This window comes from Oreochromis niloticus, linkage group LG23, assembly GCF_001858045.2.
Source record: "Oreochromis niloticus isolate F11D_XX linkage group LG23, O_niloticus_UMD_NMBU, whole genome shotgun sequence".
NCBI lineage: Eukaryota > Metazoa > Chordata > Actinopteri > Cichliformes > Cichlidae > Oreochromis > Oreochromis niloticus.
This window is the reverse complement of record NC_031986.2, coordinates 20,183,996-20,328,174: the sequence shown is the minus strand read 5'-3', so window position 1 is coordinate 20,328,174 and position 144,179 is coordinate 20,183,996. Positions and strand designations below refer to the sequence as shown.

Genomic DNA, 144,179 nt, shown 5'->3' with positions numbered 1-144,179 from the left:
TCCAGCAGTATCTCTGAAAACATTCAGTGTCTTTGCTATTTTATTTCTGCTCTTGTTTGTGCAATTGCACAGTTTTCTTCTAACTCTTTGAACCTCTTGTCTGTCAAATGCATATAGAATTACATTTAATACCAATTTGAGATCTTTCCATCCATCCATCCATCCATCCATCCATCCATCCATCCATCCATCCTCTGCTGCTTATTCAGATCTGGATCATGTGGCTAACTGTGTAAACAGAGATGCCACTCCCAAGCTACCTCCTACAGCTGTTCTGGGGGGACACTGAAGCTTTATAATTAGGTGTAAATAATTAAAACCTTTACCACATGTGACTCTGCAGGAGTATATTTATGATTATCTGTTACGTTTTCATTACAAGAATACCCTTTTTTGTTACAGTTATGAAGCTATGCAGCTAAAATAACTGCCATTGTTTACTTTTTTAAATTACTAACAAAATGGAAGTAGAGTGAAAAATCCATCATCATGTTTATTTTCATACAGAGTACCTTTGTAATAATGTTGAGGTCCGGGCTCTGGGGAGGCCAATCCATGACTGATAGTGCTCCACTGTGTGTTTTTCTATCCAGGGATGATTTTACTGCATTGGCAGTGTGTTTGGGATCAGTGTCAGGGTGAAAGTTGAAGCTGTTGACCATCAGATGCTTTCCATACCTGAGCCTTTTCTTCCTGTTTCCCTTCCATAAGAAAGCTTCCTGACAGTCGCCCTTCCACCGAGACCCTTTCTGATGATGCTTCAGTGAACAGTTAGGTTTTCTAAGGACACATTGCTCACCATGCTGATATATGCCAGATTTTCAGCTAATAGCTCTTTGGGAATCACATTGTTTGTGCAAAAATACTATCTTACGTCAAACTGGGAAATGGGAACAAATTATTTTTTTGTTACAGGCTGCTAGTAACAAAGAGTCTAAAGATACAATTTAAATGGTCTGTTATGTGTAGATACAACATTGGTTCATCCCTTGAGTTAAGAAGGTGCCAGTTAATACACGTATGCTACAACATACATATTACGTTTTCTTTTCTAAGTGAAGAAAGAGTCACTAACAACGATATTAAAATTTACATTTAAATCATAGCTCATTGCCTCCACGCACAGCACCACTCATCGTTGTCTACAAACTTTTAAAAAAAATCTATAAAACCACAACATAAATCCATCAACTCAACAGATCCCTTCAGGAACATCACACAGCATTTAAGATCTCTGCAGGGGTATGTGTCATGAGTCAAACTGCATGACGTCCTTTTCCTGGATTATAAGAAGATAAATAAGCCTGCGGACGGTGAGATGAGAAAGGTTTAACATTCTGCGCTGCTCTCTGCCCGCGGTGCTCAAACACCGCGTCGTGTTTAGTGCATCAAAGAGACGGTGAGCTGTTGTAATTACAGCAAGCAGACGGAGCTGACGGAGGGGTTGGTTATGAGTCATAACTGTCAGAACGAGCTGCTTTTAAAGCTGCTTTTATGTACAGATTTTATTTACGGTTCAGCGTCTACATGACCCAAATACTCCAGCACTAGTTTTGAAAATGTTTGAATGAAGCTTTCGGTAGTTATTCGTTTGTGATCAGACACAAAGAGGCCTGAGCTCAGGAACCCCAAAATGCTCCTACAAGAGCACATTTCAAGGACTTGTTTTTGTTTGGAGCCAATTTATGGACATCTGTCTGTCTTTTAGGGGTGTCCATCATTTCTCTGGTCCTAATGAGTTTCCCAGTTGTTGACATCAGTGACGACAGATATGACAATGATTAAGTCAGAAACAACATGAAAAGCAGGTACTGGAGTGGAGGCGGGTTGCAAGGCGATTTGCAGTGACTGCACACAGGGTAAAGCAGCTTGATTGGCAGGTTTTTGAGCGGTTCTCAAATGAGAAGCACAGAAAGCAAGATTGGAACTTTGCATCATCCATCCATCCATCCCCACCTATTCAAAGTTGGATCCTGGTGGCAGCAGGCTAAGCAGCTATTCCAGGCATCTTTTTTTTCAGCAACACCTTCCACTTCCTCCTAAGGGGTCTTGGGGTATTCCCAGACTAGGCGAGATATATAATCTCCTCATCGAGGTCTGAGCTGTGCCTGGAAAACCTCCAAAAGGAGGCCCTCAAGAGGCATTATAATTAAATCCCAGAACCACCTACACTGACTGATTCTGACACAAGTAGCAGCCTGAGCTCCTCACCCTGCCTCTAAAGGGAAAACCTGGTGAGCCTATGGAGGGAGCTCATTTGAGCCACAATCATTTGTATCCATAGTCACCACTCAGAGCTCGTGACCACTGGTTATGGTAGGAGCGTAGATTGACCAGTAAATCTAAAAACAACACCCACGCCTGCATTACCACAGATGAAGCCCTAATCTACCTGTCAACCTCCACTCGTCCATCACTAATGAAAATGGCACATACCATTAGCAGCAGATAATGGGTGCTGTCTCACACTCACAAATATAAAATATTACCACGCAAACTACAATAAATAAACACTCGGTCGATGTTACCCTCCCGTAACTGATAGACGACGCTCGTGTCCAAACACGCCGACATACCAATGCTATTTCACTGTTTTTCACCACATTAGCACCACGCCAGCTAACATTACGTTTTTTGCTAATTCCCACATAGACACTGCTGTGTCATGCCTGTGAACATGTTACTCAACCAAACAGTCAATAAACACGTTTTTTTTTTTCATTTATTTCACCCGTGCTGTGAGAATGTGATAAATAAATGCCAAAATACATTTTAGTTAGTTGAACGTTTTTTCAGAGGTCAAGTTTTTATTTTCACTTCTGTCAGCCAAAATGGTTTTCACCTCTAGTTTTACTTACCTATACTAACCCTGGTATCCACGACACACTTCATCAGTAGCAATATTTAATTTAATATTTATTTAATTTAATTTATGAGGTTAAGTTATTTTATACTTTTACTGAAACTTTCCAGGAAAAATGCTACCTGGGCTACTTTTGCACTTATATTTAATTAGGCTGTGCCTGTGGGTATAATGCTGCTGGCACCTTGTTTCATTAGATTTATACTTCAAATTAGGAAGCGTGTCATCTATTTATTTATTTATTCCTGCCTTGTCCCCTTTGCTGCTTTAACAATGTGAATTTCTGAATTCTGGGACTAATAAAGGTTATCTTATCTTATCTTATCTTATCTGCGTCAGTAGCTCATTGGAAAAGAAGGATGGAAAACATGTAATTATCACACATTATCTTGAAATGTTGTCATATAATTTTGAGGCCACTAGCTCCTACTAGCAATGACTACTTACTCGTGATGTCCACACAGGTTTGTTTCTATGTCCACAAACTGAATATAATCCCTGCCTTAAGCTCAGTCAGTAAAACTCTGGCTAAACAGAAAGCAGTAAAGAAAAATAGGATCTGCAGGCTCACTTTGATGGTTTCCTGTACGTTTATGCACATTACTGACTTCATAATGTCTGATCTTAAGTCCTTAAATGCTTTTAAAGACATCATTTTCTTCATGAAGCGCAGCTTTATAGACCACAGTGCAAACAGCCCGAGCACCTGCAGGTGCTGCAGTCTGGATATGAATGTTTCTAACTGCTGCTTTATTAGATTCATGCTCAGCTTAATAAAACAGGCAGCAAACGTCTTGTCCATTTGGCTCTTTTTAAGCTGCTCTGTTAGCAGACTGTGTGAACTCCTGCTGTTGCTATTTTTCACACTGTGGCAGTGACTCTACTTTGCATTTACAAGTCAGATGTTCTGCATGGCCAAAACAAATTTCCACATAAAGACAATGAAGGGTGTTTTGATCCGGCTTTTAGCTCCTCTGGATTCTCATGGATCTTGTTGTGACCTCAGATGGCCCCTGCATGAAAATAACTCCCTGTCAGTTTCTACATCATCATGTTGGCTCCTTGTGAAGGCAAATTAACTCTGATACAAAACAAACCGACCCAGCCCTCTCTATCCGCCCCCCCTCTCTCTGCCTCTCCTGCTGCTGCGGCTGTTTTGGCTGTGTTTGTTTGTGATCAACAAAATGATTCATCTGAGCGCTCAGACACATCCGAGCCGACCCCTGGTCACAGCTTTTGCGTCACTCACGCAATTTAGCACCGAGGTAAACACCTCAGAGGCGGACAAACGGAAATGCAAGAACAGGCACTTCATGTGTTATTTCTATTCAGTTTCTGCACTTTTTTATGCAGGAGTGTCAAAGCCGAGCAAAACTCACTGAATCCGGATTATGTTCAGCCGTATTTGAAAAACATCCAGGAAATCAAGAGACAACGAGCAACTTTCACAAACCCCGCTGTGAATTTGAGTAAACGCCGATGAAAATATGTTTTACACTTTCTTTGCAAAAATTTTGCAAAGAAAGTGAAACGTGAGCACAAAGTGCAGCGAGGCGGCTCAGAGCTGCGGTCACTAACAGCGGGGAGCTCCTCTTCGAGGAAGTCGTGATTTACGCACCGCGCGTCGCAGGGTGGACAGATCCACTTTATTAAGAGGGAAGTGCATCTGTATCCATCACATCGCATCAGATCCACGTCCACTCTCTTACCGTGTCGGGCGGCCGAGCACAGCCGGCAGGAGGCGGTGAGGAGGAGGAGGCACAGAGCTGCCCAGAGCCGCGGAGACCGCATGGTACATCCAACATCCACCGGAGCGAGGAGGGGAGAGCCGCCGCTGCTGCTGCGCTTCTACCAGCTCTCCATGTCTGAGGAGAAGCTGCTGCTGGAGGAGGGATGGAGAGGAAGTGTGAGGCTGAGAGACAGAGACGCAGAGAGAAAGAGAGAGAGAGAGCGAGGAGGGATGGGTGGATAATCCGAGCCACAGGAGGCGCTAAACTGCAAAAACTAAAGGAAACATCATTAAAAGCGTCATTAAATCCAGAGTTTAAGTAGAAACAGCAGACGTAAAACTGCAAGAGGTGTCCGTAAATTTAGAAAATGTGCAAATTAGCTGCATAATAAAAAAAATACAGGACGACTTAGTGGGGCTAACGTCATCATCTCTGACACTCTCTTTCAAACACACACGGGTGTTTGCCATAGCCTGTATATAAAAGATGGACGTGGCCACCGTGACATCAAACGGTGGCTGTTTTGAACTCAATTTTTAATTTTTAATTATTTTTTTAAGCCGTGTTTTTTCGTTGTCTTTTTTAATGTCACCATATTTGGACAAGCAGGTGTAGTGCTACGTTATTAGCTAATGCTTGAAAGCTTGGTTAGCAAGGTGCCCACTCCACATCACATCTTCGATTTCCACGATCCTGCCTGACCTCCACAGCACTATTCACACACTCGTCCTTCAGGGTTACCCCTACTTCTTTTTTCTTTGTACTATCAATCACATCACAACTGATTGTTTTAAAATCGATTAATCAAGGGCTAAAGTTTCTATTCAGAGCTTTTAAGGCTCATTTGCAAAAATATTTTATCGGTTTTAAAGTTGTCTGAGCCACTTGAGATGCTTAAGAGTTAGAAAAATACATAAATGCATAAACACTGAAAATATTCCCCTCTGTGTACCATGCATGTATTCGTTTGATCAAACTTGTTAAAATTATAAGTTTAAAAGCTTTGAAAATTGTAATATTCAACAAAATGACAATAAAAACAACAAACTTACTCAATATGTTTTAACCAGCAGCCACAATTCTTTCTAATTTTACTTATTTCAGCGCTCATTTCTTGCTTGTTTTTCACCTAATTTTTGTAATTTCAGGTGATTTATTTCGTTGAATTCCCCAACAGGATTGTAATCGACTTTCTAACAGAGCCCGTGAGACTAAAAGCAGGATTAAGGAGTGCCTTCTTCTTCTTGCTGCATCTCGATATGGCTCATAAGTCCTCTTCATCCTGCCAAGAAACTGTCCGGCACTTGGCAGAGCGGCACATCCAGCTCCTCGCTGCATTTTATTAAAACAGAGGAGGTGAAATTAAATTACTGCAGCCTCTCCTGCAGCATGATACGTTCACATTTACCTCCACTCCGTGTTTACTGACTCCACCAACAAGAAAATAATAAAAACAGGGCGAGACAGAAGGGATTTTAAACATTTTTTTTTAACTTTCTTCTACACAATTTCATTTCATAAGAAAGACATGAGGTCTTGAAGTAGTGCAGCTTTTTCGTCCGACATAATCGAACACAGTAATTACAGCAAGATCAGATTTAAAACCTAGAATCATCCATACACAAATGACATTTTTATAAAAGGATTCAACCCACTCTCACTCCCACTCGATCGCCGCAGAATCAGCTCATTTTATATAAAGTACAGTAACTTCAGTATATTTAATGTTACAGGCCCCTCGAAGTGCATCATCTGCATTATTTTTCCAGCATTCCTCCTCAGAGTGTTAAAAGTTATTTCAACTGCAGCAGGAATCACGACTAGAAGATAAGCCTGGTATCCAAATGTAAGGAAAAAGGAGACTTTTCATATCCTAGAACTTCTTTTTAACAGGCCACCTGTCACGCATGGTGATAATGTCCCTTGAAAGTTTACCCAAAGCGCACATTTGAAAGTTTTCTCCAGCAAATCATCAGAAAACAGATCAATAGAAACAAGATTTACTCTTCAGATTTACACCCACTCAAAGTGCCACAAACTGACTTGGCTGCAGTTTTTAAAAAACAATTTAAATGTGCTTTTCAGTCCTGATAACATCATGTGTACTTGAAGCCATGAAGGATCCAAAACACTAAAATACTGGTTGAATATTGCCTGGTTTCATTAAATATACTAAAGTTACTATACTTTAAAAATGTGTTGATTCTGAGGGGGTCAGGTGATTTTAAAAGGTATGGTTTTTTTGCCATTTAAATCACAAACAAAGCACTGCAAGTGTGAAGACTTTAAAACAATGCAGTGGTTCTCTGAGAATGTCTGTATAATCCTTTATCCCCGATCAGCTGTGGCTGTCCCAGCTCTAGTCAACGACCAGCGTGCTCCTCACGGTGGGAAACAACTCGAAGAAACCCTGAAGAAGCGAGAAGAAGCAGAAAACAGGAAGTGACAGCAAAGTTTAATATCACTAAGATTTTTTAAAGTAGATGAAAAAGCACAATAATAGGTAAAAATATAAGCTAAAAAAACAAAAAAACAAGCAGAACCATCCAGAGCTCACAGACCCAAGAAGTCAGTAAAAAAAAAGAAAAAGAAAAAAATTTCAGTCTGTGATGTGTTAACGCCAGCAACGAGATCATTTAATTTGACTCTTATGCCACAGCTGGACGGTTCAAACCTGACATATTCTGACTGGAACTGTGACAAACAGATATTTGCGTTGTCAGCTCAGGCGCTCATGACTATTTTCCCTTAATAATTTAGGAGTTGACAGATAGACATACATTAGTAAAGCACCATGGAGGTTATCAAAATATTAACGATGTAAAGAGGAATGTAAGTTTATAAAATGTTCAATAATTGGCTTATAGGGTTTAAAAATGACTGAACAGCCCCCAGATTGAGAGCCTTGGTTTGAACAGACAGAAAGATAAAACATGAGCATAAAGCGCTTTTCCAAACTCAAATAAACAACAGCAATTAAAACATATATGTGTGTGTGTGTATGTGTGTATATATATATATATACACACACACACACACATACATACACATATACACACAATTATATATACACACACATATATACATATATATATATAGAGAGAGAGAGAGAGAGAGAGAGAGAGAGAGGGAGAGAACATAAAACAGGACCAAGGACTAAGTCTTGGGGAATTCCACATGAGAGGTGGCTGAGGATGAGGAAAATTCTGTCTTTACAAGATAAAGGGATCTGTTTGATAAGCAGGAGCAAGGCAAGAGACGTCTCCATTAAACAAAAAACAAAAAGCCAGAAGATGTAAGACAAAGTTAAAGTGTTACATCTGAGAGGTTGAGGCCAGGGTCTGCGTTATACATTTTATTTAAGCGACTTTAAAAAGTAGCTGCAGACTTTAAACAAAGTACTTAAACAATGATAAGAACAATTAAAGTCAGTTGTGTTTTACCATGTAACCATCACTTTTGGTATTTATACTTAATTAATCACACAATTTATAGAAAACAGAAATTTACAAGGACATGAATTAGGGGAGACACACAAATCTTATTTTTATAAGCGACAGAGAATGTTTGGATCAAGCTGCTGATGAAGCTGTCAGCTCTTGCAGGAATTCCAAACTTTATGAAGCTATTACGTGTGTGAATTCAAAAGTAAAACCAGCTGGTCTATTAATTAGCTCTACATAATTCAAACCTAATTTGATCTGTTACCTTGAAAAGGGTGGTGCTCTGTAAGACACTGGATGTACAACACATCTCCCTGATGGAGTGCATGGAGAGCTGCGGGGAGCCGATGTCCACCACGGGGATGCCGAGACGGGCCGCCAGGATGGGACCGATGGTGGTTCCACAGGGGCTGTCGTTACGGACCATCACGTCCTACAAGAAGACCAGCAGGAACTCTCAGACTATTAAGTTAGAGTAAAAATAAAAACTGCCTCTAGTAGGTATTAAGAGGCACTACAGGTCTATGAGCAGGGAGAGGTGAAACGAGTAGATATAACAGCAAAGTGCAGTAATAACGCTCATTAATTGAAATGAGAATAGTGTAAATAAATTTGTTGTGACCACCTTTATTCTTCAGCACAGTCTGAACTCTCTTAGTCAAGATTTCTTGTCATTTCTTTAAGTAGTCGATAGTTTTATATTCCTGCCAAATCTTCTTTTGTCCTCCACTTCTGCAGTTTCCTCAGATTTTTTTAAAATGCCAAGTTTTCAGCTAATAGCTCTTTGGGAATCATCTTGTTGGTACAAAAATATTATTTTATGTCTGTTAAACTGTGTTAACTTTGGTACTTCATAGATTCAAATAAAGAAAGGAGAACAAATGATGTGCTTTTGTGACAGGCTGCTAGTAACAGATTGCCTAAAGACACAATTTAAACACAATTTAAACTTGGTCCTTTACCCAGTGGTCCTTTTTTACATATACATTCCACTTCAATTAAATGACATTCTTGGGTCTATCCATTTGTCACATTTTATTTTATTGTTTAAATCGAACCTGATGCTGCCACACAGTCTCTTCCTTACAGTGAGGAATATAGCTTATTAACGTAACACTAGTATCCAGTGGTATCAGTACTGGAACTGGAGAAGCTGGATCTTTGCAACTAATTCCAGGACATAACATGTAAACATCTGGAAAAATCTGGAAATGTGCTTTCACACAAATACTGATATCACAGAAAACAAGCTGAGTTCTTCATGAAATACAGTGACATAAATGCCGCCGTTTTAATTCCCAATTCTTAACTATACTGCAAACGGTCTTCTACAATCACACAAACGCCATCACTCAGTTCTCAATTTACCTGCAGCGGCACGTTGACCTGGCTGGCGACCTCTCTGATAACGGAGGCGGTGACAGCCGTAGTTGCGTAACGCTGGTTGCTGTTGAACTTGATTACCGGGCCCTGAAACAAAAGAAAAAATAAAAATTCACACAGGAAATCGACCACCTGAGGAGTCTCCTAAACTTTAAATAGCAATTAAATTGACTCACCTTGTGAAAAGCCGGCCGGTGGTTCTCCTCATGTTTCTCCCTGAGAGGAAACAAAATTAAAAACAGATCAAACTGGAATACAAATGAAGACCGGCGATTACAGGTTTCATCTGATCTTAATGATCTAAAACTCCTTCTCTTTCTCGAATGACCGTTTAGTGCAAATGTCTGAGAGCAAGTGATCTCATGCTGATACTGACTGGTAGTTGGGGTGCACGGCGTGCGCCATGTCAGCGCTGATCATGAAGGAGAGCGGCGCCGCCTGCTGGAAGGCGGTGAGGTTGGATGGGGAGGAGGCAAGGCGGCTGAGAATGAGCTCTGTCAGGTTGGACTGAGCGCCCTGAGCGCTCTCTGATCCCACCTACAGGAAACAGGCCACACTGTAAAAAATACACCCAGGTAGTTTCACCTGCAGGCGATGATGTCATTCTTCATCGCTCTGCTGGTTGTTTTCATGTTTTTTTCACGTGAGATATCCAGAGCAAACAGCAGCTTCGCATCATCTCAGAATCACCTGCAGAGGAGCTTTTAATTATTATTATTATTACTATTTAATTATGAGACACTAAAGCTGCTGTTTGCCTGCTTCTCTGGTATCCTGGCTGCCCCAGACTGGCCCATTCTCCTCTCTAAAAGCTTGGTGGACTCACCTCCTCGTTGTCGTACAGAGTGATCATACGGACGTTGGGATCTTTAGCCAGAGAGTCTGCTGTGCAGGACTCCATCAGCCCCTGAGCAAGAAAGAGGAAGCGAGGACTGAGAAACGTGGCTTGGTGTGATTAAAAACCTCTGTCTGCTTTGTGAGATATGTGAAAAACATTTGGGAGAGTCTTTGTGAGGAAGAAATTAGTGCGAGTTCATTTAACTGAATCCCAGCTTAATGCCAGTTATTTACATTTTCATGCAGAGGATTCAAATGTTAAAGCTTTTAAAGTAAATCTTTCCATTATTTTTAAACTAAACAACAGAACAAAACACGTTTGCTGCATTTAACGGTGAAGAACTATAAATAAACTGAAAATATACATATAAATGTTTTTTTCAAGCTCAGGGGAGGCAGTGGGAACAAAATGAAAGACACAAGAAGAAAAAGAGAAATAAATCCTTTTCTGGCCTGGTAGTAAAAGTGAAATTGTGCTTGCAGCAGGTGGAAAAGCGACTGACCCGCAGGGCGCAGTAGCAGCTGTGCAGGTTGTCCAAACGAGGAGAGTATATGAACTCCTCGTACACGCCTCCTAAAGCCTGCAGAGACAAGAGAGGAAGGCACCGACTCACTTTTTGTTACTAGCCTTACAGAACATAAACGATCAGATTTAAATACAACTTTAAACTCAGTTCAATCTCATATACATAACTCACACTGGTGTGGCATTTTTATTTTCTTTATGTGGATACACTTCATTTAGAGCTGTGTACACAGTCATCAGTGCTTAAACAGCTTTTTTTAATGATTAAAGAGCACAAGAACAGAAGGTGACCTGTTATTGAGAGAAAAATAAACTGGGGCCAATATAATAGGAGAGAAATAAATAAATAAATATCACTAATAATCAAATAAAACAAGGATGTTTCCGGGACATTAGATTTCCTCTAATTTATCCTCCTGGAGCATTTTCTTTCCATTACAAAGACTCTGTAAGTACTATCATAACTCTCCACTGTTCAAATATAGTCATCAATGCTGTACAAATTTTACTCCAGGAAGTAGTTCCTATCAAACATGCCTGGAATAAGTGAGCTGAATGAGAGTCTGCCCTTTCGACCCTCTTTCATAAAACTGTTGAGGAATTTCATTTAAACCGAGGCAGGAAGTCTCACAGAGTCCTCGAGGTGAAAAACAGAGTGTGAGGAGAAGCTCCTGTATGCCTTACAGTGTGTTTGAATCTGGAAGACTGCTTTCTCTCATCTGATCAATATCACTAAAATTAGAAATCCTGTCTCAGAGTGAAGCTGAAAAAAATAACTGGAACATTTATTACTTCATTGTAACATCTTATTATTATAAAGCTGTTCTAAAAGCTCTCTGAAAAGCTTCCGGTTGATCCCAAACACATCAAAGAACTGAATTTAAAATCCTTCTCCTCACACACACTACTCTGAAAAAGCCTCGAGTCCCCATCATTTCTTTACATTTTGCTTCCAGACTTTGCTGTAATTTTGAAAGTGTTCGTAAGCGACAATTCTCCCAACTTCCTGAAGGTCTTTCAAAGTGTTTCTTTGGACAGTGGCTGCTTTTTCAGTCCAGTTGTTGTACCAAACCATTTTTAGTTAATCCTTAACGCTGACCTATGAATCATTCAAGCATGAAAAAGGCTCCTTACTGATCAACTTAGCAAAGAACCAATTTTGAATTGTATCTTCATGCAGAAAAACACAATTTGTTCCCATTTCTTTAGTTGAATCTATGAAAAATACCAAACACAACACAGTTTGACAGACATAAAATAGTATTTTTGCAGAGGTGATTCCCAAAGAGCGGTTAGCTGAAAGCTTGGTGTCTCTCAGCATGGTGTGCAGTGTGTCCTTAAACAAAATTGAGGGACCCGGACAAGTGGAGGACGAAAAAAAAAAAAAAGAAGTGGCATATTTCTGCATGCTTCAATAAACTGCTGCACGCATTTCATACGTTCTTAGCAAAAATATAAAGATATGAGGGGTGACTCAAGACATTTGCACAGTACTGTACTAATCCCTGAATAATCAGAGCCCATCATTTCTTGTCTAAACTGTATCACATCAACAGAGCACTTCGCTCTCAGACTGCAGGCTTACATGTAGTTCCTGGATATTTAAAAGTAGAATGGGAGGCAGAGGCTTCAGCTTTTAGGCCCCTCTTCTCTGGAATAAGCTCCCAGTTTGGACTCAGGAGACAGACACCATCTTAACTTTTAAGATTAGGCTTACGCTTAAAAAGTTCTCTCTCTCTATTGGTAGGTCTTTACAGTATGAAGCACACTGCTGAGAACCGGTGCTCTAAAAACTATACTCAAATTAATCTAACTTACTGGAATAAAATCAGGGCCATAGAAGCTCCATCTCAACTTGCTTTATTCACACATCTGAAATGAAACCTGACATAAGATGTTTTAGAGTTTTAGTCGGTTTAAGTTTCTCTGAAATGCCTGCAGAGTTAATCTGAGCTAACTGTGCAGACATCGCTCTCCTTCCTTTGTTGTGACAGACACTTAAGCCTACTAAATAATGCAATTGATGGCATTTTCAAGCTAAATCTTGAGTGTGCCCAAGCCTCAGTCTGCCTTCATTTATCAGTTCGTCCACATTTCCCTTCATGCTGGTTGTTCTTGGCAGCCAAACACATGATCATTTTGGATCTACTGACCTGATTCAAACAAATTCTGCATGTGTTTGTCTTGGATTCTGTGTCAGCTGTCATAAAACTGATTAAACTAAAGACATCAGCCGACCTCCTGGGATCATCACTGCACTGAAAGTGACAGGAAGTCAATGGTTTACTCGCAGACTCACCGCAGGCTGCGTGTCAGCCAGACACAGCTCAAAGTCCAGCAGAGCTTCTGGCTCGACTCCCAGCTCCGAGCACAGCACCTTCACCAGCGCTGGGTGGTGTTTCTCCGCCTGAGGGGACACAAAGCACAACGCAGCATCTTTAAGACTCATGTTTGTGGTGTCAGCTGAAAGGACCCGGTTTATCTTTAGCTTTTAGACACCAAATCTGATAGATTATCTTTTCTTATTCAGGCCTCAAAATGATCTAAATATTCTGCATTTCCCAGCTTCTATAGGCCAAGGTATCTCAGCATTTTAAGGTATCTTTAATACCAATTTTTTACCCAAATTTTAGATAAATGAATGTAATCCCATTCAGGACTTTTTACAGATCTGTAGGTTGGGGTTACCGTGCTGGCAGCAGAGGAGGCATCTCCAGAGGACGCTGAGCCTGTCTCCAGTTCCTCCTGGACGGCAGTGGCGATGATGGGCACACTGAGACAGATGAAACATATCGACTATAAACCAAAGCTCATCTCAAAGTCACATCAATGATGAACTAAAAATACTCTGACAACAAGAAAAGGCAATGACACACAGGCTTCCCTGCCTATCTATGACATCACGCAGATCCAAGGGTAGAACAGAAGCCCACAATAAAGTGCTCACAGGGATTAGGTTTTATTATTTGTGTCTGTGTCCATGTTTAATATGAGCTTCCACTGTAACAAATTCAATAAAAGTGGTGCATTTGATAGAAGTGATGCGTTTAGTTACTGACAGGTGGTTCTCCTTGTTGGGCCCGAAGGAATCGTTGATGTCCCGCTGCAGGTGGATGGCCAGGTGAGGGATCCTGAGCAGAGGCCTGGAGACGTGAACGAGTCGATTCACCAGCTTCCCGCCACTCTGAAGTTAAAAAATATGGAGTTTCCATCACATCAAAAGGACATTACATAAACTAACTGTGGGCCACATTTAGCTCGGAAAACAGGATTCCAAGTTTACGGATCTACATTGGCCAGAAAATAATTAACAAATCAAAGTTGAACAGGGATTCCTGCATGCACACATTAAGAGGAAATCAACAGTATGGATCATGTAATCAGAAACAGTTGTGAATATGTCACTGTTGTCAAAGCGCCTACTGATTGTTATATTGTTTTTTTCCTCAACAGATTAAACAGAAGATGATCCCACGATGCTTCAATAATGTTAAGGTCCAGGCTCTGGAGGCCGATCCATGACTGATAGTGTTCTTTTTCTAAGGTCTTTGAAAAAGCTATTGCCCAAGTGCACTTTAAAAAATCCTTCACACTAACTGTAATCGCTGCAGTGTGAATTATCTGAATCATGCAGCTGTGTTTTTGTGATGTTTTGCTGTAAAAAGCGATTCAACTACTCAGTTATTTAAACGGGTTTACTGTTGTGTCACAGTCTGGCTCGAGCTGACAGCTGTAGGCGAGACATTTAGCCTCTCGTTGTCAGTGGTGCGCTCGATAAATGTCATCAAAAAAGCAGCACCGAAGTTTGACATTTTATAGAGGAATGGGTCAAAGCTGATGGTCAGGCTCCGCATAGAAAGCAAACCAGTTTCCTGATTAGAAAGAAAATGGATTCATGTTTTTGGTCATAAATTTACATACATTTTATTTTACAGAAAAATAGCTACATATTTATATCAAATTTAAGATCAAAACCTCACAATTGAGCCTTACAATGAATTTTACATTTCTGTATGTTATATTCTGTACAGCTTAAAAAAAAACAACCCAAAAAACCCAAAACAAACAAAACCAGACAGTACAGATTTAATAGTAAGCCGCAGAAGTAAAAAAATAAAAACAATCACGCTACCTTGACCATTACGCGGCCTGCAATGGTGAGATCGCGGTCGAACCAAGTGTTCCAGATTCCGCCGCCGTAGCACTCCACGCCAACCTGCAGGCAGCCCTGCTTGGTCCTCTTAGACCTCGGCTTCACCTGTAAGCACAAACACAATCAATAATCTCATAATCAATAAATAAACATCCAATTCATGATTTTTCTTCCCTTCTTTTGGCACAAAGAATTTGGATGAGGTTATCTCAGTTTTCAGATTATTCTAAGACCTTAAAATGACTAAAACTAAACCATGTTTGTTTTCCAGACAGACGCAGCGTTTCCTTTGGCGTCCAAACTCCTAAACATCAGAGGAAGAAGCTGATAATAAAATAAAAACCATTCCTCATGACTCTCAGCATCGGCTCAGCTTCACTCTCCTCATGTTTCAGCTCCCCCCCGCTGTGGTTTGGCTTCCCATCCAGGGTGGAAGCAAAGAGCTGACAACAGGTGAATGAGTGGGCGGAGTCTCACCCTGAGGCAGGGGCTGTCCGTGTGGGCGCCAATCATCGAGAAGCCGTTTCCCGGCAGGTAGCGTCCACCCACCGCAAAGGCAATGAGGCTGGAGAAGTTCCTGGTCACAAAGTACTACAGAGAGAAGCAAATTTAGCACCATTATGGTCTCCTTTGAAGCAAGACTGCTAAACACAGCCAAGTCCACCAATCAGAAACAACCTGCTTGTGATTGGTAGATACAGATGGAGAGTTTTCATGCCTGTTCCTAAATTTTGGATCACATCTCAACTGACAGCCAATGGAAAACTATTTAAACACCAGTTAACCTAACACACATGTCTTTGCACTATAGGAGGAAACATACATATGCACATTTTTCAAAATAAAAGCTTCTGTCAGGAAGCTATTATGATAGGAAGGCATCATGCCCCCACTTTGAGATTTCTGTTAAGTTATAATAAACACATTTTCAAAATAATGTGTTCTTATTCTTTTCCAAAATAAAAAATTTCGTTACTTACAGTAACTTGTCAGGACGTGAAATGAATGTCAGATATTCGAAGCAAAAGACCCTCAGCTGTTATAGAGATTCACCAGAATATCTTAAAGGGTCATTTTTTCCAAAATAAAAGGTCCCCAGTTACTTTTGGGAAATTATAAGGACATTCAGACATATGCAAAACTTTGAAAATTAAACCCCTCAATTGTTGCAGAAAATGAATAAAATTATAGAAATAAGATAATTTTCCTGCGTATTAAAAGTCTACCTGACATACACACAACACAGACAAGGTAAAGGACTTCAGAAATTATAGAAATTTACCAGGATACTTTAAAGGGTCTCTTTTTCTCAAAACAAAATCTAATGTCAGAATTTCAAAACAAAAGCCCTAGACTTTTACAGACATTTATCATTATACTTCCAAAATAAACGCCCTTGGTTAGTTAGTGAACATTGTCAGATTTTCCAAATAAAAATTCAGAAATTTCAGCATATACAGTTGAGAGTGCAATCTTGTGCAAACCATTTAGATTTCCGTTCTACTACTTTTTACCCCACCTTGCTGGCTGGCTTGATGTCCCACTGCTCCGTCTCCTTGAGCTCGATGAACCCAGCCTCCAGCAGATGCCGGCGACATTCTTCAACCACTGCAGGGCGAGAAAGCGGAGGAGACATGAAGTTTATTTGTTTCTGTTAAAGTCAAACTGATCTTTGCAGTGTGACTACATGCCTTACTGTCAGTGCTGGGCGTTGTTTGTCATAGTTACTTTTCAACGCTGACAATAGTACTGAGACAACAGAGTCTGAGTTTTAGAGACCTCACTGTCACATTTAATTACTCCTTAGTAAATCAATGGGAGCCATTTTTCAGCTGTTTTTCAAACTAGTGAAAACTCAGATTTTGTTAAGCCTAAAATGAGGTAGAGATGAGTTTCAGAGCAAAGACATGACTTTTAAGTGTCTATCTCTTCTCAACCAAGTGTATGAAACCTAATTAGAAGATGCTAACAATTCAATAATTAAATTACCGAAATAAACAAAAAACAAAAAAAAGTGCAAAACTTTATTACCTTTTGCACTTTATTCCTGTTATGGGACTGAAAACTTATTTTAATTCTTTGGTTCTTTATTTGTTGTTGGGGACAGAGTTCAGAGTTCAGAGGGCAAAGGTTGTAGACATGATGAAATATCTGTTCCATCTCAATCTTATCTCTCTGGCTCAAAGGCGATCTGAACTGCATCTCAGCTGGTTAATGCTGACACATGAGAGCCCGTTTATGCTCTGATTACAGCAGAGAGACACTCGTTGTCTTTCCTATCAAACTCAACCTGCTGCCTTCTCCTCACTGATTCTCACTGGTTTTAAAGCACAAAAGCAACAAACTGTCAGCATAAAACACTCGGTCGGAGGAAAAACAGGTGTCAAATTTAAAATTACACCACAAAGAAAAGAGTGGCACACTTTGGACTCCTATAATGCATGTGTCATACACAACATACTGAACTGGTTGGTATGTGGCTGGACCTGCTTTACTGCAGTTGTTTTACTTACTTTGCTTGTTAAATGAACTTTATTAAATGAGAAAACTTTCTCTTTAGAGTCAGAAAATAAACCTCAGATTCCAGCTGTGCATTTATTATAAAAGCAATGGTAAATTCAAATAAATGCTTAATTTTTCAATAATTTCAATATAAATAATTTTCAATAATAATTTCAGTAGATTTCTGTTAATTTAATGGTGTTTTTTCTTTTTTTTTACCTGTTTAAGTATTTCCCATGTATTTGTTTCAGTTTTTTCTTTTGTAAATTTACCAGTTCTTTCTCAGAAATTTCCCCTTTTTTAATTTTTAATTTTGCCAATATTCTTGAAAATTGCCTTTTTTTCCTCATGAATTTGTAGGAGGATTTTTTTTCTAAAGCATTTTTTATTTTTTTGTCTACCTTGCTAGAATTTTATTTATATCTTTTTCTTATGAATTACAAGTTTTTCCTTGTAAATTTGGTAGTTCTTTCCCTCATAAATGGGTGGCAATGTTTACCACATGCACATTTTTTGTGTAAATTTGCAATATTAATCTTGAAATTTCCAAATTTCTTTTCCTCAAATCTTTAGCCACCTCATCCAGCTCCTTTCCCCCCCCCATTTATTCATTTACCTTCTGGGGCCCTAATGTACTGCCAATGTAAATATGCGAGTAAGACTCAATAAGCGAGCTACAACAGCCATGCACCAGCAACATTTTTAAAAAGTTGGACTTTTTCTTATTATGCTTACTATGAACTAAACATGGTCGCCGAATTAAAAGCCTGCTTCTGGCAACACAGAGAAGGTTTACAATAATACTTTACCTCATATATACGGGTGCTGACCTTAAACAGGACTTTAAATTCAAAGATTTATGAACGGAGTTTGGTTCGGTACAGTTTGGAACTTGAAAAAAAAACCCATTAAACGCTGCCACGTACGTGAGTTCCATATGATACAGATTTTATTACATTTGAAGGGATAAATCCAGAGTTTTGCAGACTTTACCGTGATATGGAGACACTCCTCTGTTGACAAACTGCAGAAACTCTTTGGCTGCTGACTGCACGGCCTCTTTGGAGCTCTTCATGATCAGCGACTAAAGGGGAAAAAGTATAAAAAGTGTGAAAAATGTGCGCAATAAAGAACAACTTGATCATAGTAAACGAGACAGCAAAGCTAGCAAGATCTTAGTAATCATGACAAACAACTAGCAATAGCCAGATACCGGCCTCTAGTTTCAACTTCGGACTGTAAGTTGAGTTTTTATGCAGGATCTGTTTTTGTCCGATAATGGAACTAACTGTATTTTGCTAGCTAACCTAACCAGGACAGCCCGAGCTTTCAGCGTCTGTGTCAACTGTGTCGACTAAAGTCAACACAGTTGTAGGTGAGGAAGCACCGCCTCCACGTGACGCATCCACAGTAATCATTGTTATGGCACTTACCTGCATTAACCGGACTTTGATATTATGAAGAGGTACAAAGAAGACGAGCAGCGACAGATTAGCTGACAGCGGCGGAGAAAGGGAGAAAGGTGCAGAGTCACAAACAGCGCAGCAGCGACATCCAGCGGCCAGGAGGCGCAATGGAACAGTCACTCTCACAGGACTCTGCTTTCAGACTAATTCCTTCATTTAATTATTAATATCAGTCATTACACTTTATACTGGGTCACTTTTATGAGATATTTTACTTTATCATATACTGAATGGACATTTTTTAGGTAGACTTTGCTAGTACCAAATTGGAGCCACTTTTTGCCTTTGGAGCTGCTTCAATGCTTCACAGCATAGATTCAACAAGGTGCTAGAAACATGACAGCATCACAGAGATGCTGCAGATTTGTCAGCTGCACATCCATGATGACAATCTTTTGTTCCACCACATACCACAGGTGCTCTATTGTTGACTGTGGAGGTTATTTTAGTACAGTTAGCTCATGTTCAAGAAACTAGTTTGACATGATTTAAGCTTTGTGACATTTTCTCCCTCATAAATGCAGCTCACTGGATATTTTCTCTTTTTCTGACCATTGCCTGTATACTCTAGAGATGGTTGTGTGGGAAAATCCCAGCAGATCAGCAGTTTGTGAAATACTCAAACCAAGAACCATGCATCCCCATCCAAACTTAAATCATCTTTCTTCCTCATTCTGATGCTCAGTTTGAACCTCAGCAGGTCATCCTGACCATGTTTAGATACATTTGGGAATTGCTTTAATATTATTGGCTGATCAGATATTTGTGTTAACACCCACACAGCTACAGAGAAAATCAGCACAGCAATCAGCTGTTTTAAAATAATACCAAAAGCAACAGCATCCAGAGGCTTCAGATACTGACAAGAGCTTAAACTAAATTCCTAAAATCCATCATTTTCTGTCTTTTTGCAGTGCCAATAATAGATTTAAAATTGCAATGCATTGTTGAGACTTCTGTGTTTCATTAGGCAGACTAAGAGAGCCAAATCGCCCTCTTTTTTGTTCTCATTTGGTTTTATTTTCTATCTGGAGACCTCTGTGTTTATGCTCCATCCCCCCACCATGCTGCCATTCATCACTGTATCACCAGGGGAACCATCCTTATATAGTCCTGAACACTGAGGGAGGAGGAGGAGGAGGAGGAGGAAGAGGAGGAAAGGCGGAAAATGCTGTAGAGAGGTTTACTTCAGCTGTCAGCTCTTGAGGAAGCCCAGAGGGATGAAAATACATAGACTCACACATTCGCATTCAGACTTTATTAATAGATGTGAGATCAACAAGCTGCAATGGAAGTGCTGAACGCATTCAGATCGTATGGGATTTAGAATAGTCTTCACACAGAAAATCACAGGATAGATCAATTAGGGAAAGCTTACAGTTATGTTTTAAAGTTAGGCGACCTCTAGTGGCCAGAGTGACAGAGTGGTTGTGAAATATATGTAGAGTAGTTACCTTCAGACTGGACTGGATAAGTGGTAGAAAATAGAATAACTACTGGTTCTTAGATAGTTAGATAGTTGATTCTTAGACAGATTCTTCTTTTGCCAAAGTTCCTCCAAGGTTTGATCAAGTCATTTTTTGTGCAATCCTGCTGACAGACAATAAACAAATCAAACAAACATGCAACAAAAAACAAAGTTAAAAGAAAACTTAGAAAACCCCAAACAGCAGTAACGTCACTGAAGTCTTTCCACCGCTTAAGTGCCTGAATGGTTGGATGGATGAAAAGATGCACTTGAAACTGTCATGAAACGGCTGTGGCAGGCAGGAGGAAGGACCCAAATGCAGAACTCAAAACACAGGGATGAACTGAATGAGGCTGCTTTATTGCAGTGGAACAACTTACACTTACAACACCAAACCAAAACCTAGAAACTAATAACAAAAAACGGGGAAACCAGGGCCGGCGAGTTCAGGGAGCACAACAGGAGAAACCCACACAGCATGAGGGGACAATACAACACTGACAGAGAGAAACACAGGGCTAAAATACACTGAGGGATGAGAAGGGAATGGGACACAGGAGGAGAGCACAGCTGGGACTGATCACACTTGACGAGACTAAAGGGCGTCAAGGCTAGAGACACAGACATGAGACAAGGGACCGTCAAAGTAAAATGACACGAACACAAGGGGAGCACAGAGAATACCTAAACACTGGAAGAAAAATAACAAAAAAAACAGAAAACTCTAAAAAATTAATAAACACAAAACATAAACATGGAGTCACCAGACTTCGGACCATGACAGAAACACAGAAAACTGAGTTGTTTAACATAGTAAAAACGAGTTTGTTCCAGTTCAAACCATGACATTTTCTAATCCTATCAACATACAACATGAGCACTTAACTCCAGTTCCCTACTAGAAATGCACTGCTCTCATCAATCAGGAATGCCTGCATGGAGAATCAAAAACTGCTGTGACTTTTCATTTGGAGGATTTGTTGTTAGAATAATTTCTTGGTATGAGCATCAGGCCATAATTGCAATCACTTAATAACAATAATGATAATAACTAGACGTGCTAATGGACCTGAATAAATTAAAGGCCTCATTGCCTTTAGTTTCCAGTTTTGCTCTTGGAGAGGACACTAATGACCTACCAGAGGGATACATTTCTAGGTGCAGGTCAAGGTGCAGTATATTAAAATAAATACTCCAAAGGTGAGCAATGCCATGAACTATATAAACAAGATGTAGCACATCCAGGTGGTGTTGTGTGGTTTGATAACCACAGGTAGGAAAGATTTGCTGTAGTGCATCATGGTGTAAAGACTTTTTCTAAACTGTCCAGCGCCTCATTGAGACAGTTTGAAGGCTTATCAGTGTTTCTTACACCTTCATTAAGGAGTCAAGCTCCATTTCCACAACCTTACTGACCTTGTAGATAGGTTTGTTAGGTCTGTTAGCATCTGCACCGTCCACACCAGAGCATGGAGGGTGGTGTTGGCCATAACAGACCCAACATTCAGCTACACGAGCTCAACAGTCAGGTGGAAGGATGAGGATTAAGTCTATTTTCATGGCAATTCAGTGGACTGACTAATCTAAATTGATTTATTTACAGACTTGAAAGAAAACTTAAAAATATAAATGTAAAAAAATCTGTTTTTTTCCAAAAGCTGGTGGTAACTTGTGCTAGCTGAGTCTACAAAAGACTATGAATTTGATTCATTTCATACAGCCACAATAGACGTAATAATAGAAGTCTACAAGAATAATCATTAAAATGATTAATAAAAACAAATCTGAGAAATGTGTTTCTTCCTGTTAACCTGGTCAGAAATGAATGTGTTAACTGTTTCTACATTCACGTCTGATTAGCTTAATTATCTGACAAAAACATGATGGGATGACAGAACTTTTCCTAATCAAAGTTCATATGGTTATTAGACTTCTGCATAAATGTTTGGTGACAGGGGAGGAAATGACATTCCTGAAAAAACTACTAAACTAAACAGTAAAATACAAAAAGAACAACAAACCAAAACTATAACCAGGATCGAAGGAAAAGCAAAACATGACGCAACAAACAGAAAGAATAACCAGAAAATATCTAAAACAAGAACACCCAGAGTGCGCACCTCCACCTGAAGGGCAAGGGTTATACTAAAACTGATGTTTTATGATGTTCTTATTATAACATGCTGACGTTAGCCTGTTACAGTGTCATTGTCATGTTGTAGAGCGTCGGATTGAAAATATAAAACATGTATTGAACAGCTCTCTTCATGCCCTTTCATATCATATTTTCCTTGATATGGTTTACTTTGACCTTGGGCGCTAGCAATGAAGGTCAAGATCAAACGCTTAGCCAACCTCGGCATTCGTGTCCCCCAAGGAATAGTGTATTGGTGTGAAGTTTGAAGATGACCTCGAGCTGATTATCCCCAAAATGAAATCAGCTCGAGCTGATACCTTAAAAACTGTGGACACTTGACTGCTAACAAACAGACAGACAAACAGACAAATGGAACTGAAACTAGAAAAGTCCATAAGCTCAAGACATTGGGTCGATGACCAAGGACCAGATGTGATAATCTTGATTTTATTTTGCACCTGCCGACATGAATTTGACATTTTGAGACTAAATTATACAAAGACACACCAGGGAACACAGGGAAATCCTACAATGACACAGAAAACAGACAGGTATCAATAAATAAGATTTCTGTTAAAAAGAAAAAGAATCCTTTGTCAGATAACCCAAATACTCATGTTAAACTCTCTTCTTACGAAGACAGCAAAAGAAGCTTGAGTGGATTAAACCAGCATCACATTTCACACTTGTAATGTCTGCTTTGCAACTACATCTAAAAACTATTTTTAAAAATGTCAGCATTTCATCACCACAAAGCTAAATATTCTAACTTTTTGTTTAGGCTTTAGATTTAGTGTTATCCAGCTTAGGATCAGTCCACAGAAACCTTTTTAAACATTGATGAGGTGTGAGTTTTCACTGAGAGATTAGTGCAGTTGTACATAATCCCATTAATGAGGTGTCACAGTAAGCCCTGCAGGGCCCTTCAGCAGAAACACCTGAATGAACTGCTGCCTTTTTAATCTCATTATTAAAACCTGTCTGAGTCAAAGTGTCTGTGAGAGACTCGTCTGTGTGGCCTTTATTACCGCGGGATTTAAGAAAGTCATGACTGATTAATGTTGAAGAAACCTTTTAGTTTCTTGAAAAAAAGCTCCTGGAACCCAAAGCTTAAAGTACTTAGGGTGGAAATGCAGACTTATTTCCATTGTTTTGCTTACTGTTCACACCTTCTACCATTGTCATAAAGAGGGAGACAACCAGTCAGAGTTCACTATAAATACAACTGAATATATCACATAAAAACAAAAGCCAGACATATAAAACAGCAATTTATAAACTCTTATCTAAAGTAGATGAAATTAAATTGTTGGACAGATCAAAGGTTCATACTACAGTAGCACTGTTGTATGAATGTCTGGCTCCGTATGTTTTTGTGTTAGTAATTCCTTTAAAGTCTGACACGGCTCCAGGTCTGCCAGTTTAAATGCTGGCAGAGGGAAACCTCCCTTTAAATCCCCTTCACACTCACATGTAATGTTATCAGCATTAATGGCACATATTGTTTGTGAATGTAGTATTTCTTTGCTCTGGTATGTACTGCTGCACTCTGTGTCTCAGGCTCTCGGGATGGGATAGTTTTCCTTTTTAAGGCAGGTTAGTGAGAGCTCTTCCCCCTCGGATGCTGTCATTAACAACCTGGGCCACCTCACCATGTGAGGACGAGGCTAAGTCTTGAAAATGGCCTTGCATCCTCGCATTGTTATGACATGAGATCACAGCGGCAGGGAAAGACGATGTTCTCATGAACCTCGGCAGGTCTTCCTTGGAAGTTTATCCTTTTTGTAAAGGATCAGTTCTAGTTTTCATGGATCTGCAAGGATTGGTGTAGGCACAAACTGTAGGTATAGCCTACATTGTTGTCCATATTGAAAATAAAACATTGCTGGGCAAATGTAGGAAATAAATACCCCAAAATATCATCCTAAATCCTCACGAAAAGATTAAAAATAACCTCAAAAGCATGCAGAACTACTACAAAAAGACTCAAACAACCATAAAAAGAGTCATGGGGAACAAGATACGGAGAGCCTGAAAATTATTTTACCCCACGTTCTGCATGCAAAAAGTTTTGAGGTTTGCCTTCTCTAATTTGGCAGGTGTGACCTAATCAGTGTACCCCACCATATTAAGAAGGAAGTGCAGACTGCGTGTGGTGGATGAATCGTCTCGGATTTTCTCTTGACTGAAGTTAGGACTGTTTTCAAAGTCTCATTCAGCAATATTGTGATAGTGTTTGTCTCTGCCCATCAAGAACTGTCAACATGAACTTTTATTAAGAATAGCTCAACCCTCATCTTCCATCTTCCTTGAGCTAATGTGTTTACATTAGCGTAACCATAGCTCTTTGGCTAGCACACCATTATATGTTAGTCCAAATTCACTACCCACCAAATATTACTTCTATTTAGTTTTCTGTCTTTACTTACACCAAAGTTATAGCACTGCTGTATTTCTTTTTTCAGAACATGTTTTATCATCTATGGATGGAAATCAGCTAGCTACCTAGCTTCCAGCTAAGTTCTAACTAAGCTAAACCTTATAAATCCTCTTTTTAATGATGCTTGGTGAATAAACTTTATTGTAACACCTGGGAGAACAGCCACATTGATCATTCAACGGGAATCAAGGCAATCTGGACAATTTTGCTCTTGATTGTGCCTCTATTTTGTTTGGAAATGACTTATAAATGTCAGATGCAACACATGTATTGGGAAAATATAAACATTACTGCCCCCACTCAGCAGCAGGTCCCGATATGGAAGCTGGCTCCAAAGTAAAACTAATTAACTTTAAAAACTTGAAGTTTTAAATTTTGGGTCAATTTCAAACTATTTCTCACAATTTTGAGTTAGTAAGTCTCAGACTAACACAAACCCTACATGTAGTGACCTGTATGTTAGCTGTCTCGGGGTCTCCTAGCCACTCCGTCCTCGCCAGACTGCTGTTACAACTGCACCTGCAGGATCTGGCAACAAGGGAATATGGACACGTAACCCAGTAATCTTACCTAAACCTAACCAAGAGCTACGTCAGCCTAGTTTAACTTAAAAAGTGCCTTTCTCTCAGTTGAGTGACAAATAATTGGGAAGTCTAAAAGTTACATCCACCAGCCACTACAAACTAATATCTATTGATCAAGTGTACCCAGGAGGGTCATTGAATTAATCCTGATTTTACCCTAAACTTAACTAAGAATTTTGCAACCCGAATTTTTGACTTTCAAATGGCAAAAAGCTTTTTTTCAGTGGGAGAAACAAGCTGCCATAGCCTGCTGCATGACTTCTTCTTCTTGTTTTAACTATTACAGATGTGCCAAACACATGGATGTCTGTACTGATTGCAGACCCTTTTCTTACACTTAGATATGGAAATACTACACATTGTTGGTAGACTGGTTTAAAAAAATGAAACAGGTCTATTTTGTTTATGTCCAGTATTTTGTTGACCTATCCACCCACCCCAACCTCACACTACGCTGAATTTGTCGCTTTAAAATTCATATGTTTTAAGGCCACTGTAGGGCTTCCGCTCGTTAAACATGTTGTTTTGTAATCATTTGCTTTAAATACTGATGAATACTCACATGACCACTCAAAGCCAATATAAAATATGAATATGTTATAAACAAATTGGAAAAAGATGACAGCCTTAAGTCAGCAACTCAAGTAACAGCTTGGTTGTTTTTAATTCAGTTTAATTTAATTTTACTTAATTTACATAGTGCCAAATCACAACCACAGTTGCCTCAAAGCACTTAGTGACAACAAATGGAGTGTGTTAAGCATCTCTGTTCCTTCCTTTGATCATAATTATAGTTGTTTTGCCTTTTTCATTCCACATTTTGCCTAATTTTCTTCTGTTATCCTGTCTTAAGGCAAAAAATTGGTGGTGAATAGAATATGAACGCTTGCAAAAGAAGAAGAAAGTGAAGAGAAAGGGCTGAGGGAGAAAGGAGAGAAGGCAAGGGGAAAAGGTTAGCTGGAGAAGATATTAAGGCAGGAAAGGAGAGAAGAAAGAAAAGGAATGTAACGAGAAGGGCTAAAGGAGAAAGACAGAGACAGAGGGAGAGGGAGAGGGAAGGCAGTTCCCAGGAAGGAGGGGGTAAAAATGGAGGGAGGAGGTAACTACAAATAGATGAGGGCTGCAGGTTCTTCTTCAGTGATCCTCTCTGCTGCAGCTCTCGCCAGCCTCTCTGTGTCCTCCAACATGGCCTCCTACAGCTCCTCCGGTCAGACCGCCTCATCGTACCGCCGCACCTTCGGTCATGGCACCTACGCCTCACCGTCACTCAACCGATCCCTGCTGGGCCACAGCGGCAGTGGCGGGGGTCATGTCTCCTCCAGGGTCTATGAGGTGACCCGTACCAGTGCCACACCAGCTTACCGGGTCTCCTCAAGCTACTATGGCAGGCCGGCGACGACCTCCCGGGCATCCGTTGGGCGCTCTTATGCCGGCATGGGTGAGACGCTGGACTTTAGCCTGGCGGATGCCCTCAACCAGGAGTTTCTCACCACACGGACCAATGAGAAGGCCGAGCTGCAGCACCTGAACGATCGTTTTGCCAGCTACATCGAGAAGGTCCGCTTCTTGGAGCAGCAGAACCAGGCGCTGGTGGTGGAGGTGGAGCGCCTGCGAGGCCGTGAGCCCACGCGCATTGCCGACCTGTACGAGGAGGAGATGAGCGAGCTTAGGAGGCAGGTGGAGATCCTGACCAATCAGAGGTCACGCATAGAGGTGGAGCGGGACAACCTGCTCGATGACCTGGATAAACTCAAAATCAGGTGGGAGGAGCAAGAAGTGTCATGCGTTTTACTAGCTTGTTTATTCTTGTTTATTCTGACATGAACTTAATATAGTATGACAAAAAAAGAGCTTTACTTAATTTTAAAGTAAAAACCTTTATAGATCTTATAGTGACTCTTAGAACAAATAAACAATTTAAAAAATAATTTTAAAATAAGTAAGCTGAAAATATTTCTTAAAAAGTTCAAAGTACACAATGTTACTTGTCCCATACACTGAACAGTTACAGAAATATTGATTTTACCATAATTTAAGCAACAACCTGGAGCATTTACCAACTGTTGTGTATCTGGAACTAAAATGTGACAAAAACTCTGCAGGTTTTTGCATTTTATTGCACTTTTCTGTGAATGTTTGCCAACCGCTCAACAAGCAGTAGTGAAAAAGTGTGACGCAAAATAAAAAGAAGTGTGTGGAGTGGAATAATGAACGGAGGAATGAGGTGATACAGAGGCTTGTGTGTGCTAGATTTAACCAGCCGTGTGGGAGATGATCTGCTGTTCGTTGTAGTTACAGGAAGTATTTTTAAACCCTGGTTCCTCTGTGCATCTTATTGGTTTCACAGATTGTGCTCTTTACAACAGATTACTTGATTATACGTTTGCTATTTTCAAGATATTTCCTTAATGCTTTAAATATATTTTAAATATATTTTGTATAAATGCAAAGCTGTTTAAATCAAAATATACCAGGATCATTTATACATCATCACAGGAAGAAGATTACAGGTGAGTCATGAGGATGAATGTCTTACAGGGGGTATTTAGAATGTAGAGGGGCGTATAAACAGATAAATCAAAGTAAAACAGATATTTGACTGAAGCTTAACAATAATAATGATGCTAAAAATATTACAATCAGCAAAAACAAACCAAAGTATTCTATTAGGTCATCTAAAAAGTATAAATAATCTATGTAATCCTGCTAACAACATGTTTATGCTGTAGTAAAAAAGGGTTATACAAAACATAGGAATATCAGTGAAATTTTATTTTTACTAACCTTGACACAAGAACTAAAGAGCTATCTGACTATAACAATGGACTCTCAAATGGTGTAGGGTGCAAGTTACCTAGAAACAAGCTGCCAAATGAGTTTTTCCCTCATTTGAACTAATGAGCAAGATTAGTGACCACATAATTAATCAATCTTTATCTAATTAAATGCATAGCTTAATAACATTAAGTCATGTGATTTTCATAAGCAAGTTATTTGGTAGTTACTGCTACTTTACTTGGCTAGGCTAACTAGGCTAAACAGCAATAATTACTATGTATATAAATATTATGTAGATAGTAATTCTCTCTTATGATTAGATTCAATATTTTGTGTAATATAACTAATTTTTTTAAACTAATATAGAAATAATGACCTAGGTTAATAAATTAGTATTCACTTAAAGAAATTTAATGTTGAGCTTAACTGCTAGTGATAATAATAAAAATGTATACTTTATTGATCCCTGTGGGGAAATTACTCTCTCTGCATTTGACCCATTCACTCAGTGAAGCAGTGGGCAGCCACTAAGCAGGCGCACCGGGGAGCAGTGTGTAGGGCGGTACCTTGCTCAGGGGTATCTCAGGGTAGCTGTTCAGTGGATTCTAAACCCCTGACCTTCCGATCATGGGGCCAACACTTTACCTACTGAGCTACCCCTGCCCCCTCGACTAGTCTAATAGGTTTAAGCAGCGCTCATTAACAACCAGCTAAACTTCTTGTTACTTTTTTGGGGGGGGGGGTTTATTTAATATAATAGATTAACTTCCTAAAATATTAAAAAATATTAAACTGATGAGCTAGGTTGATTAATGTGTCTGATTGAATACCATTGAACTCGTAGGCTAAGCTAAGTAGTTTACAGTAGTTTTTAATAATTTCCAAATTAAGCATCCTTTATTACTTTCTTCTTTATTATGATTAGATTTATCTGGAATATTTTTGGAATATAAAAAACATTTTCTAATATATCAACAAATATTGAACTTATGAGCAGGATTAATTACTGTGTGTTTAATAAGATAAGTTTAAATATGTACCTTAATTTCTGTATTAGGACAGTTACCTTATAGTGGCAACAACTAACCATTGTCTGGTGTTAAATTAGATACAACTGTATTATTTGAATAAAAAAGCTGTGTTATTAATAACTGGAAAAGAAAATTTAATTTATTAATTTAATGAAAGATAAAGTAGCTCTTTAATAGTATTATTTATTAATATTATTACTGCATTGTTATTTACAGCATGAAAAATCTTGCTATTCATTTTACACCTGCACACATCAAAGCAGATATTCAGATCTTGTAGTCGTGATATGAGAAATGAGAGAAGTGTGGTCCCCTGAAAACTCCAAAGCAAATATGATGATTATAGAGGCTTTTTGCAAAGCTCAAAACAGTCTGCATCGATAAATATACGTGTGTGCCATGATTTAACTTTAGGCCTGACATAATGATGAAGTGCTCCCGAGCATAAAATTCTTCAATCAGTCCATTCTGAAATGTGACATAAACTGCTGATAATCTCAGAGCTGAGCATCATTTTTCTCTGACTCCAAAAAGCATTGGTGACTGACTTGATGTGATTAATAGTCATGTGTGTGTCAGTGTGTGTGTTACTACTTGAGCCTGACCAAAGTTAGTGCTAATCACGCACTGTGTTTACATGGCTCTCTTCTATAAAAGGAGAGGAACAAGCTCACACATATCTGAAGGATCTGTCCTTTCTCTGTCTGCGGTTTACGTTTTTAACAAGCAAAAGTTCATTTCTTTCCTTGAGGTTGAGACTTAAAGGTGCTTTTCTGACACCTTAAATAATTAAATGTGGTAGGCAGTGCGTGTTTTGACTTTACTGGACAAAAAAAGTTGCCATGATAACCTTTAAGCATTTTGTATTTTTAAGAGTCAAAGATCAAACAAGCCTCCTAACCTCCTCAGGCTTTAGAAAATCTATTCCACAAGGTCTTTAACCGATCAGTGACCTTTACAGGGTATAAAAAGTGAATGAGTTCAAGTTAAAGAACGCACTTTCATCACTAACTAATGGGTGAGAGCACGCTCGCAACATCCATCTTTTATAGACAGGCTATGAAATTATGCATCTTTGAACTTATTAGCCTAATTCAGCTTTAACGTCTTTCTGCAAAACTCCCTGCTGTGTGGACAGCAGCTTCTACAGTGTGTTCAAACCAATCATTAATCCAGCTGCTCATTAATGGCTCTCTGTCTGAAACCATGCTTTGTGTCTCACTGTCCTGCAGACTCCAGGAAGAGATTCTTCAAAAAGAAGAAGCAGAAAACAACCTGGCTGCTTTCAGAGCGGTATGTCCCACTCTCATTTCCTGTACTTTCCCCAATAAATACAGTGTTAGAGGGGTAAGGCTGAGATGGTTCAGACATGGAGAAGAGGGATAGTGGATATTTGTTATTGGACAAAGGATGCTGAAGACAGAGCTGCCAGGCAGGAGGAAAAGACAAGTCCACAGTGAAGAGTCATGGATGTAGTGCAGGAGGACACGCAGGGGGAGGAGGATACTAGAAGAGAGAAGAAGAATGCAGAAGATGATAGAAGAAGAAGAAAAGAATGAAAACAAACATACAAAAATAACTATAAACAACAAAATGTGTGATAAATGAAATATATCTTCTGTTTTTTTCTCTTACTTTTTGCTGTACTATGGCAGACTATGGATGATGTTTACATCAGTAAGAAGGCTATAAATCTGGGTTAGAACATTTTAAAAGGGAAAATACAATGAAAAGTTAAAAAAATTATACCCTCTTTCTTTGTATTTCTAACATTTTTAAAGCCATCAAGTGGACTGGATTAGTTGGTCTGCATTTTGGCCCATGGGCCATATGTTTGCCACCCATTTTTCACAATAATTAGCCTGCGGGTGTGGCAAACTTAATGGGAGATTGTAATATGTGTATTTTTTTATCATTATATGATAAAAAAATATGGAAAATATGTCGATAATTATTCCATGATTATCTCATTTTTACATAAAATGAACATTTTTAATGTTGCAGGATGTGGACGCTGCCACTCTGGCCCGTCTGGACCTGGAGAGACGCATCGAGACACTGCAGGAGGAAATCGCTTTCTTGAAGAAGATCCATGAAGAGGTTTGTTCTTCGCCCTCTTCCATCTTTACCAGTCGCTGATTCCAGCTCCGTCATCAGGATTTAAAACGCATTCATAAATGTTTTATTACACTGCTGCCATCATCAAAGGTTCTTCATTTAGTAATAAGTAGATTATAGAGGACTTTAGGGAGGAAAGGTGTCACAAATTGTTGCTTTAAAATAAATCTGTCAGTGAGGCACAAACAAGCTTCACAGGATTAAGATTGTGTGTTGAGCTATGTGACGATGCTCTCGGTCTGTCTTAACATCTGTTAGAACATCTGTCTGTGTGTGTGCGAGATGACAAACGAGGGGGTTTGGGGAGTTTTCACTTTCAAACACACACAGAATTTGCATTGTTGGCAGCAGGCCCGGGCAGTGTGGCAGCAGAGCTCTGAAATCTCTCACAGCAGATGTAAGGCTAAAATTACTCTGTGTACCAACCAGTGGACAAATCGTCATCTCTGATCAGCATGTGCTTCGCTCTGTCTCCAGCCTGGAGCGATTACTACATGATGCCAAAAACTAGCGTGTTTGAGATGGCCTAGGGTTACTCAGAGTGGATTAAAGTGTTATAAACAGTTTGGACTAAAATTAAGTCACTTTTTAGATAAAGGGAGGAATAAAGCCTCAGAAGATCTGATGACGCTGAATCTTTTTTTTACTTAGTTGCAACACTGCATAAAGAAAGAGGAAGAAAATTGTAATAACTTCTTGAAGCGTCTTTAACTTGGATTCTTTAATTTCATACTCTTATTGTCTCCTTGTACCACTTGTTTTTATTACTGTTCTTTTCCTTGTTCTTCCTGGTTTTCTTGTGGTAATTATTTTTCTTCCTCTCATTCTTGTTCTAGTTATTATTGTTGTTCTTTTATTCTTTTTATCCTCGTTATTATTAGTCTTGTTTCTGTTGTTTTTCTCCTTCATGTTGTAATACTTAGTAGGTTTGAAGCTCTGTGCTCACTTACTCAGACGTTTGTTCCTTGTGTTTTGTTTTATATTGGTAATTTATTTTATAGCATTGCTAATAGTTCACCATCTGCACATTCTATAGCTTCATTTATCATTTTGGCATCTGGGAGATGCCGACTTTTCTGGTCGTTCACTGCCAATGCTTACTGTGACGCATCAGGTCCTCATTAATCATATTTATGAACTGCAGGAGGAAGTTGGGGTGGATGGTGGGTGTATAAAGTTCTGGCCTTCCAGACCAGAGACTGAAGTTCATGTCCAGACACCAAAAGCTCTTTTGCTAATGTTTGGTAAAGTTGGTGATTTTAGTTGAATGTAATTTAATCGTGGTTACTACAGTTAGACTTCAATGGATGTTTTCTGTATTAAGCCAGACTGGGTTTGTGTCCTAAACAACAAGGAGAGATAGTGATGTTTAAAACTACGTAAAGTTTGTTATGCTCTATAACTGGATAGCCATCCATTCATTTTCCTCAATTTAACTGGTGATGTTTAAGGCCTATCCCAGCTGTCATACGGCCAGGGCACTGGTACACCTAGCACAGATGACTAATTTGTCATAGAGCTAACACAGAGAGACAACCATTTACACTCACATCTAGAACCCACACAGACACAGGGAGAACAAACAAACTCCATGCACAAAGACCCCAGACTGGAAACCAGGCATCATTTCTAACTACTGCACCAACAAAATGTATTTATTGTTGCAGTTCAGTTCACTTAGTAGAACGAAGAGTTGCCTCAGATCATAATTACAGTTTATTTTTAGGATGTTAGAAGGTCATTACTAGGACTTTCATGTTACACAACCAGTGGTTTCATGGTTGTGATGGTAGCAACTAGTTGGTCCCCGTGTGACGTGCTCACAGAGCGAATCCAGTCTGCATAGACAAATCTCAGTTCTATAACGGGCCAGTCAACCTTACATTTCTGCTCCTCCCACAGGAGATCCGTGAGCTGCAGGCCCAGATGCAGGAGACTCAAGTCCAGATCCAGATGGACATGTCCAAGCCGGACCTGACAGCAGCACTACGAGACATCAGGGCTCAGTATGAGGGCATCGCCGCCAAGAACATCGCAGAGGCTGAGGAGTGGTACAAGTCCAAGGTCAGAGGGGTGTTGTCTGTATTAACGACACTTAGAGATCAATTCTGACATTCAAGAGTTGGGGATTTAAAATAAATTGTGAAATCTATTTAACCTTTGACCCTGCAGGTGTCAGATCTGAACCAGGCGGTGAGTAAGAACAACGAGGCTCTGAAGCAGGCCCGTCAGGAGACCATGGAGTTCAGACACCAGATCCAGGCCTACACCTGTGAGATTGACTCCCTCAAAGGCACCGTAGGTCTCATAAACCTTCTTCGGTTTTTATTTAAACGTAATCTTCTCTGAGCTCGGTTTGATTTCAGACTCCTCTCTGATTAATCCAGAATGAGTCCCTGATGAGGCAGATGCGGGACATGGAGGACCGTCATGGACGAGAGGCCGGCACCTACCAGGACAACATTGCCCGGCTGGAGGCGGAGATCGCCAACATGAAGGACGAGATGGCACGCCACCTCCGTGAGTACCAGGATCTACTCAATGTCAAGATGGCGCTGGACGTGGAGATCGCCACCTACAGGAAGCTGCTGGAAGGAGAGGAGAGCAGGTAATTTTATCCAACCAGGCCAAAATTGTTTTGTTTTAATGTGCTGCCTTTACAATAAAGCTTCGGAAAAGAAAAACTGCCACAGAATGTCAATATTTTATCCAGATAAACATAAAATAATATTTTAAATGAAATTTTCTACACTTTCCCTTCTCCCGTTGCAGGATTGCCTTGCCTGTGCAAACCTACTCCACGCTGAGTTTCCGAGGTGCACACACAGCTGCAGTTACCTGAACATACCACCAGGGGGCAGGCTTCCTTTAACCAGGACACAGGCCTTACTCTGTTTGAATCCAGTCTGTTCAGATGGAGCCTGATTTACTGTTTTTGTTATACATTTCAATAATATTTTACTTTTTTACCACATTAAAACTGTGTAAGATTAAAATTTTACTTAATTAAGAAATTTTTTTTTAGCCTTCCTAACTTCATAGGTCCAAGAGGCATCAACATAAAGTTTTCAGTGATTTTTCAAAATAACATAACAGATTTTACATATTAAATAAAAATTAAATGTATTCTGACCTTTGTTAATCAGAGACCAGCCCTGAGCAGCAGCGCTCCTCTGAGATGCATTCAAAGAAAACTGTCCTCATCAAGACCATCGAGACCCGCGATGGAGAGGTAAAACTGCTAAGATATAAAACTGCATTCATTAGCCTTGTAAGTTTTTAAGTTCCCTTCGTAAGGATTTTTTTCTTTTGTTTGTTTGCTTTTCTTTTGATGTGATCCACCCCAGCACCTCATTCAAGAAATTCATGAAAAAATGTATTTAAGTTCTATAAATCACATTTTATCTTATCAAGACCGGTAGAGCTTTATTCAACTGCACAAATGCTGCCTGGCACTGCTCTGTCCACTGGACCAGATCTGGGGCACCCTTTTGAGTGAGATTAGTTAAATGGCTGGTCAGTTCCACAAAGCTGGTCACGAACCGGCGGTCAGTATCTCTTTCGGGATGCCGACTCGGGAGATGATCTGAAACAGGGCCTGGAGGTGCCAGTGTTATGACTCGCTCTATAAAGCCTATCTTTAATCAATGGCCTCCTCCTCCCTAGAGTCAGAGTTGAATAAACTAAAGGTCTCCGCTAAGCACAGCACAAACATCCCCCTTGCTAAAGGTCATGATTGCATCCCCACACATTGCCCCAACAGGTTATTGAACACCAGCAAATCTGTACCCAGAATTAAGGGATGCCTCAGGTGCAAGCTAACTGTAGCCTTTACACCATGTGTTTTGCCCTTGTATTTAATTTGGAGCAGCACTATGGGATATTTGTGTATGTCCTCATGCACACATCTAACTTCCACCCACTCTGCCTCCAACAATGCCCCATGCCGTACCAGGGTTTGTAGGACCAGGGTCTGCGTGCAGCCCAGACTCACCCTATAGCCTGAGTCCACCAGAGCCTGGTGTATATCCACTGGCACCTTGACACTGCATGTCCCTCTCGGACCTGGGGAAGGTGTTGGAGGGCCAGCAACACGGAACAGCTACCCCACCTCCGTCAGTGGGCACTCCTAATGTCAGTGTCCTGGCCACCCACACCTCCAACATACCTGCCTCAGCGTTTGCACGGCTCCCTGTGAGTTGGGGGCAGCTTAGTTGCTGGAACCTCTCCCACAGCAGAGGGAGTGTTAGAGACCGGCTGTTGTGGTGGCTACTCCATAACCAGCAAAGGTATAGCGGAGCTGAGGAGCCTCCTCCTTGGGGCTGGGACCGGCCAATTTCCCACAACTGGCTGTTTGCTGGCTGCACTGCCAGGTGGTTTTTGGCCAGTCATACAGCCATGTCGAGGTTTGCTTGACATGACTGTGTGGCCAGGCTGTAGCTCTCAGCTGCATGGCATATGCAAAGGGTCGATTCTCTGGCCCCATTTTGCTCTCCTGGAAAAGATGACAGTACTCCTCGGGTACAAGAGCCAGGCAGTCCATAATCACCTGGTGGATGTCCTTGAAACAGACCTTTGCAACCGCAGGCAGGCTGAGTGGCACTGCCTTGGTTTCCCCTGATAGCAGACACAGTAGCCGCAGCACCCATTTCTCTACGGGCCACCTCTGCAGTGGTCCTGGAACTCCTGAGGGTTATCTCCCTCCCCCATCTGGTGGAGTGTCACCACCGGGGGGAACAACAGAGATGCCAGGGGGACGCCAGACTGAGACTAGGTGCTCCAACAGTCTCATCTGGCGCTCGGCCTGATTTCGTAGCCACTGGAGCTGATCTTGATGCATAGTCGCCTGTTCTTGGTGCATGATGGCCATCTCTGCCAGCATTGCTGTCAGCACTTCCACTGGCTGTACTGGTTGCACATCTGTCCTACCGCATCTGGGTTTTGAAACCACTGTGACACGACGGACCAACACAAACACACTGTTAAAGAGCTGGGTAAGTATTAGTTGCAACTTTTCCAAATTGCTCTGTGCAGCTTTTCAGCCGACTTGTTTCTAGCACAGCCTTCCCCTCTCCGTTATCAGTTGGCAACTGAAATAGCAGGACTGATCATACCAATCAGTCCCAGCTACTCTGCCAGCCTTTTGGCACTGCCCACTGCCACACCACTCCTCTGAAGCAGAGCTGCAGAAAACACTCTTGCCACACCAGCAAATGCAAATGCAATTGTCCCATATTTAGACAGAAAACAGTCCATTACCTTATTTACACCTAATATTTTAGAAACTTTACATACAAATAAAGATTGCTTTAATGTAAGTAATTAACTGTTGAAGTGACTGCTGGTGTTTCTTAATCTGTTCTGTGTTCACCTGGACTCTCTGACTGTAATCTTTCTGTCTCTACTGTTGTAGTTTGTATGGATTTGGGACAGTGTTCACTCATTTGCAGATATCTCACATTCATCCAGACAGAGAAGTCATCTGATAAGGCTTTTATGTTTCTGTCTCATGTTTTTCTCCTTCAGGTCGTCAGCGAGTCCACGCAGCACCAGCAAGACATCATGTAACAACCTGCAGGACATGAGAAGAGAAGAAGAAACAAAAAGCACTCATGTGTCCCTGCCTGAGACGGACACATGAAAACAATAAAGAAACAAGCAAAAGAAATAAAACTAAGAAATAAGACTTTACACACTCGTCTTTACGGCCTACCCTGTGTTTGTTTGCAAGTTACTGAGATATGTGTATTTAAAGCAGAAATTCATCAGGGTTTATTTATCTTTGGTTAAATGTAGATTAACATGCAAAAACTGAAAAAAGGAAAAATCTCAATTTAATCAGGAAATTTCTGTGTTTCCTGACCGTTTAAGACTTTATAATCTCTAATAAATGAGCAAAAAGAATATTAAGTAGAATATTAAGTAGTCGTCTATCAGTTGTGGTCTGCAGCAAACTGAGTTGGTCAGATGGAGAATTTTGCAACACATTCAGCTCTGAAGGGTAAAATCACTTCAGATGCCCAATAAATAACAGATTCTGACCCATGGAGCCAAATCAGAGCTGAAACTGAAAAACAAAAAGTAGAAAGTGAATGTTGAACTCCCTCCTCATGAGTATAGTTTTGATTACATTTTTAAGGAAACTATTTTTTTTCACTGATACTCATATTTTATCTTTTTTTCAGTTTCAGATTATATGATTGCAAATTTAGTTTTCTCAAGAAAACTGTCACATTGAATTATTTTAAGCTTTCTGCTCTTTGAGTTTCTGACCTTGATCTGGTGTTTACTGAAAGGTGGAAATGGAGGAAATAAGAACTGAACTTTACTGTATGTGTAGGATTACAAAGCAGTCTGTGAATGTGCTTAATAGACAATGGTTATTGGATGTGTGTAGCCCTGGTGATGCTTAATAGGCTGAAAGCAAGTAAAGAATAAACAGTGGAGCACAATTCTCCCCAAAGGGCAAGGGCTATACTACCCATTTGATGATTTATGATGTTTTTATAACAACGTGAGGATGTCAGCCTGCTTTCATAACAACACGCTGATGTATGACCTTTGACCTATGACCTTGAAGCATAAAATGGTGTACTTTATTATCTTTAGTCATCTGAGTGGAGCTGAATTGGCTGAAATCTTTGGCTTCTATAAGCTGCACACCATGCTGAAATATGGCAAGTTTTCACAAGTCCTGCAACTTCAAAAGCATCCAACAATGAATATGTATGGACTGTGTAGGCCAGTAAAAATGCCAATAGTTAACAGACTTATTAATATTACTTTTTCATTACATCATTATAATTGAGTATCCCATTAAATGGATGTTCAAATTTGCATCAGACAGTTGGAGTTTTTGTCATTTCAGCCGTAGCCCTGATGGTGTTTAATGGTCTGAGAGAAAGTAAAGAATAAATACAAAAACAGAATTCAAATATAGGCTTAATCTACTTTATAGTCCAGAATGAGTCCCTGATGAGGCAGATGCGGGACATGGAAGTCCCGCATCTGCCTCTAGTTTAAAGTCCACAAGTACAACTAGGAGTCCTGATTTATATATGAATGCTTATAAAACAACAGAATGTTTGTAAAACTAAAAAAAAAAATCAACAAACAAAAAAAGAAAAATCAAGGAATAAAATTGCCTATAAGAATCTATATTTATTACTGTTGCTGATTTGAAACATGGGAATCTGGGAAACATGGAATGTAGGGTGGATGTGCATAGATGGGGGCAATTTGAGTTTAACAGCTGAATGCTTATGACAGACTCACTTAGACTCTGTCTCAGTACCTGGTACTGGCCCACCGAGCTCCGGATCGTCTCGAAGGGCTTGGTGGCTGGTTTATTCTAGGTCCCAGTTCAAGGAGCCCCTTTTGCATTAGGGTGGTAAGATGTTTCCTGGTTCCCATTGTTCAGCATTGGTGGAGAACTGGCGGGGACTGGCAACATTTTATGTTTCTGGAAACTGGGAGATATAGAAAAGCTGAAACAACCAAAAAACAAAGACCATTGAGCATGCTGAACATTGAGTCTTTTAACGATTCTTAAGTACGTCAGATTATAATGATCTGTCGAGATTATAAATGGGTGTCTGGCTGCCAGTCCTCCAAGGCTAGCTTTACTGCCAGTAATTTGTGGTCTTGCACATCATAATTGTGTTCAAAATGAGTTAAGCAGTGGAAAAAAGCCACAAGGCTGCAGCTTACCATGTAGGCCAGAACACTGGATGAGAACTGCCCCCATCCCAGAATCAGATGTGTCTACCTAGACAGTAAACTATTTCTTTGTGTCAGGATGAACCAAAATGGGTGCAACGGTGAATAGTTGTTTCAGCTGCTTCAACGTGGCCTTGGCTTCTGTGGACCAGATAAAAGGAACTTTTGTGTAGGTAAGGCGAGTAAAGTGGTGCTGCTCCTAACTGTGGTTGAGAATGAAGTGTTGGTAGAAGTTGGTTTAACCAAGGACATTCACATTTTTCGGCTTTAACGTACAGTCGGGTCTCCAGAAGCCACTGTAGCACGCTGCGGACAGTGATCTTCTGCTCGTTCTAGGACTTCTAAGATCAATATGTCATCCGGATACACAAAAACGAAAAGGTTCAAACAGTGTTTTAAAATGTTATTGATGAGGGCTTGGAAAACTGTGGGAGCATTAAGACCCTTTTCTATTAGTATCTACTCAGTAGGCTCACCACGGCTCGCCACACTTTCAGTTTCCATCAGGTCATAGTACCTGGTACCAGGTACTTTTTTAGTACCTACTCTGCCCGGGTTCCAACTGATCCACGGCAATCCAAGAACGTGACGTCAACAGACTGTATGCAACCGATCAACGGCATCATGCAATCAATCATGACAGTGTCTCATGAGTTCATGAAAATCAAAACCGCCATTTCTGAAACCTGGCAATGAGGGCAATGAGTACAAAAAATAACCCTGTTTTCCATGAGTCTGACAAAAACCCACAGACTAGCAGGTATATCGTCGCCTTGATGTTCACCTTTGTTGTAGCGTTAGTGTCACATGCTAATTACATCACAGGACACTCAGCCCCATTGCTATAATGACGGCCACACAAGTACATTAGGTGTAAAAGAAAACTAGTTGAAGTGAGTCGTACCAACAGGTTAGAAACTGAAAGATTCAGACTGTGGTGGTGAGTTTAAGTACCAGGTGAAGAGATGGGCTGTGCTGTCAACTGGTCACCACCTGGTAGCGATTTTGTTCAGAATGTGTGGAAGGATGCTGGACAGTCACAACAGGCCCAACAATGAAAGGGAGGCTGCCTATTTACAGGTTGATCTACATTCTAACCTACAGCACTGTATTTGTCCTTTTCATGATTTTTTTCTTACATATTTGTCACACTTACATGTTTCAGATCATAACAAACAAAAACTACAAAATAGACAAAAATACTGACATAAATACAAAATGCAGTTTTTAAATGATGATTTCATTTATTAATGAGAAAAAGTTATCCAAACGTGGATCTATTCCTCCACATTAAAAGGATCCAATTGAGGGGGTTTGGAAATGTCAAATTGGCAGACCAGGGGCACGCTGAAAAGATTATATTCCTCCCCTGACTTGGGAAAGCCTCATTACCCCCAAGAAGGTGGATTATAGCCAGAAGAGATGGATATCGCACATAGTGAAGTTTGAACATTCTCATCATCGTTGCGTGGGTTCTTTCTGGCTATTCCAGCTTCCTCTCACAGTCCAAAGACTGTGACAGACTGATGACCTGTCCAGGGTGTACCTATTGCCTCGTTGAGCCGACTTAAATAGGTGCCAAAAGGAGTTTTAAATGCAGGCTTGCACTCATTCCCTTTCCTAAACAGACCAAATGGTAGGCGTTACGAATATCAAGCTTAGTGAAAACGGTGGCTGTTGTAAAGGCTCACCTTTCAGCACACTCACTTCACCAGATGCACCTTGTTTCTTTTCCTCACCTTTGATTGGGTGTGGTGCTTACCCTTAATTGCACTCACCTGTCACCCGTTATATAAGGACTGCACTCACCTACAGCTCACTCTTTCTTTACTCCCACATGGGGCGGCAGCGGAACATTAGCAGTCCATTTGTGTCTTTCCTTATTGATTCTGAGAATAAAAGGAGAACCCTGTGAATGATTGATCACTGCTTATTCTCATTCTAATCGGATGAGCCCATGATGATGATGACTTAAACTCTGAGCCTTCTGTCCTTCATAACATGGTCCTTCGAGCCGGAGCAGTGTTAGCATCATGGATTCACAGCAGCCATTAACTGAAGGTTTGAGACGTTCCAGTCATGATAGTCGACCTCCTGCCCACCTGCAGCAGTATGACGTCCAGTACCCTGGAAGTAGAAGTGTTAGATGTGATACAGAGAGTCAAACCGAATGCCAGCACATTGACACAGACATACATGGGCTGCAGGATCCTGACCAAGGAGGAGAAAGCAATTCACAGACATGTCCTGTGCCTTTACCCACTAACCAAGATGAGGTCATGAGGGAACTCCTGACAATGATGAGGGAGATTAGGCAATTTATGATTCATTCATCTCCTTCCGATTCTCGCAGCTCCTCCAGATCTTCAATTCGCACTGTCTCATCTGATGGGATCAAATCCTCTGTATGCAGTTTACGAGCCAGTCCTCAAACACATCAGCAACATGAGCAGTTCTCAGTGATTGATACAGCAACCTGTCAATCACCCTTTCAGCCCCCACAGATTAGCAGTCAGTCTGGTATAGTTCCGGCTGCCAGCCCTCCTTTACCTAATTCAACAATATTAGATGCTGCAGTCCCTTCAAGTGGTTTGCCTAGACCAGTCCTCGCTACACAAGATGAGACTCCTTTTGATTTCCTGGCCTTATCACTGCAGGATCCCCACCAGATCTCATGTGTTCAACCTGCTGTTCCTCTAGCTGAAGACCCCGTTCAACCTCTCATTTGCATATCTGACCACAAGCATCGCCCTTCTCTAGAGCAGCAACCAGCTACATCCAATGGCTTACATGAACAGAAACCTTTGGTACCTGTTACTGCTAGCTCGGGTCACTCCTGTAGCACTAGAACACATGTATATAAGCTTGAAGGTCCTTCATTTCCAGACCTTAGTAGAGAAGGTCTTGATAACTTCGCTCTTCGTGTACAAGCTCTAGTTGGTTTGCTTAGCACCATGGGTGATCAAGGACGGACAGAACTACATTGTGGCTCCCGTGTTGATCGCCTACTTGAAAAGTTGCCTGCAGAGCATTCTAGTCGCTTCAAATGGCACATTTACAGGGAACAAAAAGAAATGACCTATAACTTACCTTTGTTCTCATCCTGGTTGAAAAATGGATTGCAAGTGTCAACCAAGAAAGGACAGTCCTGTTTCATCCTTCAATCAGCCACGGCCTGCCTGTAAGTACATATCTCCTCTCACAACAATATTACATGGTGCAAATACATCTGATGATCCTGTACAGGCAGCACAACCCATCATAACAACTAAGGCAACATGTGCATATTGCTGCTCACCTGAACACCACATAAGTAAGTGTCCTGAGTTTATTCAGAAGACAAAGGATGAGAAAATAAACTGGATTAAAGGAAACAAACGGTGTTGGCGTTGTGCTAGGACTAATCAGGCTGCAAAGTGTGATCTGAGAAAAGACTGTGCTACCTGCATGGGACGACATCTATAGATCCTGTGTGAGGGAATCAGAGACCTAGAACTGAAGTTAATCCTGTAGTGAGGACATTGTACTTTGATAGACCAAGTGACTGTCCTACTGTACTATTAAAAGTTGTGAAAGTGCTCCTGCGTAATGGCAAAAGAACCCTTGAAACATATGCAATACTTGACGATGGCTCCCAACGTACCATCCTTCTGACATCAGCAGCTCAGCATCTCCACCTAACTGGGAAAACTGAGAACTTATCATTCAGAACTGTGCATCAAGAAGTTGAAGCCATTCAAGGTTCTTCTGCAAGTTTCAAGATCTCTCCCACCGCACATCCAGAGAAAACTTACACTATTAATAATGCCTTCGCTACAAGTCACTTAGCACTTTCAGAACACACCTACCCCATATTCTCTCTCCAAAGGAAATACAAACATCTTCAAGGTATCCCATTACCAGCTGTTAACAGAGCAGCTCCACTACTGCTCATAGGCTCTGATCATACCCACCTCATCACACCTACTGCACCAGTTAGACATGGACCATCTGGATCTCCTGCAGCAGTCAAAACCCACTTAGGATGGACACTCCAAGGTCCGATCACAGACTTCCAACCCCAGAGCAGTTTCCCGCATGCCCAGTGTTTGTTCACCTCTTCCAGTTCAGGTTCAGGAGATCCGCTCCAGCACATCCTCGTGTCCGCTGATGGCTCTGAATACGTTCAGCTACCTTCTACTCTACCATCAGCAATTTCTACGTTGTCGCCTGCAGTGGCCCCAACACCAGTTCCACCGCCTGTGACTGCCATTCCGCCAGAGGTCAGGGCACCGCCTGGTCCTGCCTCACCTGGTCCTGTCTCACCTGGTCCTGTCTCTGCCAAGCCCAGTACATTGTGCCCACTGCCTGCAAAACTGCCCAACGGTCTGCAGTCATGTGCCTGTGGCTGCATCCCATGTGGTCGGCCTCCGGACCTGCTTCGCCGCCATTGCTGGCTACATGGTCGGCCCCCTGAACTGTTTGGCCTGCGTTGTCGACCTTCGGGTGGACCCCCTGAACTGTTTTGCCTGTAGGAAAAGTGACACACCTACTAAAGAGCCCAGATGACCACATCAGAACTGTAGAAATCCTATTGCAGAATAGAACCTATATCACACCTGTAGCATGTCTGATTCCTCTGCCCCCACTTCCTGAAAAAGAACGACTCTAATCCATCCATCCATCCATCCATCCATCCATCCATCCATCCATCCATCCATCCATCTTCATCCGCTTTATCCGAGGCCAGGTCGCGGGGGCAGCAGCCTAAGCAGAGAAGCCCAGACCTCCCTCTCCCCAGCCACCTCCTCCAGCTTATCCGGGGAACACCAAGGCGCTCCCAGGCCAGCCGAGAGATGTAATCTCTCCAGCGTGTCCTGGGTCTGCCCCGGGGCCTCCTCCCGGTGGGACATGCCCGGAACACCTCACCCAGGAGGCGCCCAGGAGGCATCCTTGTCAGATGCCCGAACCACCTCAACTGGCTCCTTTCGATGTGGAGGAGCAGCGGCTCTACTCTGAGCCCCTCCCGGATGGCTGAACTTCTCACCCCATCTCTAAGGGAGAGGCCAGCCACCCTTCGGAGGAAGCTCATTTCTGCCGCTTGTATCCGCGATCTCGTTCTTTCGGTCACTACCCACAGCTCGTGGCCATAGGTGAGGGTAGGGACGTAGATCGACCGGTAAATTGAGAGCTTCGCTTTTACACTTAGCTCCCTCTTCACCACGACGGACCGGTGCAGCGTCCGCATCACTGCAGCCGCAGCACCAATCCGTCTGTCGATCTCCGGCTCCCTTCTCCCATCACTCGCGAACAAGACCCCGAGATACTTGAACTCCTCCACTTGGGGCAGGAACTCATCCCCGACCCGGAGTGGGCACTCCACCCTTTTCCGGCTGAGAACCATGGCCTCAGATTTGGAGGTGCTGATCTTCATTCCCGCTGCTTCACACTCGGCTGCGAACCGTTCCAGTGCGAGCTGGAGGCCTTCACCCGATGAAGCCAACAGAACCACATCATCCGCAAAAAGCAGAGATGAGATTCTGAGGCCACCGAAGTGAAAGCCCTCCGCCACTTGGCTGCGCCTAGAAATCCCATCCATAAAAATTATGAACAGGACCGGTGACAAAGGGCAGCCCTGGCGGAGCCCATCACCCACCGGAAACAAGTCCGACTTATTGCTGGCAATGCGAACCAAGCTCTTGCAACGGTTGTATAGGGATCGAATGGCCCGTAGCAATGGGCCAGACACCCCATACTTCCGCAACACCTCCCACAGGACACCCCGAGGGACACGGTCGAATGCCTTCTCCAAGTCCACAAAACACATGTAGACTGGTTGGGCAAACTCCCATGCACCCTCAAGTATCCTTGAGAGGCTAAAGAGCTGGTCCAGTGTTCCGCGACCAGGACGAAAACCGCATTGTTCCTCCTGTATCCGAGGTTCGACTAGCGGACAAACTCTCCTTTCCAGCACATATTTGAACATATTTCTCACTAGAAATATGGGGGCGGCTGTTGTAAAGGCTCACCTTTCAGCACACTCACTTCACCAGATGCACCTTGTTTCTTTTCCTCACCTTTGATTGGGTGTGGTGCTTGCCCTTAATTGCACTCACCTGTCACCCATTATATAAGGACTGCACTCACCTACAGCTCACTCTTTCTTCACTCCCACATGGGGCGGCAGCTGAGGTGAGTTTCTGTTTTATTCTCCTGAGTTCATGTATTATTTTGAGTTTCTGAGTTACTTAAATCACACTTTATTTCCTTTCAGAGATAGCAGTCCATGTGTGTCTTGCCTTTGTTCATTATTCAATAAAATGCAAAACCTGCAAGTGATTACTGACTGTTCATTCTCATCCTGACCAGATGAACCCATGATGGTAACAATCTCCAACCTCCTCTGAACCTTCCTCCAAAACAGTGGCCCCTTGAAGTGATTCAAGGCAGAAGAGATATAAGGCATATATCTCTTTTAATGTGATTTAAATTAAGCCCTTGTAACCTATACAGGGACACAGGGACACAGTGTCACAGTATCATGATGGCGGTGCGCACAGACGCAGCGGCTCACTGCTCCTCACGTTCGGTGTTTTGTTTTTTACTTTTTCTACGTGTATCTGTGTGGATGTGTGTGTTTTTTATTATTATACAACGAGTAGAGTCCACTTACAGTCGTCAGGACCTTCTGAGTTTGGGATTACGCTGTGCAAGGAGCATTACATCGGACTACCACCATTTTCACGGCATTCCGGAGGACATAATAAGAGCTCCAGGGTCTCCGTGGTTGGTTCTTCCCAGCGGCAAGACAAAGAGGAAACGTAAACAAAGGAGGCAAAAGCGTGGCTGCAGGGCGGGCCCACTAGCACGGCTAAAGAAACAGCCATTTAAGCCACCGCTTCCGAGTATTTTCCTCTCTAACGTCAGGTCCATAACCAACAAAATCGATGAACTGAGATTACAGATTGCAGTCAACAAGTGTGTACGGGACAGTAGCATAATATTACTCACAGAGACTTGGCTGCAGCCATCAATTCCGGACTCGGCTATTGAGCTAGCAGGCTGCACGGTCCACCGTCACGACAGGAACGGCCACTCCGGTAAGATCAAAGGAGGGGGTTTATGCATCTACACCAATGACAGCTGGTGCAAAAACACAAAGATTGTAGACAGCCATTGTTCCCCGGATTTGGAATATTTGACTGTGAAGTGCAGACCCGTCTACATACCTCGCGACTTTACTGTTGTCATGGTAACGGCCGTGTATGTACCACCCGATGCTAATGCTAACTCGGCCATGGAGGAGCTGCACAAGACAATAAGCAACCAGCAGAACTCCCATCCAAACGCAGTGCACATTATAGTTGGGGACTTCAACCATGCTGATTTAAGGTCAGTATTCCCCAGATTTGAACAGCATATTAAATGTGCAACCAGGGGGAAAAACACATTGGATAAAGCCTACAGCAACATCCAAAAAGGCTACAGAGCAACCCCTCTACCACATCTAGGTTTGTCAGACCACATGTCCGTGCTGCTGATCCCTGCATACACTCCCATTAGGAGAAGAGCCCCCCCAGTCACAAAAACTGTGAAAACCTGGCCAGAAGGTGCATCACATCAGCTGCAGGACTGTTTTGAAAACACGGACTGGAGCGTGTTTGAACATCAGGACCTCGAAGAGCACACAACATCAGTGCTCTCATATATTAACTTCTGTGTCAACAGTGTCACTGTGGACAAACGTCTCCGGGTGTATTCCAACCAGAAACCCTGGATGACTAAAGAGGTCCAGGTCCTGCTGAAGCAACGTGACGCCGCTTTTAGATCCGGTGATGGTGTGCAGTACAGTGCAGCCAGATCTGAGTTGAAAAGAGGCATCAGAGAAGCCAAGGCAGCGTACAAGAGAAGGATCGAAGACCACTTCAGCACCAACAACTCACGACAGGTATGGCAAGGAGTTCAGCACTTAACCAACTACAAACCTTGCAATACCACGTTGACTGAGGGCAATGCGGAGCTTGCGGAGGAGCTGAACCACTTCTTCGCACGCTTTGAGGTGAAGGGACCAGAGGCAGCAGCAGCAAAAACATCGGACAGCAGCAGCAGCCCAAGCCTCATAGTGCAGGAATATGAGGTGAGGCGCACACTGAGGGCAGTGAACCCCAGGAAGGCCGCCGGACCAGATGGGGTAACCGCAAAGGTCCTAAAAGAGTGTGCAGACCAGCTGGCTGGGGTCTTCACTAAGATCTTCAACACTTCACTGTCCCAGTCCTGCATCCCGCCGTGCCTAAAGTCAGCCACAATTGTCCCACTGCCAAAGCGTACTAACATTAGCAGCCTCAACGACTACCGACCAGTTGCTCTAACACCTGTTATAATGAAGTGCTTTGAGAAACTGGTCCGACGTCACATCATGTCCTGCCTGCCACCCACACTCGACCCACTCCAGTTCGCATACAGAGCTAACAGATCAACTGAAGATGCCATTGCTACAACGCTCCACACCACCATATCTCACCTGGAAGTGCAGGGCCGTTACGCCAGGCTGCTCTTTGTTGACTTTAGCTCTGCTTTCAATACGATACTCCCGGACAGACTAATAGTTAAACTGCTGGAAATCGGACTTCCTTCTACCACCTGCCGCTGGATCAGAGACTTCCTGTCAGACCGTGTACAGAGAGTTAGAGTGGGGCCTCATCTTTCCTCAGCCCTCAGCCTCAACACCGGCTCTCCACAAGGCTGTGTACTGAGTCCCCTACTGTACACTCTGTACACACATGACTGTGTTAGTACCCACCCAGACAACGCAGTCATCAAGTTTGCAGATGATACCACCGTGGTGGGGCTCATCTCAGGGGGAGATGAGACGGCGTACAGAGCTGAAGTTCAGAGGCTGTCAGATTGGTGTGTAGATAACAACCTGGACCTCAATACCACCAAGACAAAAGAACTGGTAGTTGACTTCAGAAGGAGGAAGTCCGAGCTGCAGCCTGTCAGCATCAACGGGGAGTGCGTGGAAAGGGTCTCCAGTTTCAAGTTTCTGGGTGTGCACATAGACACAGACCTCCAATGGAGCTCTAACACCTCTGCGGTCTTAAAGAAGGCCCAACAGCGTCTCCACTTTCTGAGAATCCTCAGAAAAATGGACCTGAAGAAGGAGCTGCTGACCGTCTTCTACCGCTGCTCCATTGAAAGTGTGCTGACATATTGCATCGGTGTATGGTTCTCCAGCTGCACCACAGCACACAGAAAGGCACTCCAGAGGGTCATCAATATGGCCCAAAAAATCATTGGACATCCTCTTCCCTCCCTGAAGGACCTGTACAGCACTCGCTGTCTCAAGAGGGCACGCAGCATCCTACGAGACTGTACACACCCAGGACACCGGGTGTTTAAGCTGCTGCCGTCTGGCAGGAGGTTCAGGCTGCTGAGGTCCCGAACAAACAGACTCAAGGACAGCTTTTACAACAGGGCAATAGCCCTAATCAATGCAAATAGCTGACCTGATTGGCTACCTGCCTGGACTTTTTTTAGGGGGAGGTAACAATGTTTAAAACAATAACAATAATAATATTTATATTTATAACAAGGTGCAATAATAATTAATGTGCAATAATAACAGTGTGCAATACACATAACACTTATTCTTCTTTTTTATTTCTAAGTTAATATACTGTGTTGTGTTGTTTGTGTTGCGTTGTGATGTGTCATATCGTGTCGTGTTGTGTTATATGTAGTACCGACGTAGGACAGTTTTTCCAATTTCATTGTACTACTGTACTATGTATGACTGTGCAATGACAATAAAGAATTATCTTATCTTATCTTATCTTATCTTATCTTTTTTGGCCACAAAAAAGAAACCTGCACCTAGAGGAGGGACAGATAATGCGCGCTGCCAATGATCCACAAATATGTTTTTCCACAGCCCCCTTCTCGGGCCACGACAGGTTGTAAAGATGGCATGAAGGTAGCGGAGCTCTGGAAAGGAGGTCTATGGCACAGTCATAGGTTCTGTGCTGGGGAAGTGACATATCCTTAGTGAAAACTTCCTGAAAATCATGATATTCCTCTGGGACAGAAGAAAGATGCCTGGGTTGTGCGAGTGGAGGAGGTGGACTTTGTGAACCTGTAGTTCATGCAGATTGCAGGCATTTAGCGAGACGGAACAGGCTCCAAATCCTGATTTTGTTACCAGCCCAGTTGATATGCAGATTGTGTTTCTCCAACCAGGGATAGTTGAGAATTAAAGGAGTGTCCAGGGAGGGGAAAAATAAAGAAGGAAATGGTATCTCAGTGATTTTCGGAAGAGATTAAACTGACAGGTTTGGCTTGGTGAATAATATGGACAAAAACTAGACTGTTTAATGTGGTAGCTGGCATGGGAGGACCTAGAAGAATTAGCAGGAGAGTTAATTGCTTGGCTAAATCAATGTTGAAGAGATGTTCTTCAGCTCCCAAATCCATAAGCGCATAGAGCAAACTTGATTGAAGTGTGACTAACAATAATAAACAGGGCTTGGACAAGGTTGAGGAGTTGCCCATATCCAAAAATTACTGGCAGGCAGAGTCTTTTGGCTGACTCAGACATGCTGCTAGGAAGTGGCACGAGGGTCCGCAATAAAAACACTTACAAGCACAGAAACTTCTCTCACTCACTTAAGTGAGTCGAAACTCATCATACCAGCAGGAGTCAATAAAACCAAAAGTGAAATAAGCTTCAACCGATGCCAATGCTTTTCTTCTCAGCAAATTCACTGGGTAAGAGAGCTTACGTAGTCTGCTACAACCACGGGGTAGCAGATGATCTGGCAGAGAGTGGAAGTTAGCGTTGGTCTTAAATACCGGTCATCTGATGATTTTGTTAAAATGAAGTTTCTGAAGTGCCTTAACGCTGTGCTTTATATTTACCAAACTGTCATATAGTATTGAGTGGACGCGGCCCTGATAATAAAGGCATTAGACTACGTGTCCTTTAGTAGTAGAATGATGGAAACCTTCACCCACGCTTGTCTGTACAAGTAGACAACAGGGAACCATCTTTTAGGGGAAATTTACTGAAATGCTATTGTTTAGACTAGAATGGGACAGCTGGTAATAAAACTGTTAGGGGCACATCGCCATTTCAAGACCCGTGGCTGCGTGTCATGCAGGACGCATCTCCCTTCTAGAAGTGTTTTGTGAGAGAATAAAAGTGTTAAATGATCTACTGAGCGGTGTGTTGTCTACCATCAGATGCCTATGAGGAATCAAAAGAACTTGGTGAAGTGTTGATATTTAACACTTTCAAGGAAGTAAACATGATATTTTTGACTTGAAATCTGTGTTCCTCAAAGTGTTACAGAAGAAAAAAGTAATACAATCCAGAGTAAGCATCTGGTTAGATACTATGTTTCTAAGATTTTCAAGGCCGAGTAAAAAAACCAAAGCGAATTAGAGGCCATAAAGGTATTGATATCTTCAAGACATTCCTGCAGATTAACTGATTGGTGTGTGTTTTTTGGTTTTGCTGATAGATAAAGTTTGTGTTATCTGCATAGCAGTAAAAACCCATAAAGTACTCACAAAGTTACAATATGAAAACAAAGTGGAAGTAAATGTGATATCTTGTACTTTAATTCAGTGAAAGTCACTTTAGTTTGAAATTAGAAGGCACCCCTCCTCATTTTCTTTTTCCAGCCTTGTAAAAGAACTTGTGGTTTATCATTTACCAAGATAAGGAGTGTTGCCAACAGAAACTCTGCTACGTGCAGTTACTAGTTTTTCTAGGTTTGCGCTCATAAATTCCTCAAGTCTGTCTTGCCTTGTCTGTATGTTTGGGTTTTTCCTCGAAGGATGAGGTAATTACTTCCCCATATCTTTGAGATGGACAACAGGTCCTGACTGTCACTGGGTGTGATGCAGAGTCATCCATGTTAGGAACTCAAAAACTCAGGCTGTGGGCATAACTATCAGGTGAAGAGATGAGTCGTGCTGTCAGCTGGTCATCACCTGGTAGTGATTTTGTTCAGAATGTGTTGTAGGATGCTGGACAGTCATAACCCAAAAGTGAAAGCCAGGCTGCCTATTTACGAGTTGATCTACATTCTAACCCACATGTACAGCATTGTGAAAAAGTATTTGTTCTTTGCCTTATTCATTTTTCTTTTATCAAATCATAAAAAACAAAATGAAAAAATAGACAAAAATACCAGGGTAAATAAAAAATATAGTTTTTTGATGATGATTTAATTCACTGATAAGAAAAAGTTATCCAAAATTGGATCATTTGCTCCACATTAAAAGGACTCAATTGAGGGTGTTTGGACATGTCAGATTGGCAGACCAGCGGCACGCTGAAAAGATCATATTCCTCCCCTGATTTGGGAAAGCCTCATTACCCCCAAGAAGGTGGATTATAACCAGGAGAGATGGATATCGCACATAATGGAGTTCGGATATTCTCATCATCTTTGCGTGGGTTCTTTCTGGCTACTCCAGCTTTCTCTAACAGTCCAAAGACTGTGTGAGTGTGTATTGTTGTCTGTCACTCTGTGTTAGCCCTGTGACAGACTGATGACCTGTCTAGAATGTACCTTGCCTCTTGCCCTATGATAGCTGAATGAAGGCAGAAGGACTGTGGGAGACCACGGGTTTGACTGTCCATAAAGAATATTTTAAAGAACGTCTTCTGTCTTACAATAAGGCAGTGAAAAAGGCACAATCATTTTATTTTAAGTCTCATAAACCACAATAAAAAAAATCCAGTGTGTCAGCATAGCATGTTAGCATAGCATTGTTTCTCGTCCACCTATGCATGCATTGATAACCTTTGATGATGACTGGAATGTATTTCTGAATCATTTTATAAATGAGGTAATGAAGATTGAAATTCTCTTTAGGTTCCTTCCCTTGTGAAGATAGCCCTCAGAGTCATTTGCCTCGTTCTCTCCAATTACACTAAATTACTTAGTATAATGCTTAAGATAGGGTGACCATATTTTGATATCCAAAAAAAGAGGACACTTGGCTCAGTGATGAAGAACTTGTTTAAAGAAACATAAAATCGGCCCCGGCATTTTGACTGGAGACCGGCCCACCAGGTATCATAGGAAAAACCATAAAGCCTTTGAATGAAAACAAACGCTGTTGTGACAGTGATGTATACTGTTTTGTTGGTATATGTATGATTTCTATAGATTTTACATCAGATGAAAACTTTGGTTGTAAGATTCAGATAATTATTTATTAAAAGCTAGATATTTTAAATGAGAATAAGAAAGAAAAGTATTTCTTTGTGCCCCCTTTCCCTGCTAATGCCCTACCTGCCCCCCTGGCAAAGCTTTGCTAGATCCGCCCCTGCACAGTTACCAGCTTTCAGCTACATAGAAAAAGATCCTGGTGTTATTTGTCTCTCAGAAACAGCTCATAACTTCCCTTCAACTCATTCATGTCACCAAAAAGGAAAACCTGTTTCTCCATCACCTGTTCAGCTCTGATGATTGAGTCAGGACATCTCCTGGTTTCATCTTCATGTTTCCCTCTCACCACATATCCAACCGATATCATGACCAGCAGCTTTACAGCTGTGGCTCCAGCAAACATCAACTGATACTAGAAATTAATATTAAATAAATTCTAATAACAGCTGATCAAGCTTAAACGTGCTGCTGTTGTTTAGCGCGACCTCCGCTGGTTTCCTCTTTCTGGCACAAAGTGGGAGATAAACAAACAAGAGAGAAAAGCCGATCAGCTGATCATTGATCAGTTTCATGATTGAAGGAGCAACAGGAGAGGGATTGGGAGAGAATGAGAGAAGAGTCAGCTGCTCAACGTAAAGATGCAGAATAACTCCAGCCTTGTGTCTTTTTCCATTCTAGCTGAAGTCCGGGACAAACTGCGGTCCTTTTCGGCTCAATACGAAACGCGTAATATTTTCTCTGAATAGGGGACAATTCCGTTGTTTACGGGACGGTTGGCAACTCTAATAACTAACCTTATCAACAAAGTTCACTATCAGTAACATCATAGCACCCACTGAGCTGTATAGAAACTCCGTCATGCTAGATAGTACGCAGTACGAGTTATTGTAACTGACTATAAAAAGTCAGCACAACGAAAATAAACTACATCTAAAGATGAAACCTTCATCACCCTCGTTAGAGATCTTACCTAAGTAATTCCATTACTTAAAAAAACTCATCTTGATGCCAGTTCTCCCAGCAATTATCGGCTTATTTCAAAATGACAATTTTTAGCAACTTCTTAGAAAAAGTTGTTGAAAATCAACAGCTTTACTATGCACACTACAGATTTCTGATCCTTTTCAGTTTAATTTTCAGAAGCAGAACTCTACTAAAACTGCTCTTTTAAACATCTATAATGATCTTTTAATGGCATGTGATGCAAGAAAATGGCTCTGTACTCATGTTGCTCGACCTCAGTGCTGTCTTTGATGCTGTTAACCATAATATTTTACTTAATAGGCTGAAGGTTTTGGCTGGTGTTTCTGGCTCAGCACTTGTAGGGGTTTTCTCGTATTTTTCTGGAAGGGCATTCTCTGTTAGGGCGAGCAGGTTCTGCTCTTATACTACTTATTTGACCTGTGGGGTCCCACAGGGTTCCATCCTGGGTCCATTGTTATTCTCCTTTTACATCCTTACTAGTTTGTTTTAACAATTTTTATGCAGATGACATTCAACTGTACATGTCTTTTAAGCCTCACCAGCTGGATAGGCTGCCCACCCTAGTTGACTGTTTATCCCTGATTAGTGACTGGCTTACCAATAATTCCACTCAAAGTCAGACAAGACAGAAGCTATGATTATAGCTCCTCCTGATATACACTCAAGTATCAGTCAAAGTATTGCAAGGTATCGGCAAAGACCAGTGTTCGCAATCGTGGTGTAGTATTTGATTCCTCTTTGATCTTGGACTTACGTTTAAAATCTATCTTATGTTCCTGTTTCTTTCATATAAAAAATAGAAAAAGTTGTTGAAAATCAATTTAGATCATTACTTATTATTTTAATGCCCTCTTTATGGGGCAAGACATGTGACACATGTCACACCTTCAAGCAATACAAAATGCAACAGCCAGACTCCTGACCCACTTTGGGAAGTGAGCTCACATCACCCCTATTATATTTTCTCTACATTTGCTCCAAGGAAAGTAGATAGTCTTTGGGCCAAGACACTCATTTTAGGATTTCTTTTGAAATCCACATACTTACATTTATAGCACTAAATGGACAAGCTCCAGACTATTTATCCAAACCTCTTGTCAAACACACTGCTGCTCTCAGTCTTCACTCATAGGCTCATAATGTATTAACTTTCTCTGGTACAAAACTGAACTCTAGGGCAGACAGAGTTTTTCAGTCTGTGGCACCAAGACTCGGGAACAGTTTACGACACCAGCACTGTGTAGCTGACTTTCTGGAGTCTTTAAAAAAAAAGAGTTAAAAACTTTTCTGTTTAATCAGGACCTCATGCTGATATTTTTGGGTTATTTGTGTGTGTCTGTGTATATGTGTTTTTAATTCTGTTTTTTAACATGGTTCTTTGTTGATATTGTGTCGTAATTGTTGTACAGCGCTTTGTGACTGTTATGCCTGTGAAAAGCACTATATAAATACATTTTATTTACTGGTTAAGACCTGGGAGGATCCGTCATCTCATTGGGAACCTGACCCAGCGTTATCAGGCATGCGTACAAGCATACAAACTACTAAGAATCATTTTTTCACCATGATCCAGTATGATTTTTTTCCCATTAAAATCTGATGCTATCTTTTAATTTTTTGAGCAGCGTACTAAACACCTACTGAATACTTTTTTCTTTATCTTTTTTAGTTTGCATAGACCTCTTAACTTTAAAATACATGCAACTAGTTGGAAAAAAATAGTAAAATAGTTGAGGGTATCTCTAGTAATTTAAAGCTCACTTACCATCCTGCTAACCAGTTAAACTAATTTTTTCTTGTTTGAGGGTTGACCAGTCATTACACTAATTAGTCAGATAAATGAACCAATGTTGTTTTCATTTGTTATCATAGTAAGAATAAGAACTGTTTACAGAAACTATGCTATGTGCACTTACTAGTTTTTCCAGTTGTCGGAAATCCCTGAACTGAGTGGCTGTTCAACTAAAAAAAAAAAAGCAAAAAGGCAACACTCTTCATTTTCTTTTTCCAGCCTTGTAAAAGAACTTATGGTTTATCTTTTAGCAAGATAAGGAGTGTTGCCAACAGAAACTCTGCTACGTGCAGTTACTAGTTTTTCTAGGTTTGTGATCCTAAATTACTCAACTACTGTTGCCTTGTCAGTATGTTTGGGTTTTTCCTCGAAGGATGAGTTAATTACTTCCCCATGTCTTTGGGATTGACAACAGGTCCTGACTGTCACTGGGTGTGATGCAGACTCATCCATGTTAGGAACTCAAACAAGCACGTGCAGGGGTGGGGTGGGGGGGCTTTGAGCACATGCCCCTTTCCTGATGGGTGCCCCTAGTGCCCTTTTCATGAGGCAATTTTTTAAAAAATGTGTGTGCATGTGGAGTCCTGCCTGTGCAACAATCCAAGGAGCTTGGAAAAAAAAGCGTCTGGACTTCTTTAGGTTTCTTGAAGACGTTTCACATGTTATCCAAGAAGATTCTTCAGTTCTAAGAGCAACTGGTGCAGAGTCCCAGATTTTAAGCCCTATGGGAGTGCCCCCAAGAGCAACTGGTGCAGAGTCCCAGATTTTAAGGCCTATGGGAGTGTCCCCAAGAGGGTCATGTGAAGATCGGTGACACCACTTGGAACCGCAAGGTTCCAAGTGGTGTCACCGATCTTCGCATTTTATTATTATCTCATAACACATGTTTAATCAGATACCATCTGTCCTGTTGATGTGATAGTATGATATAATTCCATATTAGATTCTTGATGAATGTGGGGAGTTGTTATTCTGCCTGGTTCTGTGTGCCCCTTTTTAACTTTGAGCACCCGCCTCTTCAAACATCTCTGCATGGCCCTGAACTCAAATAAATCAGACCGTGGACAAGACTATCAGGTAAAGAGAGAAGCTGAGCTGTCAGCTGGTCACCAACTGGAAGTGATTTGGTTCAGGATATGTGGGAGGATGCTGTACAGGCACAACAGGCCTAAAAGTCAGGCTGCCTATTTATTGGTTGATCTACATTCTAACCCACATTTGTTTTTTACATATTTGTCACATGTACATGTTTCAGATCATTAAAAAATAGACAAAGATAACTCAAGTAAATACAAAATGCAGTTTTTTCTCAATGATGATTTCATCAAGAGAAAAAGTTATATTCATAGTCTATTCCTCCACATTGCAAGGATCCAATTGAGGTGGTTTGAGCAAGTCAAACTGCCAGACCAGTGGCACACTTGACAGATTACATTCCTGCCCTGACTTGGGAAAGCATCATTATCCCTGAGGAGGTGGATTATAGCCAGAAAAGATAGATATTGCACACAGTGGAGTTTGGATATTTTCATCATCTCCTTTGTGGGTCCAAACTTTGGGTGGTATGTGTGATTGTGAATTGTTGTCTGTCACTCTGTGGTAGCCCTGTGACAAACTGATGACCTGTCCAGGGTTTATCTCACCTCTTGAACCTATGGTAGCTGAGATAGGCCCAAGGTGTGGGAGGAGTTCAGTGAGGCCATGGAACTGTTGTTAACCTGGAAGCGTGGGGATGACTTCAACTGAGGATACAGCTATAAGGAATATTTCAAAGAGCTCGTCAATCCCTCTGGTATGGCTCCTGTAGAGGAAGCAGAATGTGGAAACGAGAGGGCAAGTCATCCATCACTGGTAGTGAGGTAGTGAAACCTCAGTGGGAAGGTCTACTCTAAGCTATTGTTCAGCTTTGCTTCCAGATCCTTAACTCCTAGGTGATTTGCCAACTTGGTCCCACTCCCAAGTCACTGCTTACTGACTCTTGCATACCCTTCCTACCCTCCCTTTAGCATAAATTTTATACATGCAGTTCACTTTTATTTTATTTTCAATGTGGAACCAACTACCCAAAGTCACCAAGAATATCATTTTTGTGTTTTTATCAACTGACAATAAATGTTTGCATTGATGGACTTATATTTTGAGGCATAAACCACGAGAGGCTAACAATGCTTGTTGTTAGTTACAACTAATGGTGTACCTGTGTGATTAGTGATCTCTGCACTTTTTGTGAACACGCTTATGGTTGTTTTGCCTTATTTGGTCCACAATTTGTCTTGTTTTCCTCCAGTATCCAACTATAATCCAAAAAAATAGTAGTTGCAAGAAAATGAATGCTCTTAGGTAGTTAAAAAAAAGAGCACAATAACTGTAGAATGAGAGAGTGTAACAGAGGGAGAAAAAGGAAGGGGTAGAAATAGGGTGAAAAGGGAAGTTGAAGAAAATACCAGAAGAGGAAGAGAGAATCAAAAGGTGATGTAAGAAGATGACACAAAGAAAAAATGTTAAAGAATTTAAAATGATAAGCTAAAGGAGGAAGACACAGAGAGAAAGTGGGAGGATCAGGAAGGGCCTTTCTCAGGGAGGACGGAGTAAAAAGCGAAGGCGGAGGTATCTACAAATAGATGGACAAGCAGGTTTGCTTCAGTTGCAGCTCTCGCCAGGCTTTCTGTGAGCTCCAGCATTTCCACCTAGAGTTTTCAGCACAAACTGCTTCCTCTTACTGCCCAGGCTTTGCTTCTCACTCACTAAGTGCTCTTCTGCAAACATGGCGACGGAGAAGAAAGGGCTGCAGTTATTGAATAGCCTCTTTGCCACCTACATCGAGAAGGTCAATAATCAGGTGAATTATCAGAAGCACAATGAGTCCATCCATGACATAGTTGAGAAGAAGATGAAGGAGCTGTTGGGCATGGCATGTGAAGAAGACAAGGAGGACATAATCAGCGAGCAGGAAACCTTAAAATTGAGGTGGGAAGGGGCAAAAAGACGCTTAGTGTGTTTGTTTTTTTTAAAAATATGTGCCGGTTTCATCAATCTCCCTCCAGTAGAATGTTAAAACATTACATGTGTGAGTCTTTATATTGATAATGTGATTATTATTACTTATATTGAGGTAATTATTGTTATTCTTTCACTGATAAATTCAAAAACTGTTTTGGTTCCTTTGACAGTCAACATCTTGCTGGAGATTGATTAGTACAGGCCTATTCTTACTTAAACACTCCCATGTAAAATAGTAAACGTAGAACTGTTTTTGACTTAAATAACTAAAACCGCAAATTATTTCCTGAGTTCTGCCTCGTGATATGTCTCGCTCTCCTAACATGCCTTCCACCTCTCCTCTTCTTTTGTCTTTGGCCAAGAGCAGAATAGTTTCCACTGACACTCTGTACGCACACTGGAGGTGTTTGTTGTCAACTCGAGGCCAGATCAGCAATTCAATACAAAAATCACATTCTTGCTGTTTGATTTCACAAATATTTTATGCCAGTGCCCTTTCTTATGCAACCCTTCCCATTTATCCAGAACCAGCACCAAGAGTACACTGGCTTGAATGAAACCAGTTGCTCAGCAAAGGTTTTCTGTCTAAAAACCCATCTGTGTATCTTACTGGCATCCAGGTTGGAAGCTGAGAAAAAAAGAAGAAAAATTGCAGAAGAACAGTTAGATAAGATTATAAAGCTAATTTGTAATCTCCAATAATTTTATCTTTTTATTGTTATTAGCAGGGATGGACCGACAGCAAACATTTTTTTAAATATTAATTGGTTCATCTATAGTTAAAAAAATTGAACTTTTCTGTTGTTTGATGGAATACTAAAACTGAAAAAGAAAATAATTGATAAATAATATAAAGCTGATCTTTTGTTCTGTTTAATCCTTTAATTACCTTGGTGTTGTATGGCAAACTATGGGTGATGTCTTTGTCAGTAAAAAGGCTGTAAACAGCCAAAAAACAGGGCAAAGCTCAAAATTCATACCCTCTTTGTTTGTAATTTAATGTCACATTTTTCAAAGCCATCCTATGGACTGCATTTGTTTGGCCTGTAATTTGGTCCCTGGGTCATATTCTTGACACCCATGTTTTACAGGAATTGGAGTAGCAAAATGGAGAGTTGTTTAAAATATGTATGCTTTTTAAAAATATTATAAGGTTAGACTGCATGATGCAATGATATTTCAATAAAATAAATGCTTTTAATTTTGCAGGAAAAGGTTAAGGCTGAGCTGGACTGTGAGTTTCAGAAGAAACGCACTGGACTGCTGGAGCAGGAGATTCAGTTCCTGAAGGAGATCTATGAAGAGGTTCACTCCTCCTTTTCTTCTTATTTTTTATGCTATATTCAGGATGATGTATGTTTTTATACAATCTCTTCACAGATGAAAGACTGAAGTTCTCAGTTACAGCACTGTGCTGGTTCACTCCCATGGCTTACTAGGACAGATTGGGGACATTAGCTATTATTAAGTGTATTAAATCCATCACATCTATGAATTGTAGGTATATTTGTTCTTGCCTTCATCAAGAGCTGACAATGCTTAAAGAAAACCATGAAACGGTTTATTCTACTCTAAAGCTGGATATTAAGATTGCAAATTAATGTATTTTTGTAGTTTAGCACACTTAGAAGTATCATTTTAAAGAGCCTGACAGAGTAATTAAGATTTTTTCTAAGTATGGTTTCAATAATGGTTCTGATGTATTTAGTTGTTACCAGCTGTTAACAATGTTAACAGAGGTTATTCAATTAATGTGATATGTACAGACAAAAGCTCATATAGATCAATCCTAACTCTAAGCCTCTGTTTATCTTCACCTGCCTCCTCTTCTTCTGTAGAAGATCAATCAGCTGCAGAGTCAGAACCAGACTGAGACCGACAATAACAATTCAGACCTGATGGAAGCACTGGAAAAGATCAGGGAGCGTGTTAAGAGGATCAGTCTTGAAAAACACCAGTCAAAGGTCGGAGATATGTTATCATTATTAACTGCTGTGGTAAAGATAAATTCTGCTACCCAAGAGCCTGAATTGAACTGATTTTTATACAAATAAAAACATTAACCTTTGAACCTGGCATGATAAAACAGATGCAGAATATAGAGTCAGAGTTCGGGAGAATGAAAGAGAATATGACGAAACTGATGAACAACCTAAAAGGATATGAGGAAAGACTCAACAACAGCACGGACCTGGAGGCTGATATTGAACACTATGCAAAGCTGCTGGAAAAAATGAAAGAAAGGTGATGTTTTCAACTTCTAAGTTGACAGATTTTAATTTATGCTACGTGGTTTCATCTTATAATTGTTGTTCAATTCAAGTGTGCTAGTCATAGCTGGAGTACCTACCATTAAAGTTGGTGCTGTTAATCATTTACCTGGATGAAATCCAATAATTCTGGTTAATGATTTTATATCGATCAATAGATTGATAGATAGTGTTTGGAAAATTGTCAGCTGAAGCTGGTGATGCCTTGTTAGCAAGGTATGTGAATGTAACGGTGAAATTTATTGAAATGTACATTTTGCCAAAATAAAACAAAAAACACAGAAAACAGAAAGTTTGGGGAAAAGCAGAGTTAACTGAAACTGAAGAAGTCTCTTGGACAAGTTTCTCTCACAGAAAACATTATATCCAGATAAACAAAATCACCTTTCTGGAATACTGAACTTAAAATAAAGTAGATACAGAAACTCAACCTATGGTGTTTAAATCCATAACAAAGGCCCTTAAGTCCATCCTGGCCCTGGACACGCTTCCTATTGTGACAAAAATCTTTTAGAACGAAGTAAAGGCTTCTTAAGTAAAAGTTTGATTTCAGCCACCCATAAAGTCTGAGGTACATAGCCTTTTAATAGACATAGTTTGTTCATATGAACCATTAATTAATGGTCAGACTTTTAAAAAAAATTATTAATATATTTATTTGCTGCACTGAAGACAATGAAAGAAAGAATAAGTATAATCATGTGATCATATTATTATGTTTATTAAATTATTTTTCAACATTTTTCTTTTTGTCTTCGCAGGATTAATACAGGGAAAAACGTGGATTCAGATGAAGGTAAGAACAACAACAACAACAACAACAAACTTTGTTTATATAGCACAATTAAAAACCAGTGGTGTACCAAAGTGCTTAACATGCAAGAGGGTAAGATGAAGTAACAGGGAAGGATGAGGGCTATGGCAAGGTACCAAAACGTGCTAGCAGGTTGAATGGCATTAAAACACACGAAGGCAAAAGAATTGCATATAAAAGCATAAAAGAAAGCTAAGTGTAGAGGATAAAACAATCCAAAAAAAAAATTAAAAATGAATTAAAAGTAATTAAGAATAAGCCGAAGATAAGAATAAGCGTTAAGCTAACTATCAAGCAAGCGTTAACTGGTAGAAAAGGCGAGGCTAAATAAGTGGGTTTTTAACCGCTATTTGGAGGAATGGATGGAATCAGACTGGCGTATAGCGATGGGGAGGTTATTCCATAAATCGGGTGCAGCCAAGGCAAATGCGCGGTCACCTCTAGTCTTCAGCCGAGATCTCGGCAGTACCAAGAGTGACTGGGAAGATGATCTTAATGCTCTAGTAGGGGTGTATGATCTAAGTAGCTCAATGAGGTAGCTTGGCGCTATATTGTTAATAATTCGGAAGGTAAGCAGCAGGATTTTGAATTGAATGCGGTACTTAACGGGAAGCCAGTGCAGATCAGCAAGGACAGGGGTAATAGAGACATGCCGCCCACTACCAGTAAGGAGACGAGCAGCTGCATTCTGAACAATTTGGAGTCTATGGAGGAGAGGAGAGTTAAGACCGAAGTAAAGTGAGTTGCAATAATCCAACCTAGATGTCACAAAGGCGTGGATAAGCTTTCCAAGGTCCATATGTGGAACATAATGTCTGGCCTTGCTAATAAGACGCAGTTGATGGAAACAAGATTTAACAACAGAAGACACTTGTTTACCGAACTTAAAAGAGCTATCCAAAAATACACCCAGGTCACTAACAGTGTCGGTGAGGAAGCTGTTAAAAGAACCGAGGGCGTCACGGAGTTGGCCACGGGGGACTCTACTGTCAAACACAATAATTTCCGTTTTCCTGTCGTTTAGAATAAGAGAGTTACCTGCGAGCCAATTTTTGACCTCACACATGCACTCACGAAAGCCGTACAAAGACATAGAGCGATCATCAGTTAGCTCGAAATACATCTGTATTGAACAAAGGTGTGAAGACTCTTCAACCAGCATACAAACCTCAATTTGTGTGAAATCACACTGCATTCAGATGGAGTCAAATACACATAACTTACTGTTTAAACATAGATTTTCGTAATAATCAAGTCCATCTGGAGATGTGCATAAACATACTAAAATAAAACATTTAGAAGGGCTGACTGACCACACGATCAGATAATTGTGAAACTCTCAAACTCTCAGGCCATGCCCCTCAACAAACTAAACAACCATAAGTGGTATAAAGTGGTAATCACACATTTTAGTTCCTAATAAAAATGGTGTCATTACCTTAGGTGGTTAAACTTAAGTAAACATAACTCAAATGTAGGGATGGGCACCGGTATCCGGTGCCATTGTGGCATAAACGGTAGTAACCAGACCGAAAAGCAGCGTACATTTCGGTGCTTATTTTTCCTGAGATGTCATACACTTTGGATTCTAGCCAATCATTTTACCTTTGCAAGGATAGTAGGCGGGCCCAGGTACGTACGTTCTTTTAGAGCAGAGCTACAGATTAAAAATGCCCAAGGCGAAGCGGTCAAAAGTCTGGCTGTACTTCACAGCACAAGATGCAAACTCAGCAGCCTGCAACAAGTGCTTTAAGGTGATACTGTGCAAAGGAGGTAACACCTCGAATCTGACGACGAACCTGCTGACGCATAGCATTTTTTTAAAAGCCGAGAAATGCACCAATTTAGCAACATCCCCCAAGAACCCAAAGAGTAGAGTCCTGGCCCCTAGCCCTGCCAGTGTAGCAGAAATGATGACGGATGATGATGGCAGCAGCTGCTGTTCTTCTGTGGGCGAGTAGCTTAATGTTGTTTAACTATTTAACTATTCAATTCAATTTAATTTTATTTATATAGCTCCAAATCACAACAACAGTCGCCTCAAGACACTTTATATTGTAAGGTAGACCCTACAATAATACATACAGAGAAAAACCCAACAATCATATGACCCCTGTGAGCAAGCGACAGTAGGAAGGAAAAACTCCCTTTTAACAGGAAGAAACCTCCGGCAGAACCAGGCTCAGGGAGGGGCGGGGCCATCTGCTGTGACCGGTTGGGGTGAGAGAAGGAAGACAGGATAGAAGACATGCTGTGGAAGAGAGACAGAGATTAATAACAAGTATGATTCAGTGCAGAGAGGTCTATTAACACATAGTGAGTGAGAAAGGTGACTGAAGAAGAAATAGTCAATACATCATGGGAATGCCCCAATCATTTACATACATATCTAATTAGCATCACATGGAAGCAACATTGTGCATTTACATCGTGCATGTTTCTCTCTTATATTTTTCTCCTAGAGAATAATGGGCAGTTAATAATAATAATACATTTTATTTGAGGGTGCCTTTCAAAAAGCCAAGGTCACCTTACAGAAGAACAAAATTAATAAAAGGAGCAATAGTCATAAAATACATAAAATAAGTTAAAATTGCAAAACAGAATTTGACAACAGATAAAATCAGCACTAAAGCGAATAAGCCAGTTTGAACAGATGTGTTTTGAGCTGTGACTTAAATACGGGAAGAGAGTTTATATTTCTTATGGCTGGAGGAAGAGAGTTCCAGAGTCGAGAAGCAGAGCGACTGAAGGCTCTGTTCCCCATAGTGATAAGAAATGCGAGCAGAACAGTAAGATGAATAGCAGATGACGATCGGAGAGTGCGGGAAACAGTGGTGATATGAAGCAGGTCACACAAATAGGAAGGAGCAGATTTAGGGATACACTTGTACGTGAGAAGTAAGATTTTAAAGTTTATCCTGGCTGATATGGGAAACCAGTGAAGCTGCTGAAGACATGGGGTAATATGAGCTCTTGACAGAGTATGAGTTATGACCCGAGCTGCAGAGTTTTGAAGAATTTGGAGTTTATGAAGGGACCTTTTAGGGAGACCAAATAAGAGGGAATTGCAGTAATCAATACGGGACGTAATAAGACTATGGACAAGGATGACAGCAGCATGGGGAGTAAGGAAGGGACGGAGTCGGTTAATATTATGTAAGTGGAAGTATGCAGACCGGGTTATGTAATTAATGCGAGACTGGAATGAGAGAGTATTATCAAGTATGACACACAAAGTCTTAACCTGAGGGGAGGGAAGGGTAGGAGAATTTTCAATGTTAATGGAAAAACTGTGAGATTTGGTTAAGGTAGAGGCTGTACCAATGAGTAAAACTTCTGTTTTATTACTGTTAAGTTTAAGAAAATTGGAGGAGAACCAGGATCTAATCTTGATAAGACAGTTTGAGAGGGAGGGAGGTGGGAGGGATGAATTGGGTTTAGAAGAAATGTAGAGCTGAGTGTCATCGGCATAACAGTAAAAATTTATATTATATTTTCAGAATATATGACCAAGAGGGAGCATGTAAATAATGAATAAAAGAGGCCCTAATACTGAACCCTGGGGCACACCAGCAGAAACAGGATGGAGACTTGAAGAGTGTGATTTAAGTTGGATAAACTGAGTGCGGTCTGAGAGATACGAGGTGAACCAGGCAAGGGGGGTGTGACTAATGCCAATGGATAGTAACCAGTTCAGGAGGATATTGTGAGAAATGGTATCAAACGCCGCACTACGATCAAGAAGGATGAGAATGGATAGAAGACCAGAATCTGCTGCCATCAGAAGGTCATTGGTAATCCTTAACAAAGCAGTTTCTGTGCTATGATTGGGGTGGAAACCAGATTGAAATTGTTCATAGAGATTATGGTTATTGAGGTGTAAGTGAAGCTGGGAGGCAACAACTTTTTCAAGAATTTTTTAAATAAAGGGGAGATTTGATATAGGGCGAAGATTATCAAAGTTATTGGGGTCTGCACCAGGCTTTTTGAGAGTTTGAATAACAGAAGCCTTTTTCAGAGATGAAGGAACAATTCCAGTGTTAAGGGAGGAATGGATAATACTGGTTATGAAAGGAGCTAACGAAGGAAGACAGGCTTTAACTAACAAAGTAGGAAGAGGCAGGGGAGGATCTAGAAGGGTGGCATGGGGTGGCAAGTGCCACCCTAAAATGATCCCTTGCCACCCCAAGTGCCACCCCAGTTTTGCATATGACAGTGTTGTTTATTAAAATAAGATAGCATTAACAGTTTGAGCGTAGTTACAGTCAACAGTGAATATAAATGCTAAAACTGAATATATTGCATAGTGTTCCCCCCCTCCACCATTAACAAATGGTTCAGCCCATAGCGCTGACTGGCTTTTTTCTTGTTTTCAGTAGCAAGTGATGCTCATGATTGTGCCATAGCACATTTTGAACAACACCATGGGAATTTCGGATTTTACACAGGTGGGTGGATGTTACACTCTGGAAATGGAAGGAAGGTGAGTGTTATTAACCCTCTGTGGTCCACGGACACGCTGCACCTCCAAATCACATGACTGATTTAAGCTGATGCAGCAACAAGCTGCAGCCACGCAGTCTCTATTTCAGCCATTATTGAAAGTTCGGACTTCAAAGTTTTTAAATTTTAATTACAGGCCAGTAAATCCAGAGTTATGATAATATATATAAGACATGCTTTTTTCTAAATACTGTCGTCACGTTTTTGTTTTTTGTTTTTTTGTGTGTGTGTGTGTTTTCTTTTTAAGCGTTTTCTAAGGACAGCGTGAAAACAGTAAAGAAAGAAAAAGCCACCTCTTTCCTATTGGTGGAAAAATGTAGCATGTCGACCAATTTAAAAAAAAAAGTTGACACGTGGGATTTGGTTGTTTAGGAAAAGTTTTGGGAGTGATGGCAGCGAGACAGAGCGAGTGAGAGAGAGAGAGAGAGAGAGAGAGAGCGCGAGTTTTTAGATGTGGGAGATTTGTGACGTTTAGTGTGGAGTGTATAGTTAGTGTGTTGTGTTGTCTCGTGTAGTTGTTCTGTTGTGTAGTCGTTGTTTTGTTTTGTGTGTCAGTGAGGGCACTAATGAATGTCACAAAGGCACATTTGCAATATAAACACTGTCACGAAGTAGATAACCAGCGGAGTGATACACCTCCTGTTGTCAGGCCTGCAGGTTTATTATGGTGTTCTCCTCTGTATTTTGGTTGACCAACAATGTTTTTACTGGCACACCTAATTTGTGGGGCATCTTATGGCAACACCTGATTGTTCTCTCATTTTAGTTTTTTTTTTTTTTAGCGTTTTTTTTACAGTAAAAAAAACCTACTAGGATTTTAAGTTCTTTGTGTGATTTCAGATCAGTAATACTAATGCAGTTTGTCAGTGAAAAAAAAACAAAAAACTAAATTCAGTTGAGCTGAAAAGAATGATACCAAACAAGGCAAGGGGAAAAAATAAAATGAAACAATTTGAGGGTGAAATACAAACGTAAACTCAAAAGGAGTCAAAAATGGCCGGTTGTATTTCAGACCTCAGTGGGTTAATCCAACAAATCATAAAGAATTAGGTTTAAATTTTTGTTCATGACAGTGCAGGTTTCTGACGTTTTCTGTAATTTAAGCTGTAACAATGTGATTGTTTTCTAAGAAAAAACAGTGTGAAACTTAAGTTAGACTTGTGTTTATAAATGAACTGCTCCATGTTGTGTAGCTTTCTGGATTTTATACTTATTGGGCTACATATTTATTTATTATACAGGCTATACAGTACATAAGATCAAAACTCACATGTTTTATGTAACTAAAGTGTGTAATTATGTGGGCTACAGACAATAATTAAGTTATAGACTATTTATAAGAAAAACGTGTATACTTACTGCATTTGAATCATTTTAACCATATGTAACCACCTGCATATGTGTTTGAAAAAAAAAAGGCTTTGATTTTGCCACCCTATTTGATTTCTTTGCCACCCTCATGCCACCCTAAGAAAATTTCTCTAGATCCGCCCCTGGGAAGAGGGTCAAGTTGACAGGTGGATGGTTTAGATTTTTTAATAAGATTAGATACATCAGTTATGGAGGGAAGAGTAAAGCTTGAAAATAACTGACAGGAAGACGGGGGGGAAACAGGAAGTCTACTTCAGAGTCAGAAGCTCCTACAGAGTTAAGTTGACTGTGGATATCTGAGATTTTACGAGTGAAAGAAGAGATAACAGAATTACAAAAGTCAGCAGAGTACATGTGGGAAGGGAATATGTCTGGAGGTTTTGTAATTTTACTGAACAATGAGAAGAGAGACCTGGAGTTACCTTCATTAGAACTGATTAAACCAGAGTAGTATTCACATTTGGCTGAAACAATGCAGTCATAGAACAAAACATGATGATTATACATTTCTTTATATATAGTAAGTCCGGTTTTTTTGAATAGACGTTTGAGTTATTTATGTGACCAATAAAACACCAGAAAATGTAACAACCGAGCAGGACATAAAAAGAGAAGAACAAAGAAGAACATCTGTCTCTGACTGAAACAGACATGATGAAAATGAGGAAACAACATATTTTTAAATAAAAATAAGAAATAAGAGTTTACACACTTCCTAACAACCTTAACAAAAGAGATCCAACCCAGTACTAGCAAGGTGTACCTACTGACGTGGTCAGTGAGTGTATATTACAACATGAAACATTACCACAGTGTCACAGTGGTAAAAGTGGAGGGGGAACTCGCTAGCTACTGCATTCCAGAAACACTGTCCAAAGTGTAGCAGAGCTGACTGGAGACCAAAACAGCCAATCAGAATTTTTGCATCCAAGTCTGTGATTGGTTGCTTTATGGCACATTTATAATGGTGTTATAATGGGGAGCAAGAGCAAATGCCAACAACTGAGCGAGAGGGCTGTTATTGTGTGTGTATATGGATAATAGCAAATGCTGAAATAAATTTCTTGCACGCAGCAATGAGTTTTGTTCGCTCAAGTTAAATTTTGTTCGCTCAAAATAATTTTCTCCACAAAATGCAACATTTGCACTTGTAATTTTTTTTTTTTTAAACGTGCGCTCAGAATAGAGGCACAAAAATAACGCCGTAGCTTCTCCACTAAATCCAACAGAATTCCGCTTGCGGTGCTAACACATGTTTCAGCCGTGTATTCCAGCCCTAACCTTAACCGTATGAAATGTTTTCCAGAGCGTTTCACAATCAGAACGTAAAACACATTTACATGTATAGATTAATTCCAAACATCTCTCATGCCTCCAAACACGTTCTCATCCCAACTCGTAACATACCAACGCTATGTGACAAATTGTCGGTATGTTACGAGTTGGGATGAGAATGTGTTGATCTTGCCTTTGGCTTCACCTGCACGGTGGTTCCAACGTAGCTATCCCCAGCCAACTTTCCCCTGTGTCGGGAGCACGCACTGGGCTCTCCAAATCATGGACAAAGCGTATCCCACATTCTTGATTTTTAGTTCACACACACACGTCTTACAATGACTAACTACTCTTGAAATTTTGGAGATGTTAGCTCTTAATACAGTAAAGTTACAATGGGACACAAATAATATCAGGCTGATCCTGCCACAATTTGTTCCACAAATAGTATCCAGCAGTTGTTTATGTTTTTAAACCCATTTTGCACCGAGAAGCATTTTTCTGAAAAATGTTTTGATAGCAATGTTGAATATTGTTACACAGGGGGAAAAACAACTACACGTAAAATAAATACACCATGAAGATGGTTTGTTTTTTACGGAGCCCCGCAAGGGACATGGGAGGAAAAAAAATGAAGATGAACTTTTGCGAATTCTCGCAAAAGTAGCTCGGGAACTCGCAAAATAGGCCGCATCCTTCGGAGTCTGCCAGCTCGAAGCTGACAAGCCATTAGTTTTAATATTACTTTTCTTGGTCACAAAATAAACTTTTAAGATATTTTCAGGCGAGAATGTAGCTGTATAAACTTCAAGTATCTGCTTGATTTATCAAGACATCACATATTTGCAAAAGTGCTCCTCTGTGAAGAGGTAGTAGTTTATTTTATTGCCACCTGTAATACAAAAGGTTTGAAGTGTGAAATAAACTGCAATGGAGTTTGAAAACAAAATATACGTGTGTGTGTGGTTGGACGATGTGTTTGTGCTGGTGGTGGTTGGGGGGATTCTTGTAAAACAAAGGGGGGTTCTAGCTTTTTAACTCCAGCCGATAAGACCATTTCCCACACCCATAAACATAAACTACTCTACACTCTTTTTATGCTGCCAACACTTTACTCACTTTTACTCACTTACAGTTATTTACTCACCTTTCAGTGACTTTAATTTTAAAACTGTTTAATTTTAAAACTGTGTATATACTGTATATTCCGTGTATTTATTATCTCACTCTTACTGCCTGCTTATACCCTGTCCTTATCTCCAGCGTCATGGTGCTCTGTTGTATGTTAATTGCCCCTTGGGGATAAATAAAGTCTTTCTGATTCTGAAAAAAAAGTTTGGGAACTACGGATGTAACTGAAAATAACAAGAACATGAAGGAAGCTGTGGTGTTTATAGCAGTGATTGAAAGGACTGTTGCACTGTTGAGCAGAAATGAAGTTCCATCTTGTATTCACCCTGCTTACAACTGGCTCACTTCCTCTCAAGTACTGTTTGCATCTACCACTAGATGGTGCTAGGGAGCATGCAAAGTTAAACACTCCGATTCTATTGCAGACTCAAAACCGGACAGTGGTTCCAGTGACAATGAGGTAAAATACTATCAAATTTTATCTATTCATGTTTTTATTTCTTTGTGAAGTTTCGTGTGTGTGTTGTTTATTTTTTGAAATTTTCTTTCTTAAGAGTCCTGACAGGTTGTTTTGTTTTAGAAAATTGAGGAAAAGAAATTCATTCGCATCAAACAAATGTTCCAGTTCTTGGGTCTTTGTTTCAAACTTTTAATTCAAGTAATGTGCTGAATTAAAAGAAGAGGAAGAATTAAAGCAGCTTTTTTTCATGGCTCAGTAACACCAGACTATAAAAAATAAGTAGTTGTCTGGTGATTATGTTGAAAAGTGCTTTTTGCATTCAGCTACTGATTGCAAGTAGTTACAGCAACCAACTGGTTTAGCTCACAGGGTGACTGCATAGGTCACCTGGGAGGCAACCTGTCTCCAAAAACCTGCAGCCAGCCTCTGACTGCACTCTCAGACAAATACAGCCAGACTGCAACATGCTGATATCAGTCTGAATCAGTCCGCACTGATGAACACAAAAGAGGACTCAACTCAACTGGTTGTATACGGGTTATATTCCTACATAAAAGCAAGGTTGCAGAGCGAGCGCCTTTGTCATTTTGCAGTTGAATCACTGTCCAACAGCGACTACTAACATTATTTTCTGTGTTTCTGTTTGAAATCTGAGATTGTGAATGGACTCTGAATCTAAATTGTTAATGTGAACTTCTGTGTTTGCAGACAAAAACAGATTGTAGGTAATTATCACCTTGACCTGGTCAAAATTTTGCTCTATAGCCACTGTTTTTATTATATTTAATTGTGACTATAGTATCAAACAGAGTATGAACTGATGGGCAGCAAAAGTTCCCAAACAAGATAAAAAAGGATTATTTTGATCCGTGAATTAGGTAAAGCTAGTCTGTGGAGCTGGATTTGAAATTAAAAATTAGGAGCAAATGGCAAAAATTGTGTATGCATGACCAGATACAGGTGATCGATCCTCCCACCCCATTGGCCCTTACTTATCATCTGTCTGACGATTTTCAAGATTATCTCAGCCTGTTCTAAATATTTTTATATTAATGATGATTCAGTTTTAGTCACTTCAGTGTTTCTCACAATTCACTCATTTATTTAAAGGCTCAGAAATTGAAGTCTTTAAGTTTAAGCTTGGACCACTTTTTTAGTGATTTTTGATGGCACCCAGTGGCAAAATGAAACAAGCAAATTTCTCTCAGAAGCAGCACTTTTTTCTTATTTTTGAAAAGTTTGCCAAAAAATAAGTGGCAAAATGACCCCAGCCCTTTACCTGATTTCAGTCACCTTTTCTAAAGAGAGGTAGATGGTAGTTTGACCTCTGACCTCAGTTGTCAGCCTGTAAAATTTCTTCACTTGCCTCTGTGATGCCTCGTGATCCACACGTAGCGACCAGTGGGAACACACTACACCAGCAGCTTTAAAGTTTTGTTACAAGATAAAATTTCTATGTTTCCGTATAAATAGAAAAACTACTTTAATCTTTCTGTCAGTGCTGTTGTAGTTTCTATGGGTTTAGGGCAGAGCCTTTGCTCGCTTTCAGATAGCTAACATGCATTCAGACATAGAAGCCATCTGATAAAAATCTGATAAAGTCTCTTTTAGCTTTCTCCTACAGGATGACGAAGAGTAAATCCAGTCATCAATACAACGGCAGAAAATATGACAACTGGCAGGAGAGAAGAAGAATAAAAAAATTAAAAAAAACACTATCTGTCCTACTTTTCTTGGGGGTATAATGTTTCTAAACTTATTTGATCATTGAGTGGTGAGATTTTTTCTGTATGCCAACCATGCACTAACATGAACTTGTGTTAACTTTTAGGAAATTGGTAGAACAACATTTTATGGGTTTGGACAGTTTGGGTCACTCTGTCAGTGAAGAAGTCGATGAGAGTGACAGTGAGGACCCCAAAATCTGATCTGAGCAGCAGTTAGGGGGTCAGGGGTCAGTTAAGGGTCAGACATATGTGCTGTGTGTGGAAAAGCAATAGTTGTTTGTTAATGTGAATGATGGCGTATATGTGCGTTTGTGTGTGTGTGTGTTCCTGTCTAGCTATCTTTGTGAGGACCGAAATCTGCATTCTACTATACTTGTGAGAACCAACAGTCACTTGTGAGGACACACTCACCGGTCCTCACAAGTTTGAAGGCCTTTTTGAGGCTCAAAATGTGGTTTTAGTGTCAGGGTTACAATTAGGCTATGGCTAGGTTAAGGGTTCGGGTAAGGGGCTAGGGAAACCATTATGTCAATGAAGGACCTCCTCACTAAGATAGCTGAACGGGCTTGTGTGTGTGTGTGTGTGTGTGTGTGTGTGTGCGTGCGCCAAGAGCTCCAAGAGGACTTCGTGATACCCTCATGTAAAGTACCAGCATGCGAAGGTACTTCAAGAGTCAAATGACAGAAATGTAGCATCCACTTCTGATTCAATGTCAGACATACAGAGACATACAATCGCACACACAGACTCACACATGTATGTATGAGCACACACACACACACACACACACACACACACACACACTTGTTTGGTTGTTGGATTAAAAGCTTATATGAAGATTAAATTGGTGTTTTTTCCAATTAAAATAAAATGTTTCAAATAATTTGTTCACCTAAATCTCCATGAGCATTCACACCAGAAAATGTTGTATTCCCTGACTGGTTGACAAGTGGTTGCTGATAGTTGCTGGCTGGAATTAGGCTAAATTGGTCATGAAGAAAATGCTACACCAACAATTCCATGTAATTGCTTTGATTACTAGCAGATTGCTGCGGTCAGCTCTCGTTTGCATGGATGATTGTGACTTGTCTGCAGACACTCACCATTTTCACTCTGTAGTGAAACCTGAAGTGTTTGCAGACAGGTTACAGTCTTCCATACAAACTTCTGGCAACCTTGCCAACCTGCTAGCAATATAGGCAATCAGGAGGACTTCAGTGCAACCAGATGTGTCGGTCTGTTACCATTTTTATACTACTAACTAACTGCCAGGAACTTGCCTCAACAAATTACCAAATGGTCTTGGAATACCAGTTGGAATTTTCCTAGCAACTGGTCACTGACCAGGTGATTGGCTTTAGCAACTGATTTCACAGCAACTGGCACAACATGAAATTGGTCACAAAATTACTATGCACCAAAAAAATTCTTAGCACTGCTTTGATAGCTAGCAGATTTCTGCAGTTGCCCAGAATTTGTGTGGAAGTCACCCACTTGTACACAAATACTTACCAACTACTTACCAAGTGGCAGTGAAACTTGGCGCAACTTTCAGCAACCACTTGCAACAATGAAGAAAATGCATATTTTTCCCTGGCAATCGGCGATTTTCTCTTACAAAAAGATAAGACCCTCAGAAATTGGGTGAAATTCTCTTAAATAAACATTAACGAAAGGAAAGATCAGACATGTTTCTGCTGAAAGCAAACTATGGCACAAAGTTCTGCTCATAGCAAACCACCAGCTCTGAAACCAAAGTAAAGTTCACGACCCTGATCACAGATGTACCGAGTCTGCCCGTTCAGGCTGCTCAGTCTGTAAAGGAGCATCCACACAGTGAGCAATTCACTCATCTCTTAGGCTCCAGTTGCCTAGGTAACCCTTTAACGTATTTGCCACCCTGTCATATGTCGATCAACTGTATCTATTGTTCTAATTGGTGAGTCAGGACCCGCTTATTTTGTGTCACCAGCAGTTATTCCAACCAAGGTAGCTTTTATAGTCTCTAATTGACAAGTTGACAAACCACTTCCTTTTGGATGCCCCCTAAGTGTTCAGATGTACATACATTAATACAGTTGTATAGCGGCCAAAAGACATTCCCGAGGCACTAATTATGGGCCACCTTTACACATGTTAATATGACAAAAACAGAGGAGGACTGCATGATGGAGGTTGATGACAAGGACAATAGTTTGATCCACACTGTGACCTCTGATTACAGGAAGCTCCTTACAACAGATGTTCTCTCTCTTGGTCAGTGTAGAGGAGCAGATCTTTCTCCTCAATATAAATTTAAAAGGTCGAACACACCATTTTCCATATAAGCACTTACCACATTAATAGTGTAAAGAAAGAAATGAGGGAGCCAACGATAGACAATGTTTCGTGCCTACATGGCATTGCTTTAAAAGACCACTCACACATTTTATTGTACACAGGCCCATTGGAACACATGCTTTAATGATCATAGTCATAATTCAGTTTAATAAAAGCATGGAGTTACTGGCCTACAGTGATGATTGCACTCTCCTTTACAGAAAATAATTAAATAAAACAAATAAATACATCCCACTCGAAATAAACCACTAAATGTGACTTTTAAGAAAAGAATGTGTTTAAATATAACAATCAAATGGTAAAAAAAGGAAAAAAAAATCCCCCTCCCACCCAAAAAAGGTAGTAAGTGTTGTATTTTTTTTTTATGTACAAATTTCACATCGATGAACATGAAAGGGTGCAGGGTGTTCAGTGCCACACAGGATTGGGTGAGATCATGCATGTCAGGTGAGAAATAGAAACAGCCCCCCTCCGCACTCATGTGTCTGCTTTTCCTTTAAAAAGGCAGCAACAATAAGAAAGTATTCACATTTTCACTGGTGACAAAAATGTTATGTTGTCCCAAATAAAGAAGGTCAATGCACATGATGGAAAGTTGCTCTAAATACAAGTTTCTATGGCCATTAGTCCATTTTGTCATTCAGACCTGTGAGCTTTGTTTACACTAGCACCTCAGCTGGGTCTGTCTAAGGTGCAAACAGGCACATTTCTGAGATTTTGTTTGGCAGATACCTAAACCATCACTGAGAAAACCTTTTTAATTCATTATACTGGAAAATAACCAATACCTGAAACACAATCTCTCAATCAGTTTCAATCTTACATGAATCAAACCTACACAGCCCAGGTTAAATTAGGTTAAATTAAAAAAAACAAAAAAACAACAACAAACAGCTATAATAACTCTGAAATATTATGTAAATGTTAAAGGAACATTAGAAGACAAAACTAAAAACTCTCAAATTTACTTATTAAATCTTTATCAGTTTTCTTTTCAAAAGTTGGTTACAGGGCAGATAAACTGTTATTTGAATCAGAAAGTCAATACTAGCAAGCTAGGCTAATTTCCTTCCATAGTAAAGCAGGCTAACTAGTTTTCACTTAAAAAGTTGACATTAGTTAGCCTATCATGCTAACATCAACAATAATTCCCACTACTTTTTTATTAGTGTGGTTATTTGTAGTTTAGCTAATCAAGCTTTCACTTTCTTAACACTATTGTATCAGTAAATAATGACTACAGCTATGTGACAACTGGAATAAACAAATTCTTTTTAAATTAATCGTATTTAAGAAACTAAAAATGTAACATTGGCACTAATTTCTGCCACTCTTCAGTTATGTTACCTCCATTATCATAAAGCTAATAAATGAAAATAAATGATTATTTTATCTGCTAGCATTAGTTTTCTTGATCCTGTTTTAATTATGGTAAATGAGCTATCTGACAAATGAAATTTAATTTATTTTCACTTTTATGGAATAACAAACAAAAAATTCTGCTATTCTATCAATGACCTTTCTCTGCCAAGTTTTACGCAAAGGTAAATGGTAGAGTGAAAAAGACATCTGTTTTAGGCGTGAAACTGATCTCTTAGAGAATAAGTTCAGGACACAAAATGAGCAAGATTTATATTTTCCAGCACTGAGAATCCTCAAAATCAGATCTTTTGAGGTGCCAGTGTAAATAAAACCTCACTTATCCACACGTTTGTGAAAACAACAAGCTCACCTCTAAAAAGTCTTTTAACCCTGCTTTTTGTAGCTCCCTGGCTACCACCCCTCACTGAAAAAAATGTTCAATTTTAATGCAAGAAGAAGCCACTGGTGGGATATCTGCCAGTAACCGCTCTCCTGATGCTGAACTTTACAGTCCACGGAGGGGCAAGGCACCCGTTTAAACAGATTCCCTGGCCTTCAGAGCAGTTGGCCGCTTGAAGTAGTGTGTCGTCCAGCACCAAGGGTGGCAAAGGGTTTTCCCCTCTTTAAATGTGACAGTTATGAAATCTTTCCTCATTTCAAAGAGGATGTATGTAGTCCGGATGGCACAGAGAGCAAATAGAGGATCTCAGTTTGCAGTGAAGGGTCATTACCTCCCTTTAAAGACAATGTTGACTGGACCTTTAATTCGACTTCTAGTTGCTTCTGTAACATCAGTGGTAGAAACTATTAACAAGGAATCTGCATTTTTTTTTTATACAAAGCCTGTGTTAGAACCTGAGGAGGGTTTGCACTGAAGCTCCAATCCCTGATCTGGTTTGAGTTGAGATGGTGGCAGACAGGTTGGGCATGGGTCCAGCAGGTTGTTTTGGGCTTCCACATCAATCTTTAAAATTGTAGCTGCGGTTTTTGTGATGTTAAGTACATGCATGCATTTGTGCGTTTGGACGGTGAAAAGAGGTCAGCTAACCTCGGCACCACGCTGGTTGCTCCAGCAAGAGGTTTATAATCCAAAATTTATTTAGGGAAAGAGTCAAATGTGTTTGCATTTCAGGTAAATCCAGCCCTATATATTTTTTCCATCCTCTTAGGTGTGTAATGGTTTGTTCTAGCACAGGTGTGATTATAGAGACATATATCTCTCTGGGTAAGTGGTATGTTCAGGCATCTGGGAGGTTCTGGAGTGGTTAGACCCGTAGCGAAGGTCCTGCTGCTCCAGTGAGTGGTGTTGTGGATCCACAGTCATAGCCCATCTCCACTACGGCGTGGGAGCCTCCGACTAGCCGGCCTGGAAAGGGCTGTGCCTGCACCTGCCGATCTCTAAAACTCTGGATGTAGCTCTAGAAAGAACAAAGAGTTTATGGAGTTAGTCTGGTTCCTTCTTTTTATTGCCAGTCTTAACAAATGGCAGGATAACTTCAAAATCACTACTTGCCCAATTGGTTGCCTCAAAGCTATTGAAAAGTGTTGAAAATTTGATCATCTGGTTAAAACAATGTTTGACTGTGGTCACATGACCTATTGTTACCTATTTATTCCACACAATGAGTGCATGGCTTCAGGGTACTTGGCTGAAAAACAATCAAAATCATCACCCTGCTTCACTATTGGTATGAAGTGTTTGCGCTGATGGTGCTGTGCATTATGGCCAAAAATCTACTCTTTAGTCTAGTCTGTCCAAAGGACATAATAAAGAAATCTTTTGGTTTGTTCAGATACTGGATCAGATTATTATCTTATCATGATATGTAAAGCCTCACAAATCAAAGAGGGTGTACTTTCTTTTTACTATGATTCTGTCAGCAAAGGTTGAGCTGAGTTGAAATTCTAGTTTGCTAGCTTGCTATATGGGTTCACTAGGTAACATGATACATGACACTTGTGTATATTTTTAAACAGAATCAATTTTAGCCATCAGTAAATCATGGAATGAACCAACAAAACATATACAACTGATGTTTACTTTTCTCAGTGATAGCTCACATGGGGACAGTTCGCCATCTAGCTATAAAGTAACCTAGTTAAATGATAGGTATCTGGTACTTTGATCGCATCCTGATCGGTCTTGTTTTTAGGATATTGATAAGCATTTAGTATATATGATTTAGGACAGTCTTGTCTATATGTTATTATTGTATAATGACCTTGGGTACAGTAATGTAAGGTTTCACACTGATTTCTTTCTATTTTTTCTAGAATTCAGTGACAGACTAATTCCTCTAAATAACTGTGTTATTTGTTTCAAGACTAAAAATTTTCCTTTAACAGTATCATTACTGGTCCTCACAGGAGAGAGGACGTCTGTATCGTAGCGGCGGATAGGGTTGGGTTTGCGGCGGTAGGCGGGCTCCGTGTGCAGTTGTTTGGATTGGTGTTGATGGTGTGAGGAGGAGCCATGTTGCTGCTTCTTCTTCTTCTTGTTGCGGTAGCGGTCATCCCGCTGACGAATGCGCATCACCTGCATCCTCCGCTGCTGGCGGCTGATGATTACTGAGGAGAAACAAAGGGAGGCTAATGAGGAAAGATATTTTTTTGTTTTTCAAAGCTAAAAACAGAGGCAATGTTGATATCCATCTATATTCTATATACTTTTCTATGTGAAAATTAGATTCATCTTATTAAAAACTTAAGAGCACCCATAAAGGTCCCCTGAGGAACTCAGATCAGATTTGAGTTTTGAAGAGATTCTCACTTAGATGCATGACATCTTAAAAATATTGGACCTTCAAATGACCATTTTTTTTTTTTTTTAATTAATGCATTTTGTCAGAAGTGAAGTATAACATACTTCTGCTGAAAACTGCTGAAGTCTAGTCAGGACATTACAAGCTGATACAGGAGTGCCATTGAAGAGCAGCAAAAATCAGGCTTTTATTGTATTTGTAAATGTTGCATTTAGAACCAAATCACTGCAGAAAAGCTACAGAGCTGCTCTAAAATTCTAGGAACATGTCAACTATTGGCTGATCTCTTGGTGTATCTGGGCAATTATGTCTAATATTTTGTGTGTAGCCAGCGGATATCCAGGTTAAGACTTCCTGTTGTATCCACCTGTCCTGGTTTATCAATTTTAAAAGCTAAGAAAAAGTATAACTATCCTCAGATCACTGATGTTTAAATTTCAGCATGCGTTTTCCTCTTTCCCTCTTAATAAGAGAGTTTTTACGAGCAAACAAGCAAAGCCTGCTTAAACTTGATTGGTCAATAATACTTGGCCGGGGTTAAAGTAAAATTTGAGAGGTGGGGAAATCCCAAACTCTGGTATAGCTGTCCAGGACCTCAAAATAACTTATTGTTTGTTTAGTTAATTAAATTCTATATTTTACATGACTCAAAGACATTTAGTTTAGACTGCAGATGTAATAAATGAACATTAAATCATTCGTTTTGGTGTGAGATAATTCTCTTATTTTAGAGTTAGTTTTATCTAATGTACATTTGTACACTGGGCCAGAGGATCTGACTTTATGTGTACTACTATATGGATAAAAGTCTGCTTAGTGTGCAATGTATAAAGATATATATATATATAAAAAAATGTATAATATACATTGCAAACCCACAACAAAAGATACATTATTTTATATATTGCCACCATAACCTATAAGATTATATCATAATTTAAAGGTAGATTAATATTATTTTATAAATCTATATGTGCTAAATAATTAGTAAATAAATCTTTTAAATAAATATACTGGAATGAACCCCCTGCTCTCCTTTAGACTCATTCCTGCAGGTATGTCTTCTAGGAAGAAAAATGGTGAACTGCTACAGTCAGCAGCAAACCAGAGCCAAGCACCACAAATATACACTGGAACCAGCTTTCCTCACCCTTGGTATGGGAGTATCCTTCAGCGGTCACCTTCCACTGGACCACGACACCCAGCAGGGTGAGGGCAGGCCACACCCCGAGCACCACCCATGTCATCCAGCACACAGGCTTTCCAGACTCTGCTTTAATCCGTTCATACATGTACAGCACAAGGGCAAAGAGCTCTACGAAGTAGTCCAAAGCCACCGTGATGACGGCTGCCCCGAACACCGCTGTGGACAGCGTTGTAAACAGACGCTGCCACTGCAGGGTGAGCACAGCAAACAGCATGCCCAGGCCAAGCAGCACGCCCAGGGGCACCCAGACAGAGCGCGGCGGGCTGTCAGAAAGCTCCTCCATGCCGACCAGGGTGGCCACGGCCACCAGCAGGCCAAGCAGCAGGCCCACCATGAAGAGGCCCACGCTACGAACCAGCATGGTGACCAGGCCGCAGAGCGTCCCAATGCCCAGGCCAATGCCCACTGAGGCCTCCACGCTCAGCTGGGTGTCCAGCACGCGCTCCTTGTAGCAGAGCATAAAGATAACGACGGAGCCGAACATCAGGCCCGTCAGGAACATCACCGCCTTGAAGCAGCGATATCCTGAAAAAAAGAGCCAGAAACACATGACCTCAACAACAGGTCTTAAATAGAACAAAGAACAACTGCTGCTGCTGCATTAACATCACCTGTTCAACTCACCAAAGAAACAGTAAATGATGCCAAAGAGACAACACATCGAGCAGACAACGGAGGGAACCACTTTGTAATGCCCACGAGCGGCCTCGCAGCCGTCCATCCGCTCAGGGCCCAGCTCCAGGTCAGGCTGTGCCAGCATAGTCTCCACTGTGGTTGTCATCGTGAACAGGCAGTAGAGAAAAGGGAGGGAAAGGAGGACAAATGGAGGAGGAGAAGAAGTGATCAGGAGGGAGGTGAGGGGCAAGGGAGGTTATGGAGCACTGTCCAGGTGCATGGTTTTACCTGTGGATAGAGAGAAGAAGAAAAGGGATAAGCCAACAATATAAGAGTTGAAGCACTGTAGAGCCCACCAAATGGAGGCCTGTATTAGCTGTGAAAGCACCCTTAAGGTTTTAAAACTGATATGATGCAAAAATGGGTGGGGAGGTGTCAGGATACAGAGTGTTGAGTTCAATGACCCAGGAGATGAGTTTGTAAAATAAGTCTTCTTTCAGTTGCTCCCTTTAGGAAGTCATTCATCACCATCTCACCCTATACCTAGAATCCTCCTCTGTTACACCAAACCTCTGCATGTCCTTCTTCACTTCCTGCCTTGCAGCTCCATCTTCAACATCCTTTGTCCAGTAGATCCCATTTCCATCCTCAGCACATGTTCACATCATCTCACCCTTACTTCTTCAACTTTATCTCCAACCACTCAGCCCTACTGTCCATCTGATCTACTTTCTAATCCTGTCCATTCTGGTCATTCACAATATAATTCACAAATATTAACATCTTGTAAAACTTCACTGTCACTCCTGCTTTTATGCGTCTTTCATAAATCACCCCTGACACTCCTCTTGCATGCATATATCTAGATAGATATCAATCGATAGATAGATAGATGTCCATCTAGATAGATAGATATGGGGGAGCAAGACCATTAAGGCATTTATAAACCAGCGTTAGGACTTTGAAATTAATTTTGTCATGAACAGGAAGCCAATGAAGAGAAGACAGGATAAGGGTTACATGTTCATGTCTGTGGGTACCAGTCAAGAGGCGGGCAGCAGCATTTTGAATGAGCTGAAGACGTGCAAGAGACCCTTGGCTGACTCCAACATAAAGTGCGTCACGTCGAGAGAGAGAGAGAGAGAGAGAGAGAGAGAGAGAGAGAGAGAGAGAGAGATCCGGCCCAATAACAGCACAAAACCAACACTTTTTTTTAATGGTTGTTTTCCAGCTAGTCAATCTCAAATAGTCCTATTTTTAACAGCCCGATTCCCCAGTCTGACATATAAGATCCATTTCTAATAGATGTCCAAAACCCACATTGTTCACCCTAATGTCTAAAACTCTGTGCTCTGTATTGATGGCCGCTAATTCTGCATGACCCAAATCTTTCATCTGTTTGTTTACGCGTTTTGTTACCTGGGATTTTGAGTATCCTTATTTGACTTCAATCCATTTAATGTTTATTCTGTTTCCTTTTACGACAGCCTTTTACAATCTGCTGTAGCAGGCTGCCAACTTAACTGAGCAAGCTATATTTATTTATTCATGCAGCACTTTTCAGAGGCACCACAGTCTCTAAGACAAGACAAAAATGTAAGCAAAGAACAGGACAGGATCCCTTCAGTTGAGCAAGTAACGCTGCAATATTGTGTTTAACAAATTTGTCATTAATCTACTTCTCTTGCAATTTCTAGTAGTTGTTTAAAGAAACTGGTTCACTGCCATGGCAAGAATTTAAAAAAAAAGCTGTGTGATTTAAACAATCACCAGCTACTTCACCAGGCAGACCTATTTAAATAGCTAATCAGCTTCCAGCCTCCACGGTCACTAGATCTCAGTCCAACACAGGACTTTTAGGATGTGGGGGAGAGGGAGATTATCATCATGGATGAGCACCAACTATATGATGCCATCATTCCAATATGGACCAAAATCTCTGAGCAATGGTTCCAGCACCTTGTTGAATCCATCCCATGAAGAATTAGAGAAGCTCTGAAGATAAAAGGGAGTCCAAACCCAGAACTAGTGGGGTGTTTCTGCCCAAAATACTTGAATTGACTGAGCTGATACAATATACATGTGCTGCAAGCAGGCTGGATCCAAGCATTCTTATCCATTCAAGCGACCTCAGCTCTGCCTGTACAACCTCTATAAGCGTCCTCATACCTTAATATCGGTTTATATTTGTTTATCTGTAACAATGCAGTGATTCATCGCGTTTCATAAAGTGATCAATCTTCCCGAAGGCTTCACCAGCCACGGCTTTATTTACTTTCCTCATCTGCATTCCAGTGCAGGCCTCTGTTTGAAGCTCAGGTAAATAAATTCGCCTTGGCTTTGTCCTTCTTCGCGCCCGTCCTTGTTTGTTCTTTGTTTTCCTCTGCGTCTGACTGTGCACACCTGTCAGCAACCACCAACACGACTTCCTTCTAAATCACTCTCACCTCGTCTTTCACCTCATTTCCTGCTGCCTCCATCATTCAAATCTCTGTCTGTCCTCACCTGCTCCCTCCACGTCCCGTCTAACCTTTCATTCATGTGTTTTAGTCAATGTAACTTTCACACTAACAAATTGCTTCATAGTAGTGTTGCTAATCTGAAAGCATGCACCTATGCGACAGTCACAAACTATTTAATTCACAATGCACATACAGCTGCTGTAAAAGGATGTACACATCAGTTAAACAAATCCCCTCCTCTTTCACCTCCTTCCCACGCCTCCTCTCTCCTCCCTCCTCAGGCGGTTCTCGTCCTCTCCATCTCAGGGCAAGTTCAGTCCGGTTGTGGAAGGTTTCTGGGTCAGAGGTGCTTATGTAACCCTTGTCTGGGGAACTTTACTCTCCTATTCATGAGCTCTCCTCTCCTTTTCCTCTTGCCTGCTTTGTTTCCCTTCTCGCCTTCAGTACCTCTAGCTCCCGTCCGCTCTCTCTCGATCACCTGGTTTGGGTGCCACTCCTTTTCCCACCCTTCCCCACTTGCGTCATTCACTTTCCTCCCTCAGGATTTAATTAATTGCCTCCCTGAGGTTATGAAGGGGTTGATAAAAAAACAAGAAAAAAACAAAAACTGGAAGTGAAAACTGGTTTGGCATGTTTGACAAAGTGCTCAAGACTGGAGCCAAGTACTAAAACATTATCTCTGGCTGCTGTTGCTCTGGATTTGACCTTTGATCTCTCTTCTCGAACGGCAAAGTAATTTTGTAAAGTGTCAGAACTTTTCTGCATAACGTGGAAGCACTTTCACATTTTAGGAATTTAACTCTTGTCCCAAAGGTTTTTGCTGCAGTGATGTGCTTGGATTAGAATAAAGTAAACAAGTTAGTCGAAAGTTCAAAATACAACTCTGAAACTTCTTAATGAACATGCATGTAATGTAAAAACAGTTAAAAATAAACATATGAAGGATATTTGTGGCTTTAGGAGCAACTTGTGCAGAGTAATACAGTCTCCGCAATATTGCAGGGAAAACATTCACAAGTCTATTCAAGAAACCAGAAGCCAACAAGCCTACGGTGCTGAAGTCGACTTAAACTCTGTGGGTGTAGTCGGTTAGTACTTTTGTTTCAGTGACTTTCCCTGGATGCACACCTTCTACACAGTATAAGGTGGAGGCAGTGCAACACCCGACTGCTAAATTTATTTCTCTATTTTACTATTAGGTAACACTTTATAATACAATTGTGAAAAAAAAGTAAGTTAGACTTGGCTCCAACATTATAGGGTCACATAGGCCTGAAATTTTGAGGATTCATTTTCTCTTTGGTAAATGGTAAATGGCCTGTATTTATATGGTCCTTGTCACATTCATACTGATAAAACAAAAGAACAGTTGAATAATATAGTATCTGTCATACACATCAACATAATGCTATTACATGAAAATAAATAAATAAATAAATATGTAAAAAAGACCAGATTAATCCATGCCACAATACAGTCAGCGCCCCAAAAAGTACAGCATATTTACAATGCAAGATGGGAAATTACCATCAAATTGAACAAGTTACTTCAAATTACTCACATTATAATTTATCTTCCCATTCCTGTAAAATACAATACAATTTTATTTATATAGCACATTTAAAAACCAGAGGTTTGCCAAAGTGCTTCACAGAACCAATTAAGAGCAATAACAGGTACAAATACAAATACACTGACAGGTGGGAGACATAACTAACCAATAATACACCAGGCACAGTAGGCACACAGTAGGCACAAGCCAAAAGGCTGAAGGTTAAATCATTATAAGCATTAGTCAGAGCAAAACGATAAAGTACAGTACACTTACAAATGCGGGCTCTAGGTAGCCGGGAAGGCTAGGCTAAATAAATACGTTTTTAATCGAGATTTAAAAGATTGAATTGAATAAGGGACACGCGAATAGCTTGAGGGAGATTGTTGCACCCTACCTCTGGAACAGAGGCGAATGCGCGGTCACCTCTGGTCTTAAGCCGAGATCTAGGTCGCATCAGGAGCCTTTGGCCTGCCCGTGATGCCCACCAGATGCTCAAGCCTCATTAAGAGGACATTATGGTCCACCTGAAGTTGTGCAATACCTAAATTTAATTACACAGGTTGTTGATCAGGGTAGTAGTGAGGGTGTGCTGGGAACGTCTAGCAGAGGCCCCAGTCCGCGAGATCTTCAACGCACACCTCCGGCAGAGCTTCAACAACATTCCGAGGGAGACTGGGGACATTGAGTCCGAATGGACCATGTTCAGCGTCTCCATTGCCGAAGCTGCTGCATTGAGCTGCGGCCGCAAGGTGGTTGGTGCCTGCCGTGGTGGTAATCCCCGAACCAAATGGTGGACACCAGAGGTGAAGGGAGCCACCAGGCTGAAGAAGGAGTCCTATCGGGCTTGGTTAGCCTGTGGGACTCCAGAGGCAGCTGACAGGTATCGACAGGCCAAGCGGAATGCGGCTCGGGCAGTGGCTGAAGCAAAAACTCGGGTGTGGGAGGAGTTCGGAGAGGCCATGGAAAAAGACTTTCGGACTGCCTCGAAGAGATTCTGGCAAACCGTCAGGCGTCTCAGGAGGGGAAAGCGGTGCTCTACCTGCACTGTGTATAGTGCTGGCGGTGCGCTGCTGACGTCGACTGAGAAAATTGTCAGACGGTGGAAGGAATACTTCGAGGACCTCCTTAATCCCACTGACACGTCTTCCGAGGAGGAAGCAGAGTCTGGGGATGAGGGGAATGACCCGCCAATTTCTGGGGTCGAGGTCACTGAGGCAGTTAAACAACTCCTCGGTGGCAGAGCCCCTGGTGTTGATGAGGTCCGCCCCGAGTTCCTGAAGGCTCTGGACGTTGTAGGGCTGTCCTGGTTGACACGCGTCTACAATGTTGCGTGGAGATCAGGGGCAGTACCCCTGGACTGGCAGACCGGGGTGGTGGTCCCCATCTTTAAGAAGGGAGACCGGAGGGTGTGTTCCAACTACAGGGGGATCACACTCCTCAGCCTCCCTGGGAAAGTCTATGCCAGGGTGCTGGAAAGGAGAGTTCGTCCGTTAGTCGAACCTCGGATACAGGAGGAACAATGCGGTTTTCGTCCTGGTCGCGGAACACTGGACCAGCTCTTTATCCTCTCGAGGATACTTGAGGGTGCATGGGAGTTTGCCCAACCAGTCTACATGTGTTTTGTGGACTTGGAGAAGGCATTCGACCGTGTCCCTCGGGGTGTCCTGTGGGAAGTGTTGCGGGAGTATGGGGTGTCTGGCCCACTGCTACGGGCCATTCGATCCCTATACAACCGTTGTAAGAGTTTGGTTCGCATTGCCGGCAATAAGTCGGACTTGTTTCCGGTGGGTGATGGGCTCCGCCAGGGCTGCCCTTTATCACCGATTCTGTTCATAATTTTTATGGACAGGATTTCTAGGCGCAGCCAAGTGGCGGAGGGCTTCCACTTCGGTGGCCTCAGAATCTCATCTCTGCTTTTTGCGGATGATGTGGTTCTGATGGCTTCATCGGGTGGGGGCCTCCAGCTCGCACTGGAACGGTTCGCAGCCGAGTGTGAAGCAGCGGGAATGAGGATCAGCACCTCCAAATCTGAGGCCATGGTTCTCAGCCGGAAAAGGGTGGAGTGCCCACTCCGGGTCGGGGATGAGTTCCTGCCCCAAGTGGAGGAGTTCAAGTATCTCGGGGTCTTGTTCGCGAGTGATGGGAGAAGGGAGCCGGAGATCGACAGACGGATTGGTGCTGCGGCTGTAGTGATGCGGACGCTGCACCGGTCCGTCGTGGTGAAGAGGGAGCTGAGTGTAAAAGCGAAGCTCTCAATTTACCGGTCGATCTACGTCCCGACCCTCACCTATGGCCACGAGCTGTGGGTAGTGACCGAAAGAACGAGATCGCGGATACAAGCGGCAGAAATGAGCTTCCTCCGAAGGGTGGCTGGCCTATCCCTTAGAGATAGGGTGAGAAGTTCGGCCATCCGGGAGGGGCTCAGAGTAGAGCCGCTGCTCCTCCACATCGAAAGGAGCCAGTTGAGGTGGTTCGGGCATCTGACAAGGATGCCCCCTGGGCGCCTCCTGGGTGAGGTGTTCCGGGCATGTCCCACCGGGAGGAGGCCCCGGGGCAGACCCAGGACGCGCTGGAGAGATTATATCTCTCGGCTGGCCTGGGAACGCCTTGGTGTTCCCCCGGATGAGCTGGAGGAGGTGGCTGGGGAGAGGGAGGTCTGGGCTTCTCTGCTTAGGCTGCTGCCCCCGCGACCCGACTTCGGATAAAGCGGATGAGGATGGATGGATGGATGGATGTTGATCAATGGTCATGAAAGTCTGCATATTAATGATCAAGGAACTGACCTCACAGCCCATTGTTCATTCAGTGGGCAAGGTTTAGTTATTGTGCAAATGTACTGTTTATGAGGTCGGGGAAACCTGCAGTCAGCTGAGACTGAAGAAGTCACTTGGATGAGTGATGAAACGTTTCTCCCACTGAAAACGCTACGTCAGATCAACAGAATCAACATTTTGGGGTTAATTACACAGTACTTTAATATATTTACAGTATAAAAATCATAATCATCATAATTTAGTGTGAGTCACCTACACAATATTTGTATGTAAATATAATTACATTAATATTTGAAATAAAGTTAAACTCTATTTAATTACAAGAAAATTACACCCTTAGCCTTATTATATATAGTGTTATTATTAGAGATGGACCGATCCGATATTACGTATCGGTATCGGTCCGATACTGACGTAAATTACTGGATCGGATATCGGTGAGAAATTAAAAATGTAATCCGATACATTAAATATAAAAAAAACACCTCACAAAACTTGCGACACGGCGTAACTCGGCTCATAACCGTAGCACGTCGGAGCAGTGTGCTCACGTGATAGAGCGGCTGTGTGTATTTGTAGCCTCGCTACCCAACCAGCATTTCATCTCCGAGGAAGTTATCCCAGAGAGAAGTAAAGCAAGTGTGTAAGTTCATCTCTGAATGTTTGTAAAGCATTCCCATGTTAAGCTTAACAACCGATATATGGAGCGACTGCCTCTCTCTCTCTCTCTCCCTCACCTTCCTGCAGCTACTTCAATCGTGAAACTGCTTAACGATCAGCTGATCGGCTTTTCTGTCGCGAGTCCGTCTCTCTTCTTTGTTTTTGGCCCACTTTGCACCAGAAAGAGGAAACCAGCGGCGGAACAACAGCAGCACCTTTAACCTTGATAAGCTGTTGTTAGAATTTATTTAATATTACTTTCTACACCAGGATCCTTTTCTACGTAGCTGACCGCTGGTAACTGTGCAGGGGCGGATCTAGCAAAGTTTAGCCAGGGGGGCCGATAGGGCATTAACAGGGAAAAGGGGGCACAAAGACATACTTTTCTTTCTTATTCTCATTTAAAATGTCTAGCTTTTAATAAATAATTATCTGAATCTTACACCCAAAGTTTTAATCTGATGTAAAATGTATAGAAGTCCATTACTGCATATAGTAACTGTTAAGTCTAATATACCCTAGTAAGCTATAGTACTTTTTCCTTTGGGAAGATACCATCTGTGCAGTCTGCAATTCTGTTGAAGAAAGATGTTGAATCTATTTAATTATTCTTGAAAAATAATTTAATTCTGTGCATTTTTTTTCACCCTGCATCAAATTAAAGTTGATTACATCGATTAAGCATCATGACGTGGAGGGTGGGGGGTGGTTCCCTATTTTTTTTTGCTGGGAGTTTGCAACCCTATTAGTTAGGTTGCTTAATATTTCTGTTAAGTACTCTTTAAAATACCAGAATAGGGAGGATGGAGTAGGTTTAAGTTTATTAGATTGATCAGTGTTGCTGAACTATAAAATAATTTTGGGTGCAGTGTATTTTTTACATACAGGTATAACAGAATAGCTTTAGTGTTATTGTTTATTTAAACTTGAGTATGAACTTATACAAAATGCAGCAAGATATTAAAAAACAGTTTTATTGATTAAAAAACACACTATATCGGATTCATATCGGTATCGGCAGATATCCAAATTTATGATATCGGTATCGGACATAAAAAAGTGGTATCGTGCCATCTCTAGTTATTATATACTACAGTGTACCCCTGTGAAGTCGCGGTTCAAAGTTCACGGCCTCAGTCTCTCGTGGATTGTTCTTGTTTGTAGAAACCCTTGCAATTTTGCAGAAAACGCAAATATCCTCCATAAATTGTTTTTTTTTTCGTGGCAATATCTATTTTTTCATGCATTTTAATGCTAAATTATTGAGAATCAATTTACTAAATAAATAATAAATTTAAATTAAGTAAATCCTGTTAAATGTTCTGTTCTGTTAACAACACAACTTGGGGGAAATACCTTTGTACTCAGAGGCGGTAGGTTTCAAAGTAGCCTATCCGGGAGCGTTATTCATCTCCCCCTATTGCATCAGATGCAGTCCACCATTCCCACATCATAAAAGTTTACCGCGTGTAGCTATCTTGAGTGTTTCGCTTCATGTTTTCATGTTTTTTATTTTGTTCTTCTTAAAGCCCTGAGATGCCACATATTTAGGGTTTAAACTATAACAACAGTTTACTTTGGGATTTCTTACTCTTTGCTTTATTAAGATGTTTTATGTTATGAGATTTGGTTCTTCTAGTGTTGATGAGTTTAAGGTTTCCCCAGTTATGTCTGCATTTGCTTGCCTTCTGTGTGTCTTGCTCCCCCTCTCTCTGTGTCTTGGTTTAGCTGTGTGTTAGTTGTTTCCATGTTTTCCTCCTTGTGTTTCGTCCTTGTCTCCCCTGTCAGTCATGTGCATCCATGTGTGTTCTCACCAGCCCGTGATGTCTCTCGTCCTCTCTGTGTCCCTTGCTATTGCCTCAGTTTCTCCCCACGTCCCAGTGTCAATCTCGTGTGTCTTAGTCTGCGTCTCAGTGTGTTTCCTGTTTTATTTTGACAGTCTCTCATCTCTTCAGTGTGTTCAGTTTCGCTTCACCTGTAACATCAATTCTATTTTCCCCATGTTCACGATTGCATGTGTTCAGTATTTTAGTTTTCCCAGTTTAATTCTAGTCAGTTTCCTCTGAGTTGCCTTCTGCCTTTTGTTTTTCATTTTTCTTCGGCCTCAAATAAACGGCAAATTCTTCTTTAAGAATCCAGTTTGCCTTCCTGCTTCTGCTTTGGTGTTCTCACTATTCTGAACTCCACCCGGTCAGCAGCTGCTGATCATGACATTTATAGGCATTTTTTTTCACAACATCCAAAATGTGTGGTTTTTCACAGTTCGTGGTGCTCGAGGAGCATAATCCCCATGAATTTCAGGGGTTGACTGTAGTATAAAATTTATAGGAACACATCCATAGAAACCAACAACCAGAACTCCTCCTGGTCCATCACATTGCAGTGCTTTAAGTGATTCTGCCTTCACCGCTGTCAAACGCTGAGCAGGTAAACATGTTGTCCTACTCACTTTCCCCCAGGGAAGGTGTTTTTAAAAAAGAAAAAAAAGGATAAAAGAAAAGTAATGGAAAGGCTGGACAAACACAGCTGTGAGCATGTGTCAAATCAACAAATCCTGATCCTGCCGGACACAAATCGGAGACTAAGTCCACAACGCTCTCTCACCGAGCAGCTCACAACAGAAAGCTGTGAATTAGGAGGCAGAAAAGAACAAAAAGCAAATGAGAAGAAGTCAAACAAACATAAGAACTGTTCCCACCTGACCACCTTATAGTCAGCTGATTTTTGTTTATTTTATTTTTTTTCTGCACAATAACTTTAGTACATTTAATGAAGCCATGCAAACTTTAACCTTCATACTATCGATATATTCAGACTTACAGATCTTCATTCTTTCCTATCATTCTCGAGTCCTTATACCTTACGGAAGAGGATTAGGGCCACTGGGGGGAAAAAAAAAAGTGGGCACATCTTTTTTTTCTTCTTTCCAGAATTCTGAGAAAAAAGTCAGGATTCTGTGATTAAAGTCAGAATTCTGACTTTTTCATCAGAATTATTTTTTCTCAGAATTCTGACCTTAATCTCAGAATTCTGACTTTTATCTCAGAATTCAGGAAAAGAAGAAAAAAAAAAAAGACGTGTACACTTTTCTTTTCTTTTTTTCCCCAGTGGCCCTAATCCTCTTCCGTAATACCTTCATACGAACAGGAGCCACATGAAATTATCGGGGCTGAAAATCACATTTGAGCGGTCTTAAAAATTGCATCATCAATTTTACATCCAGTCCAAGCATCAAAACCTAAAGCCAAAATCTCACAAACTCTCAGAGTTCTTCATGTGGGAGAGGAGGCCATATTTGCCCCACAGGCTGACCTTCTTCTCTCTCCCATTACTTACTAATATGAAAATATCGGATCAATTTTCAAAGCACAGTCTAAGCCCAGCAAACTGAGCAGCACTGCCTCATGACAGCATTAAACCCTGAATTTTATAGCAGAAATAATAATGATGGTATGTTTTCAGGTTAATGAATAATAGATGGCGAAATAAACAAGTTCAACCTTGCTAAAAGCGAATGCTGTTTTGTGGGGGGGGGTTTCTAGAGGGGCAGAGGTGCATTTCAATAGAACCGTAATGAAGCAGTCGCAAGGAAGAAGACGACAAATAAATGTGCAGTAGATTCAAAAAAAATAAAAAGGGAAAAAAAAAAATAGGATTTCAGCCACTCATACACACTCACAGCGCTCGCTCTCTCTCTCTCTCTCTCTCTCTCTCTGTCACACACACACACACTCCCACGATTTTATTTTATCCCCTATTCATCCCAACATGTCATATTAATAATAATCTTTTGGCAGAGGATTAGCGGGTCATTGCCCAGTGACCCTGCAGCGTGCGTGTGTGTGTGTGTGTGTGTGTGTGTGTGTGTGTGTGTGTGTGTGTGTGTGTGTGTGTGTGTGTGTGTGTGTGTGTGTGTGTGTGTGTAGAAACAGTTTTTTAAATGTGCATCATTAAATGTGATCATCCTCTAGGAAATGGAAGGAAAAAAAAGGCATAACAGACCACAGACAGAGGAATTTCTTCATCTGCTTTTGTGGGATTCAACAAAAACAACAACCACACCGTTCTCCTCCTCCCACCCTGCTTCCTGTCTGTTGCTATGACAACGGCGGGATGCTGACAGACAGCCGACACGGGTCCTGGTCCGAAGCCTGACCAATAGAAGAGCAGCTTAAACTCCCATAGCAACAGCAAGAGAGCCAATCAATGGCCTAGTCTATTCCCCCTGAATGTGTTCCTATACATTAGAGTGTGTGTGTGTGTGTGTGTGTGTGTGTGTGTGTGTGTGTGTGTGTGTGTGTGTGTGTGTCTCCTTGTTGTGAGGATATAAATCCATTCATGCAACCACTATGAGGATTGGACTTCTGTGTTCATAATGAAAATAATTAAAAGCTCTCTTAATGAGAAGATCTGAGTATTCAGGATATAAGTTGTACATCCGTGTAACATCCTCTGAATTATAAATAATTATAAACACAATACTCCAGGATGAAGAGCCTCAGTGAACCCAAACTGATTTTTTTGTGTTTTGTCTGTGAAAAATACACAGACAGGTGAAATTGCAGGATTAAAAATGGATGCTCGCCAATCTTCAGATTTTAGTTTACTTGGGTCCTTGGTGGACAACACAACAAAGTTTTAGCTGGCAAATACATCGCGTTTGCATTGCATTTGAACAACTGTAGGTATCCGTACGTTTGTGCAGATAACCCAAGCAAATACAAAATGCAGTCTTTAAATGATTTCACTAATTTCCTGTCTTGTTAAATCATGAATTAACTGTTATTAACCATATTTTTTTTTTTTTTTGTTAAACAAAGCTCAGTTCAGTTTCACTAACCACACCGAGGCCTGCTTACTGGTAGATCTGTTGAATCAAGAAATCAGAAGCAACACTTCTAAAGAACAGATCTAAAGAAACAGCTGAGAAACAACGTCAGTCTGGAAAAGGTTACAAAGCCACTCTTGAGTCTTTGGGACTCCAGTGAACCACATTGAGAACCATTATACATGAATGGAGGAAACTTGGAACAGTGGTGAAGCTTCCCAGGAATGACCAGCCTGAAACATCACTCCAAGAGGGCATCAATGCCTCATCCAGGAGGTCACACAAGAACCCAGAACAACATCTAAAGAACTACAGGCCTCAGTTGCCTCAGTTAAAGTCAGAGTTCATGATTCAGGTGCCAAAAAAATTATGTAAAAAAAATTTTCATTTATTAACAGTGAGAAAGAGACTGGGCAAAAATGGCCTCCGTGGGAGAGTTCAAGGAGAAATGCTGTTGTTTCTGTCTTGGATGCAGTTTACCCTCGTGCTCCTGTCCTTTCATGCAATGAAAGTAAAAGTAATCCATCTCATTAGGACATTACATTACTTCGTTACCAAAAAATGTAATGTGATTACACTAATATGTTAATCTGGAACACGTCACATCCAACACTGGTGCTAGGTGAAGAGTGAAGTGCTTTATAAACTCCAATCTATTTACCTTGGCCTAAAGTGGGACAGGGTAGAACAGCAGACTAACCTTAAACTTCATAGTGCAGTTTTGGTTAGTTACATGAGTTAACCAGCATAACAAACACATTTTTAGATAATAAATGTGACTTGTGTGTATTCAAAAGCAAAACCTGAAAGAAAACAGCCGTTTCTCAAGATAAAAAAATGAAAATTGTGAAATTTAGAAAGGTGTAACAGTTACTGGGAGTAACAAATGCACTGGTGCTTGTATCCACTTTTAGAAAGACTGTTTCAGTTATCTGCTGCACTAAATATGCACATAGGTGATGCCTACAGTCTCATAGTTCGTGATGTTTTCAAACCTAGATTTTTCTGGGTATGTGATGTAAGTGTGCATGTTTTTTTTTGGGGGGGGGGAATTTAACACAAGCCAAATTATTATATAACACCCTCCACACTGCACCGGACGTACTGATGGTTTTCAGTCAGTTTCTAAAGGACACTTGATGTTTCGGAGTGTTTTTATAATTATTTATCGCTTACTGCTCTCAGTCTTGTTAGCTGCCATCTCTCTGCTGTCAACCGTTCAACAAAAGGCAACAAGCATAACCCGACTCCTCACCTTCAAACAATGAAAGAAGCGAGGAAGGTTTTAAAATGCGTCTGCTTCCTCAGTCACCCTGCTTCTCCATTGTTTTTTAAATGCGGCTCAAGTAGGTCTAATGTTATTCTCTCGCTCTCTGAAGCTTGATGTGAATTCACTGAACAGACCCTACTCGTCTGCATTTAATGAAACACTTCTGTAACCTTTTGTTGCAAAGCGATCGGGTCGATCCATCGGCCGTGTTAGGAGGACAGGAAGAAACACATAAAAGTCTCCAAACAGAGAAATCAGTCCCTGCTTTACACAAACAATCTGGTAAAAAAACAAAAACTCTGTTTGTTAATCAGTGAGTTAGAGACTCAATTCGTTCCCTACGCTGACATCATCAGTCTGAACTCGAAGCCTCCTCATGAATAAAGAAACTGTGGCTATTAATAAACAGCCTGGCTGAGAAATGCCTGCTGCATGCAGTTACGCTACAGCTCAGCTCCTTTTCTTTCTACATTTAAAAGAAAAAAAAGATTCTGGGTCATTATCTGCTTTCACAAAAATCACAGAGCACCTATTTGCACTTTCCAACCTCATACCAAATTTGCATGTAGACCAAGCCTATGTTTGAATTCTGCAGCATCGAGTCTGCAACTGAGAATAAAGCATCAAAGAATCAAAACTAAAACGGCCTTTTAAACATTAATTTAATTACATACTGAATTATAATCCATCAGACTCTCTCTAGTCTTAATGATGGAGCTGTGATATTGATCAAGTCTGTCAACTCACACAGATGGCAATTATTCCGGATTTCTTTCCTGACTACAAATCGGGTAAACTTTATTAATATAGCAACTCTTTCAGTCCTGCTGACAAAGCTCACACTTTTAATAATACATTACTCTACAGTCCTTTTCCTCTCACACACAGGGCAGTGTTGCTTTCAGTCTATATAGCGTGTTCAACCTTTTTATATATTTTTCTCACATTATAATTTCACCTTCTTTTTCAGTTAAAAAAAAAACTAAAAGAAGGTTTGGTGAGGATCCTAAATGCAGGACGCAAAGGCAGAGTTCAAAAGCAACCACTAAAAGTTCACACATAAATACAAATCAGAGGGAAAACAGAGTCCAAGCTATCAAGAAACAAAATCCAGGCAGCAAAGGAAAAATGGCTATGATGTAACAAGGAGCAACGAGAGACCGAGGCAATGCATACACAACGAGACACGGAAGGCAGTCAGGGGGAAGGTGGAAACACCTGGGGAACCAGACACAGCTGAAGAAATCAAAGACACAGGAAGTAGAGCTCAAAGCAAGGACTCACAAAATAAGACAGAGAGACTCCTAACAGAGAGGCCTCGACATAACCGCAAGATACGAGAAGACACCAGGACGGCTAGACCAAAACAAAGAGTCAAATATTAATAACCAATTTACCATCCAGAATACCACATAACAAGATCACCAGCTGAAAATCTTGAAGAGTAACAAGGAAACTCAAAGTAAAATTCAGAAAACTTCAAACATAACAAGACCCACAGACAGCGACAGCGGCACGCCGAGATTAGATGCTACCGCACCAACAGGAGAAACGTCGCACGCCTGGTCGGAACTGTTGTTATTGATGCCTGCTCTGTTCTGTGAGGGGGATGTCCTGGGACAGAGCCTTCACAAATGTAAGCGTCTGCAGTTCAACTGTTTACAGATTTTTTAATTATTTTTTTTTAAAGGAAGTCTGTTGTCAGAAGATTAAAAAGGAGGAGACGGGATTCATGCTGTACTCATGCATCTTAATAAACTCTGACACAGAAAAGTCTGCAGGGATGAACCTTAAGAAGAAATAAAGCTTTTTAGCTTTTAGCTTTCATTAGAAACGTTTAGTTGTAAATGGGGGGGGGGGGGGGGGGGGGGGAACCCATTCAGGACTATGTCTGACATTGAAGGATTTCAAAGAATCTAACACACTTGACATTGATTTTTATTTTATTTTCTGTCTTCTTCGCCTCATTTTCCTGTCAGTGTTTTGTCTCACTACCTCAGTACACAGAGGGTTGTGTAGGTTTCATAACTCTGACTCATAAAATCTGCTCATGTTGTGCTGATTTAAAAATACTTCTGTTGTTTTCCCACCTCTGACTATCTGTGCCTGCTTCATTGTTGCTGGTTCATACCTGGATGTCAGCAGCGCGTTCACGTATGTGTGTTTGTTTGTACTCACTGACACACTCGGCTTTGTTAATCCCCTCAGGCGAGGTCTCCAAGCCGGTCAGAAGGCTGGGCTTCAGCCAGTAAGAAGCCAGAAACCCAGATGACCTCAGCAGTGCCTGCTTAGCCATATGTTTACAGCGTGCAGCTATAGTGGCCTTACTGCATTAATCCAGTGTTCTAGAGAGCTGGTCTGCCGGAGTGAGAGATCACTATGCTTTCGGTGGCAGTGAGATCCAGATAAGTCCTGATAATGAGGCTTTTTCTTTTAAATCCCACATTATTAGCTGTGGTTTGTATTTATTTGTTTATTTTAAAACACAAACTCACTTCATCACTTTATCCAGACTAGAAAGACTTATAGGCCTAAAGTTTAATATATTAATGTTATCATTAAAAATGAGATGTTTTAGTTTTTACTGAGGCTTCACACGTGACGTCATGCTAACAGATTATTTTGGTTGCCTGTAGTTTTCATGTTTGTCTGCAAATACTCACTAACTACTAGCCAAGTGGTGGCAAAACTCAATAAAGTGCAATGCAAACTGAAAATGGAGATGGTTTACCTCCAAAATAAAAGTTGTGCCTCCGCACTGCGAGTTTCAAAAGGCGCAACTTTTACTCTAAAGGTGAACCGTCTCAATTTCCAGTTTGTGTTTCGCAGTTTCACTACAGCTCAGAAAGTAGCTGGGCAGTATTTACAATTAAGTCCACCACTTCTAGTCAAACTACAGCTACAAAAATATGCTAGCAACCAATGGAGTCACTAGGAGGTTTTTGCCAACCTCCTTGTGAGGTTGCAATTTTCCCTACAACTGACATCAAGGCCCTAGAGACTGGTCTGTAACCATCACTTCATCACCATGACCTTGCCTGATTCTATAGTGTCACATTAATTCAGTTCAATTCAGTTAAGTTCTACTTAAATGCACCAAATCATAGCAACAGTCGCACTTGGCAAGAGTGGGAAAGAAAAACTCCTTTTAAACAGGAAGAAACCTCCTGTACAACCAGGCTCAGGGTGGGGAAGCCATCTGCCACAACTGGTTGGAGGGCAGAGAGACAGGAGGAAAAGACACGCTGTGGAAGACAGTCAGAGATGATTAATAGCTAATGATTAACCACAGATTGGTGTATAAACACTAAGTTAACATCATGTTATCATCATCCTCTACGCACTTTTTTAATCCATCTACTAATATAGTTTAACTATGGTCCATAATTAGCAGCTGGAGAACATGAGATTGAACTGAGCTGATCGTTGCTTCCCTCGTGATCAGAGTCAGGGCTTTTCAGAGCAGACAGTTTAGTGCCCAGGGGGAGAGGGTCTGATATTTCTGACTTTAAAGTTTCTTAAAGAGATTTTCACTCGATATCCAAGAGTGTTCTGGCTCGCTGTGGGAGAAAAATGCAGAGCATTCAAGCTCTTCTAGGGACTAAATGAGTCCTTGAAACCTTGGAGAACCCAGATGGGGATGTTTTGGAAGTCATCTTTGTCCACAAGTATTTTTCCTGTGTGAAGTTGTGAAGACTAATCTCACTTCCCTGGTTTCATTTCAGTTGGAAATTACAACCAAAAGCAGCTTAAAGTGGGATTTTTGTGTCTGTGCAACAAGACTAAAGCATCTAAAACAAAGGTTTCATGTGTTTTTAATAGTAGGAGAGGACGTTTAGAGGGTGTAAATGTCCACAAGCTGAAACAGCCGAGGTCAAACATCTAGCTTCTGTGATTTGTTTCTCAAATTTATGTCTAAAAATAGAAAGTTTCAAATGAATGTCACAAATTTTCCACTAATTTAGTGCAAAGTGGCATCAGCAGAAGAAAATGGCCACGACATGCAAACCTTAAATGACTCCACTACAGACAAATCGAATGCTTTCTTACCGTTTTATGGCACAGTAAAAATCAGAGAAAAGGAACTTTTTTGTCATGTTTATGATTTTCCACTTTTCCTCCACTACAGTGGCTGCTCAGATTGATCTTTAACTCCACAGGTTCATGGTGACATGAGATCCTTTATTCTTTTGACTATTTTAACCTTAAAAATCTGGATATGAGCGAGAGAAAATTGGATTATTTTGGTGATTAGGTTCACAATAAAGGGAAATATTTACAGAGAATATCCTGGAAGATTTTGAATAACAGCAGTGTTATGTACCCATGAGACTATTGTACCTACTGGACTTGAAATTTTTCATTGTAATTCACACTCAGGTGCTCTAATGTGGCTCCAGACAAGCTAAACAAGCTAAACATCATTGATTCTCTGGGATAACTCTGTTGAGATGTCGCTTACAGCACGAAAACTTTCCACTGTGAACATACGGCTGCGTTAAAGTGCAACAGCAATTTTCAGACTTGAGAAACTTTACACACAAACTGCAAAAAAAAAAAAAAAAAAAAAAAAAAAATCTGAGCTGTCGCTGTGTCACCCAACAGTTTCCACCAACACAAAAATGACAACACACAACGTGACCGCCTGTGTCACGGTCGTGACTGACGCCAAAGCTTTGGTAATGGTGAGAAATATCACAACAACTGTTCTTAGATCTGCTGCACCGGCTGGGCTTAAAATACCACGATCCAACTTCCTGTTAGCAGGAAGTGAACACACTAATGTCCACGCAGCAATTACAGGTTTGGAAATGAAGAGTGAAATTAGTCATGTCTGAAAAAAGTTCCTGCTTGACATCCTTAGAAACTTTATCAGCACAGTTAAAAACTTCAACTAAAAATCAGTCTCACAATCATTCCAAGTGTCACAATTTAAAGAGAAAAGACGGTTTCTACAGCCGCCATTAACCATCAACATCATAGTTTCAATAAAGTGTGCCAGCTGTGACGTAAAGGGATGGAAACAGGTGTTAATGCTCTGGATGTTTGATCCATTTCCTGATTATTCAGTGAAGAAACCTTCAAAAAGGTAAATTTTCAAGTGTCATATCACCATGTGTGGTCAGTATCTGCTCAAAATAAGTTATAGCTTACGAAATTTCTCATTTTTACCTACATTTTAACACCAGGATCCTCATCAACTCATGGTTCCAGCTGGATCAAAAAAACAATTGTCTATTACAGTCAGACTGTAGCTTATGGCTGTAAAAATAGAGAAACAACATCGGTATTTCACATGTTCTATTCAACAGTTGGGACCTAAGATTTTCGACTCGCCACTCTCTACCTCAATGCCTTCAACTCTAAAAATATTTATAATATCAAGGGAAGTCACGTCCTCAACTTTTTGTTTCAGTGGGTGTTTGTGTTTGTTGGTGAAGAGGGCTCAGAGAAGAGTGATGAACCATGTGCGGAAACAGACTGAACAAGTGGAACTGGAACACTGAATAACTAACAAAATATAATGTCTAAAAATAGTTTAAAACCTTCTAAAAGTCCACAAAATAGTTTACAGAAGTTGAAGAAATGACTTTAAAGACGTCCATGTGTTGTGTAGGTGAGATATCAACTGACGTTGAACTAGATATAAGCTGTACCTTCATGCAGTACCAATTGCTACCACAAGACGGTGCAGTAAAGTTTTTGTAACCCTTATTTAACCAGGCACTACAAAAAAATAATAATAATAAAGAAAACACTGAACCTGGTGGTGAAAGATTAAATTTATAAAGGGGAATTAAAAAAAAGTATAGAAAACTACAAATATTGCTTGAAAAACATGTTTTATGGTAGCGATTTATTATGAATGCAACATCAAAATGTGATTGTTTTTGTCAGATGTCAGACTTGAAAAGGTTTATCACCTCTAGTTATTATTCCACAATTGACTTGGATACGAGATTTTAAAGGTCTTGGATGTGGTGATTTGTTTAAGGCCTGATAGGAAAACACTGAAAAAGGAGAGTGAAAACAAAAGAAAGAAAGGAGAAAGAGTATAAAAGGGGGGGAAGAAAAAAAAAAAAAAAAACAGCCGTTGCCTTCCCACCATGCTGCGTTACATAACAGCTTCATAATGTATTACTCACTGCACTCCAACTCGTTTTCAGATCACTTTGCATTGGTAACCATTCCTATGATTCAAAACAAGAAAACACACGCACATACACAGACACACACACACACACACGTTCTAAAGTACGCAAGTGCAACGTAGGAAAAAAAATAGGTCGACTCATACTTATCTGCAAGGCTTATTTTTAATTGCTATATAATTTCCCAATTAACCATTTAGTGGACAGAATGCAAAAAGGTTTCCATTCACAAAAAATAATAATGTATACTTTATTGATCCCCGTGGGGAAATTCCTCTCTGCATTTAACCCATTCACCCAGTGAAAAAAAGTTTTATTCCCAGGCATCAAGTTTTGAACTTTATGACATGATCAGTAATAACAAAGTTAAATTATTATGTGTATTTGTGTCAACTTTTCTATTTTACTTTACTTTTACTACATGTTGTTTAGTATAAAAAAAAAAAAAAAAAAAAAATCAATACCGCAATTAAATGCACTAAAAATAATATCTAAATAAACTGGTAGGTCATATATAATTTACTTCTATGTTTCTTTGCACCATTTAATCTGTATAATTATTTTGGGATATTTTGTTAGCATAAGGAGGACCAAAATAACAAAAATAAAAAATTACAATAAATAAAAACATTAGCAGTATTGATGATTTGCCTTGATTGCCCATTTTTTTCCTTTTCCAATTTTGTTTTTATTTACTCATCTAGTTAGTCATATGGTTAGTCTGTATTTTCTCTTGGCTGTATGGAGGACCAGCAGTGCCTAAATCAAACTATATACAAAAAATAAACAAAGGACTCCTTAAAAATATCTATAAATTTACCAAAAATGTAAAAAAAAAAAAAAAAAAATTAAATATGAAAGAATGAAAAAAATATGTATCTATTCTCCTTCGTATTGCTTACCCTGTTTCCTGTTTCTTTTTTAGTCTATTTATATATTCATTCATAAATTTTGTTAGTTTTTTAATATTTAAAATATGGAGGACCAAAACAGATAAAATCAGACATAAAGAAATAAAGGACTCCATAGCAAATTTTATATATCATGAAATACACCAAATCTGATATTAAAAATGTATATATTATAGGCATGAATCAGTTTAAAGTGTTTTCTATTTATATGTCTCCTGTATTAATTTTCCTTTTTATTTAGTTTTCAATTTATTTAGTTTAGTTAGTTACTCAGTGGTGGATCAAAACACCCAATATTTTACACTCTCAGCCTTTTGTAATAAGCACATCATCACATTACAACACAAATTAAAGCACTGTTCATATTCAATACATCCAAAGTTTAACAACATCACTGACCTGAGGAAAATTGTCCCATCTCACTAAAGTTGCAACGTTCTCTCACGCTCTCTAGAAAACTTCTCTTCCCTCTTCATCTGAATGCCGGTGGTTTATTGAGAAAATGAGCCTATGATGCAGACAGACCTCTCTCTGTCTCTCGGTGTTATTCATCAGCCATCCAAGGTAACAGGCTGGTGGGTGAGCTGCCAAGAACAGGCCTGTTCATGATCAGCTCAGAGCGAGCTGCCAGCTTCCCGCCGCTCACAGCGGAGGACCGAGTGTGTCACCGGTTTACATGTCAGCTTCCGGGAGAGACAGAAGAGACGGAAAAGAGAGGGCGCCGCTGTCAATCGTCCCACTGATAACCTAGCACTCCAGCTGCCATCCCTGTGCACATGTTAATCAATACTGGCTGGGGTTGCTGTGGAAATGTGACTGTGCGCAGAGGAGGATTTGACCATTGGCAGCAGAATCATGGGGATCACATGTCTTAGACATACACATGGGTGACAGGCAGGTCAGATTATCAGGACCAAACAGTGCAAAGAGCAGCAGGGTGACAAAAACTCTACTTTCTAAGGGATGCCAGTCAATCCTGAGCAAAAAGCTGGAATACTAAAAATTTAAACACGAGAAAAATCTAAATTAAGTTTTAATCTGGGCTACCCCAAAATAGACAACATGGACAGGACATATAACAACATTTTACTGCAACTCTCACAACTGTAAATACTGCTCACGAGAACCAATCTTACTTTTTGAGCATTCAATTTAAAGATTAAAATGTTCTCACGATGTACTCTAACTCCCTCTTCTAATCCAAAAGATCAAAGCTAAAGAAGACAGGCCTAGATTAATTTCACCATGATAATAGTTCACCATAAGCTAACTGGCAAACTCTATTTGCCAGTTAGCTTAACTTAAAAGCTATAAAGGTTTGAAATCCCCTGTACCAAAGCTTTTTAAATTTATTCTACATAAAAAAAAATCTAAAACACAAGATCCAAGTGTTTTAAATGTTACACTAAACTAAGCCAACTTACACTATCAAGTTTTATAAAAGTCTGTTACCCTCATAACCCAATACAGTACAACACATTTATCGAGATAAAGTGAAATTACTCAACCTCTTTAAGCTTTTACTTCAGTCAGCATTCATGCCAGCATTTAAATGAGAGAATAGAAGCTAGCAAGCTAGGATAAATATCTTTTATTTAAAAAAGATATGTTAAATAGCTTATACCAAGAATGAATGCGCTAGTTAGCCTAGCATGCTAACATTAGAGCTGATTCCCGCCACTTTTCATTTTTGTTTCACCTGTTGTCATAAAGTCACTTTAACCCAGTTTAATAGATCAAGTGTTTGAGATCAGGTTGTGAAAAACAAAACAAAAAAACTTGTCTTTTGGTAAAAAAAACAGAAAGAAAGAAAAAAAGCTACTACTCTCTAAGACTTAAAGACATGCAGGTAATGGTGTTAGGTTAATGGGTCATTCTCAATTACCCATAGGTGTGAATCTGAGTGTGAATGGTTGTTTGTTTCTATGTGTTAGCCCTGCGACAGACTGGCAACCTGGTATGGTAGCTAGGGTAGGCTCCAGCCCCCCTGCGACCCTAAAAAGAATAAGCAGAAGAAAATGGATAGATTAAAAAAAACTACTTGATAATCAAGGATTTAGACAACTAAATATACTTTGAACTACAAGATACAAATTGGCATCTTCCTTCAGATCTTCACTTTGAACTGTTTTTACATCCAGAGTGCCACCTTTAAAGTGGCATTGTGACGTTAACTCAGCAGGTTAAAATCAAATTTTAAAAATGCCCATCTAATGTCTGCTGTGCTCCGAATGATACTGAGACAGGACATAAAGCTCACTTAAACTTGGTGGAGGTGACTCACATTTCACATGACAACATTACGTGACTCCATCAGATGAATATTATTTTCAGATTGCACATCGGCTCTCGCCCACAAACACCGGCACGACTCTGCGAGGATGAGGCACGACTGACGGTGCCAAGAGGCCGAGGCGTTCTCACACCTCCTCAGACACACACTGAGCAGGTTACATAAGGCTGAGACTGAATGGGCTGCTCCACTTATAAAAAGCACGTGTGGCTCCTGTCATTTCCTCTGATTGGGCGAAATGGGGAGAATCTGCTGATAAGGGATCAGTAAAGAAGGAGGAGTTTTTATCCTAACACACTGCTGAGAGAGCTGAAGAGGTTATTTTAGTCATAGATAGACAGACAGACAGATTTTATTCATAGATAAAATGATAAAACAACAATAATAATGAGAAGGATTAAGAATGATCCAAATAACATCTAACTGATTAATTACTATCTTTAATTTGGGTTCAACATGTTGTGCCTTCAGTGATGCTTCTCTGCATACCTCGGTTGTAACAAGTGGTTATTTGCATTACCAGTTCCTTCCTAGCAGGTCAAAACAGTCCGGTCATTCGCCATTAACATTAACAAGATGTTTTCTGCCAGCACACTGCTGCTCACTGGATATATTCTCTTTTTTGGACCAGCCTCTATAACCCCAGAGATGGATGGAAAATCCCAGTGTAAAAGAACCACGGCAGACCCGACAACATGTACATGCTTTTCAGCATAATTTTTTCAACACGGTTCTCTGTTGCTGTACACACACAGTCAGCTGCAAAAAAATGTGTATACGTTTATCTCAAGATGATTAAACCTTTTTTTTTTTTTTCAAATTAAAGATTAAAAATTTTGCCAAACACCAAATTAATGTCAGTTGTTAGACTGGTCCCACGGTAAGTGATCAATTAGTCTGAAATTTGTTTTCAGCTGCAGTTGATGAGAAATAACAAGCTCAACAAGTAAGGTTAGGAATATGAAAAACTAGTTTTTAACATCTTGAAACTTCTAAAGCGATTTACACTGAACTAAAGCCTGTCACTAATTTAATCCTGTACCTGTAAAATAATCTTTCTTCTTCCACTGTTGGAAAACAAGAGTTTTAACACTGTTTAACCTAAAACTTAATTCCCAGCCTGTTTGGCATGAAGATGAATGACAAGAAGCTCAACTGCAACATTTGAGCAGCTTTCACAGTCAATTTGTGGTCGGCTCACTCCAGATATAAAAGTATAATGAACCTTCACTGAACGCCATGCAGCTGGAGGCAAGGTCAGGCAAGATCTGGACTAATGTTTTACATCGAAAAACTCAAATTACTAGAGAAACTGGCAGCATAAAACCTAAAGACATTTGGGATTAAGACGCCTCTCAGGTACTCTCAGATCTACAGCAGCACGTGTTGAAGAACTAAATACCCCCATTATCTTTCTTATGCAAGTGCTACCCTCCCACAAGAAAGGCTTCCTCTCTTTTTCACACTGTCCTAATCCTGCTGCACAGCATGTCTGAACACCCCCCGGCTGATCCAATCGCTTCACTGTTTCCCATCCAACGGCGCACTGAGGGAGACGACCAGAAACACCACTGATCTGTTCCCAAGGAGGAGAAACTAAACACAGAGGCACAGCCACACTGGGGATACTAGTATTAGCAGATCAACAGAAAAAGAAGAAAAACTGCTGGAACAAATAACTTCAGGATTTATTTTTTTTTGATTTTTTTTTTATGAGGGTGTAGCGTCAACAAATCTGTGAAGAATAACACAAAACTTTCAATGGAGGAAGGCTGACAGTAGTTGTGAACATGGCTGTATGTTCCATGAATGGAAAGTGAACCTGTGAAGGAGCTTTTCTTCAATTCGAGTTGTCATTATTAAATTTTAAGTTGTTGCCTGGATGAACACAACTTTGAGATAGCCTTTGGTCAATTAAAAATTCTCATTTCAATTTGATTTAGCTGGATGGAAACTTTGCTGTTATCTTAGAAAATATTTATGGTAATATTTATTTGGTTCTTAAATATGCCCTGTATGTTCATATACTTATAATAAAAATTTTGGTATTCAGTTTAATCAATACCTCATGTAAAACAGTAAATAAAAATACTGTAAATGATCACAGAAATCACATGAACATTTCCCTTAAAAAATAAGCAAAAAGTAAAAATATTCAAATAAAAAAAGTTTATTATCCTACGTAATCGAAATGCCACTTTATTTTTATGAATCACGTATTACTCCTCACATCTGGTGTGTGTGATAAGCTGTCACTGACGGCCGTGATTGGACATAAACACTCGTCTGATATAATTACAGTGAAATCAGATTTGACATTTGTAAGAGTGCCGTCTGTTGGCCAGAAAGTGGCATTGCAGGTAAGCTAGCCGTTAGCCAGCTAGCTGTTACGCTGGGTATCAAGCAATTCTCCACATTAGACAAAAAACGAAACTTAGTCCAGATTACCCAGAAAAAAGACAGTTTCATCTAATGAAGCCTGCTTGACCAAACTGTGAATTAACCTTCAGGGTAAAACTACAGTCAACAGGACATTTCTTTGAAGGATAGTTGTGTGTTTAGGATCAATTCTGACACACACACTCGCACGCACGCACGCACGCGCGCGCACGCACACACACACACACACACACACACACACACACACACACGCGTGCAATATAACATAAGCATAGCATTTGTCATGACATGTCAAGGTTATGCAAAGATTCTTTAAACCTTAGGAAAATCAACTAATCTACTATGAAAACCATAAATTACCACCAAGGATCCAACACTAGACACTGTTCTGATAATCACTTTGTATGTACAATGATTGTATTACTCGAGTCAATCAGTGTCTCCAACAACTTTAATTAGACATAGAATAATTTTCTGTAGTGCACAGAACTTCATCCTAAATATTAATCACTGTGAAATTAAGGGGAAAAGACACGCTGCTGTTCCAGTTGAAGAATGCCCGCCCTGCCTCCTCCCATAGGTGGAAGTCTGAACTCCTGAGTAAACATCTCAAATAAGAACTTGGCGTACTTGCTATTTAGCAACAGCCACGTTCTTGTTCACGTGCAGAAATAGTCCATGCTCTTCTCTGCTCACCCTGAACTTCAATAACATTGGGATCGTGGCACTGATCAATAGGAGGGTTGATTGTGTTTTGCACGGTTTGAAACGAGATGGACCGTGGCCATCAGCTACAATCAACACAATTATTCCAGCTCCACTGCTTCACATACTGGGATGAATCAGAACTGTGTTGTTCATTTTTCCAGTTAAAGCTGTGTTTTCCCAACCTGCTGATGCTGTAAAGAGAACTAGCATTAACAAGCTTGTGTAATTTTGGAAACCTGACAGACCGATACTGAAACACAGTCAGTTCTTCACAGGTATTGATCTCTAAGAGCCAAAGTTGTTTAGATGATGGAGCGCGTTCCAGCGGCTGAACAATCCTGACTGGAGGGACGAGACAGATTTGAAAATGCTGTTTCGGTCATCGATAACAAAATCGACATCAGCTTGGAGTCTCACATGTAGGATTGATGATTGTGTGTTGTCTGTTTGACTTTGGCTACACAGAGTAAAGGATTGTGGGTATCTGTCCTCTGCATAGGATCAAGGCACTACCATGCTGGAAACTTCAACTGCCTTACAAAAACTAGAGGACTATGTTGCATTAATTTTTTGTTATTTGAATGGGTTTAAACAATCACCTACACTGAAGGACAGCAGTGAATTATTATTATTCCATATTCTGAACAATTAAAGTTAAATCAAGTTAATTTTTACAAATTAATTTTAATTAAATAATTGTTTGGTTAATGAAAGACTCCTCCTCCAGATGTCATCAAACCCAGTGGGAGGTTTTGTAAATTCTTTATTAACGTTGGGACTATCAAGATCATCTTCTTCATCCTCATCTAGCTTCCACATGCACTGTGCTTTCTGTGGACTTCAAACTTACAGAGAGCAAACATCCTTTTTCAAAGTTACCCGAATGCCATGTGGAGGATATTCGCTGGTGATCAGAGCTGGTACTCCGGCTACAAATAAGCAGTTTAATCAGTTGAGGAGTTCAAAGGCAGAGTGTCAAGTGAGGACGCTCTGGGTTGCACAGCATGAAATCGTTCCTGAGCAAAAGACAGTCAATGTGGACTTCTGCTTTAACCTTCTGAAACATCCAATGAAGAATTGTTGTGCCAAATGAAAACACAGTTCAGGTCTTTGCTCACCTGGACTACCACTCCCTATGACATCCCACTTTGTAAAAACGAAAGTCAAGTTGAAGGATGACTGTTTTACCTTTGCCTTTAATCCACATAAACATCAGTGTAAATGTGCTTTGCTTGGTTTACCTAACAGTCAAAAATAATTCTTACAAAAACTATTCACATTAACAGCAACAAGACAGAGGTTTCATGTTGCTGTTTGTTAGCTTTGCTTGATTATGATTTAAATTACAGCTGACTGACTTGGGCACGAGTCCCAGGTTTGAGTGCAAGCAGGGGGCTTTTCTCTACATATTTCTTGTCTTTAACCTTAAACAATAAGGCAGTAAAAATAAATATTACTTTTTTTTTTTTTTTAAATGTTCAGTTGAATTAATTCCCAGTTGAGAGTTGCTTGTTTTAAGCTCAAATCTGGAGCAGGAGCGAGCTGTAGCCTTTACTCAGACTGCCCAGCCGCACCTGTCAGCTCCATCAACAAGCCGCAACCTTCTGAACAAACATCTGGCTCTCAGCACGCCGCAGGTCTCAGCTCTCTGTTTGAGTCTGTACACTAATTAGTTTGACTCGGTGCGCCTATCATCTCTGCTGGACCCTGAAACACCGCACAGGAAGATCTGACACAAACGCCACAATTCCCACAGCTCATTGGACGTCTGCTCCTCGAGCAGGTACAAAAAACAGCAAATAGAACAGGAGAGCTCAACAAGATGAACCTGTTTGTGAAGAAAACCCAGTGACCTCCAAACAACACCAAACTAAAACTACAGTGGATCTTAAAGAGATGAACATGGCCTAAAAACCCTGAAGTTACTATAAAGAGAGTCAAAATATGTAAATGTTCCTAGTTTTTTTTTTTTTTTTTTAAAGATAAAACTGTAGGATTAAAGTGCATCCGTTAACAAATAACCCTTTCCTCTAGGGACTGTTTTCCAGGTCTGCACGAAAGATGCTTAACTTGCATCTCCTCAACTAGTCGGCACATAGATGTCTCTATAAAGTCTCAGGCTCACAGAGAGATGACAAGATTTAAATTACTCATACCTAAGCAGTGCCGCAAATAATTGCAGAAAAACAGCAGGAAGTACTTGAGCACTTATAGATTTTTTTCTCTTAATACAGATTTGCAGTATGGTGGCCCTGAGGTCCAAAACACACCAACAACAAGCACTGACTTGACTTTGAATGAAGTTCTGAACCTGATAAAGAAAAGACACGCATAGAGATATCACTCAGATCAACCACAGACAAAGGCAGCTGTAGACAGCGGTTAAAAGTTCTTCCAAAAGCGCACCTACAGAAACCCCGAGAGACTGACTTGTTCTAGTCTTCTCCTTTAGTCGTCCTGACTCGAGGTGAACTACACACAGAGTGAATTTACATTTTAGGGAGGGGAGAAAACATGTCAGTGTAGGAGAAAGGGGCGCAACTAAGAAAAGGTCATTGTTTGATCGTGGTTATGTTGCTTCTTTGATCAAACTCGACTGTGTATCACTATGCACATCACTAGTACATAATGCTTCTTTCACTGCTTGTGCTGCCACTTCTAAAGCATTTTTTCCTTTCAAAGTACCAATGTTTTCTTAGTGTCCTTGTGTGTATCAGTTTAGGTTTTCTTGCAGGACCTGCATAGCTGCTTGTGACTCGATGCTCCAGACAAGAACAAACTCAGCTACATCAGACAGGAGGGGAGGGTGGGGGCCAGGAGTACGTGAGCAGCACCATGCCGGAGACGTTGACCCACTAGTGAATCTGTAGTGACGTGTTGTGGCATTTTCATTCCCCTGGCGGGCTGCAGAGCTCGAGTCGTGCCGCCTGACTGCACCGATAAGACGGCGGCCTGACACACAGTGAATACACAAAGAGCCGGCTCGAGGTCTGCAGGGTTTTTATCAGGCAGCTGCTCTGAGTGGCTCACATCCTCACACTGTTTCATAACTCAAGTCTGGAAAACTCAAAATATATCAGGAGTTATTTTCATCACAAAATGCTGCCTTTTACTTTCAGTTAACCTGCTTCAGTTAGAAAAAAACCTTCAGTGCCCAGAATGGCTTTTAAAATGACCCTAAAGGTTTCATGAGCCAATTGTAAGTGAAGGTGAACTGAGCTTTTCAGTCAGGTATGTTGATGAAGGATGAGCTCCACTCATTAAAACCCAACTTGACTTGGAGCCTGCAATGCATTCTGGGTCATTCTTTGCTCCTGTGGGTGCAGAAAAGGCTAATTTTGCTCTCCTCTGATGGATTTATCTCTGTACCAATGCTGAGAGCAATTTCCAAATGGCTTCTCGTGAAAGAAAGCAGGTCTGTCTGTGGGGCTAATGCTACCTTTAATACGAGCAAGCAAAACTTGATTGATATGGTAGATTTAATTTTTTTTAAATGGCAAAGATAAAATATAAAAAGAAGATAACAGCCAAGGTTAAATCCATAAAATAAACAGAAATTCAATATGATAATAATAGAAACCAACAACAGACCAGTAACCTGAAATTGATAAAGCAGCTAGAAATGAGGTAACATGATCACTCGGACCAGGAAGTGGACTCCTGAAAGGCTAAACAGGAATGTTTTTATTTTTAAACACTAATAATAATGCAGCAAATGAAAAATTGTTGGTAGACACAGGCCGCAGACAGCATGTCACAGAGGTACTAAGGTACCAAACCCTTCAAGGTCTTAAATCAACTCCCAAGCTAACCAGAAACCAATGCAATGACTTCAGTAACTAAACCTTTTGATATTTCTGTGAGCCGATGACTAGATATAAAAAGCATGGGCAAGTTTTCCAGCTTCCTCCTGGGATTAATGTCTATGTAAATTCTCAGTCACCCAGATAGTCTTAAGAGCTTGAAAAAACAAAAGTGACTGGAAGACGTTTCATTTCTCAAGAGGCTTCTACAATTCTTAAACCAAAAGGTGGAAAGTTTCACGTTTTTAAACCCTACTGGAGATTGACCCTTAGGGGGCCAATCAGATGTCAACCACCCACAATGGAGGGTTGAGTAAAAAAAGCACTTGCTCCTTTGGTAAATCATGAACAAACTGTCAGCTGAGGGACTGACAAAGTGAATCAGGTTAAAAGCTTTCAAAAAGCAACAACAAAACATTTCTTGATGATCCCAAAGACTTTTGGGAACATATTCTGTGGCCTGATGAGACAAAAATTGAACTTTATGGACGGTTTGAGTCCCGTTACATCCCATATAAAACTAACACAGTACTTCATAAAAAGAACATCACACATGGTGGTGGTAGTGTGACGGTCTGGGGCTGCCTTGCTGTAACTGATGGAACCATGAATTCTGCTCTCTACCAGAATATCCTGAAGGAGGATGTTCGACCATCAGTTCATCCCCTGAAGCTCAAGAGCACTTGGGTTATACAGCAGCACAGTGATCCAAAATGAATCTCTGAATAGCTAAAAACAAAACAAAAACCAAAAAACAAAAGGAAGGTTTTGGAACAGTCTAGTCAAAGTTCAGACTTCTATCCATCTGAGATGCTTTGGTATGAACTTAAACAGGCCATTCATGCTGGAAAGCCCTCCAGTGTGTTTGTATTAAAGCAATTCTACAAAGAAGATTGGGCCAAAATTCAGAGATGTGAAAGACTCATCGCCAGTTATCACAAACACTTGATTGCAGTTCTTGGTGCGAAGCCTTGTATCTCCACTGCTGCAATAAATGGTTAAAGTTTGATGATGAGTGTTCTGAATGAAAAGGCAGAATTAAGCTTGACATGTGGGGAGGACAGCTGGGTGTCTCCAGCTTCTGGAGCTTCTCACACAGCTACACGAGCCTAAAATAGAAACACATTAAAAGCCTTCAACCCTCATCCACTGCCTCCAGTAACGAGTGCAGCTACAGACTAGGTGCCTTCTTGATTAATGTTTGTTTAATATTTCAGACTTAAAGTGTTCATTAAGTGCTGAAAATTATCTAGCAGCCATGCTTGAGCTGATTGTTTTTAGCTGCAGCAATTAGTTAGGCAACTATTATGTTGCTTGAATAATCACTTCATTTTTTCCCCAAGCAAAACTGGCAAACATGTGCTTGTTACTGATTCTCTAAGGTGAGAACTTGCTGCTTTACTTTATCATATTCTGACAAAAATGAGTATTTTAAACACATCCTTTAAATATAACACCTTTGTTGTAGGCAGTATATGTGTTATGGAATAAGTTATGGAATAAAAATAGCTGCAGCAGCTATGTTTGCCTTGCAATTGTCAAATTGTTATTCAGTAAGTACATCCTGGGTAGCCCTTTTTTCTGATTCTAATAATGGCCAAAATCTACAAAAATAACTACATGTTTTTGTTTTGTTTTTTTAAGTGACACTTGGGAATAGTGACTGGGGCCATAAACCCATCAGAAAGCCATCTGCTGAGCTCATAGAGAACCAGTTTCTCCATAGACTACTATTCAACCAGAGGAGTCACCCCCTGCTGGCCATTAAAAAGAACACACATCCCCACTAGGTTCATTTTTATGCTACATCCATCTTTTCTACAATCTATGGTTTCACCTTTGTGTATGAGTTTTGTCAGCTTCATGTAAAATGCCAAGATGTACAAAAAAAAAAAAAAAAAAAAAAAAAGCTTCTTGGAGCTATACCCTAAACCCAACAGGAAGTCCGCCATTTTAATATCAGTATGAAATGTTTGACACAGCTAGCCATTTCCAGGTTTTATACGTTGGTGTACTCCACCAAGACAATAAATCAAATCAGCTTCACCCTTGGTTAGTTCAACCTAAAGATGTTTGCAGTGCTAATTTATAAAGCGTTTGGATTTTCGTGCAACGTCTTGGCGAATTTCGATGTTTCGCCACAGCACAAGAAGCAGCTAAAACTCACAAACTGTTCAATCTTCCCCAAACTTTGTGGTGTTTGAAGCTTGTGGCAGAAAACATCTATAACCTAATATTAAGACGCGGCCATAGCACACAGTGTGCCACAGTCATAGTAGCAACACGGAGTCTAAATTAGTATGTGATTAAAAAAAAAATGTTTAAAAATCACACAATGTAAGTGATATTTGTAGGGTTCGTTCTGAAAAATATTGACTTCAGAGATGGATCAATCAGTTGTTTGTGTCACACTTCTCTGCAACCCATGCATTGCACTGCATTGGCAGTGCAGCAGTACTGACGTGTAGCCTGGATTTAATTTAAACTGAATTTAAAGTGAATTTAGGTATAAATTATAAAACTTGGATGTCAGAGCTCAGAGTGACAACACAGTCACGTTTCCATTGGCAGTCGCCAGAAAAACAGGCTTTGTTTTGCTCTCTAGCGAGGTAGAGCCACTCAGTGATCAACAGCAATGCCTGAGCTCTGTACTAAAAAACTGAACTTTATCTTATCCAGGTAACTTTAAGGTTGGCTCTGAGTTTACTGTACTCCTAAGGTGGTTCACTTCCAACCAAAGATCTATTGAACCTCTGCAGGGAGAACAGTTTTTCAGTTGTTCAAAGTCTTTGTGTTTCCCTGATGAGCATCAGTAAGAATAGATTCTTAAATGCTGATTGCAAATATTCGGGTAAGTGAATCCAGATACGTGAAAGATACACTGGAGTACGCTGAACCCTTTATAGTATAGGGCCCTGGATAAATGCCTGTTTTTTGTTTGTTTGTTTGTTTATTTGTTTTTTGGAGGGAGAGGCTTATATCTACAAGAATGTTCATGGGCACAGTCTGGTCTGTGTACAGCTTATTTAGCAAAACACAAATACTCAAAAACGGTGGTACAGATTACAGGTTCCACGGTTTACAACACTCTGCTGCCATCTTGAATCACAAAGTCTGACTTTACAGAGGTCGTCACAGCTGAAAACTCCAACTGAGAACTTTGGATTTACTACTTCCCACTGCAGCCATAGGCATGCCTGAGGTTGGATTGGGAGAGACAACACTTCTTTCTCTCTTGACTGCAGTTGTGAACTTTACCTGTAAAATTTAACTTGGATTATTTAGTGCTACTTTCAGCTTCTTCTTTAGGTATTTCTTCATATCTAATTTGACAGATTTTTCTGTTGGATGCCCTTCCTGATCCAACTCTAAGAGATTTATGTCTCCTCCTGCTCTCAAATCAGTGGACCTCTACACTATGGAGCCACAACTGATAAAACCAATTGTCCTAAAAAAAAAAAATGACAGAAAATTAATCACTCTATATGACGAAATGATCACCTAAATCATTTTTTAAATCTGAATTTCAACCTTTCTCTGCTTCCAGCCTCTCAAACACAATGATATTTAGGTTTCTCTTAATGCCGTGATTGTACACCAAAGATCTGGACTAAAAATAGTATTCAGGAGGATTTCCAGGATAGTATGATGCAGTTTTTCCAATATTTCCCAACATTTTACAGACTAGATGATTACTCTTCTAATTGCAAACGTAATTTTGGGATGACGTAAAACCTTTAAATAACTGTTATTGGCAAAGGTCTACGTTAAACACCTGAGAGGTGGAACCAAAACATGCTGCTAGTTAGCTTTATGTATCAATGAATCCACTCACGTTTCAGTACCAACGAATCTAAATGCCAATTTTCGCTCCAATTTCCCATATATAACTCCAGCTTATGAGTGAAACTAGCGACTACTTTAACTATGATGTGATTTTCTAAAATTAATCATCCTAGTCCCAAAATTCAAAATCAGGAGGTTAAACCAGGCTTAAAACCAGTGTGTGAATGTGTGTGTGTGAATGGGTGAATGACTGGATATGTAAAGCGCTTTGGGGTCCTTAGGGACTAGAAAGCGCTATATAAATACAGGCCATTTACCATTTAAAACCAATCCGGAGTTTGTTTCAGATCACTTCAGGGACCTCTGGAAATGCTCAAACTCAGACAGACATGCTCTCAGTCCTCTCTAAAAATACCCCATCCATCCATTATCCATCCATCTGCTATAATGAGAGGCAATTGACTCAAACCAAAGATCGACCCCGATGCGGCCATCCGGGTCAGACATCACCGGAGCTCAGCATCCATCACAGGAAGCCAGCTGGCCTCAGTTAAATCCCAAAGAGTAGGCATTTTAGTGCGTAAAAACACGTCTTCTCCAGCTAAAAGCATCAGTTAAAATAAAGCTGCGCTCCTTCCTGATGCTTGACAGCAAGTGTTTGAGACAAATAAAGCGCGCCGTGCGCGTTAATCTGCCACTCACCATCATCCCCGACAGGTTGACGCGCCTCGTCCGCGTTCGCATCACGGCCAAAGGAGCCTCCCGAGCCCGAAACACCGACCATTTCCACCGTTTTCACCCCGGACGGCGTGCTCAGTCTCCCCCGGCAGCCTGCAGGGCGGTGGATCCCCGGCCGCCCGGATTAGTGATCCATCGGGGAGAAAGTCTTACGGCAAACGGGGTAAGATTAGTAAAATAACCGTTACATGCCGGATATAAAGCAGAGCTGTGTGAGAGCAAACAAAAAGAGCTGCTGGATGATCCGGGTTGTGGGCTGGTTGGATGGCCGGCTGGATGGTTGGTTGGAGGATACTGAGCAGCTCGCATTAACGCAGCGGGTAGAGGATGGCCTCTGCAAAAAATAAAAATTAAAAAAAAATGACGAGGGCTCACTTGTCAGAGCCTGCACGGCTTTACTGATTATGAAGGAGGGACATTTAAATTCTAGCAGCGGCTCCTAGAGGCTGAGCTCTTAAATGCAACCTCAGACAGCACAGGATGAAGCTTCCTTTTATCCTTTATCGGTTGGCCAGAACATTGACCACTTGATAACCCCCCCCACACACACACACACACACACACACCATTACACCCCCTTTTGTGTCTGTGTGTGTCTTTGTAGCTTTATCTAAACTGCACATGTCATAAAACTCAGATCATCTCACACTGGTTTCTTGAACATGATAATGAGTTCACTGAACTCAAATGGCCTCCACAGCCACCAGATGTCATGCCAATAGAGCACCTTTGGGACATAATGATTCACATCATGGATGTGCAGCCGACAAATCTGCAACAACTCTGTGATGCCGACAGGTTGATATGGACCAAACGCTCTAAAGAATGTTTCCATCACATTTTTCAAGGAAAAAAGGTGATCCAACCTGGTGCTACCAAGGTGTACCTAATAAAGGGGCCAAAGAGTGTAGGTAATTGTTCGATATGGTATGAAAGTTTCTCTCTTGTTGTATGTCAGATTCAGTTACTTGTGATATTTGATTGTGTGTACTGTCACTCGTTGTTAAAAAAAAAATAAGAATAAATTTTTTTTTTAAAAAGTGAGAAAATTGCTCTGGAAAACCTCTCATTTCAAATCTCACTTATCTGTCTTTAGAAAAGAGACTTTGTCCTTCTGTCTCCTTAAATAAAATTCAGACTGTTGTGTGCAACGCTCTTTAATATCACATCAGTGCATCGTTCAAACTGGGAAACCTCACAAGACTCACGCAACACTGTGTAGATGTACAAGATTTTCCTCGTGCATGTAGAGTCATGCCTTCTCTTTGCATTCTTTAACAATGGCTTAAAGAGCCAAAACTGATGTTTGGATAGAGACATCTTGTTTTTGTTTTGAGTTTATAAACACACTCTCAAATACCAGCGGCATAAACAAAAACATACCTGAATTTAAAAAACAAACAAACACACACAACACAGTGGAACACTATCAGTCATGGATTGGCCTCCCCAGAGCCCGACCTCAACATTATTGAAGCAGTGTGGGATCATGTTGACAGAGAACAGAACAAAAGGCAGAAACATCCAAAGAAGAGCTTTGAATGTCCTTCAAGAAGCCTGGAGAACTATTCCTGAAGACTACTTAAAGACATGACAAGAAAGCTGCCTAAGAGAGTTCAGACTGTGCTGAAGGATAAAGGTGGTCACACCAAATATTGACTTTGAAACTTGTTAGACTTGTGCAAAACACTGTTTTTTACCTTATATATGTTATTTTCATGCATGCTTCATGTTTCAGTAGCTGCACCTACAACACAACTTATTCATTTCTCATTTTTCCTAGCAGGATATAAAGAACTGAGGGGTGACTTAAGACTTTTGCACAATACTATACACTTACCTACATCTGTTAAGCTACCTGTTAACACAAATATCCACTCAGCCAATCCAAAGCCTGGCCAGACTGCTTCCATCAGTGAATTAAAAAGTCATTACAAAAATAAAGAAAATACTTGATTCATTTAGAAAAAACACAAACATTTCATCTTTACTGGGATCACAATCACCATGTCTACATGTGATATTGTAATTGTTCAAAACCATTGCAAAAAAAAAAAAAGGAGCCGAGTTAGAAAAGTCTGCATCTAGAGCTTCAAACTACAAATATTAAATTAATTTTAAGAAAGTTGGTAAACATTTGTTTTTCCTTCAGTAAATTCACACACTCTCTCCAACTTTATTCCTCTGTGTGGTTGATGCTGAGCTTACAGCAAAAACAAACAGTGTACGGTATAAAATATTTTATTAACCTCACCTTTAAATATATAAACAGCCTGCCGTTCCTCCTTATTGTCACAAGGGGGCAGTGTGCACTACCCATCTGCATAAGTATTTTCACACTTCCAACATCTGAGCTTTGACCCCACCTGCTCCAGCTTGATATGCACCAAAGAGATTAATAAAAACAGATATGCAAAGCAAAGTGCTTGGAGTTAGACAGGCATTTTCACACACACACAGAGTGTTTTATATTAGGACTCATTGTTATACAATTACAGTGATTATATAATGCAGAAGGCAAGATTTGGGCATTAGGTTAAATTTTGTGTGAACAACTCTGCAGAGAAGTCCATTTTCTCTCTTTCTGGCTTCTCTGAAAGAGGAAGAAAGATATTAAATTACTTCCTGCACAAATATGTTTATGAAAGATAAAACAGCTCTTTTGTGTGTAAATACATGCACAAATAAAATCTTTAAAAACTTTAAAGGGAGAATTTCACTTTACTAGTTCATCATCAAAGACTTCAGAGATTCACTTTAGCCAAAGTCAATGTCAAACTCAAAGTCAGTGTAAAAGTTAATGAAAGGAAATAAAGTATTGTGTTTAAACGGCTTTAACAGCCAGTGTACTCTCAGATCTGACAGTGCAAAGAAGTTATACTTGAGTAGTAACTAAAAACTAATAACATCTGTTTTGCAAATACTGTTACGGGTTAATAAACTAAGGAGCCACATGCACAAACCTAAAGGAGGTTTAAAAAAACAAAAAAAACATGCCTTTAATGGCCGAAAAACTCTCAGAAAATCCAGAACTAGTTCAGAGTGCTAAAACTAAACAGAATTCCAGGAAAACAAAAAGATAAACGATACAGACTGACATGGTTGGTCTATGTATGTTTATGTATATATAGGTGAAACTAATGACGGTAGGAAAACACTCACAAAGGAAGCAAAGCAAACAGGGTTTATTTTGTTTTGTTTTTATGAAATGAAAAGAAAAAAAACTCCCAGAAACATGAGAAGGAGAATTAATTGGAAGGAGTTTGGAAAAAGAGAAGCACGGTGCTCAGAGGATCTTACAACAACAAGACTGTGCCAAATTCATATTATTACTTTACTTTTCCTAAAAATAAAAACAAATGTATACTTTATTAATTTATACCTCCTCAGAGACGTTCAGTGTGCCTGCTCCAATCTGGGTATAAAAGCATTAATTCGGTTTGTTTTTTGCCTAAAGAATTACAATATAATTTGTGGTTTTAGGAAAGATTTTGGCAGGTTTTTAAATATTTGTTTTTTTCTTGTTTTTATAACATATGGTAAATTTGCAGTTTTGCTGTAATCTCACACATTTGCATATTATATTTTTGGTTTAACATTAACATGTTCTGTAACTGTGAAAACAAGTAAGCAGTTAAATAAAGTAAGTGAGGATGTAACGGAGAAAGTAAGTAAGTAAGTAAAGTAAGAAAGTAATTTACAAAAGTAAAATTGAAGTAAGGAAAGTAAGCAAAGAAAGAAAGAAAATAAGTAGGTAAAGACCAAAAGTAATTAAAGAAAGTAAAGTATGTAAAGTAAAATGTAAGTAAGTAAAGTAAGTAAGATGGTAAGTAAGTAATGAGTGGAAGTAAAATAGGCCTGTCCAGGGTGTACCCTGCCTCGCCCTAAGACTGCTAGGATGGGCTTCAGCCCTCTCGACTGTCCTCGTTTACAGTCTGCATGAAACATCAGGAATTCATGTGGTGATGTAACTAAGATGCACTTTTAGTAGTCCACCAGTACAGTCTGGTACCAAGCACTGTGGGTTTCATTTGTTTTTGATGAATTCTCCTTCAGAAGGAAACTTTTTAGACTCTTTGGTTACGTTACTTCCATTGTGAGGCGGTAGTCAGAGACTCACAGAGAGAGAAATTGCCAAAACAAAACAGGAAATGACACAAAGCATGCAGAAAAAAACAAATGTAGCCACAAAAAACATGGAAAAAAAAACTGGACACTAAGAAGGGATCTTAATTAAAATGATAACAACTATCAAATAATAAAGGAAGACCATAATAGACGTTAGCTAAGGAAATATAAAGAAATACATATAAAGATAAATATGTAGATAAATTATGTGCTTATTTCTTTAAAATTATAAATGTGCCCATTAAATGTGTTCCTAAAGAGAAATCCCTGCATGTGTCAACCTGGCTTGAGGATTTACTCACTACCATCACTGCTGAAATTTGTTAAATGCGGCTGCTGACAGGAATCTGCACCATGCGTTAGTGCGCCACACCCAGATTGGCAAACAACAGAACTGGCCTTAAATTTTTATCTAATTACTCATTTGTACCTCTGTGCAGTTTTAGCCTGTTGCTCAAACTAAAGTTACACTGAGAAAGAAACTTCTGGGAGCACTTTTATTGTGAATGCACGAGCTGCTTGCCATCACTGGTGCCATCTTCAGGCTCTGGGGAGGAAGCGCAGGTTGATGGGCTTAGCGGGGATGAGCAGCGTCCGAGTTTTGGCCTCCACGGTCGGTGCACCATCTTCAGGCTGGATCTCGTAATGCTGCATCAGCTGCAGAGCAATAGCAGGACTGTGTTAAAGAAATTTTTTTAGATTTGAGTCTCCTTAGCCCATAAATCGTCTGCTTCCTCTGTTAATTATAGGAGATATGGATGTCTTAAAAATGATTAAATTCTTAAGAATAAAATTATAACGAAATTATTTGCACAAATTATGAAAACAAGCGAGTTAATGCAATTTTTAAGACCACAGCTTAGAAAATTTAAGATCTTTTTGTCATAAAATTATTATATTACCATTCAACATAACACTAAGACACTTGCAGCCTCATTTCAGAAAGACCTTCCCTGCACATCACAATTTTTTTGAAGTAGACCTATTATGCTTTTCCTTAATTTGTTGATGTGAGGTTTATAAGTCAGAGACCTCTACATCAACCAAAATCTATGCACTGTATCTGTATCTGTAAAATCCTGGGCTTTCTATTGATGCCACATTTGTGGAGGTTGTGCTAACTTTCCTTTCAAAATAATGGAAATTGCAGCTTCCACATTTTAGCCATATGCCATTAGCCATACGACATTATGATTGTATTGATAAAACACAAACTGTTTTTTACCAAAATGTTTTTTCGATATTAGATTATCTTCAATTTAGTAGGATTTCAGAAATCTGCAGTCATTTTAACACTTTCAATGCCAAATTTTTATTTGCTGTCCTTCGTATTGGACAGCAGGACTTAGTATCTCCCACTTGTTGTGACTGAGAGAATTTTACCCAGAATTGTAGAAGGGAAGTCAGACGAATAGCTATGTGGGGATGATGTGGAGGAGGGCCGGATATTAGAACAGGAAGGTGAAAGCTCAAAGGATTTACCAGATTTCAAGCAGCCTGTGCAGGGACAAAGTGACCACACCCATTATGGATAAGAAGCAACGTGTAAGCTAGGGCTCTGAAGTTTTTTTTCACTACAGTATGTAGAAGGAGAAATAATATCCTCCTCAGTTGAATTTAATCGTACTGAAATTGGGTGAAAGACTTTTAAAGAAGAAAACAGATCAACACCAACCACAACCACAAAATCTGAAGGCCCTCTGACAGAAGTAATGAAACCAGGTGTCAGGAAATGTCAAAACACACAAACCAAAGGGAAGTGCTCATCTCTTAACACTAAAAGCATTATTTACCAGAGCTTTGTGTGTAGCAGGACTCGGATACCCTGGGACCATAACATTCAGTCAAATCAATGAGCCGAGACAAATTCTTCAAGATCAAAGTTCAAGTTCATAAATCATCTTGATGTCTCTGATAAGGGGAAAAATAACAACCTCTGGAATAATCAGAATTTTTAGAAGGGGAGTTTGAGTTGTTGTTGGCATGGGACGAGGTGGAGGAGGGCCAAACATTACAGTAGGAGAGTGAAAGCTCAGAGGAGAACATGCCGGCTTTTTCAGTAGGATTCACACACACACACACACACAACAACACACATGCACACAAATATTGTAGCTAAAAGTTTGATTACCTAAGTTATTTACTCTGTTGATTTGCAGAACATAACATATATACTAAAAGTGCATCAAACTGCACTTCTCCTTTCTTTATAAATTCACTTTGTCAACAATTAAACCTATTGGGTTAACATTGTTTTTAACACGAAAACAGAACAACACTGATCACAACCACAAAGACTGATGTTTGCATTTAAACGCTAATTATGCAACCTGCATTTTGAAAATGTCAAAACACACAAACCACAGGGAGATTCTCATCTCTGAAAGCAGCCCAAACATTCTTCAGCATATCTGTTTTCATATTCTCATATCTATGACGTGAGTTAGCAGTTAACAGGTCGTAGTTATAGAAATTTCAACAAGCTGAGACAGATTATTTAAGATTAGGCAATCTGTCGATGAAAAGAATAATGTCCTAAAGCGCAACAAGGTTGCATCAGTGCAGATGAGCAGACATTTGCCTTCCCACAACATCAGCGCCCAAACTTACACAATATTTATCATCCATAATAAATGTCAGGCATTTTCATTTTGCCCCAGCTCAGCCCTTTAAAAACCTGGGTTTCCCCCTCTGAGCTTTCGCCTTCCTTTTTAAAAAGCTACTCTTTTAAAATGATGTTTTTGTGTTCAGACGTGTCTCCTTCATCCAACTAAATGTTCATTAAATACAAATAAATTTGACCAAAAATACAAATAAAAATGAAAACAATACCATAACATGGCATCATTCTGTAATCAAGCAGGACCCAGTGTCCACTACGAGGGGCAGAAGATAAAAAATAATTTTTAAAAAATGTAACATGTTTCGTTTGTCCACAGCACTTAAATGAGCTGGGTCTCAGAAGCATATTGTAAGGTAAAGACAGAGAAAACTCCAACAATCAAAAGACTGCCTCTGAGCACGCACTTGGCAACAGTGGAAAGGAAGAACTCCCTTTTAAAAGGAAGAAACATCCAGCAGAACCCAGCTCAGGGAAGGGCAGCCATCTGCCGTGACCGCTCGCCGTTTAAATGTGAACTAATAGGTTAAAAATACAAAATCTGTGGCGCTCTAAAGGTGCTGACTTTTAACACCAGCCTGAAAAGCCACTTTAAGCCAGCCGGCTTCTTCATAAGTATTCAACAGTCTGTAGATGTCCTTAGTGATAAAGATAAGACAATACAGGGGAAGTGATACAACATGTCTCAGTGCATTCAAGTGCTGGAGCTCCATAAGAAGGAGCTTTTCTATTTTGTTTGGCATTCATCTTTTTCTTTTTTTTTGCAATCAGTCATAATTACGAAACGTGGGGTTTGTAGAAATTCCTTCTTGCAGCTTCCTGTTGCTCAGCTAGTATCTGTAGACTGCAGAAAGACAAGGTACTGCAGCTGCCTTCACTTGGAGAGAACATCTAGTGTCATTTTCAGCATTTATTCTTAGTTTTATTAGAAAGAGGTACTTATTTAAAAGTCCTGGGTTTAAAAATAATTTTAAATATTTCAATTCAATTCAGACACTTTATATTGTAAGTTAAAACCTACAATAATACCAAAAAAAACCAGAGAAAAAGCCAACAATCTTTCAAAATTATCTAATACTATCAACAGAAAGTGAAGAAACTACAACAGTGTTCCGGGTTAAAGGGATGTTAACTCAAGTCAAACTAGCTGGGCTGTACTTTCATGCAATACCAGTTTCTACCACATGGTGCTTTCTATAAGCAGGCGAGGGAGGCTGGAAAAGGGCAATCCTGCCAAGGAACGCAGCTGCCCCCATGTGTGCAAAGATTGTGCAGAGGGTACAAAAGGTACCCTTAAAAAAGCACTATCCAGGAGAGAGCAGCTCTGCATCACTCACCCTGGACAGAGCAAAGTGCATCTCCATCTCTGCCACCCTCTTCCCCACACAGGCTCGCACCCCGACACCGAACGGGATGAAGCTGTAAGGGTTATGCTGGTAGAAGCCGGGCCTGGCTCTGTCGCTGCGGCTATTCGGCGTGTCACTGCGAAACCACCGCTCTGGGAGGAAGTGCTCTGCATTTGGGAACTCGGACTCATCGTGGCAGGCTTCATAATGGCACAGATGGAACTGAGTCTGGAATAAGACGGCTTATTTTAGAGAGATGCTTAAAGACATACGAGTGTATGTGTGTAACTGTGTCTTCCTACCTTCTTTGGGAACCAGTAGTTATCCAGAATCACCTCGTTCTCCGAAACAAGGCGTGCGTTTCCAGGAGCCACTGGATACAGGCTGGTTGAGGAAGAAAGAAACAAATCAGCCTCCAATAAGACATGAGAGATGTTTCCAGCTTTGTAATCAATCGCAGCTGACATTTTGGTTTTTCCGTAAACTGCATCAGAAGACGGACAAAATACATGAGGCCACAGCCAAAAAGGGCAGATGTTTACTGAAAGAGGGCTGATTCAGCTCGCTTCCAACTAAGTGTTTTCATTCGTGCTCTACTAGAGGAGCTTTGCATGATTCACAGTTTAAAAAAGGGGTTAACTGTCTTATATCGGCCACAGAGCATGCCCCAATTCAATTCAATTCAATTCAATTTTATTTATATAGCGCCAAATCACAACAAAAGTCGCCTCAAGGCGCTTTATATTGTACAGTAGATAGCACAATAATACATACAGAGAAAAACCCAACAATCATATGACCCCCTATGAGCAAGCACTTTGGCGACAGTGGGAAGGAAAAACTCCCTTTTAACAGGAAGAAACCTCCGGCAGAGGGGCGGCCATCTGCTGAGACCGGTTGGGGTGAGAGAAGAAAAACAGGATAAAGACATGCTGTGGAAGAGAGACAGAGATTAATAACAGATATGATTCGATGCAGAGAGGTCTATTAACACATAGTGAGTGAGAAAGGTGAGTGGAAGGGAAAAACTCAATGCATCATGGGAATCCCCGGCAGCCTACGTCTATCGCAGCATAACTAAGGGAGGATTCAGGGTCACCTGGTCCAGCCCTAACTATATGCTTTAGCAAAAAGGAAAGTTTTAAGCCTAATCTTGAAAGTAGAGATAGTGTCTGTCTCCCGAATCCAAACTGGAAGCTGGTTCCACAGAAGAGGGGCCTGAAAACTGAAGGCTCTGCCTCCCATTCTACTTTTAAATACTCTAGGAACAACAAGTAGGCCTGCAGAGCGAGAGCGAAGTGCTCTAATGGGGTGATATGGTACTACAAGGTCATTAAGATAAGATGGGGCCTGATTATTTAAGACCTTGTATGTGAGGAGCAGGATTTTGAATTCAATTCTGGATTTAACAGGAAGCCAATGAAGGGAAGCCAAAACAGGAGAAATATGCTCTCTCTTTCTAGTCCCTGTCAGTACTCTTGCTGCAGCATTTTGGATTAGCTGAAGGCTTTTCAGCGAGTTTTTAGGACATCCTGATAATAAAGAATTACAGTAGTCCAGCCTGGAAGTAATAAATGCATGAACTAGTTTTTCAGCATCACTCTGAGACAGGATATTTCTAATTTTAGAGATGTTGCGCAAATGGAAGAAAGCAGTCTTATATATTTGTTTAATATGTGCATTGAAGGACATGTCCTGGTCAAAAATGACTCCAAGGTTCCTCACAGCATTACTGGAGGCCAAGGTAATGCCATCCAGAGTAAGAATCTGCTTAGATACCATATTCCTAAGATTTTCAGGGCCAAGTACAATAACCTCAGTTTTATCTGAATTAAGAAGCAGAAAGTTAGCAGCCATCCAGGTCTTTATGTCTTTAAGACATTCCTGCAGTTTAACTAATTGGTGTGTGTTACCTGGCTTCATGGATAGATAGAGCTGCGTGTCATCTGCATAGCAGTGAAAATTTATGCTATGTCTTCTAATGATGCTGCCTAAGGGAAGCATGTATAATGTAAATAGAATTGGTCCTAGCACTGAACCCTGTGGAACACCATAATTGACCTTAGTGTGTGAAGAGGACTCTCCATTTACTTGAACAGTCAACCCTATGTCTGAAACAAGCCTCTAAACCTCCTCAACTTTCTTCTGATTGGCTGCCCCTCATGGGTGGGGGTTCTGCCTCTTCTTCTGCTCTTTATTGTTAAGTAGAGACAGTCTTAGAAACCATTAACTATTTCAGAATTCACAAAAACCTGGAAGAAACACTCAACTGAGGAAGTTCATTAGATCATCACAGTGTATTCAGAGCAGTGACAGCATCCCTTTAAAAATGAATTCCCCCAGAACCAAACAATCAGCGTTTCTTATGTACAAGAGCTCTAAAAAAAATGAGACTTGGCAGTTAAATTCTAACATATGTGGTCATTTAAGTGTACTCCACAGACCCTGGACAGACCCTCGGTACACTTCGCTCTGCTATGGAGCGTCATCAAAGTCTAATCAGACTCAAACTCTTTATTTCAGTAAATGAATTCATCAGGAAATCACTTCCTTGAAATGATCTCTTCTTATTGCTTTCTTTTATCTGAAATAACTTTTTTTATAAAGAATCTTCTAAAGTGCTTTGACCCAAAAAATAAATAAATAAATTCAAACAGAAGGCAAGAGAGAAACAAAGCAGAACCAAATGCAAGGAGAGTGGAAAAAATACTGTGTAGACCAGTCTGAATGCATTTACCCTGACCTGAAAGTACAACTGTTTAGTGCTGGAACCAAATTTATTAGTGTTCCAAGGACAGAAATATGAAGAACCCACATGAATAACAAATTACAAACAACTCTGACACTGACCGACGATCTGTTCAGGATGTACCCCAGCTCTCACCCAGTGCCAGCTTGAATAGGCTCCAATATGCCTGCAACCCTAAAATGGACACGTGTGAGTGGACAGAGGGATAAATCATAAGCATCTCAAAGAACAGCAAGGACTCGAGCTAATTTTATGCTTTAAGTGCAATTGGAGAACTGAGAAGTTATTGAGAAGATGGTCACAGTGACTCAAAGACAAAATATGTAAATAATATTTTCAAATAAATTTTGGATGACACAGGAGTCATATAATCTATTTTGTTTGTAACAGTTAGAAGTCTAGGAGCTGTAAATAGAAAGTGTGGAAGTGGACGAAGTGAATAGTGAACAGTCATTGGAAAACTATTCTCATAGTCACATGCAGTCCGGCATTACTGCTTCCACTGGGACCTGGTTCCACTGATAAGGGGCCTGAAAGCTGAAGGCTCTGCCTCCCATTCTACTTTTAAATGCTCTATAAACCACAAGTGAATCTGCGGCAGCATAAATATTCAAATATTAATAACAACAATATTGATACCTTTTGGTTATTATTTAGAGTATTTCTAAACACCATAAGCCACAAGATGCTCAGAATTGCAAAACTATTTTTTAAAAATGCATGCAATGAAAATTAAATACTATCATTAAGGAAAAGCTCATTTCCATCGGCTGTATCCGCAAGCTCATTCTTTCTGTCACAACCCAAAGCTTGTGACCATAGGTGAGAATAGAGATATACTCAGCTCTTTCTGCTGCACTCTATTATTGAATTTTCTACAGTCGTCAGACTTTTTTCTTATTTCTTGCCTTAGAGGTGCAGGCGTTCCTCTTACAACGTTGTCACTGCTTTCTCCATACATGGTACAATACGTTCAGGTACATGGTTCATTATATAGCCTTTTATCAGGTACCAGAATGTATGATCATTTTACTCTTTTACTCACTTACAAAATTTTAAATAATATGGCGTCTAGCCTATGAAACAGTACACATGTTTCATAAATCTGACGGTAATTTAGTGTAGGAACTAATTTTTTCCACAGGATGAGAACAGACGAGACCAAAGTAGAGACGTTTGGCCAAAATGCACGAAACCTAACACAGCATATCAGCACAAAACACCTCATATGAGCTGTCAGCACGATGGTGGAGGGGTGATGATTTAAGTTTGTTTTACAGTAAATGAGTCAACCATGAAGTCCTCTGTATACCAAAATATTCTAGAGTCAAACCTGTGGATATCTGTCTGACACTTCAAGCTTGGCTGAAACTGGGTCACGCAACAGGACAATGATCCCAAGCACAGCAATGGTCCAGTCAAACTCCAGACCTGAACCTGACTGATGCCGTTGACCTTAAGAGAACTGTGCATAAACAAATGACCTCAAATCTCAATGAACTAAAGAAGACTGGGCCAAAAACCTCCACAACGATGTGAGAGACTGATAAAGTCATAAAGAAAACCATTTCTGCAAGTTATTGCTCCTAAAAGCTACTGAATGATGGCGGGTACTTCGCTTTCTACATGGCTGCACAGAGTCCTGTGAAAACATCGTGTATACATGGAGGTATTGTGTTACAGATGGGAGAACTGGATGGGTCAGAGCAGACTCCTGGAACAGATAAAACCAGCTTTAATTTACCGATGGTTCTCACTGAGCATGACCTGCCCTTCATAACACTAACAATCTGGCTGGAACAGCTTAACTATAAACACAGAAAATAAAGAAAACACCACCACCACCACCATACAACTGCTTTTAAACTAGAAGGGCGGTCAGACAGAGCTCCACCGAGGCCAAAAAAACCATATGCAAATAAGTACACAGGTAGCTTTCCGGGCAGACTTGGACTTGTTTTTTTCTGAAAGCTCTAGCTACAGCTGCTTCTCCACAGAGCAGTTCATTAAGTGTGGAACGTGAAGTTGTTGGGGATGGGTCACAAGAGGTCATTCGCAATAAATCAATTAGTACAAGACCTTGAAAGTGCAAAAACAGTGAAATATGTAACTTTAACCTTGTGAACCTTTACCCCTCTTAATGATACAGGCTGAATCAAATCATCGCCCTTGTGGGATAAAACCTGTTGGGATGGGTGCAAAATGCAAATAATCCCGAAGGATTTTTTGACTCTGGCATTGTCACTGTCATGATTGATTAAAATTTTTTAAAAAGGAAAGAAATGATGACACAGCTATGTGGCTTAAGAATTGCTTACTTAGTATTATTCTTCATTTTCTGACCCCAGTTTGACCCTGAACTCACCGTTAGTTAGAAAGAACTTAATCCACTGATTGAGAATAAAGTTCAACTTGTAAAAGAAGGACAAAGTTAATCAGTGAAAACTCAAAAGAAAAAGCTTCATTTTCCTGTTGTGTCATGATCAGAGTCGCCAGTAAATGTTTGAGGTCACAGTTGGACCAAACCGTGTTGGGAAGGCACCATCACTCCACCACAGATGACAATTACCGCCACAGAGGATGTCTGTGGGATTTCTCAGGAACTCACGCACACATTTTCCTGTAATATGCTACCAGAGGTGGACTTGGTCCAAGTTAGAAGTGACTGGAGAAACTGGATCTGTCACCAGGGGTTTGTGGCAGAAGTCTTGCAAGGCAGAACAGAATTAAATGTTTTGTGTCACATCTTTAAAAGTACATACCAAAATGTATTTATTTATTTTTTAAGGATGGTATTGTCTTTAATTGCTCAAGAAAATGCCACCAGTATTCTGAGTTTGGCATGGAGGGAGTTTTCAGCCTTGGCCGGTTGTGTATTTTGCTCTTATTCTTACTGTGATATGATTTGCTGACTGAGGGTTTTTGATAGGTGTCTGTCACAGAGACGACAGAGAAGCGGGAACACAGCAAACGCCATCAGTAATCCTCGAGATTGTTACTTTTTTTTTATCTTTCATAAAAACACACCTCTCTGAAATTTAGTCATCTAAGGTGTGTGGCAGTGTAAGAACAACACAGCAATTTTTGAGTTTCAAAGGTGATGACACACACTGAGCAAACCATTTTGTACACAAGCAGCCACTTGATTATTTGCAAGTACCACATGGGTTTCCATTCTGCACCCGCAGAGGCAGGAAACAGACCAAAACAACATATTCAGCATGAGAACTTCCTGTGTGTGCTTCATTTAATCAAATTTTCAAAGAAAAAAAACAGCATGCATGTGTAGCTGAAGGTTTTCACAGACTTGAACTCCCTCAGTACGAGCTTTTACCACTAAATATCCTGACGCTTATAACCTGTGGAACTGAGGCATAGGACTACAAAAGCACGATTCTATTAAGACTCAAACTTGATAACCACATGTTGCTTTTAATGAAGCTCTGACTTGTCTAAGTAAGTGATCTTAAAACAGTTTGACATTGCAGGGTTGGGCCGTTCTCATGAAATACTCTATAAAAGTCCTGAGCCAAACCTCATTTCTCTATAATTTGCTTCCAAAGGGCTTTTAAAGTGCTGGAAAGCATCGGATTGACAGCAGCTTCATCTTTCATCAAGACATTGATCCCAAACACACTGCTAATGCAGTAAAATCATACCTGAATAGAAAAACAAACAGTGGAACACCATCAGTCATGGATCGGCCTCCCCAGAGCCCGGACCTCAACATTATTAAAGCAGTGTGGGATCATGTTGACAGAGAGCAGAACAAAAGGCAGAAACATCCAAAGAAGAGCTTTGAATGTCCTTCAAGAAGCCTGGAGAAGTATTCCTTTTATCATGTCCAAATTCAACTCTGCTGTCTAGCAGAAGGTTTCAGAGCACTTTATCATTCTGTTGGCAACCTTCATGAAGTTGCCAGTTCAGTCTTCCAGCAGGATTTAGCACCTGTGTGGGAAACTTACATGAGAAGCTTTGGCACTCACTGGAATTTCACATCCCTCCAAATCCTTGGAGGGATGAGAAGTAAACGAGAGGCATCCAAAAAAATCCCAGCTTTCACAAAGTCTTGTTACTGCTTGTCTCAAACTCAAACTGTTCCCTGTGATGAATGACTTCACATCACTCACTTGTGTAGTTTGGATGAGTGGACAGCCAAGTTTTGAAAACATTCAGTGCAAAACACCAACTTGATGATTTCCAGCATGCAGATGCAAAATACATCACGTGTTTGTAGATTTTTTTTCATTTATGAATTACAGACTTGTTTTTAAAACCATCAGGTCTTCGATTAAAATGCTTACGGTTAAGAAAAACTTGACTCCTTTGAGAGACAGACGCAAATAGCTGTCAGCTCACCGTAATGTCTCCTTTATGACGGCCTTCAGGAAGGGCATCCTGCTCAGGTCGTCCATGGTTGGCTCCCGCTTGTCAGGGCAAACCGAATTCACCTCGCTGTAAAGTCGATCCTGAGCCCTGCTGTCTCTCGCTAAGTGATACAAAGCCCACGACAAGGTGTTGGATGTCTGGAGTCAGGTGGGAGAAAAATGGAAGAGGGTGAGTAGATACGTAGGTAAAAATTAGAGGTAAAAACATCACAAAAAACTTAAAACAATTATTACCGTGCAAGTTATTGATGTACATCAATGCTTACAACACAAAAAACACTATAGTGTCTCTTTGTCCACCGAGGACGCTATCACCATAGCGCTCCACACTGCGCTGAGTCACCTGGAGCACAGAGGAAGCTATGTGAGAATGCTCTTTCTGGACTTCAGCTCAGCATTCAATCATATCATCCCGGAGATCCTGGTCCAGAAACTGTCTCACCTGGGACTCTCCACCCCGATCTGCCTCTGGATCAAGGACTTCCTGACAAACAGACCACAGTCTGTCAGACTCGGCCCACACCTGTCCAGCACCATCACACTCAGCACCGGGTCTCCACAAGGATGTGTTCTGAGTCCCCTCCTGTTTACGCTCTACACATCCGACTGCTCCCCTACCCATCTCTCAAACACCATCATAAAGTTTGCGGACGACACCACTGTGGTTGGACTCATCTCAAGGGGGGATGAGTCGGACTACAGAGAGGAGGTCAACAGACTGACTGAGTGGTGTTCAGTTAACAACCTCCAACTGAACACCACGAAAACTAAAGAACTCATCTTGGACTTCAGGAAGGGCAGAGCAGACCCGGCCCCACTTTACATTCACGGGAACCGTGTGGAGAGGGTACACTCCATGAGGTTTCTGGGCGTGCAGATCTCTGATGATCTCTCCTGGACTGCAAATACCACTGCGGTGGTAAAAAAGGTCCAGCAGCGTCTCCACTTTCTGAGAGTGCTCAGGAGGAACAACCTGGAGGAGAGGCTGCTGGTGACATTCTACAGAGCCACCATAGAGAGCATCCTAACGTACGGCATAACAACATGGTATGCAGGGTGCTCAGCTGCAGACAGGAAAGTACTGCAGAGGGTCATCAACACAGCCCAGAAGATCACTGGCTGCTCTCTGCCCAGCCTGGAGGTCATTGCAAACTCTCGGTACCTCAACAGAGCTGGCAATATCATCAAGGACCATTCTCACCCCAGTAATCAACTGTTTGAACTATTACCGTCAGGCCGACGATAGAGGTCACATAAAACCAGGACAAACAGATTCAGGGATAGCTTCTTCCTCAGAGCTATCACCGTTGTAAATAAGCACAAAAACAATTGAACCTGCTTAGCCATACCATACTGTCACTGTCATTATATTATGCTGCTATTCATACTGTCATACTGTCATTATATTAATGCTGCTATCCTGTAAATATCATACTTACTTTTGAGTACTTACGTTTATTTTATTGTACCTTTTATATTTTACATTTATATTTATTATTGCATTTTGCACCAAGGGAGTGGCACTCCAATTTCGTTGTACCCTGTACAATGACAATAAAGGCTATTCTATTCTATTCTATTTGTGATGTTTACTCGGCAGTTGCAGGGATAATTTTTCTTTCCCATCCTGCTAAAATAATTCCTTTTGACTCTGTGTACACCTCCTTCACACTCCTGAGCTCAGCAGCTGGGTGGCACAAACCATCTGAACTGAACTAAAAAAAAACTCCAGTCTAAACACACAGCAGGAGGTTAGCTCCTAATACCTGAAAATGTAAACAGGGTGGCATTATGAGAAACTACTGCACTATAAGACCTGAAATCTGTGAATGTTTGTGTAGGTTCTCAGTTCACAGTAGTCTTAAGGGCCTGAAATACACACAGGAGAAACCAAAAAACCAAACCACATACCCATGGCACAGCACAGGACGAGACTCGGCCATACATCTGCACTTACAGGAGAAAGGATATTCCAGTCTTCAGATCCCTTCTCAGGCGATTTAAACGCCACTCATGCCTTAACCCAGAGCAGGGGTCGGCAACCCGCGGCTCTTTAGTCCTTATTTTGCGGCTCCGGGTGGTTTGGGAAAATAGAAGAAGTATTTCGCTGAAGTGCATTTTATTTGTGTTTAGTTCTTTTTTTAACTTGTAGTTCTAAATTGGAAGATTATTGTGATTTTGAAATATAAAAATAAAATTATATCTTATTATATTTTTCATCGCTCAAAATAAGCGTCACACTCGGGGAAACCGGTGTACCCGCCGAAACGCCGTGCATTTATCGAGACTTTCAACCCCAGATAGGCCAATTATGGATCTTCGAATCCACATTATGTCGGCAGCTGTTCTCCACCGTGAACTATGTTAAAGACAAACACCGCTCCCGCCTCACAGATGACAGCTTACAGTCCTGCGTAAAGATGAAAGCCCCGATTTGCAGACGCTGTGAGCAGAGGTTTGGGACCAGAAGTCTCATTGTAAACATATCACGGCAGACCCGACGATGTTTGCATGAACATGCTTTTCAGCATCTCTTTATTGACCACTTTTCACACGCGGTTGCTGTACGCATAAAGCCGGCTGTAGCTTTTCAGCTCACAGCCCGACAACACAACAGCAGAGAGAGCACAGACTTTAAGGCGGCGAGGCGTGATTGCGGGTGCCGCTCAGGTGCGTCCGACTCCCATGCAGCGGCACTGCAGACCACGCCCCGCCACACACATTAACAAGGTAAAATAGATATTTAGGCAGAATTTTGCAAATATCTTTTTTTTTTTTTTAGTGGCATAGTGCTTTTTTTCCAGTTACTTTTTAAAAGTCAGGTCAAGGCTCCAAAAGCCTTGACCTGAAAAGGGTGGTGGCTCACAACAGTTTTTGTTTGCTACATGGATCATTTTAGTTCAGCTGGGTGTCTTTCCTTTTGTTATATTTCTTTAAGAGTTCAAAATGTGTTAATTACATAAATAAAATGTAATTTTCTCTGTAGCACTTCATGGATTACATAAGCAACACACCTTAGTTTCTCCGTGGATTCTTTTAAAAAGCAGTTAAAAACCTTTCTGTTCAAACAAGCCTTTTGTTGATCTACGTATTTTATATTCTTTACATTATTTACATTTGATCTTTTACATTGTGTATAATGTCTATTGATTGTATTGTTTATTTTAATATTTGTGTACAGCGCTTTGTGACTGCCTGTCTGTGAAAAGCGCTTAATAAATAAACTTTACTTACTTACTTTAGTTGTTCACACAAAGCACAAAGGTAAAAAAACAATATATACAGTGTTATCTTCATTTTAGATTTCAAAAAGTATTTGCGGCTCCCAGTGGGGGTTTTTTTGCGTGGAAACCGGGTCCAAGTGGCTCTTTGGGTGTTAAAGGTTGCAGACCCCTGACCCAGAGGTTCCCAAAGTGTAGGGGGCGCAGAGCCATTGCAGGGGGGGCGCGGTATGAAAAGAAAAAAAAAAAGAGCGCTTGGACACTGTGGACAGGTTTTTGACGGGGCTCCCACATAAACGCAAAGCAGGAGATGAAGCATCGCCAAATATGTTTCCAAACCAACTTCCTTCCAAGCCAAAGACTAGAAAATATGGTGAAGCATATCTTCCCTTTGGCTTCACCTGCACAAGTGCCGAGGTAGGTCTCCCCTGCAAAATTAGTTTCCCTGCGTCGGGAGCAGCGCTGGGCTCTCCAAATCACGGACAAACAGTATCCCACATTCTTGATTTTTAGTTCACAAACACTTCTTGTAATAACTACTCCTGACATTTTGGACATGTTAGGTCTTTATGCAGTAAAGTTACAGTGGGATACAAATAATATCAGGCTGATCCTGCCGTAATTTGTTCCCCCGGTTCAAATCCCGGACAAACAGTATCCCACAGCTGTTTATGTGTTTAAACCCATTTTGCACAGAGAGGCATTTTTTGAAAAATGTATTGACAGCAATGTTGAATATTATTACACAGGAAAAAAAACAACTACACGTAAAATAATTACACCGTGACGCCTCTGCCTTTCTAAATGGAGGGACAGTACCTGCGTGTGTATGTAAGCGTGTAAAACCTGAAGATAGTCAGATTAACAGTAACAGTATTTTGTCTCTATCTGCCATTCTGCAATTCATGTCATGTAAACAATAACGCGGCGCACAGCGTGATGTGAAAAGAGGCACATACCTTTGACGTTGCGTGACGAACTCTGTAATCCTCGTCCACACGTAAACGCAAAAAAGGAGTTTTAAATAATCTCCGTTTTCGGTGAATCGCAACGCCGTTTACGTGTTGACGAAAGGCCCAAACGCATAGAAACAGCTGCGTTTTCAAAAATACCCGTGTAGGTGTGGACGTAGCGTAAAAGAGTTAGTAGTATATTTTATTACTACCTGTAATTTATTGCCGTTTACTTGTATTTGCTTAATTGTTTACTAAATGTTTGAGGTGTGAAATAAACCGCAATGGAGTTTGTAAACAAAATCTGGGTGTGTGTGTTTGGAGGATGTGTTTGTGCGGGGGGTTAGGTGGTGGGGGGGTGCAAACATTTTTCTTGTAAAAAAGGGGGGCCTGGCAAAAAAAGTTTGGGAACCACTGGCTTAACCCGTGTAACCTAATAGCTCACATAATGGCGGGGTAGGGCAATTTTCACAGAGGATCCACACCGTGACCCCTGTGATGGTCATGGACCACACCTTGGCTCATGTGACCCAGACTAACTCTCTTGACTTGAAGGCTCAACTCTCAGTACCACCTACATTAAGGGTTAAATTACTCTCTATAAGATTTTATTACCCTCTTAGGTGAGGGGTGAAACATTTGTGTGCACACTGCTGAGAAAGGACACGCAGAGGCTTTTCTGCTATTGGCAGGTTTTCTTATGGCCTGATCTCTTTAGAAATGTTACTAAAACAATGAATAAGCTCACTATAAATGTAATACTCTAACATCCTTGTATTGAGACTCTCCCCTCTATGCACTGCTTTGCATTAGCTTCAGATCAATAAACATCTGCACTGTTACATTCAAATACCAGTATGACTGCAGACTTTAAATATTTCTGGCTTGCCTTTCTTACATTCACATACATGCTGGGTCAGACTACATCTCTCTCCCTCATTCAGCAGCAATCACTGACATCAGAAGCAAAATAAGCAATTTAAGTTTCACACTCCAAGGCCGAGGCAAACAGCTGCGCGTCACTCATGACGTCAAATTCAACTCAGTATGACATAAGATTAATGGGATTCAACACGACACTCCCCAATAATCATTGTCTGGCACATTCATACACCTTGGCACATCCTTGCAGCACACACTCACACACCCCATTAAACAGGCTCCCTCCCATATCGTTCTTGTTATTATGATTTCTTGCTATAAAGCTTAGAGGTGAAGGAGACTCCTTAGGTATAAAAAACAGGGATTAAGGTTTCTGGACACCATACTGAAGCCAACTCAAACTCAACTCAAAGGACCCTTTTGCCTCTATTGGTGCATTCCTGAATAAGTCTGAAGTTGGAATTGCCAAATTCCCAGTGAGCATTTGAGACAGCAGTGTCCGCTCAACTCAGATTTCCCACTCACAAAGTTGAACCACCCAAGAAACTGCAATCTAAAAGGTATTCATGTTTTGGGGGGCTCTTTAGCCTTTACTTCACTAGAACGGTGAAGATAAGAAAGGAAGTGCAAACAGAGAAAGGCACACAGTAAAAACCAGAAAAACAATTATTTCTAGTCTTCTGGAATTTTCTTTCCCATCTGTGAGCACACACAATCAACAATGTTTCAGGAACAGACACATCTTATCTTAAAACCCAAAGTCACTATCTCCTCACCACATTTTCATCTCGTTCACCATCCCTTTTATCTTAAAAAGAAGATGGCTTTATTGAAAGCTATCTTCTTCACTTGATTTAAAAATAGAAAAGACTATTTTAAAGGATGAATCATGAAATTTGCCGTATGTGAAAAGGAAACTTCTTAAAATAATGGACCCTATCTTCCTTCCTTTTAAGTTAACCTTAAGATCAGCCTGTTACTTTTCCCCTATCACGAGCACAGCGTACAAATACTGATTAAACAGTGTGAGCTTTATCTTTGCCCACCTTGGATAACCAAGATGCCCGGATTACGCAAACTTCCAACTTGCTGCTTGTGGCAAAGGATGGGGACAAGCCTGAACCTCACCAGGGAATGCCGTCAAACGGGCTCTGTGACAGCTTGCTGTACGTGCCGTACCAGATGTGATCCCTACTGGGCTCGTGTCTGTTTTGAATACCAGAGGTTTTGATTCCCTCGGGCAAAACTGAAACAATTTTGCTGTAAGTAATGTGTTCGCTTCTCACATGAAAACATTGCTGGGTAAAACAAAAACAAATCACTGCTGCTGGTTTTCTCGCCATTAAATCTAACTGACTGATTGCAGTCAGTCCAGGCAGCCGGTTTCTGTCGACCTGTGTCAAGAGGGCACAGAGCTGGAAATCTAGTGTTATTGCTATTATGAATCAAAGCTTACATGGTTGTGGTGGAGGTGTAGGTTGAGTGAGAGGCTGAAAAACTTGAGTCAGACTGAAGTCAGGACAAACAAGTCCACACCTTGAATTTTGTGTGCTAAATGAGCTATGGCAGTCTGTTAGGTTCTCTACATGAGCAACACAGAGGTTATCTGTATCTTCTTTGTTGTTCGTTGCACATAAGACGCCAACATGTTTGGAAAAGGTTTGGTAATTTTGCAATGTAACGTAATATGGATGAATAACCGCTTTCCTCACTCATACGTCCCAAATATCAGAATCTAACACAATCTCCTGTCGGAAAGACGGAGATGACTGTCAACTGCCTGGAGACAGTTTAACAATGAGTCCACACAGGAAAACAAAATAAAGGTTCAGGTAGCAGATTCAGTGTCAAATGAGGCACAAATAATTGTGTTGCTGAGGTTTGTAGGTCACATGTCGCAGACCCTGTTTCTTAAAGAGTTTGCACACTGACAACAAACACCTCTTAAAGCTGATGATGTTAACAGTGGTAGTAACATGATCTTTTAAAAAAGGAGAATCAGAGGGGCCGCGTCATTTTAGAAGTAAAGGTAGGAAGAGGATTACCTGTCATGGCTCTGGGTCCGTTGGACCCAGTATGTTGAGTTTATTATATTATGATTTGTTCTCGTATTCTCTTGTTGTGCTATTAGTGATTATGATGATGATGATTATTACTTCTGGTTTAGGTTTTGTTTTCTCCCCCTCATGTTTAGTTCAGGTTCCATGTGTTTTATTCTGTCTCTCTTTCAGTGTCCTGTCTGCATCCTCGTGTAGTGTTCTCTTGTTTCCTGTTTTATGGTGAAGGTCTGCGTCTCTTGTGAATGTGTTCAGTCTTACCTGTTGTCTCGTCTTGTTAATTACTCCCAGCTGTGTCCACCACCTGTGTGTAATCTCCCTGTGTTTCTCTGTGTGTATTTAAGTCGGGTCTTCTGTCTTTGTAGTTGCTGGTTCGTCTGCGTTATTTGGTATGTTATGGTCTGCGTCTCTCCGTCCGTCATTCTGTGTATTTCCCCGTGCCTCCCTGCATCTCTGTTTCTGTTAGTTTTTCCCAGTTTAGGTTTTCTTAGTTTTACGCTCATCCTCGCCATCTCTGTTGGATTTACTTTTGGGTAATAAACTCACTTGCACCAGAGCTGCCGCATCTTGGGTCCTTAATAATTCACACACGGCTTGCCCCGGCAATCCGTGACATTACCACTCTAAAAAAGCTTTCTCAGCATAAAAGTGTAAAAAAAGGATGGAATTTATCATCTAAGTCCATAATCTTATTAAAGAACGAATAAAATCCAGACACATTTATTTATTAATACTAATAATAACAATAATAATAATAATAATAACTTAAGGTTTGTACTGGACAAGATAAGCTTTGAATATCTTTGCCATCATTGCCTGTGAAGGAGTAAAATTCCAGTCCTCTAGAACAGCGGTCCCCAACCTTTTTTGCGCCACGGACCGGTTTATGCCCGACAATATTTTCACGGACCGGCAATAAGGTGTCACGGATAAATACAACAAAACAAAACTAGTGCCGGTACCGAAAAAAAGAAGATTCATTCATAACACACGTGAAAAGACCCAGGAAAACTGAGTTAACGATAAAAACGATAACAAAATAACGCTGAAAACCGATAAAAACCCTGAAAACCATACATTTTACACCTGAGCCTCAACTCTCGCGGCCCGGTACCAAACGACTCACGGACCAGTACCGGTCCGAGGCCCGGGGGTTGGGGACCGCTAGAATACAGCCTTGGGGGGGTCACAATTAGGAGATCTATTTCATTACTTTTGAGCTTGAGTAAATTAGATGACATCCTTGTTTTAATTTCAGACAGCTGACAAGTGACTATGGAGTGTGATAGGTTTGGTAGTGATAAAGTTTAGGGTCATCAGCATAGGAACGGAAACAGAGATCACGGCGACAAATGATCTAGCCAAGGGGGATCATGTAAATGAAGAGAAATGGTCCAAGCACAGAACCTTGAGGCACACACCTTGGTTAACCAGGGCAGAGCGAGGGCCTTCCATTGTGTTTGGTTGGACACAATGGAAACCAGGAGAGTGCTGTACTAGTGGGTCCAAGATAGTCAGATAGATGTGAAAGAAGGAAAGGAGGAAAAAACATGTCAAAGGTAGATAAGGCCATAAGGCTGAGGATGCTAATGTGGCTAGGGTCAGCAGCAATGAGAAGGCTGTTACTTGTTTTGATGAGAACAGTCTAAGTGCTGTGGTGTCCTCTGAAGCCAGACTGGAAGGCTTCATAAAGCTCTTGGTTGGACATGTTGATAGAGTTGGCTGGGCTCTGTTCTTTTGAAGAGTTGGGTCAGTAAGGTTGTTTTGCTCCAGATCTGGCTTATTGAGGACAGGACTCACTTATGCAGTTTTGAAAACTGAGGGAACCACTTCAGACACCAGGGAAGTGTTACGGCCCCTGGCCTCGGAAGAAGTGAGCCAGCTTCCTACAAGCAAATTCAAGCATGCCAGCACCCACAGACGATTGGCTGGCTGGGAACCAGTGCCAGCCTTCCTGCATGTAAATTCGGATGTGACAATCCACACAGACAATTGGCTGCCTGAAAACCAGTGGTTTGCACTTCCAGTGAAAGGGACCATTTAGCGACTGACTGTACTCACCTATGTTCTACAAAAGGCCGATGAACATTCATTCAGGGGTTGCTGCTTTGGACTGAGTGTGCAGTTTGCCACATATGCTTCTGTCTGTGAGCCTTGCTTGTGAAACTCTGTTTAATGTGTGGAATTTGTGTGGATAGTAATTAGTCGTGTTACTGCCAGTGAGGCTAGCTTTAATTTCTACTCGTACATGAGCAAGTTATTTTTGTATTGGTTATTTTCCTAGTGGTTCACTATTGGTTTTCAGTTCTGAGTTTTTTTTTCTGTAAATAAAACTTTGCCTTAACTGATCTCCCTTGTGAGGGTCTCGTTTATGTTACCTCCCTGTCCCCTAGCAGAGCCGGGTCGTAACAGGAAGAGATGATGGCATCATCTATAAATGGCCACAGACATGGCTTGACCAATGGTGTCTGCATGGGGTCCAGAGTGCATGTGGAGGCTCTGGCCTGAGAGATCCACTTGGTGACCTAAGAGGAATCCAGAGGAGAAAAGGGAAAAAGAGCATCCCACAAGGTGGGATGAAATCCTGAAGCCGATGTGTAACTGTTGCAAGCTGCTGATGGATAGAATTAACTTTTCTCGGAATACTTAAAGAAAGTCGTAGCAGAGGTCAGGGGTACCTGAAGAATGAGGTGGATCAAGGGGGTGAAGTAGCCGGTCCAGCAGTCTGGAATGGCTTTGCTGATGACAAATGAGGAAAGAGTAATAATGAGTCTTGGCCTGAGAGAGAGTTTCTTTACAGGACCTGAGCGGGTCAAGGGAGTTGAGGCTGCTGGATATGCTGTTATAAAGTTTGACAGTCTTAAGGTTCTTTTCCATTAGCACCTACTCAGCTCGACTAGACCACTCAGTTTTTAGGGCTTTCCATTAGATGGTAGTACTTGGTACCAGGTGCTTTTTTAGGAGTTCCAAGTGAGCTGAGGTGAGCCAGAAATGTGACATCAAAAGCCTGCATGCCATTGATTGGCGGGGGAGTGAAGTCACTGGATGAGTCATGAGAATAATTCCTTCACAAGAAGCAAATCCACCATTTTCAAACCCGGCAACAGGGAAATGGCTGCAAACACACAAGTCCACTGTTTCTGTCAGTAATTGTATTTCAGACAAGTGATGCTTTATTGTTGAGTGAACGGGCATTCAACAGCATGCACTGCTGATGTTGGGACAGGTCTAGAGGGAGTGGTGCTGTCAATATAAACCAGTGGTCTTAGATTGCTCAGAGCACTCCCAGAGGGATACTCTGTGAAGAAATTACGTATTTGCAATCAACAAATCTGGTTAAAAACTACAACGCATTTCAGCATTTTCATGGCTGTCAAACTGATATTTAGATTAGATTAGATTAGATTAGATGAAACTTTATTAATCCCTCGAGTGGTTTCCTCCAGGAAATTCAGTCTTATATGCTTTTTGGAGTCTTTTTTAGTTTACAGAGTGCAAAATCTTGGGAGGATAATATTTAAATGAATCACATAAATGTTTTTGACAAAATTTGCTGCAAACTGTACTAAGTCTAAGCCTGAAAAGCACGTCCCATGAGACGTTATCAGATTGGGTGTGCAAGAGCAAATGGCTTAAAGATGTGAGCATGGTGTCGAAACTTTGGTTCCATCCTCTGACTCTTCAGAGTTCTCACCCTGCATGTTTAGAGGAAGTCCCACACATTCTGGCCTTTACTTATACTGGTGTCTCGATTAAGCTTAACCAAGGTTCACACCCAGCATTGGAGGGAGAAGGGAGGCCCAGCACAAGTCATGTAAGATGGTCATTTCAGGCAACCAAGTTCATTTTTATAGCAAGCTCATGATCTCTACTCAGAGATTAGTCCACAATGTAAACTAAATCTCTGGCTTCTCTGGATGAATCCAGAATGAGCTCCACCTGTCTCGCTGCTGTCTGTCAACACCACCCCACAGCCCTCATCAATTTCTAACAGAGAAGATCACTCAATCAAAATATATTGATTCTCCATTCGATACCTCTCAAACAAGTTTAATCATGTCCTTACACTGTATTAATTTTGTTAGCAGACACTCACTCCCTAATTCTGCTCATTTTTTGACCCACTAATCTTAAAAGATGTTAGTAACTGCTGGTTTACAGCAGTAAAAATAACAAGTAAAAATAAAAGGCATTTTGGAGCAGTTTAAACTGTGACAGTTAACCAACATTTTTCCTTTCTACCAATAGTCAACGAATGGATGAAGAAGAGACGTATGATGCTACGGCATTTTGTTTCCTCACCGTGTCGACTCCTCCCAGCATCAGCTCTGTAACGCTTATGTAGACTTCCGCTTTGGTCAGCTTGTCAGAAGACAGCAGGTTGGTCAGGTACATGCCCTCTATAGGCTCATCCCTGCTCACCTGAGCTTCAATTTCAGCCATTCGTCTGTCGATAAGCATCTGAGCTGCCGTGCAAACACATAGAAGATACAAATGAACTTAAAGCGAACCCAAAACAGCAGAAATCTTCCCTTTTGTGTTTTTTTTCTGTTACATACCTACTTCATAGAGGTCATCCCAGGCCTGAACGAAGCGTTTCCAGAAGGGGAGGATGTTGCGGGTCCATCGTGGGAAGAGAAGCACCATGTCAGCAAACGTCAGCATGTCGTTAACAGCCTTGATGAAGCGAAGAGTCTCATGGGGAATCTCCTCCTGCAGGCACCCCAGTCTGGTCTCAAACAGGATGGAGGATATACCTGTAAATAAAATATTAATAAATACATAAATAAAAGAGTTGCAAACCCTAACCTGCACCCCTTTTGGGTTTAGTTGCTGTCCCTCTCACCTTCAAAGCCAAACTTGTAGAGCTCAGCTGCCACGTCCAAAACTGTGGCTTGGTCCTGACTGCGAGTTCGTAAGAGCTCAATGCGTTGCAGCAGATCTCCAATCACCTGCTGGATGGTGGAGGCATAGACCGATACCTCCTGTAGCTTCAGCATCTTGGGGTTCAGGGCACTGCGGATGCGGTACCACTCTGGTCCTGTTCTGTAAAATTAAAAGGGAAAAAAGTTAAAAGGACCAATAACAAAACTCTGAGGAACTCCAGTAGCAGGTTTTGCCAAAATCAAAGGACAATTTATCATTTATGGCTTTATAAACTCTGTGTTATGGTCAGTATCAATCAGCAGAGACCATCAAGGCTCTTTTATAGGTCCTCAGCTGTTTTGTCGAGAAAGGATAATAACAATAAGAAGAAGAACAGGATGCTACCCCCACGACACAGAAAAAAAGTTGATTGATTAACTTTATTAGAGAATTATGGCTGTTTAAAAAACTTTTGGCCAGTTTCAGTTTCAGCACTCCTTTATGGACCCGCAGTAGATTTTTGTAAATTTTTTCTCGTTAAATGTTCTTAAATACATACCTGTACTATGAAGGACCCCTGAGGAACGCCAGTACTCTTTTATGAAATCAGACTTTAAAAGTTTTTTAGCTTAAAAACATTCTTCTCAAGCACCCGATGGATGCCTCCACAATCCACCAGGTTGCTGCATGGGCTTAACTTTACCAATTTTGTTTTCCAAAAATTGAAGAATTACTTTTAGCTTATATAAGAGATAAGATAAGATAAGATAAGATAAGATAAGATAAGCCTTTATTAGTCCCACACATGGGACAGCAGAAAGTGGAAAGTGCAAAATTACAGCAGCAAAAATGGAACAGGATAAGATAATAAAAATAAGATACTATATACAATAAAACGAAATACTATATACAAATACTATCTTGTCAAAAAAATGGCTATTTGAACTTTTCATTTGGTTATTATAAGTCAGAGGAGCTCTTCTGGGCTCCTTTCTGGGTCCCTGGCTGTTTGTAAGGAATTTCGGACACATGAATAAAACTTTTGTTGACATCATCCACACTCACTCTACGTGGAGTCCATAGGCCTGGCCCCTCAGCTCCCTGTACTCCTTCCAGTGGGGCATCTCCATTCGGACTGGGTAGCGGCCTTCCTGCTGGATCACCTGAGCAATGAGGTCAGGAGTCGCCACATTGACTAAGTCAAAAGGGCCAAACTTGGAGCGCCAGATGGGCCCATACAGACGCTTCTGTAAGCCCTACAAAATTGAGTTATTTAAAAGTGTAGTTTACAGTAACAAAGACAATGAGGACATGAATATCTGTTTAATTACAATCACTAATTCCATTATTTTTTAGATTTAATTAAAACTAGACTTTTATTCAAGCTAGTTTTAAATAGATTAATCTAAATAATACTTAATATGATTAACACTTTGAAAAGCTTTTTTGTAAGGAATTTGGGAAGCTGCTTTCAGATATTACTGTATAATTACTATTCTATAGCTAAAAACGTAATACCAAACCTGTTTAACTTTTAGGTCATACATCTAAACTAAGTAAAATGTTTAAATGAAACCTTCTAAAAGTATTGGTCCACACAAACATTCTCTCTGTCCCACATTTAGTTTGCATGGGTCGATCACCCTGTCGGCAACTGTTTGCGAATTCTTTTCATTCTGGCTGGACGTCATATAAAATCGAGCCAATACAAATAAAAGTGAACAAAAAAGCCAAAATGTTCGTTCAAAAGTTTGAAAGAAAGTAACATCCCTGAATGCGTTTTCTCGAAACACTAGCAGCAGCCGTGGAAACAGTTTTTGTTGTCGGCTGAAGGTCATCTCACACTTGTTCTACTCTTTAGTGCAAATGTACAAACAGTTAAAAAGTTGTTTTTTTTAAGCCACTAAATTCTTTTCCAGTACCTGCAATAAGTGCATCTTTTCCGCGTATCCTTTGACCAACAGCCAGTACATACTGGTGGACCGGCTGGGCCCCGGTAAGTCATCAATGCTCTTCAGCTTAACCGCCTCAGTTGCTGTCTGCACGTTCAGGTTTCTTCTGGCCGGGATGGAAGCGAAGGACGCGGGTCTGAGCACCGGAGCGACCCGAAGCGCCGTCCCGGAGCAGAGCGCTGGGAGGCAGCGGTACCAGGTTGCAGCAGCCCGGGAGCCCATAGTGGAAGCGCTGTGTGAAAGAGCCGATTGTGTGTGTGCAACAGAGCGTGTGCGCATTTATATGCTTGGAGCGCAGTTTGATTACAAACCTTTCATTGTACAGATCCACCCCTTCAGGCAATGCAGATCAGGTTTCATTAGCCATGGCTGTGACGCCTGTGGGGTTCACATGTCACACATTTTTTCATTAACACAACTTACCAGAGCCTCTGGCATTAAAGAAAAAACACAGACCCAAGAAAATGATGAACTTCCTGTTGTAATTACATATCATCACGGTAATACTTCCACATGAAAGGCGCATAAGTAAAGCTGTACCTGTGGTGGAATGTTGACATCTAGTGGGCCCTACAGAGGTTGCACAGGTAGAGGTGGCACATCAATACATGCCATTGCCAGAAAACAAACCAACATACTGGTCTAAAGAGCTTGGAAAGAAAAGCGTCTGGACTTCTTTAAGTTGCTTGAAGACGTTTCACCTCATCCGAGAAGCTTCTT

At 40.7% G+C, this 144,179-nt stretch overlaps 5 protein-coding genes across 12 annotated transcripts; 1 reads left to right on the top strand and 4 right to left on the bottom strand.

The window, feature by feature from the left end:
* Nucleotides 1-6,063: 6,063 nt before the first annotated feature.
* dnpep (aspartyl aminopeptidase) lies at nucleotides 6,064-19,011 on the bottom strand. 4 transcript variants are annotated; one of them, XM_003446569.5, is made up of 15 exons: nucleotides 18,871-19,011; nucleotides 18,431-18,521; nucleotides 16,455-16,543; nucleotides 15,413-15,526; nucleotides 14,915-15,040; nucleotides 13,842-13,966; nucleotides 13,471-13,555; nucleotides 13,082-13,189; nucleotides 10,760-10,837; nucleotides 10,246-10,326; nucleotides 9,796-9,956; nucleotides 9,596-9,635; nucleotides 9,405-9,506; nucleotides 8,302-8,469; nucleotides 6,064-7,003 (listed from the first exon to the last, which is right to left on the bottom strand). In XM_003446569.5, exons 1-15 carry the CDS (start codon nucleotides 18,874-18,876, stop codon nucleotides 6,953-6,955), a joined length of 1,425 nt encoding a protein of 474 aa, XP_003446617.1. In that variant the 5' UTR covers nucleotides 18,877-19,011; the 3' UTR covers nucleotides 6,064-6,952. The 4 variants fall into 4 exon arrangements, with proteins under 4 accessions (XP_003446617.1, XP_005452349.1, XP_005452350.1 ...); XM_005452292.4 differs by lacking the exon at nucleotides 18,871-19,011 and adding an exon at nucleotides 18,655-18,790; XM_005452293.4 differs by lacking the exon at nucleotides 18,871-19,011 and adding an exon at nucleotides 18,745-18,766.
* A 7,644-nt stretch (nucleotides 19,012-26,655) lies between these two features.
* Nucleotides 26,656-37,150, top strand: desmb (desmin b). The gene is made up of 9 exons (XM_003446531.4): nucleotides 26,656-27,292; nucleotides 30,574-30,634; nucleotides 31,346-31,441; nucleotides 33,362-33,523; nucleotides 33,632-33,757; nucleotides 33,847-34,067; nucleotides 34,232-34,275; nucleotides 34,606-34,691; nucleotides 36,986-37,150. The coding sequence occupies exons 1-9, from the start codon at nucleotides 26,718-26,720 to the stop codon at nucleotides 37,025-37,027; spliced, it is 1,413 nt and encodes a 470-aa protein (XP_003446579.3). The 5' UTR covers nucleotides 26,656-26,717; the 3' UTR covers nucleotides 37,028-37,150.
* Nucleotides 37,151-43,263: 6,113 nt separating this feature from the next.
* Nucleotides 43,264-46,515, bottom strand: LOC109197091 (insulin receptor substrate 4). Of its 2 annotated transcripts, none has more exons than XM_019352202.1 (2): nucleotides 46,169-46,515; nucleotides 43,264-43,686 (listed from the first exon to the last, which is right to left on the bottom strand). In XM_019352202.1, the coding sequence occupies exons 1-2, from the start codon at nucleotides 46,186-46,188 to the stop codon at nucleotides 43,344-43,346; spliced, it is 363 nt and encodes a 120-aa protein (XP_019207747.1). In that variant the 5' UTR covers nucleotides 46,189-46,515; the 3' UTR covers nucleotides 43,264-43,343. The 2 variants fall into 2 exon arrangements, 1 of the variants encoding a protein (XP_019207747.1); XR_002058391.2 differs by lacking the exon at nucleotides 43,264-43,686 and adding an exon at nucleotides 45,549-45,950.
* Nucleotides 46,516-74,052: 27,537 nt separating this feature from the next.
* On the bottom strand, nucleotides 74,053-114,769 carry tmem198ab (transmembrane protein 198ab). Of its 2 annotated transcripts, none has more exons than XM_003446533.5 (5): nucleotides 114,262-114,769; nucleotides 79,967-80,245; nucleotides 79,286-79,867; nucleotides 77,739-77,941; nucleotides 74,053-76,791 (listed from the first exon to the last, which is right to left on the bottom strand). In XM_003446533.5, the coding sequence occupies exons 2-5, from the start codon at nucleotides 80,121-80,123 to the stop codon at nucleotides 76,639-76,641; spliced, it is 1,095 nt and encodes a 364-aa protein (XP_003446581.1). In that variant the 5' UTR covers nucleotides 80,124-80,245; nucleotides 114,262-114,769; the 3' UTR covers nucleotides 74,053-76,638. The 2 variants fall into 2 exon arrangements, with proteins under 2 accessions (XP_003446581.1, XP_005452351.1); XM_005452294.4 differs by lacking the exon at nucleotides 114,262-114,769 and adding an exon at nucleotides 100,969-101,470.
* Nucleotides 114,770-116,239: 1,470 nt separating this feature from the next.
* cyp27a2 (cytochrome P450 family 27 subfamily A member 2) lies at nucleotides 116,240-143,927 on the bottom strand. 3 transcript variants are annotated; one of them, XM_005452296.4, is made up of 10 exons: nucleotides 143,771-143,927; nucleotides 143,430-143,691; nucleotides 142,573-142,763; nucleotides 141,488-141,687; nucleotides 141,201-141,398; nucleotides 140,944-141,107; nucleotides 129,500-129,666; nucleotides 122,694-122,775; nucleotides 122,383-122,619; nucleotides 116,240-119,082 (listed from the first exon to the last, which is right to left on the bottom strand). In XM_005452296.4, the coding sequence occupies exons 2-10, from the start codon at nucleotides 143,679-143,681 to the stop codon at nucleotides 118,966-118,968; spliced, it is 1,608 nt and encodes a 535-aa protein (XP_005452353.1). In that variant the 5' UTR covers nucleotides 143,682-143,691; nucleotides 143,771-143,927; the 3' UTR covers nucleotides 116,240-118,965. The 3 variants fall into 3 exon arrangements, with proteins under 3 accessions (XP_005452353.1, XP_005452352.1, XP_005452354.1); XM_005452295.4 differs by having other exon boundaries at nucleotides 116,240-116,890; nucleotides 118,949-119,082; nucleotides 143,430-143,926; XM_005452297.4 differs by having other exon boundaries at nucleotides 142,573-142,670; nucleotides 143,430-143,927.
* Between the last annotated feature and the right edge of the window lie 252 nt (nucleotides 143,928-144,179).

Coding starts and splice junctions, on each gene's coding strand:
- LOC109197091 (XM_019352202.1), bottom strand. CDS start 46,188: ATGGCTGCAGCCAAGTCTCT. Junction 43,687..46,168: donor ATGGCTGCAGCCAAGTCTCT/GTGAGTAATATT, acceptor CTTTTCCTACAG/GCAAAACAGTTCAGGGGGTC.
- cyp27a2 (XM_005452295.4), bottom strand. CDS start 143,738: ATGCGCACACGCTCTGTTGCACACACACAATCGGCTCTTTCACACAGC. Junction 122,776..129,499: donor GTCATAAAGGAGACATTACG/GTGAGCTGACAG, acceptor TTCCTCAACCAG/CCTGTATCCAGTGGCTCCTG. Junction 122,620..122,693: donor ACTACTGGTTCCCAAAGAAG/GTAGGAAGACAC, acceptor GTCTTATTCCAG/ACTCAGTTCCATCTGTGCCA.
- tmem198ab (XM_003446533.5), bottom strand. CDS start 80,123: ATGACAACCACAGTGGAGACTATGCTGGCACAGCCTGACCTGGAGCTG. Junction 79,868..79,966: donor CATCATTTACTGTTTCTTTG/GTGAGTTGAACA, acceptor TCTTTTTTTCAG/GATATCGCTGCTTCAAGGCG. Junction 77,942..79,285: donor AGGATACTCCCATACCAAGG/GTGAGGAAAGCT, acceptor GTTTCTCCTCAG/TAATCATCAGCCGCCAGCAG.
- desmb (XM_003446531.4), top strand. CDS start 26,718: ATGGCCTCCTACAGCTCCTCCGGTCAGACCGCCTCATCGTACCGCCGC. Junction 33,524..33,631: donor AGGAGTGGTACAAGTCCAAG/GTCAGAGGGGTG, acceptor TTGACCCTGCAG/GTGTCAGATCTGAACCAGGC. Junction 34,276..34,605: donor CTCCACGCTGAGTTTCCGAG/GTGCACACACAG, acceptor TTTGTTAATCAG/AGACCAGCCCTGAGCAGCAG.
- dnpep (XM_003446569.5), bottom strand. Junction 10,838..13,081: donor TGGCTGACACGCAGCCTGCG/GTGAGTCTGCGA, acceptor TTGTCTCTGCAG/GCTTTAGGAGGCGTGTACGA. Junction 9,957..10,245: donor CTCTGTACGACAACGAGGAG/GTGAGTCCACCA, acceptor TGTTTCCTGTAG/GTGGGATCAGAGAGCGCTCA.